The following is a 107294-nucleotide window of genomic DNA, read 5'->3' as shown; positions in this document are numbered from 1 at the left end:
GGGGGTGACACACAGTGCTCACTCTGGGGGGGTGACACACAGTGCTCACTCTGGGGGGGTGACACACAGTGCTCACTCTGGGGGGGTGACACACAGTGCTCACTCTGGGGGGTGACACACAGTGCTCACTCTGGGGGGTGACACAGTGCTCACTCTGGGGGGGGTGACACACAGTGCTCACTCTGGGGGTGACACAGTGCTCACTATACTATTGGGGGGGGGGGGGTGACACATTGCTCACTATGGTGTGATACAGTGCTCACTGTGGGGGTGACAATGCTCCTATGGGGTGATACAGTGATCACTATGGGGTGATACAATACTCACTATGGGGTGTGTGACACAATGCTCACTATACTATGGGGGGGGGGTGACACATTGCTCACTATACTATGGGGGGGGGTAACACAATACTATGGGTGTGTGAACAATGCTCACTATGGGGGTGACAGTGCTCACTATACTATCGGGGGGGGGGGGGCACATTGCTCACTATGGGGGTGATACAATACTCACTATACTATGGGGGGGGGTGACATTACTCACTATGGGGGTGATACAATACTCACTATACTATGGGGGGGTGACATTACTCACTATGGGGGTGATACAATACTCACTATACTATGGGGGGCGACACTTACTCACTATGGGGTACTCACTATACTATGGGGGTGATACAATACTCACTATGGTGGGTGTGACAGTACTCACTATACTATGGGGGGGTGACAGTGCTTAGTATGTGGGTGATACAATACTCACTATGGGGTGTGTGACAATGCTCACTATGTGGGTGACAATGCTCACTATACTATGGGGGGGTGACATTGCTCACTATGGGGGTGATAAAATGCTCACTATACTATGGGGGGTGACCCATTACTCACTATGGGGGTGATACAATACTCACTATGGGGTGTGTGTGTGTGTGACAATGCTCACTATACTATGGGGTGTGATACAATGCTCACTATGGGGGGGGGGGGTGACAATGCTCACTATACTATGGGGGGGACACATTGCTCACTATGGGGGTGATACAATACTCACTATACTATGCGGGGGTGACACATTACTCACTATGGGGGGTGATACAATACTCACTATGGGGTGTGTGACACAATGCTCACTATGGGTTGATACAGTGCTCACTATACTATGAAGGGGTTACACATTACTCACTATGGGGGTGACAATGCTCACTATGGTGGTGATACAATACTCACTATGGGGGGTGACAATGCTCACTATACTACGGGGGGTGACAATGCTCACTATGGGGTAATACAGTACTCACTATGGGGGTGATACAGTGTTCACTGTGGGGGTGACAATGCTCACTTTGGGGGGGACGGGACACAATAATCACTATACTATGGGGGGGTGATACAATGCTCACTATGAGGTGTGTGTGACACAATGCTCACTATACTATGGGGGGGGGGGTGACAGTGCTCACTATGGGGGTGATACAGTGCTCACTATGGGGTGATACAGTGCTCACTATACTATGAAGGGGTGACACAATGCTCACTATGGTGGTGATACAATGCTCACTATACTATGGGGGGTGATACAATGCTCACTATTAGGGGGGGTGACACAATGCTCACTATGGGGTGATACAGTACTCACTATGGGGGGGGGGGTGACACAATGCTCACTATACTATGGGGGGGTGATACAATGCTCACTATGGGGTGATACAATACTCACTATGGGGTGTGTGACACAATGCTCACTATGGGGTGATACAGTGCTCACTATACTATGAAGGGGTGACACAATGCTCACTATGGTGGTGATACAATGCTCACTATACTATGGGGGGTGATACAATCCTCACTATGGGGGGGTGACAACGCTCACTATGGGGTGATACAGTACTCACTATGGGGGTGACAATGCTCACTATGGGGTGATACAATACTCACTATGGGGGGGTGACACAATGCTCACTATACTATGGGGGGGGTGATACAATGCTCACTATGGGGTGATACAATACTCACTATGGGGTGTGTGTGACACAATGCTCACTATACTATGGGGGGTGACAGTGCTCACTATGGGGGTGATACAGTGCTCACTATGGGGGGGTGACAATGCTCACTATGGGTGGTGGTGGTGACAATGCTCAGTATACTATGGGGATGATACAATACTCACTATGGGGGGGGTGACAATGCTCACTATACTATGGGGGGTGACAGTGCTTACTATGGGGGTGATACAGTGCTCACTGTGGGGGTGACAATGCTCACTATGGGGGGTGACAATGCTCACTATACTATGGGGGGGGGGTTGATAAAAATCTTCACTATGGGGTGATACAATACTCACTATGGGGTGCGTGTGACACAATGCTCACTATGGGTGTGTGACACAATGCTCACTATACTATGGGGGGGGTGACACATTGCTCACTATGGGGTATCACAATGCTCACTATACTATGGGGGGTGATACAGTGCTCACTATGGGGGGTGATACAGTGCTCACTATGGGGGGTGATACAGTGCTCACTATGGGGGGGGGGTGACACAGTGCTCACTATGGGGGGGTGACAGTGCTCACTATGGGGGGGGTGACAGTGCTCACTCTGGGGGGGGGTGACACAGTGCTCACTCGGGGGGAGGGGGGGACGACGACGACGACAGTGCTCACTCTGGGGGGGGGGGGGTGACAGTGCTCACTCTGGGGGGGGGGGGACAGTGCTCACTCTGGGGGGGGGGGGTGACAGTGCTCACTCTGGTGGGGGGGGGTGACAGTGCTCACTCTGGTGGGGGGGGTGACAGTGCTCACTCTGGTGGGGGGGGGTGACAGTGCTCACTCTGGTGGGGGGGGTGACAGTGCTCACTCTGGTGGGGGGGGTGACAGTGCTCACTCTGGTGGGGGGGGGTGACAGTGCTCACTCTGGTGGGGGGGGTGACAGTGCTCACTCTGGTGGGGGGGGTGACAGTGCTCACTCTGGTGGGGGGGGTGACAGTGCTCACTCTGGGGGGGGGGGGTGACAGTGCTCACTCTGGGGGGGGGGGTGACAGTGCTCACTCTGGGGGGGGGGGGTGACAGTGCTCACTCTGGGGGGGGGGGGTGACAGTGCTCACTCTGGGGGGGGGGGGTGACAGTGCTCACTCTGGGGGGGGGGTGACAGTGCTCACTCTGGGGGGGGGGGGTGACAGTGCTCACTCTGGGGGGGGGGGGTGACAGTGCTCACTCTGGGGGGGGGGGGTGACAGTGCTCACTCTGGGGGGGGTGACAGTGCTCACTCTGGGGGGGGGGTGACAGTGCTCACTCTGGGGGGGGGGGGTGACAGTGCTCACTCTGGGGGGGTGGGTGACACAGTGCTCACTCTGGGGGGGGTGGGTGACACAGTGCTCACTCTGGGTGGGTGACACAGTGCTCACTCTGGGTGGGTGACACAGTGCTCACTCTGGGTGGGTGACACAGTGCTCACTCTGGGTGGGTGACACAGTGCTCACTCTGGGTGGGTGACACAGTGCTCACTCTGGGTGGGTGACACAGTGCTCACTCTGGGTGGGTGACACAGTGCTCACTCTGGGTGGGTGACACAGTGCTCACTCTGGGTGGGTGACACAGTGCTCACTCTGGGTGGGTGACACAGTGCTCACTCTGGGTGGGTGACAGTGCTCACTCTGGGTGGGTGACAGTGCTCACTCTGGGTGGGTGACAGTGCTCACTCTGGGTGGGTGACACAGTGCTCACTCTGGGTGGGTGACAATACTCACTCTGGGGGTGATACAATACTCACTATACTATGGGGGGTGATACAATGCTCACTATGAGGGGGGGGACAATGCTCACTATGGGGTGATACAGTGCTCACTGTGTGGGTGACAATGCTCACTATACTATGGGGGGGGACACATTGCTCACTATGGGGGTGATACAATACTCACTATACTATGCGGGTGTGACACATTACTCACTATGGGGGGTGATACAATACTCACTATGGGGTGTGTGACACAATGCTCACTATGGGGTGATACAGTGCTCACTATACTATGAAGGGGTGACACAATGCTCACTATGGTGGTGATACAATGCTCACTATACTATGGGGGGTGATACAATGCTCACTATTAGGGGGGTGACACAATGCTCACTATGGGGTGATACAGTACTCACTATGGGGGGGTGACAATGCTCACTATACTATGGGGGGTGATACAATGCTCACTATGGGGTGATACAATACTCACTATGGGGTGTGTGACACAATGCTCACTATGGGGTGATACAGTGCTCACTATACTATGAAGGGGTGACACAATGCTCACTATGGTGGTGATACAATGCTCACTATACTATGGGGGGTGATACAATCCTCACTATGGGGGGGTGACAACGCTCACTATGGGGTGATACAGTACTCACTATGGGGGTGACAATGCTCACTATGGGGGGGTGACACAATGCTCACTATACTATGGGGGGGTGATACAATGCTCACTATGGGGTGATACAATACTCACTATGGGGTGTGTGTGACACAATGCTCACTATACTATGGGGGGTGACAGTGCTCACTATGGGGGTGATACAGTGCTCACTATGAGATGACACATTGCTCACTATACTATGGGGGTGACACATTGCTCACTATGGGGGTGATAGAGTGCTCATTATGGGGTGATACAGTGCTCACTGTGGGGGTGACAATGCTCACTATGGGGTGATACAATACTCACTATAGGGGGCTGACAATGCTCACTATACTATGGGGGTGATACAATACTCACTATGGGGTGTGTGTGACAATGCTCACTATACTATGGGTGTGTGTGACAGTGCTCACTATGGGGTGATACAATACTCACTATGGGGGGGGGGGTGACAATGCTCAATATACTATGGGGGGTGACAATGCTCACTATGGGGGGGGTGACACAATGCTCACTATGGGGGGGAGAGGTGACACAATGCTCACTCTGGGGGTGACAGTGCTCACTATACTATGGGGGGGTGACACATTGCTCACTATAGGGGTGATACAATACTCACTATGGGTGTGTGTGTGACAATGCTCACTATGGGGGGGGGGTGACACAATGCTCAGTATACTATGGAGATGATACAATACTCACTATGGGGGGGTGACAATGCTCACTATACTATGGGGGTGATACAGTGCTCACTATGGGGTGACAGTACTCACTATGAGGGGTGACACTGCTCACTATACTATGGGGGGGTGACATTGCTCACTATGGGGGTGACAATACTATGGGTGTGTGAACAATGCTCACTATGGGGTAATACAGTGCTCACTATGGGGGTGACAGTGCTCACTATGGGGGTGACAGTGCTCACTATGGGGGTGACACAGTGCTCACTATGGGGGTGACAGTGCTCACTATACTACCGGGGGGTGACACATTGCTCACTCTGGGGGGCGACACAGTGCTCACTCTGGGGGGCGACACAGTGCTCACTCTGGGGGGCGACACAGTGCTCACTCTGGGGGGCGACACAGTGCTCACTCTGGGGGGCGACAGTGCTCACTCTGGGGGGCGACACAGTGCTCACTCTGGGGGGCGACACAGTGCTCACTCTGGGGGGCGACACAGTGCTCACTCTGGGGGGCGACACAATGCTCACTCTGGGGGGCGACACAATGCTCACTATACTATGGGGTGGTGGTGATAAAAATCTTCACTATGGGGTGATACAATACTCACTATGGGTGTGTGACACAATGCTCACTATGGGGTGATACAGTGCTCACTATGGGGGTGACGATGCTCACTATACTATGGGGGGTGACAGTGCTCACTATGGGGTATCACAATGCTCACTATACTATGGGGGATGATACAATGCTCACTATGGGGGGTGACACAATGCTCACTATGGGGTGACACAGTGCTCACTATGGGGGTGATACAGTGTTCACTATGGGGGTGATACAGTGCTCACTATGGGGGGGTGACAATGCTCACTATGGGGGGGGGGTGACACAATGCTCACTATGGGGGGGAGAGGTGACACAATGCTCACTCTGGGGGTGACAGTGCTCACTATACTATGGGGGGGTGACACATTGCTCACTATAGGGGTGATACAATACTCACTATGGGTGTGTGTGTGACAATGCTCACTATGGGGGGGGGGGGGTGACACAATGCTCAGTATACTATGGAGATGATACAATACTCACTATGGGGGGGTGACAATGCTCACTATACTATGGGGGGTGACAGTGCTTACTATGGGGGTGATACAGTGCTCACTATGGGGTGACAGTTCTCACTATGGGGGGTGACACTGCTCACTATACTATGGGGGGGGTGACATTGCTCACTATGGGGGTGACAATACTATGGGTGTGTGAACAATGCTCACTATGGGGTAATACAGTGCTCACTATGGGGGTGACACAGTGCTCACTATGGGGGTGACACAGTGCTCACTATGGGGGTGACACAGTGCTCACTATGGGGGTGACAGTGCTCACTATACTACCGGGGGGTGACACATTGCTCACAATGGGGGGTGACAGTGCTCACTCTGGGGGGCGACAGTGCTCACTCTGGGGGGTGACACAGTGCTCACTCTGGGGGGTGGCACAGTGCTCACTCTGGGGGGTGGCACAGTGCTCACTCTGGGGGGCGGCACAGTGCTCACTCTGGGGGGCGGCACAGTGCTCACTCTGGGGGGCGGCACAGTGCTCACTCTGGGGGGCGGCACAGTGCTCACTCTGGGGGGCGGCACAGTGCTCACTCTGGGGGGCGGCACAGTGCTCACTCTGGGGGGCGGCACAGTGCTCACTCTGGGGGGCGGCACAGTGCTCACTCTGGGGGGCGACACAGTGCTCACTCTGGGGGGCGACACAGTGCTCACTCTGGGGGGCGACACAGTGCTCACTATACTATGGGGTGGTGGTGATAAAAATCTTCACTATGGGGTGATACAATACTCACTATGGGTGTGTGACACAATGCTCACTATGGGGTGATACAGTGCTCACTATGGGGGGGGGGTGACAATGCTCACTATACTATGAGGGGTGATAAAAATCTTCACTATGGTGTGATACAATACTCACTATGGGGTGTGTGTGACAATGCTCACTATACTATGGGGGGTGACACATTGCTCACTATACTATGGGGGTCACACATTGCTCACTATGGGGGTGTGACCATGCTCACTATACTATGGGGGGTGACACATTGCTCACTATGGGGGTGACACAATGCTCACTATACTATGGGGGGTGATACAATGCTCACTATGGGGGTGACAATGCTCACTATGGGGTGATACAGTGCTCACTATGGGGGTGATACAGTGCTCACTATGGGGGGGTGACAATGCTCACTATGGGTGTGTGTGACAATGCTCACTATGGGGAGGGGGTTACAATGCTCACTCTGGGGGTGACAGTGCTCACTATACTATGGGGGGGGTGACACATTGCTCACTATAGGGGTGATACAATACTCACTATGGGTGTGTGTGTGACAATGCTCACTATGGGGGGGTGGTGACAATGCTCAGTATACTATGGGGATGATACAATACTCACTATGGGGGGTGACAATGCTCACTATACTATGGGGGGTGACAGTGCTTACTATGGGGGTGATACAATACTCACTATGGGGGTGATAGAGTGCTCATTATGGGGTGATACAGTGCTCACTGTGGGGGTGACAATGCTCACTATGGGGTGATACAATACTCACTATGGGGGGTGACAATGCTCACTATACTATGGGGGGGTGATAAAAATCTTCACTATGGGGTGATACAATACTCACTATGGGGTGTGTGACATTGCTCACTATAATATGGGGGGGTTGACACATTGCTCACTATGGGGGTGACAATACTATGGGTGTGTGAACAATGCTCACTATGGGGGTGATACAGTGCTCACTATGGGGCGGACAGTGCTCACTATGGGGGTGATACAGTGCTCACTATGGGGGTGATACAGTGCTCACTATGGGGCGGACAGTGCTCACTATGGGGGTGACAGTGCTCACTATACTATCGGGGGGTGACACATAGCTCACTATGGGGGTGATACAATGCTCACTATGGGGAGAATGCTCGGACACCGCTTCGGAAGGTAATTAGTAACTAGTCCTCTTTGGTGATAAGTCTAATATGCAGAGTCTTATCTGGTGCCCACGGGTGGCATGTCCAGTGTGCAGTCTTCCATAGCGCACACTCTGATAATTAGCCTGTCCTGTGCCTAGTTGTATTATCCGGCTGTCAGCGACATACCGGTGACCTGGCTGGTTCCGGTGTCAGCTCTCAGCTGCGGGGGGTGTCAGAGGTAGGTGCTGCTCTCGGTGCTGTGTGCTATAGTGCACCTATGTTAGCTGAGGGGAGCTCCTATCTCCAATGTGTGCTGCAGTGCAGAATTCCTCCTGCCACTCGCCCTCACCTTCAGGCCTCTAATGAAGCGCCAAATGATGGTCCCGGCTCGCAGGTCAGAGCTGGACGATGTACACAGAGAATCCTGAGCAACGTGCTAAGTTTGGATGATCTCCACTGGGTTCAGTGCAAGGTGATCACTGGCACGCTTCGCCTCAGACTTAGAGCCTAATTCAGACCTGAGGTCTGCGATCAGATAGTCGCCGCCCATAGAGAGTGAAAACCAGTCCCGTGCACGTGTGCAAATGCATGCGTACGCCGTGCAAAAACTTTGCCAGACAGCAGCCAGCTGCAAATCCGTTCACAACTCACGCACCATCGAATGATTTTTCCAGTCTGTGCGCAGCCCAGGACTTACACCTACAGTGCGACAGAATCAGGCTGATCGGGACCGGAGCGGACGTCACGCACCCGCCCTGAAACCCTTGGGAACGCCTGCGTTATTCCTGACACTCCCTAGAAACAGTCAGTTGCCACCCACAAATGCATTCTTCCTGTCAATCTCCTTGCAATCAAAATTTTCGCACCATCCTGTCGCTGTTCGGCGATGCGCCTGCTCATTGCGGTGCATACACATGCGCAGCCATTCAATAATCGGCCGCACAAGAGTGATCAGGTCTGAATTGGGCCGTTAGTGACACTCCAGTGCTAAACACAATGGCGCACACACTGAAAATCCGCCAAAGGGGAAGGGAGTGGGGAATACACAAAGTACAGATGACACGGTGGTGGATGAACGGCCATGATCCCAGTACCTGCAAATAAGCATGATGTGTGTACCAGCCGCTACAGCCACATATCCAGGCCCTAACTCATCATTCTCATAGAACCGCCTCCTATTGCCCCCACCCACTTCTATAGACCCGCAATTCGTGGAATTAAATTGTTCCTATAACTGATTTACTAAAGTGCATTAGACAGATGTAAGAAGCATCTAATTTACAATATAGGCCAAATGTACAGATGTGTCCTCGTGCCTCCAGCCTCAATACCTCATGGACCGCCAGATGCAACTTGGCTAACATCTTTGTTTGCTGAAAACGGGTCATATGCGTTCCGCTTGCCATACTAATTCTGGCGGTCGGGATTCCGGCGTTGGTATTCCGACCGTCGGGATCCCATACCCAACCCGTTGTAAGGGACATCTCTTTATTGCACATTGGTGATGGACAACACCCGATGACACAGGTGGGAATGCCGGCTCACGCTATCCATCACTAGGAATGAAGCAGTGACTGACACGTCCTCTCGCTGGCTGAGATACCCATATAAAATCTCTGAGACCGAGGCAGATTGACACCTCAGCATCAGACCAGAGAGCGGAGCAGCTGTCCCTGGACGTCACACAGTCCCCAAAGGTCAGCTGGCAGCAGGAATGTAGGACCCAGCGAGAGACATGTCCGGGATTCCACCACATAATCCGGCTCCGTGCCCCGGCTGCTCTTATGTGGCACACAGGGAATTTCCGCAACACTATCTCAGCCAGGACACTACATCATTGGACCTGACGCCTTGGGAACGTCACGTTTATGGGTCCAACAATTAGGGATCACCCGCCTGTCATTCTGATGGGAGTCACCTGGTGCGTGTAATAATCTTCCAGCTCAATGAGTAGCCTAGTAGAGGAGGCACTGGTGCCGTCCCTGACTAATATCTATCCATAAATAGGAAATGTGATGCGTTTGCTATATTATGTCGTCATTTACCATGTCGGATTCAGCATGTCGACACTGATGGAATGTTGACAATGTGCCCGTGTGGTAAGTCTATCCCAAACACTAAGGTCAATGTCAATCTTTCATATGTTGAAATTTATGATTAGTGAATGTCAACATATGAAAAGTGCAGTTTGGGCGCCCAAGCGGGTCACTTTTTATGCGTTTCTGCTCGCCACTACTGGGGGGTGCGAGCTGAAATGCAGACGCGGGCAGCCATTGCACCAGAACGGAGCTACAATTGAATAGCTCCTTAGGTGCGCCATCTGGTGGCTGCCGGCGGATAAAACATTTGAATTCCGCCCATGTGTGTCAGAATGTAGTCCAAAGGTAGAATATCCTCATGGTCAACATTAACAGTGTCGATGGTCATACTGTCAACACCACAAAGTCAATAGCAGACCGTCAATATGGTTGAAACTGTGGACAGGCACCAAGTTGACATCCTCACAACAGTGCCCGATATGCTGAGTTAGGGTTGCGCGCCGGGCAGGGCTAGGCAGCGTGTGCTGTAAGTGGGAGGGTGGACGCAGTGACGCGTTTCGTCCACTGGGTTGGACTTCCTCAAAGTGATGTACATTTGGAAAGGGTTTATTTCCAGCTGGAGGAGCCGGAGTACGGAACGTTCCTATATTTCCCAGGCTCTCTGCTCCACATTGCTACCCCATGGCAGTCTCTGGTGTCCCCCGCAATGGCACCCTGAGCAGTCCTACATCTATCTTTGTGTTCCTGAAAGCAGAGTATGACCTACGAGCTGGTGGAAAACATTTCCAGAGTGCAGCTGTAAATCTCAGACACCGAGATGTGCAGACAACACACGTGGTCGTGTCATCAAGACATACGTGGTTACAGCTAGCAGCCAGAGATCCCCTGGCCACATACATCCTACACAGGTCCCTCTTCCAGAGCAGGATCCAGCCTTATATAAACATCACATGCTGTCACTCATCAGGACAATTTTCTATGCTGCTGTAAGACTGTATTTCAGGCTACATTAGTTCATAAAGTAATTAAAATGCAAATAAATGAACCTTCTATATATGATGTGCGTCTGCCTGCCGGCAGTGAGGTGTCAGGCGGCGGCCAGCCAGTCTCAGCACGCACAGGGAGAGAGACCGTTCACTCAGACGTAGGGAGAAGACATTGCTGGGTTATAGGAATATAGTCATCACAGTCTGATGTCTGCAGCCTGTACCGTAAACCTCAACGCCGCTAGACATCTACACACCGCACCCCGACACACAGCCAGACAAATACACACCGCACCCCGACACACAGCCAGACCTGTACACCCCAACACACCTATATACCCCGCACCCCAACACAGCCAGACATCTACACACTGCACCCCGACACACAGCCAGACAAATACACACCGCACCCCGACACACCGCCAGACCTGTACACCCCAACACACCTATATACCCCGCACCCCGACACAGCCAGACCTATACACCCTGCACCCCAACACACAGCCAGACAAATACACCCTGCACCACAGCCAGACCTATACACCCCGCACCCCAACACACAGCCTGACGTCTCCTCCCCGCCACACAGCCAGCCAGACATATACACCCTGCACCCCGCCACACAGCCAGACCTATACACCCCGCCACACAGCCTGACAAATACACCCCCGCCACACAGCCAGACAAATACACCCCGCCACACAGCCAGACAAATACACCCCGCCACACAGCCAGACAAATACACCCCGCCACACAAATACACCCCGCCACACAGCCAGACAAATACACCCCGCCACACAGCCACACCCCGCCACACAAATACACCCCGCCACACAAATACACCCCGACACACAGCCAGGCGTCTGCACCCCGCACCCCGACACACAGCCAGGCGTCTGCACCCCGCACCCCGACACACAGCCAGGCGTCTGCACCCCGCACCCCGACACACAGCCAGGCGTCTGCACCCCGCACCCCGACACACAGCCAGGCGTCTGCACCCCGCACTCCGACACACAGCCAGACATCTACACCCTGCATTCCAACGCTCTCACCCACATACTTACTAGCCCGGCTGTAGACAGACACATGTCCACGTGAGACTGACTGCACACTTCCACGAGACGCTCTCACCCACATACTTACTAGCCCGGCTGTGGACAGATACATGTCCACGTGAGACTGACTGTGCACGCTACCACCGAGCCGCTCTCACCCACATACTTACTAGCCCGGCTGTAGACAGACACATGTCCACGTGAGACTGACTGCACACTTCCACGAGACGCTCTCACCCACACACTTACTAGCCCGGCTGTAGACAGACACATGTCCACGTGAGACTGACTGTGCACGCTACCACCGAGCCGCTCTCACCCACATACTTACTAGCCCGGCTGTAGACAGATACATGTCCGACTGACTGTGCACGCTACCACCGAGCCGCTCTCACCCACACACTTACTAGCCCGGCTGTAGACAGATACATGTCCACGTGAGACTGACTGTGCACGCTACCACCGAGCCGCTCTCACCCACATACTTACTAGCCCGGCTGTAGACAGATACATGTCCACGTGAGACTGACTGTGCACGCTACCACCGAGCCGCTCTCACCCACACACTTACTAGCCCGACTGTAGACAGATACATGTCCGACTGACTGTGCACGCTACCACCGAGCCGCTCTCACCCACACACTTACTAGCCCGGCTGTAGACAGATACATGTCCGACTGACTGTGCACGCTACCACCGAGCCGCTCTCACCCACACACTTACTAGCCCGGCTGTAGACAGATACATGTCCGACTGACTGTGCACGCTACCACCGAGCTGCTCTCACCCACACACTTACTAGCCCGGCTGTAGACAGATACATGTCCGACTGACTGCGCACGCTACCACCGAGCCGCTCTCACCCACATACTTACTAGCCCGGCTGTAGACAGATACATGTCCGACTGACTGTGCACGCTACCACCGAGCCGCTCTCACCCACACACTTACTAGCCCGGCTGTAGACAGATACATGTCCGACTGACTGCGCACGCTACCACCGAGCCGCTCTCACTCACACACTTACTAGCCCGGCTGTAGACAGACATGTCCACGTGAGACTGACTGTGCACGCTACCACCGAGCCGCTCTCACCCACATACTTACTAGCCCGGCTGTAGACAGATACATGTCCAACTGACTGCGCACGCTACCACCGAGCCGCTCTCACCCACACACTGACTAGTCTAGTCCTGGACAGAGACACACACGTGCTGCATATGTGTCACTTTCTCGTAATCCTTGTCTACTGTCTTGGCAGTGAATCGTCACACCAAGCTCGGTCAATACAGCGTGTGGATTTGGTTGCCCTATATCACCAATATACACCATAGGCCAGATGCTATAAAGTCCGAGCTGGCTGAAAGTGCGGGTCCCCGGCCAAACGTAGTGGTTTTGCCTTGTAGACGATTGCGGCTTTTAAAAAAACATCCGAGTTCCGCCTATTGGTGATATAGGAGGTAAAACAAGAAGCGCACATAACGTATCTCTGGAGGCTCCTTACATCAGCGACCCCAGTAATCAGACTCCATGGTGACCAGGGGATATAACGAGATACCAGAGATCGGGAAGGTCAGTGTAAGAGTTGCCGTTTCTCATGCAGAATAAGCTAATTGTATTCCATTACACATCTAAATAGTTCATAATGAGCTTATTGATTCATGGGCCAGTTCCCCGGTGTAATACACGGCCAGCTGGCCGACGTACAACCCTGTCTCCATATTGATTACCGACACAGTGTACCGAGCCAGCTGTAGCCTGGCAGACAGATCGCCACCCAAACTGCAATTTACTCCGCACTAAACTGCACAATCCTGCGATTCGTTATCTAGCACCGGCACACAGCTATTACAGGGTTTAAAAATAAAATCAAAAATGTAATTCTCTTTCCAAAGACAACAATATATGAATGAGGATCTCCAGAATAAAAGGAATAAATCTAAGGTGCAGGGTTACAAAAGGCGGAGGTGTTGCCCGTAGCAACCAACGGTAGCCCATTATTTATCTATTACCTTCTAGACGATAGCTAGAATATGATTGGTAGCTATGGAAACACCTCTGCTTTCATACAGCTGCACTTTCATAACATTTGCCCCTAAATCTCCAGGAACCAAAGAGCACGTTTCTGCTAATTGCAGTCGTTACATTAAGGTTCTAACAAATTATACTAATATTGCCCATTATACATGGATGAGATTAACACTGAAGGACAGAATCACTCTTCATTATGACCTGAAACGTATTAGATTAAATCACAGAACAGATGTGGAAGAAGACTATAATTTCCAGTCACCTACTGTAGCCCCAGGACGTAATGTGAGCAAAGAGCAGCGTTCTCCTGAGACCAGGGTGTTGCAGAATGGGGAGGGGGACAGGGGTCCGATTACCGATGGTTTATAAAAGGACCAATGCGATTTGTGATAATCTGAATGCAGGAACCATATGTACTGTATATACATGCATATGGCAGTGTTGTAGGGAAATGAAGATTATAAAGGGAAAGACAGTGCAGGAGGTGGGCAGGTGGTCTCCTGCCAAGTGCCAGGGAGAGGGCAGAGGGTCCGCACCTTATGTCTGGTGCTCAGTTTCATCCTCCAACCAGGGTCTTGCACCATATGTTCTACACACGCCAAGCTGATCCTGCTGTATTACACGGAAACCCACCTTCCTGCACATAGACTTCTCATGGACTGGAATTCGCACCAGACAGGCACAAGTGGAGAAGACTGGAAACCCTGCGTTACGCTAAACGCAACTGACCGGCCCCATGTCACCTCTGACATTACACACACACGTGGTGCCTAGTGTCACATGACTTCCTCGTGGTCAATGCCCCTCTCACATCCCAGCCTGGCTGTACCGGTAACTGCTGCACCAGTCTGGACACGCAGCGTAATGACCAATGTGTGACACTAGATTCCAGGATGGCTGTTGGTTTAAATTGGGGGCAGACACCCTCTACCGCTGAGGGATTAAGGCAACAGATCAGGGTCACTGGGATCAGGACTGAAGGTGTCCTTTGTGACTAGGAATGACCAATAGAAACAGGTAGAAGAGGGCCTGTACAGGACTATAGCGGTGGTTCCCAAATGCTGCATTCAAGGCAGGCCAACAGTCCAGGTTTTAAAGAATATCCATGCTTCGGCACAGGTGAATATAGTACCTCAGTCAGGTCAGTTTGATTATACCATCTGTGCACAAGCAGGGATATCCCTAAAACCTGGACTGTACGGGTGCCTAGAATACCAAATTTGGAAACTACCGCTATAAGGAAATGGATTGGTCTCTAACCTGCAACCAGGAACAAGGATTGGATACAGGTAGAAGACCCGCTTCTCTTCATTTAGTGTTGAGTGCCATGAGACCTGGCGTGCTGCATTTAGCAACAAGTAGACCACGTTATTCTGTGCGCTCTGCAGTCTGTATATCCTGTGGCCAGCCCAGGAACTCCTCTTACCCCTTCCTTGGAGCGAAATTGATTCCCTAGGGGAGGCTTCTGCCGGTCTCCTGCGCGACTCTCCCCACCGCTCCGTGCTGCACTGGCGCCTGCTCCTGCTACAGACGCCATTTCTGCCAATTGCTGCAGGGAGCTACTGATGAGATGGCCAAAGCTTTTGTTGTGTCCCTGGAATCAGGGCCTGCCAGCAATTTCTGGTTTGTCGGTCTCTGGCCGTGAAAAAAAAAAAAAAAAAAAAAACTTGCTCTGTATACTGATGACCGGTTGCTGCTTGTAACACTCCCTGCCCTATTTTAGTTATTTCTCGGGTATCCAGATTAAAATCGGGACAAGTCTGTGGTTTCCCCTCTCTGTTCCTATGCCGCCCTCTTAAATTTTCCCCTAAAGTGGTTAACGCAGCTTACAGTATCTTGGCAGTCAGATTACTCCCCCCTCCCCCAATATATTTCTTTAAATGTCTGTTAGGGGTTAACGGATTGCGCTCCCCAAGATCTAAGTGTCTTGTGGACCCAGGTATATTATCAGATGAGGTTTTGAAATTTTTGTTAGGCCATAGGAACCCTATGTGGGATCAGTACGAAATCCCGACGCTCGGAATAGCGACACCGGGATCCCGACAGAGGGAGCAAGCGCAACGCAGCCCCTTGCGGGCTCGCTACGCTCGGCACACTAATTTATTCTCCACAGAGAGAGAATATGTCGGGATTGTGCCGGTCGGGATCACGGTGTTGGTATTTCGACCACATCCCCCCAATGCCAGATAACCGCAAATTCAGGTTTACTGCCTTCATGGGCTTTCCTGAATCCGTTTGGCTCTGTGGATTTGGGCGGTTGTCTTCTGATGCCTGCAGCCGCTGCTGCTAGTTTCTGCTCTGGACCTGTCCCCGGGTTGCCCCATTGTGGTCTCTGGTTATTAACTGTATATGTAGGACTAGGATACACATACCTGTTTGACGCTCACATTTGCATCTTTGGTCTCGGCCTGGCAAATTCTCTAGGCTCTTATTTGGAGTTGAAGGTTAATAATCGCCCTGCAGCAACACAACGACCCCAGACAGCCAATGTCATTAAGAACTATCTTCAGCATAAAGAACAAGGCATCCTGGGAGTGAGGATATGGCCCTGATCAACATTAAGTCCATCTAGGACAGGGGTGGGGAACCTCCGGCCCCAGCGTGAGTCATCTGCAGGGAGGAGAGCGCAGCTATGTCCAGCGGCGGCTAGTTTTAGGTTGATCATTTTTGTATGGCCCCCGAAGGATTTTATTAATATCTAAATGGCCCATTGTAGAAAAAAGGTTCCCCACCCCTGTTCTAGGACTACATGAAGGGACAGAAGAATGAGGAAGCCTACTTCCACAGAAGATCTGTGGTTAGTTCTCTATTTGGAACCTCCCTGCCAAGTTCCTTCAAAACTGTGCGCAAGTGTACCTCTGTGCAAGTGAAGAATTTATGCCATTATGAAGGCAATTTTTCTGAAAACCGTTTCTTTGCAGAATTTTTTCACACCTTCCTAAAGCTTTTGCACAGTACTAATTACATCATATAAAAAAAAAAAAGGGGAGGAATTGACTGGATTGGTGCAAGCGTTGGCAAATCTGGCCAGAAGATTAGTACCAACAGCCAGTGCCTCCACCTTCACTAACCACCCCATCCCCACCATTAGTAGCATGCCCACGTCTGTCATTTAACCTCTATGTGGCAGTCTTTAGCTCAGGATGAGGCCTATAAACCACATATTCAGACCGATATATCTTAATGATTAATGAAGGAATGCAACAGTAAATTATATAAATGACCTCAAATGATATAAAGATCAGTGACAGCAGATAAGAATCTCCCCCGTATATGTAGTCACAGGCTCCGATTACTATACATCTACCTGAGCACTACAGGTGTAGCAGCGCCACCTAGTGGCACAACATGACTTCAATCTATGCAAGGTAACAACCGCAAACATACTAAACACCTAGAGATCCCTCAGGTCATTGTGAGAAACCAGGGCTTCTGTGAACCCTGAATAGACCTCTAGGGGAGACAGACTCTACTGCACATGAGCATCATGGGAAGCAGACATTATTATTCTTTATTTATAATGGCGCCACAAGGGTTCCGCAGCGCCCAATTACAGAGTACATGAACAAATAAACAGGAAAACAGCAACTTACAGTTGATGACAGTATAGAACAAGTACAGGGTAAATAAACAGTTACATCAGCAGATGACACTGGAATAAGTATCAGGTGGCAGAAGACTGCTGGATGTGGTGCAGTTGAAGATTATTAAAGTAAGAAAGACATGGAGACTCGCCCTGCAGCCAGCACCGCGTCAGGTGTATATGAGCCTTCCTCTATTCTGCAGTAACACTCGTGTAGCAAGGTCAGTATTCTGCATTGTGAGCAGTAAGTCCACAATTAACGCAGCACACATAGATGAAGCCCATATGCAACCAGAATACGGCTTACATAACCACATTATCCTTACCACCTGGACTGTAATGGCAGAGTTTTGGGAAATTCTGCTCTAGGGAAATAACCGGATGAGCAATGGCCTCCTCTACCCTGAAATGTAGAAGTCCTTACCGCTATCATACATTTTTTCGTAACATGATTAGCTCAAAAAAGGACCTTTGCAGCATGCCATACTTTCAGTTCCCAGAGTAACACGTGTGTGTGTGTCTGTTACCCAGGTCCCCTCCACACCGAGCGCAGATCTATGGTCAGGACGCAGGTTCAGCATGTCTAACATATGTGCAAGAGTTCCAGTTCTGATTATTAGCCAAATACTCTAACCTCCACACCTGGCCACAGCCCACATATGCCAGCACTGGAATATACATCATGCCATCACATTGAGCCTGAGCCTTGCCCAATCATGCTGGGTAATTATTTCTGACTTCACATGATCTTTCCAATTTTTTGAATTCATATTAAAAAGGACATTTTTTTTCCAAGCAGCGGGCCAGATAAACTGTCTATAATAGACCCCCTTTTATCCAGCCGCTGTCTAACAAGCTGCGCTCACAAGTAGCTACTTACATACTTTTCCAAAAGGTCACTCTGATCTTTCCTCCATTGGACATGGCTGCACAGAATCACTTCCCCTTGACCTCTGCACCACCACCTCCGCCTGGTTACAAGCTGAACATGATAAATAATCCACAGCCAGTACACAGGACTGTCCCAACACAATCCTTCCTGCCTGTAGTCCACTCCTCACCTTCTCCTAGTCAGAACCTCAGACCACTTCCATCTGGCTGGTCTCACCGAAAACCACCAGGCTCCTGCACCCCACCCCGCCTACTGCAGCCTTGCACTGACCGTAAGCAGCGCTTCTACAGCACAACAGACTACGCTGGCGCTAGAAGTGTAAATAGCGCACGCTACACTTGTCCTTCATCTGCCCCTTGCCCATACTCTGCCAGTAGCACCCTGACCTTCCAGTGACCACATTGCTTATCTCGCACAGGTCCCCTTTGGCGACATGATCTCCCACCCAGACACCCATCTTCAAGTAATTTACTAGTGATGTGCCGACAAGCTGCGCAGCGATGGTGTGTTGCACACAACCAGGTACCGCGCCACCGACACTGCAGGTTTTCCTACACACCTCCACAGAAGGAGACAAAACTGGAGATATGGAAGGGTGTGATGCCATCCCGGACCACCAGTCTTCCCATTACATTGAATCCAGGTCTCCACGACTCACAATTGTCCCACCGCAGCCACTCACAGCCTCCAATATAAGTAGATCTTGTGTACGACGAGTATGCCATCCCTTTAACTTTCTAGTCCATGGTCTTCGCCTTTCCCATCATTGTATCATGACCCCCCCAAAAAATATTTCAGCTGTCCAGTATGTCGGAGCCTTATTACAGCAGCTCAGAGTTTATGCCAAGTAACCCATTGGTGCCAATTCAATTATGACATGCGCCATCTGCTGGCCGTCTGAGCTATCCAATGGTTTCTCTGATAGACGCCCATTAGCCGCAGCAGTCACTTTTTTCTCGTAATCGCAGAAGGTGAGAATAAAAGTTTAAGAGGTCTGTAATTTGGGGGCCCATACCCAGACTTTAAAGCCCTTGAATGGCGTCCAGACGGTTTATCCGCTTTGCGCAGCTAAACCTGGAGATGGCAGGTGCCTTAACTGGTAATGGGCGTCTGATCGGAACAATTGAATAGCTCCGATAGACGCCCATTGCTAAAGACGCCCAGCAGGGGGCGTGGAAACCAATTGAATCGTCCCCATTGTGATCTCATGCAAATTGATACATACTTGCTTGCATGGCAGACAAACATCACCAAGAGCCTGGAATAGGTTTTATGTGGTTTATTTTCCTGTAAGACAGCAAAGATACAAACTGCATATTCCCTACAGGACGTAAAACCCCCAGAAATCAGCGTCACATTTCTATGGTCACACAATTTCAAGTGATTTATGTACAGACATAAACTACGCCCGACTCTGGTGCCCGCAGCCCTTCTGGCTATATGTAAAATGTATACTTCAGATGGTACCGGATACAAGACGGACACCAGAAGCCAGCAAACTCCAAAGCAATCTGGAGTGGACAGCACACAGGTCAGGACACCGCAGGGCAGTTTTCCCACCATTAATGATATTCATTAAAACTTTGATCAACATACATCAGGTCTCCAGTTGTTGGACCGTCTCAGTGGTATGAACCGTTCATCCGGAGATTTACCCCCATTCAGCCACCATGAGGCAACAACTCAGGTACGATGCAGACTACACACAGTACGGACACAAACCTGCCTCTCGTGTTGCTTCACTTCCACCATCATAGGTGTAAACGCCGATTAAAACACGCCAACAAAGTAAAACCCAGACTTGTAACGCAGATTTGTTCCAATCTAGAGGAAACCAGGAAAGCACGGTAAAAGTTTGGAATAAATCAGATACTTGCCCTAAAGTGAATCTTGGATTCAATGAAAAAACTCTCAAAAAATGAGAAAAAAAAAAAAAAATGTAAAAGAATTAAAAAAAAAACAAAAAAAAAAAAAACAAAGACCTAGAGGTACACTAGATCAGGGATGGGGGAGAACCTTTGGCCCTCCAGCTGTTGAACTACACATACCAGCATGCCTTTCTACAGTTTTGCTATTTGGCCATGCTAAAACTGTTGCAGAGCATGCTGGGATGTGTAGTTCAACAACAGATGGAGGGCCGAAGGTTCCCCATCCCTGCACTACATAAACAGAATGAGGCATCCACATTCATCAGGGTCCTATAAGTCTCAGTACCACAGACACTCTACTGCTGAAGAATGGAACACAGGGCACTAAACTGCCCCCCCAATGTGCACTCCTGCCACATCTCCAAAACTCCAGCCCAAAGACTTCCAACAGGTCATTTTTTTGCAGGCTTTTCTGAGTCATGTATTTATCTGGGCAATTATTCCACAGACCAGAATCAAGAAAACATGAACTGTTATGGGAGTTTTGAACTAAAAGTGGGTAACATTGCTTTAGGGGAGACAACTGGGGCTCTACGTAAGCAGTATAACGGACACACATTCAGAATAAAATATAGGTCATATAAAAGCAGATCCACTGCGGAACACTGATAAGCCTCCAACGGAACGGTTATGTGTCTGGCTCATTAAACAAGTCCAGAGCAAAGAGCAGTAATCTACAGCTGTCTGTATTCCATGTTCCCACCTTGGAAGATGAAGGAATATTAGGGACTTATCTGACCACTGCCAGGGATTGTGCGAAGGATCTAGGACAGAAGTCTAGAGCACCCCCCTGGTGTTAGTCTGCGCTACTTTTGTAGTGGTCAGTGTAGTCCAAAAAGTGCAGGGTCTCACAGCTTCTTAAGACGGCTGTACAGCTCCCGTTTACTCTTCTCGCCAGCCCAAGTCCGGCTTTTCATACGGAACCTCCTCAGATCATCTTTGAAGTCTTCGTGGAGCATAGGCCGGTATCTCTCCGGATCACACAGTGACTGGTGGGGAGAAGAGTGAATGATCAGGCCTTGGAGCAGTGGTTCTCAAATCTCTTAAGTGACTCTGCCAACAGCCCTCCCGAATAAAAAAACAACACCCTCATTAACTTTGGGCTACATGGCAGCAGCACTTACAGATTACTCCCTTTGTTCCTACTCCTGCGAACTGCTAGATCTACAGACTGAAACAGCCTTTACCCTAACAGTTACGATTTCTGATATTCAATGTTCCTAGAGCTTATTTTGTAAGTAGCCAGTATCATCAACTCTCCAGCACCACATAAGACATATGTACCTTGCACTTCTGGAAGAAATCTTTGTAGCCGCCCAACAAAACGTACAGCTCAGGGTAGTGCAGTTTGGGATACTCATTCAGGTCTCTGTCCTTTTCTCTTAAGAACTTGCACCTGCAGAGAGATTAAACGCATCAGATCCAGTTACTGCTAACCAGCCCTCGTAACACGAGTGACCGCCTGGACATCCCGGCAGGTGCAGAGATACGGATTGCAGTCAGTTTATCTAGATCCGTAAGTGTCAAATGCAGTTTACCAGCAAGAACAAAACATTTCAGATGACAGAAGCGCTTGGCCAGAAGTTACCAACTTACATCCGAGGCCCCCTCTCCGAGGAGAACTCGCAGTGGAAGATCAGAATCACTCGCTTGGCTCCGTGTGGCCGGATGGTATTCTTTAGGAAATAATCCTCTATTTCTTGTTCCATGTGCAGATTGATTGCGCTCTGTGGGCAGAATGGTCTGTTACATGCGTTTCCCCTTGTAGATAGCTAAGCACCCAGGACTGGAGTGCTGTACAGAATTGGGTGGGGGTAGAGAGTGAACTATTCAAACATTTTTGCTATTTTAAGCAAATTAAGAAGGGGGTGTCTAAGCTCTTATCGTCTGAAGGAGAGTCAAGATGTTGCCGCGTCATACATAGAAAGTTTTCAAATAGTGGGAATATACTTTGGATGTAGCTACCATCCATTTATCCTCTCAAGGATGCAGGAGTTTGGTAAAACATTCCCAATTCCCTCCAGCCCCCTCATACTAGACACCTATAGATGGTGAGAATGAAGCAACCCTGCTTTTGTACTCAACTCCCCACCCACCCACAAGCATGGATGGATAGAGCATGTTACCTAGGAGAACACAAGTCTCCATTCACTTACACAAATGAGGCCAACTACGCACATCCTAAACATACGCCTCATTGCTGAACATTGGCAAAACAGTGCAGGGCAGCAATCGGGCAAATGAAAGACTTTAGTGAATGGCCTTATCAGCTCACCTTTATGTGCCCCCCATCATACTCATACGGGTATCTGCAGTCAACGATCACACAACGCTCAATGAAGTCTTTGAAATATCCATTTAAAACCATGGCCACCTGCAAGTCAGAATGTCAGTAGTGGACAGAGGCACGGGATACACCACAAGGTCAGGTCACTGCAGACGTACCATTTCCGGGGTGACGTATTTCAGCTCCTGACGTTTACCGCTCACAGTTGGAAACAGAAAGGTCTACAGAAGAAAGGGCCAGAGTCAACACATTTCATGCCGCCTCTCCTCCAGGAGTCACAGGTGTAATAACAGCTACAGCCCGTCTAAGGACAGACATCCAGGGTAAGAACTGCACTTTGTATGGACTTTACCTTTGAGAAGTCTCCAACAAGATCTTTTTGGTCGCTGTCAAGTAAACTTTCGATGGTTTCTTTGGAGAAGGACTTGGAGCATTGCAGATTCATGCTCTGTGGCATGGAGAGAAGGCATCAAGACAGTTCCCAGCCACTCTATTAAGCAAAGTCGTGAGAGGAGAACTCACCGTGTCAGAGTCGCCCGTGACCTCAAACATGCTCCGCCGCCTCTTTATTTTCTCCGGCATGTCTCCCTGCGCCAGCTCAGGCCTCTTCATTGTAGCTCTGCCCACCGGTGGGTGCTTTAATGGGGAGCCAGGCTCACAGCACTGAAAGGGAAACAGCAGAAGGATCAGCGGGAAAGCTTTCCATAACCTACAGCTACAACAATGAGGCTTTAAGTACTCACGTGTGCAGCGCTTCTCATTACCAAAGGAGCAGTCCACAGCCTGGCAACACCGCACGGGATTTCAGACTCGCTCTGGGGAAGAGAAACCAGTGCAATTGTCATTTCAGTACAAGATCCACAAGAACAGATCGTTATGGAACCAGAGTTTAGGCCTAAGTTCAAAACACAAAGTTCTACTTGTTTAGACCTTTAGGGAATTCAGCAGCACCCACGATGACCCATGTATTACTAGCCTTACTTCTACAACAGTCACTATAGCCCCATTAAAACATTTGTGTGAATGGGAAGTCCTTGGGGAGGGGCCACTGGGTAGTCACACGGGAGCAACAAATGCTGGACACCAGGTTAGCCAATTTCTGGTGTAATTTTCTTTAACACTTCATCTCCAATGGTTCTATACACGAATGGTCATGGTCACTAATAATTAAAGGCCAGCCACTATTGGTATATGGCTGGTGGGTAGAGTGGTAATAAGACTGTTGAGATGCTGATCCATTGCCACGTATAATGGATGTGAGGCCATCACACTAGACAGTGAGAGTTGGGCATAGTACTGTGAACACAAGGCATGATGGGCAGAGGAGATTATACAGATTGTATCACCAGGGTTATACTGGGCATAGGGACTACATATGGGTAACGCGGTAAAGGACACACTGTATTGGGCTGCATGCAATGGCCTTATGGTGATGCAGAGCAATAAGCCTGAACTGTGGTCTCCATAATAGGACAACCCATGTGTAGCAGGCAGACCATGTACCACATCATACCTCCTCATCGTCTCCAACCAGCATGTCCAAGAAGCCATCATCGCTGCTTTCAGTCGTAGTGGATGTGCAGGAGGACTTTCTTCTTAAAGGCAGATCGAATCCTTTAACCTCCGAGTCCTTCCCAGGAGAAGAAAACTGAAAATAAAAACCAAATAAACCCATAAGCCTGGACATTAAATATGGATCTATTTCCCAAAATATAAAAGAAGTTTCTAAAACAGGTGCAGCGCTGCCTAAAATTCAGCCTGGACTCCAGTCAGGAAGCCGGGTATTGGCCAGACCACAGCACCAAGTGGTCCGATTTACAGACGCTGGTGAATACCTTAAACAACAAGTTTCTCATACAGCCGTAGCTCTGGTGAGAACAGCGGCATCCCCTCCCACGTCCTTAGGATAATGTCTGGATCATTTCCCCCACTGGTCAAACATTCTGGCCTGGGATGTAGTTGGAATCCCGGTGATCGGAATCCCGACGGTCAAAATACCAACGCTGGAATCCTGACCGCTAGAATGCTGGCAGCGCCGCCACAGCTATTCCCACTCCTCCGTGTCCACCACACCCATACAGTGGGAATAGAATCTGTGGCGAGCAGAGCGAGCCTGCACGGGGCTCAATTCCGCTCGCCCCCCATGCCAGCATTCTGACCGCCGAGATTCCAACAGTCAGGATCCCTTATGCAACCCACTGGCCCCATCCTTGTGTACATCCACAAATAAGATTGTCAGCTCTGCTGAAATATACAGGGTTAGGTCCTCTCTAAAATCCTGCAGCAGGAGGTGATCTGCGACATGCCTCTAGACCAGCACATATATACCCAGAGGCCTTTGCTACACAAGCTGCTTATAACCTATGCATTTCGTACGACCAGCTCGAGATAGAACATTGCAAAAATTGGCCAGAGGGAGCAGTACAGGAGATATAACAGAATACCATGCATGCCGGTGCAGACTTCTGCCGTTGTACAAGTGCTTCCTTGCCATCCGCATGACACCGAAACCGCGTCGAGCCCCTGTAGCTTGGTCTAACTGGCATCTTGAACTGGAAGGCTTCCTGGAAATACAACAGTCAGCGGTGATCATCACAGTAACAGACTTCCCTCAAAGCTTGTAACAGGCCGGAAAATCAGGGTAACACCTACACTTCTCATGCTGGTTACATCACCGATGGCGGAACGAACGCCCTTAAACCCAGATTCTGTGTAAACACTGGAAGGACTAATGAAGGATGGAACTATCATGTTGTGTCCTTCATTAGCAGAAACAAGATCGCTTGCGATATCGCTAGGTTAAATGTGCAGCACATTAAACATAGCGCCAGTCGCTAGCGACTCTGGAAATGCACAACCACCAAGCGATGTAGGACAGGGATGGACAATTTTTTCTAAAATCTAGGAGCCAGACCCCTAACACCCACAAAAAAAAACCACCACACAACCCACCTGAACATGCTCCCCACAGCCACATTACTGAGCAGCTTCCCCCAGGAAAACAGACCCCACGGTCACACAACTAAGTGGGACTCCCAGACAAACCAGCCCTCCGCTGCAGTCCCACGGGTAAAACAATTACCTCCACCCTGTGGCCACATCACTACCCCCCTCTGAAGCCGCAATACCCGACCACACAGACCCGCTCATCGGAGAGCTCTATTCAGCCGGCATTTGGAGTAAGGCCGGGGCAGAGGCACAGCAGTCAGCGTGACACTCCGCACTAGCAGTCCTGTGCATGAAACGGCCACAGCAATGCAGCCACGCCCACGAATCTCCGCCGGGGCTGAAGAGTATCAGCCCCCTCCCTCCCTGCATAATCTGGTAGCCAGGCAGCAAAATTTAGAGGCCGTGGCTACCTGGCCCCTGGGATTTGTCCAGCCCTGATGTAGGCGATTTGTTGCTACGAAAACAGCAACCTGGTCTGACGTCACGCCAGGGTGTACCCAGCTTGAGCCCACGTGCAGCCACACTTTTACAACACAAGACCCTTTAACATTGGAACGGCTGCATTACGTCTCTCATCCACACGCATTACTTGTTCACACTCAAAATTACAGGACTTTATCCGGGCTTCACCCACTCTGTGGAATGCCCTCCCACGCACAGTAAGACTCGCCTCTAGTCTCCAAACCTTTAAATGTTCCCTGAAAACTCACCTCTTCAGACAAGCCTATCAAATTCCAGACCCACCCACATAACCTTCAGTGCTTCCCTATCTAATTACATCCTCTGTAGAATATTCATAACATCACATATCTTGTCTTTCTTTAGTCTCACACCCTCCTGACACTTGGATAACTTTGTGGGGTATCATCATACAACCCATTAAGAACCTAGCAATCTGGTGGACCATTATGCAATAGGTAGCATCTATCCTTGTGTATCTATGCCTATTTCCCTATAGATTGTAAGCTTGCGAGCAGGGCCTTCCTACCTCTGTCTGTCTGTTTTTACCCAGTTTTGTTCTATAACTGTTGTTCTAATTGTAAAGCGCAACGGAATATGCTGTGCTATATAAGAAACTGTTAATAAATAAATAAATAAAATTAGACACCTATTCACAATGTACTTACATTTTCCTTGTTTTCCGATTCACTAGATTCAAAAACGTCACAATCCAGGGAGTCGGAGAGATTCCTCTTGAATGCTGGGCTCGAACCCAGGAATTTTTGCTGAGAATACAAAGAAAGTCCTCAAATTCACAGTGTAAGTTTAGACCCCATTAACACTCTCAGAAACAAATCTTATTTTCATATAACAAACATGTCAGGCAACTCTAAGAGCTGTGATTTAACTTGATTAGAAAAGATTAACCCCCAGAGGAAGTTGCTTAGGTCCTAAACCCCAGTTACAGACTTCCAGCTTTTTGGGTTCAAAACCAGTGCCCTGTGTTACCTAGAAGTAAACTGGAAGGAGGACACAGGCTTATATGCCCAGTCGGATGAACCAAATATTCTGCAATGTCTCACATGCCTGCAGCAACTTGCTCTATTGTAGCCCAGTGTCGATAGGACATTCGACTTTCTCTATCCACCTAATATAAGTTTCCATAACACAGATACGTCAGCTGTATTCTACAACCCTAGTCCACACGCTGCTCGCTGTAGAGATCCTGATGTGACCTTACAGAACACAATTATCATTGAATTTAAGTTTCTACAGCCCAGCTGCTGGAAATGTAGACCGTACTGCCACCTGTAGATTAGAGCACCCAAAAACCCACCGTAGATGAATAACCAAAAACCGTCCCCAACAATACGGAGTAATAATGTCTGGCCAGATGTGGACACAACTACACACCAGATTACAGGGCATATTTATACATTAGGTGCTGGCTGTGCTACTACGCACGTGCGAGTGGAAAGAGCCCGCGTACCCTTCTACCGATAAACTGCAACAGCTAACGTCACCTGAAGACAGCTTACCTACCAGAGCCAAAGTTCTGGAATGCGACGCATTGGAAGATTTGGCATGTGAACAGCCCCTAAAGAAACCTATGGAGGCTACTTTCACGATCGAGAACGGGGATATTGCAGCAGGGGATCCTTAATATTTGCAGGTACCCCATTCCCCTGAAAATCAGGATTTTGGTACTTACCGATAAATCCCTTTCTCCGATTCCACAGGCGCCACTGTAGTGGAGATACAATGGGGATATAGTAGGCAGTAACTGGGAGCTAGCACTTTAAACTTCTAACCATGTGACTAGCTCCTCCCCTACCATGTCCCCCCTCCAAGCCAGTCTAGGGAAAACTGTGCCCGAGGAGAGCTGGAAAAGACCAACGTTAAAGTAGGAGGTTCGCCAAGCCATTTAAAACATGATAACATCAAGGAAACCTGGAAACATATTGAAAGGGTAACATGAACAAAACGCGCTGTCACACAGTGACATGCAAACCGATAAGTGAAGGAGGAAAACAACGCTGGGTGGGCGTCCAGTGGCCCCTGTGGAATCGGAGAAAGGGATTTATCGGTAAGTACCAAAAATAAGATTTTACTTACCGATAAATCTATTTCTCGTAGTCCGTAGTGGATGCTGGGGACTCCGTCAGGACCATGGGGAATAGCGGCTCCGCAGGAGACAGGGCACAAAAGTAAAAGCTTTAGGATCAGGTGGTGTGCACTGGCTCCTCCCCCTATGACCCTCCTCCAAGCCTCAGTTAGGATACTGTGCCCGGACGAGCGTACATAATAAGGAAGGATATTGAATCCCGGGTAAGACTCATACCAGCCACACCAATCACACTGTACAACCTGTGATCTGAACACAGTTAACAGCATGATAACAGCGGAGCCTCTGAAAAGATGGCTCACAACAATAATAACCCGATTTTTGTAACAATAAGTATGTACAAGTATTGCAGACAATCCGCACTTGGGATGGGCGCCCAGCATCCACTACGGACTACGAGAAATAGATTTATCGGTAAGTAAAATCTTATTTTCTCTGACGTCCTAGTGGATGCTGGGGACTCCGTCAGGACCATGGGGATTATACCAAAGCTCCCAAACGGGCGGGAGAGTGCGGATGACTCTGCAGCACCGAATGAGAGAACTCCAGGTCCTCTTTAGCCAGGGTATCAAATTTGTAGAATTTTACAAACGTGTTCTCCCCCGACCACGTAGCTGCTCGGCAGAGTTGTAATGCCGAGACCCCTCGGGCAGCCGCCCAGGATGAGCCCACCTTCCTTGTGGAATGGGCCTTGACAGATTTAGGCTGTGGCAGGCCTGCCACAGAATGTGCAAGTTGAAATGTGCTACAAATCCAACGAGCAATCGTCTGCTTAGAAGCAAGAGCACCCAGTTTGTTGGGTGCATACAGGATAACAGCGAGTCAGTTTTCCTGACTCCAGCCGTCCTGGAAACCTATATTTTCAGGGCCCTGACAACATCTAGCAACTTGGAGTCCTCCAAGTCCCTAGTAGCCGCAGGTACCACAATAAGCTGGTTCAGGTGAAACGCTGACACCACCTTAGGAAGAAACTGGGGACGAGTCCGCAGTTCTGCCCTGTCCAAATGGACAATCAGATATGGCTTTTGTGAGACAAAGCCGCCAATTCTGACACTCGCCTGGCCGAGGCCAGGGCCAACAGCATGGTCACTTTCCATGTGAGATATTTCAAATCCACAGATTTGAGCGGTTTAAAATGTGATTTGAGGAATCCCAGAACTACGTTGAGATCCCACAGTGCCACTGGAGGCACAAAAAGGGGGTTGTATATGCAATACTCCCTTGACAAACTTCTGGACTTCAGGAACTGAAGCCAATTCTTTCTGGAAGAAAATTTACAGGGCCGAAATTTGAACCTTAATGGACCCCAATTTGAGGCCCATAGACACTCCTGTTTGCAGGAAATGCAGGAATCGACCGAGTTGAAATTTCTTCGTGGGGCCTTCCTGGCCTCACACCACGCAACATATTTTCGCCACATGTGGTGATAATGTTTTGCGGTCACCTCCTTCCTGGCTTTGACCAGGGTAGGAATGACCTCTTCCGGAATGCCTTTTTCCCTTAGGATCTGGCGTTCCACCGCCATGCCGTCAAACGCAGCCGCGGTAAGTCTTGGAACAGACCTGGTACTTGCTGAAGCAAGTCCCTTCTTAGCGGCAGAGGCCATGAGTCCTCTGTGAGCATTTCTTGAAGTTCCGGGTGCCACGTCCTTCTTGGCCAATCCGGAGCCACGAGTATAGTTCTTACTCCTCTACGTCTTATAATTCTCAGTACCTTGGTTATGAGAAGCAGAGGAGGGAACACATACACCGACTGGTACACCCACGGTGTTACCAGAACGTCCACAGATATTGCTTGAGGGTCTCTTGACCTGGCGCAATACCTGTCCAGTTTTTTGTTCAGGCGGGACGCCATCATGTCCACCTTTGGTCTTTCCCAACGGTTCACAATCATGTGGAATACTTCCCGATGAAGTCCCCACTCTCCCGGGTGGAGGTCGTGCCTGCTGAGGAAGTCTGCTTCCCAGTTGTCCACTCCCGGAATGAACACTGCTGACAGTGCTATCACATGATTTTTCGCCCAGCGAAGAATCCTTGCAGTTTCTGCCATTGCCCTCCTGCTTCTTGTGCCGCCCTGTCTGTTTACGTGGGCGACTGCCGTGATGTTGTCCCACTGGATCAATACCGGCTGACCTTGAAGCAGAGGTCTTGCTAAGCTTAGAACATTGTAAATTGCCCTTAGCTCCAGTATATTTATGTGGAGAGAAGTCTCCAGACTTGATCACACTCCCTGGAAATTTTTTCCCTGTGTGACTGCTCCCCAGCCTCTCAGGCTGGCATCCGTGGTCACCAGGACCCAGTCCTGAATGCCGAGTCTGCGGCCCTTTAGTAGATGAGCACTCTGCAGCCACCGCAGAAGAAACACCCTTGTCCTTGGAGACAGGGTTATCCGCTGATGCATCTGAAGATGCGATCCGGACCATTTTTCCAGCAGATCCCACTGAAAAGTTCTTGCGTGAAATCTACCGAATGGAATCGCTTCGTAAGAAGCCACCATTTTTCCCAGGACCCTTGTGCAATGATGCACTGACACTTTTCCTGGTTTTAGGAGGTTCTTGACTAGCTCGGATAACTCCCTGGCTTTCTTCTCCGGGAGAAACACCTTTTTCTGGACTGTGTCCAGAATCATCCCTAGGAACAGCAGACGTGTCGTCGGAAACAGCTGCGGTTTTGGAATATTTAGAATCCACCCGTGCTGTCGTAGAACTACTTGAGATAGTGCTACTCCGACCTCCAACTGTTCTCTAGACCTTGCCCCTATCAGGAGATCGTCCATTTTCTTTGAAGAAGAATCATCATTTCGGCCATTACCTTGGTAAGGACCCGGGGTGCCGTGGACAATCCAACCGGCAGCGTCTGAAACTGATAGTGACAGTTCTGTACCACAAACCTGAGGTACCCTTGGTGAGAAGGGCAAATTGGGACATGGAGGTAAGCATCCCTGATGTCCCGGGACACCATATAGTCCCCTTCTTCCTGGTTCGCTATCACTGCTCTGAGTGACTCCATCTTGATTTGAACCTTTGTATGTAAGTGTTCAACTATTTCAGATTTAGAATAGGTCTCACCGAGCCGTCTGGCTTCAGTACCACAATATAGTGTGGAATAATACCCCTTTCCTTGTTGTAGGAGGGGTACTTTGATTATCACCTGCTGGGAATACAGCTTGTGAATTGTTTCCACTACTGCCTCCCTGTCGGAGGGAGACGTTGGTAAAGCAGACTTCAGGAACCTGCGAGGGGGAGACGTCTCGAATTTCCAATTTGTACCCCTGGGATACTACTTGTAGGATCCAGGGGTCCACTTGCGAGTGAGCCCACTGCGTGCTGAAACTCGAGACGACCCCCCCCACCGCACCTGAGTCCGCTTGTACGGCCCCAGCGTCATGCTGAGGACTTGGCAGAAGCGGTGGAGGGCTTCTGTTTCTGGGAATGGGCTGCCTGCTGCAGTCTTCTTCCCTTTCCTCTATCCCATGGCAGATATGACTGGCCTTTTGCCCGCTTGCCCTTATGGGGACGAAAGGACTGAGGCTGAAAAGACGTTGTCTTTTTCTCCTTTATACGGCAATACTTCCATGTGCCGTTTGGAATCTGCATCACCTGACCACTGTCGTGTCCATAAACAACTTCTGGCAGATATGGACATCGCACTTACTCTTGATGCCAGAGTGCAAATATCTCTCTGTGCATCTCGCATATATAGAAATGCATCCTTTAAATGCTCTATAGTCAATAAAATACTGTCCCTGTCAAGGGTATCAATATTTTCAGTCAGGGAATCCGACCAAGCCACCCCAGCGCTGCACATCCAGGCTGAGGCGATCGCTGGTCGCAGTATAACACCAGTATGTGTGTATATACTTTTTAGGATATTTTCCAGCCTCCTATCAGCTGGCTCCTTGAGGGCGGCCCTATCTGGAGACGGTACCGCCACTTGTTTTGATAAGCGTGTGAGCGCCTTATCCACCCTAAGAGGTGTTTCCCAACGCGCCCTAACTTCTGGCGGGAAAAGGTATACCGCCAATAATTTTCTATCGGGGGAAACCCACGCATCATCACACACTTTATTTAATTTATCTGATTCAGGAAAAACTACAGGTAGTTTTTTCACACTCCACATAATACCCTTTTTGTGGTACTTGTAGTATCAGAAATATGTAACACCTCCTTCATTGCCCTTAACAAGTAACGTGTGGCCCTAAAGGAAAATACGTTTGTTTCTTCACCGTCGACACTGGAGTCAGTGTCCGTGTCTGTGTCGACCGACTGAGGTAAAAGGACGTTTTAACGCCCCTGACGGTGTTTGAGACGCCTGGACAGGTACTAATTGGTTTGCCGGCCGTCTCATGTCGTCAACCGACCTTTGCAGCGTGTTGACATTATCACGTAATTCCTTAAATAAGCCATCCATTCCGGTGTCGACTCCCTAGAGAGTGACATCACCATTACAGGCAATTGCTCCGCCTCCTCACCAACATCGTCCTCATACATGTCGACACACACCACACACACAGGGAATGCTCTGATAGAGGACAGGACCCCACTAGCCCTTTGGGGAGACAGAGGGAGAGTTTGCCAGCACACACCAAAAACGCTATAATTATACAGGGACAACCTTTATATAAGTGTTTTTCCCTTATAGCATTTTAATATATATAGTCATATCGCCAAATAAGTGCCCCCCCCTCTCTGTTTTAACCCTGTTTCTGTAGTGCAGTGCAGGGGAGAGCCTGGGAGCCTTCCCACCAGCATTTGTGAGGGAAAATGGCGCTGTGTGCTGAGGAGAATAGGCCCCGCCCCCTTTTCGGCGGGCTTCTTCTCCCGTTTTTCTGAGACCTGGCAGGGGTTAAATACATCCATATAGCCCCCAGGGGCTATATGTGATGTATTTTTAGCCAGAATAAGGTACTATCATTGCTGCCCAGGGCGCCCCCCCAGCGCCCTGCACCCTCAGTGACCGCTGCTATGAAGTGTGCTGACAACAATGGCGCACAGCTGCAGTGCTGTGCGCTACCTTATGAAGACTGAAAAGTCTTCTGCCGCCGGTTTCTGGACCTCTTCACTTTTCGGCATCTGCAAGGGGGTCGGCGGCGCGGCTCCGGGACGAACCCCAGGGTGAGACCTGTGTTCCGACTCCCTCTGGAGCTAATGGTGTCCAGTAGCCTAAGAAGCCAATCCATCCTGCACGCAGGTGAGTTCACTTCTCTCCCCTAAGTCCCTCGATGCAGTGAGCCTGTTGCCAGCAGGACTCACTGAAAATAAAAAACCTAACAAAACTTTTACTCTAAGCAGCTCTTTAGGAGAGCCACCTAGATTGCACCCTTCTCGGCCGGGCACAAAAATCTAACTGAGGCTTGGAGGAGGGTCATAGGGGGAGGAGCCAGTGCACACCACCTGATCCTAAAGCTTTTACTTTTGTGCCCTGTCTCCTGCGGAGCCGCTATTCTCCATGGTCCTGACGGAGTCCCCAGCATCCACTAGGACGTCAGAGAAATCCTGATTTCTCCTTCACCCACTAGGGGCCACTGGAGTGTAGATACAATAGGGACGTCCCAGAGCGCCCAAGACGGGAGGGAGAGCGCTGAGAGTCCTGCAAAAATAAGATTTTACTTACCGATAAATCTATTTCTCGGAGTCCGTAGTGGATGCTGGGGTTCCTGAAAGGACCATGGGGAATAGCGGCTCCGCAGGAGACAGGGCACAAAAAGTAAAGCTTTTTCCGATCAGGTGGTGTGCACTGGCTCCTCCCCCTATGACCCTCCTCCAGACTCCAGTTAGGTACTGTGCCCGGACGAGCGTACACAATAAGGGAGGATTTTGAATCCCGGGTAAGACTCATACCAGCCACACCAATCACACCGTACAACTTGTGATCTAAACCCAGTTAACAGTATGATAACAGCGGAGCCTCTGAAAGATGGCTTCCTTCAACAATAACCCGAATTAGTTAACAATAACTATGTACAATTTATGCAGATAATCCGCACTTGGGATGGGCGCCCAGCATCCACTACGGACTCCGAGAAATAGATTTATCGGTAAGTAAAATCTTATTTTCTCTATCGTCCTAGTGGATGCTGGGGTTCCTGAAAGGACCATGGGGATTATACCAAAGCTCCCAAACGGGCGGGAGAGTGCGGATGACTCTGCAGCACCGAATGAGAGAACTCCAGGTCCTCCTTAGCCAGAGTATCAAATTTGTAAAATTTTACAAACGTGTTCTCCCCTGACCACGTAGCTGCTCGGCAAAGTTGTAATGCCGAGACCCCTCGGGCAGCCGCCCAAGATGAGCCCACCTTCCTTGTGGAGTGGGCCTTTACAGATTTAGGCTGTGGCAGGCCTGCCACAGAATGTGCAAGTTGGATTGTGCTACAGATCCAACGAGCAATCGTCTGCTTAGACGCCGGAGCACCCATCTTGTTGGGTGCATACAATATAAACAACGAGTCAGATTTTCTGACTCCAGCTGTCCTTGCAATATATATTTTTAATGCTCTGACAACGTCCAGTAACTTGGAGTCCTCCAAGTCACTTGTAGCCGCAGGCACTACAATAGGCTGGTTCAGATGAAATGCTGACACCACCTTAGGGAGAAAATGCGGACGAGTCCGCAGTTCTGCCCTGTCCGAATGGAAAATCAGATATGGGCTTTTGTAAGATAAAGCTGCCAATTCTGACACTCTCCTGGCAGAAGCCAGGGCTATAAGCATGGTCACTTTCCATGTGAGATATTTCAAATCCACCTTTTTTAGTGGTTCAAACCAATGAGATTTTAGGAAATCCAAAACCACATTGAGATCCCACGGTGCCACTGGAGGCACCACAGGAGGCTGTATATGCAGCACTCCCTTAACAAAGGTCTGGACTTCAGGGACTGAAGCCAATTCTTTTTGAAAGAAAATCGACAGGGCCGAAATTTGAACCTTAATAGATCCCAATTTGAGACCCATTGACAATCCTGATTGCAGGAAATGTAGGAATCGACCCAGTTGAAATTCCTCCGTCGGAGCACTCCGATCTTCGCACCACGCAACATATTTTCGCCAAATTCGGTGATAATGTTGCACGGTTACTTCCTTCCTTGCTTTAATCAAAGTAGGAATGACTTCTTCCGGCATGCCTTTTTCCTTTAGGATCCGGCGTTCAACCGCCATGCCGTCAAACGCAGCCGCGGTAAGTCTTGAAACAGACAGGGACCCTGCTGAAGCAAGTCCCTCCTTAGAGGTAGAGGCCACGGATCTTCCGTGATCATCTCTTGAAGTTCCGGGTACCAAGTCCTTCTTGGCCAATCCGGAACCACTAGTATCGTTCTTACGCCTCTTTGCCGTATAATTCTCAATACTTTTGGTATGAGAGGCAGAGGAGGAAACACATACACCGACTGGTACACCCAAGGCGTTACCAGCGCGTCCACAGCTATTGCCTGCGGATCTCTTGACCTGGCGCAATACCTGTCCAGTTTTTTGTTGAGGCGAGACGCCATCATGTCCACCATTGGTCTTTCCCAACGGGTTACCAGCATGTGGAAGACTTCTGGATGAAGTCCCCACTCTCCCGGGTGAAGATCGTGTCTGCTGAGGAAGTCTGCTTCCCAGTTGTCCACTCCCGGGATGAACACTGCTGACAGTGCTATCACATGATTCTCTGCCCAGCGAAGAATCCTTGCAGCTTCTGCCATTGCACTCCTGCTTCTTGTGCCGCCCTGTCTGTTCACATGGGCGACTGCCGTGATGTTGTCCGACTGGATCAACACCGGTTTTCCCTGAAGCAGAGGTTCTGCCTGGCTTAGAGCATTGTATATTGCTCTTAGTTCCAGAATGTTTATGTGAAGAGACGTTTCCAGGCTCGTCCATACTCCCTGGAAGTTTCTTCCTTGTGTGACTGCTCCCCAGCCTCTCAGGCTGGCGTCCGTGGTCACCAGGATCCAATCCTGTATGCCGAATCTGCGGCCCTCCAATAGATGAGCACTCTGCAACCACCACAGAAGAGACACCCTTGTCCTTGGAGACAGGGTTATCCGCAGGTGCATCTGAAGATGCGACCCTGACCATTTGTTCAACAGATCCCTTTGGAAAATTCTTGCGTGGAATCTGCCGAATGGAATTGCTTCGTAAGAAGCCACCATTTTTCCCAGGACTCTTGTGCATTGATGTACAGACACCTTTCCTGGTTTTAGGAGGTTCCTGACAAGCTCGGATAACTCCTTGGCTTTTTCCTCCGGGAGAAAAACCTTTTTCTGAACCGTGTCCAGAATCATCCCTAGGAACAGCAGACGAGTTGTCGGCATTAACTGGGATTTTGGAATATTCAGAATCCACCCGTGCTGTTTTAGCACTTCTTGAGACAGTGCTAATCCCATCTCTAGCTGTTCTCTGGACCTCGCCCTTATTAGGAGATCGTCCAAGTATGGGATAATTAATACGCCTTTTCTTCGAAGAAGAATCATCATCTCGGCCATTACCTTTGTAAAGATCCGAGGTGCCGTGGACAATCCGAACGGCAGCGTCTGAAACTGATAGTGACAGTTTTGTACAACGAACCTGAGGTACCCCTGGTGTGAGGGGTAAATTGGAACGTGGAGATACGCATCCTTGATGTCCAAGGATACCATAAAGTCCCCCTCTTCCAGGTTCGCTATCACTGCTCTGAGTGACTCCATTTTGAACTTGAACTTCTTTATGTACAGGTTCAAGGACTTCAGATTTAGAATAGGCCTTACCGAGCCATCCGGCTTCGGTACCACAAAAAGAGTGGAATAATACCCCTTCCCTTGTTGCAGAAGAGGTACCTTGACTATCACCTGCTGAGAGTACAGCTTGTGAATGGCTTCCAAAACCGTCTCCCTTTCGGAGGGGGACGTTGGTAAAGCAGACTTCAGGAAACGGCGAGGTGGATCTGTCTCTAATTCCAACCTGTATCCCTGAGATATTATCTGCAGGATCCAGGGATCTACTTGCGAGTGAGCCCACTGCGCGCTGTAATTTTTGAGACGACCCCCCACGGTCCCCGAGTCCGCTTGAGAAGCCCCAGCGTCATGCTGAGGCTTTTGTAGAAGCCGGGGAGGGCTTCTGATCCTGGGAAGGAGCTGCGTGTTGCTGTCTCTTCCCTCGACCTTTGCCTCGTGGCAGATATGAAAAGCCCTTTGCTCTCTTATTTTTAAAGGAACGAAAGGGCTGCGGTTGAAAAGTCGGTGCCTTTTTCTGTTGGGGAGTGACTTGAGGTAGAAAGGTGGATTTCCCGGCTGTAGCCGTGGCCACCAAATCTGATAGACCGACTCCAAATAACTCCTCCCCTTTATACGGCAAAACTTCCATATGCCGTTTTGAATCCGCATCGCCTGTCCACTGTCGCGTCCATAAAGCTCTTCTGGCCGAAATGGACATAGCACTTACCCGTGATGCCAGTGTGCATATATCCCTCTGTGCATCACGCATATAAAGAAATGCATCCTTTATTTGTTCTAACGACAGTAAAATATTGTCCCTGTCCAGGGTATCAATATTTTCAATCAGGGATTCTGACCAAACTACCCCCGCACTGCCCATCCAGGCAGTCGCTACAGCTGGTCGTAGTATAACACCTGCATGTGTGTATATACTTTTTTGGATATTTTCCATCCTCCTATCTGATGGATCTTTAAGTGCGGCCGTCTCAGGAGAGGGTAACGCCACTTGTTTAGATAAGCGTGTTAGCGCCTTGTCCACCCTAGGAGGTGTTTCCCAGCGCTCCCTAACCTCTGGCGGGAAAGGGTATAATGCCAATAATTTCTTTGAAATTAGCAGCTTTTTATCAGGGGCAACCCACGCTTCATTACACACGTCATTTACTTCTTCTGATTCAGGAAAAACTATAGGTAGTTTTTTCATACCCCACATAATACCCTGTTTAGTGGTACCTGTAGTATCAGCTAAATGTAACGCCTCCTTCATTGCCAAAATCATATAACGTGTGGCCCTACTGGAAAATACGGTTGATTCGTCACCGTCACCACTGGAGTCATCGCCTGTGTCTGGGTCTGTGTCGACCGACTGAGGCAAAGGGCGTTTCACAGCCCCTGACGGTGTTTGAGTCGCCTGGACAGGCACTAATTGATTGTCCGGCCGTCTCATGTCGTCAAACGACTGCTTTAGCGTGTTGACACTATCCCGTAGTTCCATAAATAAAGGCATCCATTCTGGTGTCGACTCCCTAGGGGGTGACATCCTCATATTTGGCAATTGCTCCGCCTCCACACCAATATCGTCCTCATACATGTCGACACACACGTACCGACACACAGCAGACACACAGGGAATGCTCCTAACGAAGACAGGACCCACTAGCCCTTTGGGGAGACAGAGGGAGAGTTTGCCAGCACACACCAAAAGCGCTATATATATATATCAGGGATAGCCTTATAATAAGTGCTCCCTTATAGCTGCTTTGTTATATCAAAATATCGCCATAAATGTGCCCCCCCCTCTCTGTTTTACCCTGTTTCTGTAGTGCAGTGCAGGGGAGAGACTTGGGAGCCGTCCTGACCAGCGGAGCTGTGAGAGGAAATGGCGCCGTGTGCTGAGGAGATAGGCCCCGCCCCTTTTCCGGCGGGCTCGTCTCCCGCTATTTAGAAAAATTAGGCAGGGGTTAAATATCTCCATATAGCCTCTAGGGCTATATGTGAGGTATTTTTAGCCTTTATAGGTACTCATTTGCCTCCCAGGGCGCCCCCCTCCCAGCGCCCTGCACCCTCAGTGACTGCCGTGTGAAGTGTGCTGAGAGGAAAATGGCGCACAGCTGCAGTGCTGTGCGCTACCTTTAGAAGACTGCAGGAGTCTTCAGCCGCCGATTCTGGACCTCTTCTGATTTCAGCATCTGCAAGGGGGCCGGCGGCGTGGCTCCGGTGACCATCCAGGCTGTACCTGTGATCGTCCCTCTGGAGCTTGATGTCCAGTAGCCAAGAAACCAATCCATCCTGCACGCAGGTGAGTTGACTCCTTCTCCCCTCAGTCCCTCGCTGCAGTGATCCTGTTGCCAGCAGGAATCACTGTAAAATAAAAAACCTAGCTAAACTTTCTCTAAGCAGCTCTTTAGGAGAGCCACCTAGATTGCACCCTTCTCGGCCGGGCACAAAAATCTAACTGGAGTCTGGAGGAGGGTCATAGGGGGAGGAGCCAGTGCACACCACCTGATCGGAAAAAGCTTTACTTTTTGTGCCCTGTCTCCTGCGGAGCCGCTATTCCCCATGGTCCTTTCAGGAACCCCAGCATCCACTAGGACGATAGAGAAACCGCGAAAGTGTCAAACCTGTAAAACTTGACAAACGTATGTCGGCCCGACCAAGTGGCAGCGCGACAAAGTAGACGAAGGTCCCACAGAGCGAGTAGAGTGCGCCGAAAGGGAAGACGGAGGCTCTCGAGAAACCGCCAAATAAGCCAGGCTGATGGTCAGACGTAGCCAACGTCTACTTGGAAACCGGCCATCCATGACGGGCAGCACCGAACAGAACAAATAAGAAATCAGACCTCTGAATAGCCGAAGTCCTCTCCACCAAGAGTCGGAGCGCCCTGACAACATCCAAAGATCACGAATTTGGTGAATCCGCCAAGAGGGCCGGAACCACAACTGGCTGATGTGAAAAGCGGATACCACCTTTGGGAGAAACGACATTGGAGTATGAAGCTCAGCCGTAACCTCATGGAATAGAGAGAGAGAGAGAGAGAGAGAGAGAGAGAGAGAGAGAGAGAGAGAGAGAGAGAGAGAGAGAGAGAGAGAGAGACCCCCAAGTTTCGACACCCATCTGGCCGTAGCCAGAGCCAGGCGAAAGACCACAGACCAGGTGAGATATTTCATCTCCGACTCCAAAGGCTCCAATAACGGAAACTGCAGAAAAGTGAGGACCAGCTTGAGGTCCCATGGTGTCGTTGGAGGACAAAAAGGAGGCTGCATTCAGAGAACTCCCTGCAAGAAGGTCTGAACTTCCGGCAGCAAGGCTAATGTCCTTTGGAAGAAAAACCGACCAGAACCTCAAGTGAACCTAGTCGAAGCCCTGCCAAGAAAACCACCTGGAGAAAACAAAGTAGGTGGCTAAATGAAAAACTGAAGGGGAAAACTCTAGTCGGTCACACCATGCCACAAAGTTTCCAAATGCGGTAATAGTGAGACGATGTGACTGATTTCCGAGCTCGGAGCATAGTAGCTATAACCGTACAAGGAAACCGTTCCTTTTTAGAAGGCCTTCTTAACAACCACGCCGTCAAACTAAGCCTGCGTAAGGCTGAATAAAGAAAAGGACCCTGTTGAAGCAGATCGTCCCGTAGTGGCAGGAGCCAAGGCTCCTCTACTGACAACAGGAGTAGGGCGGAGTACCAAGTCCTGCGCGGCCAATCTGGAGCCACCAGGAGGACTACCGCGTATTCTCTCTTTATGCGTTGCAGAACCTGAGGTAGCAATGGGAAAGATAAATGAACCAGAAGTTCCAAGGAGCCGCGAGGGCATCCACGGCTACTGCCGCCAGGACTCCCGTACGAGAGTAGTAAAGAGGCAGTTGAAGGGTCAGGCGGAACGCCCTGAGGCCACTCAGAGGCCTCCCCCATTGGCGGACCATCTGACGAAACACCTTGGGATTGAGTGTCCACTCCCCCGGGTGCATGACCTGGCGGCTGAGATAATCGGATTCCCAAGTGTCCACCCCTGGAATGAAGATTGCCGACAAAGCCAGAGCGGTTTCCCCTGCCCAGGGAAGGATGTTTGTGACCTCTCAACGCTGCACGTGTCTGAAGAGAGAGGAGCTTGTCCTAAGAGAAAAAAAAAAAAAAAAAAAAAAAAAAAAAAAAAAAAGGATTTTGGTACTTACCGATAAATCCATTTCTCTGAGTCCTCTAGGGGACACTGGAGCAGTACTTTAGACATCAGGGGTGTGAAGCTTGCAACCGAAGGTGTGGTACAATCTAAAGCAATTTGTATTGTCTGCACAGCCGGTTCCTCCCCCTTCACGCCCCTTATGCCTCAGTTTTGAAAATTTGACAGAGAAAAGGACACGAGACAAGAGCACCTGGCGAGGAACCGAACCGGACAACATATCAAACAGCAACCAAGAACCTTATAACTGGAAACCAAGCTGTTTGTACGAACTGTATAAAACAAAACTAATACTTGCAGGCTAGACAGCACCGCGGCGGGCGTAGTGTCCCCTAGAGGATTGAGAAATGGATTTATCGGCAAGTACCAAAATCCTCTTTTCTCTTTCATCCACTACGGGACACTGGAGCAGTACTTTAGACATTAGGGGACGTCCCAAAGTTATCTCCCAGGGAGGGAGTGCTGTCTGTGGCCTGCAAAACCAAACGTCCGAACTTAGAATCCTCGGACGCAAAGGTATCAAACTTGTAAAATTTAGCGAACGTGTGGGCTGAGGACCACGTCGCCGCACGGCACAGTTGAGAAGTGGAGACACCTCTAGCAGCCGCCCAGGAGGCACCCACCGATCGGGTGGTATGTGCACCCGTCTGAACCGGAACCTGTCTACCACAGGTAATATAAGCCTGATGAATGGTAAGTCTAATCCATCTAGACAGAGACTGTTTAGAAGCCGGCCAACCCTTCCTTGGCCCATCATAAAAGGACAAATAAATGGTCTGACTTCCTGAAGGACGACGTAACTTGTACGTACACCCGCAACGCTCCAACATCCAAGGACCTTTCCCCATCTGCTATACCCTGGAAAGATGGGATCACAATCGGCTGGTTGACATGAAACCGCGAAACAACCTTAGGAAGGAAATCTGCTCTAGTACGGAGTTCCGCCCGATCCTCATGAAAAATCAAAAAAGGACTCTTACACGATAATGCTCCCAACTCAGAAACCCGCCTAGCCGAGGCCAAGGCTAGCAACAAGGCTAACTTCCACGAGATATACTTCAGGTCCGTTCTCGGCAACGGCTCAAAGAGTGGAGATTTAAAAAAAATCCAACACCAAATTTAGATCCCATGGTGCAGTGGGAGGCCGAAAAGGGGGCTGTATTCTCAGAACCCCCTGCAAAAAGGTTTGAACCTCTGGCAAGGATGCCAATCGCTGTTGAAAAAGGACGGAAAGAGCCGACACTTGAACCTTCAGAGATCCCAGCCGCAGATTTAAGTCTAGTCCGGCCTGAAGGAAAAGTAGAAATCTGGATAAATGGAAGTTTGTCGAATTCCATCCACGTTCCTGACACCAGTCTATGTACTTCTTCCAAATCCTGTAGTAGTGCATGGCTGTGACCGGCTTCCTAGCTGCAATCATCGTAGGAATGGCCGTTCTAGGTATACCTCTGTTCCTTAAGATCCGGGTTTCAATAGCCACGCCGTCAAACGCAGCCTGTTCAGGTCCGGGTAGTGAAACGGGCCTTGAGATAGCAGGTCCTCTTCTCTGAGGTAACCGCCAAGGGTCGTCCGCTAACAATCCTTGTAGATCCGAGTACCAACTCCTGCGTGGCCAATCTGGTGCGATTAGAATCGCCCACACTCGTTCTCGTTTCAACCTCTTCAGAACCCTGGGTATGAGTGGGAAAGGTGGAAAGATGTAAACCTTGTGGTAACTCCAAGGAAGTGTTAACGCGTCCACTCCTTCTGCTGCTGGATCCCTTGTCCTGGATACATATCTGGGCAGCTGGTGGTTTTGCCGCGATGCCATTAGGTCGACCTGAGGTAGACCCCATTTCCGCACCACCATGGATGCAGGCACCACTCCCCCGGATGCATGTCTTGGAGACTGAGATAATCTGCTCCCCAGTTTTCCACGCCTGGAATGAACACCGCTGAGAGAATGAAGTTTCGCTTCTCCGCCCACAACAAGTTCCTTGTTGCTTCTTTTAGCGCCATCCTGCTTTTTGTTCCCCCCTGACGGTTTATGTAAGCCGTCGTTGTGACATTGTCCGACTGTATCTGTACGTGCTGACCCATGACCAGCTCTTCTGCCAAGAGGAGTGCATTGTAAACTGCTCTTAACTCGAGAATGTTGATGGGTAATCTGCTCTCCTGCAACGTCCATCTTCCCTGAAATTGACGGTCCTCCAGGACGGCACCCCAACCTCTGAGACTGGCGTCCGTTGTCAGGATCCTCCAATCCCAAATGCCGAATCTCTTTCCCGCTGCGAGATTCCTGTGTAACGACCACCATATCAAGGAGACTCGTACTTGAGGTTGAAGCCTGATACTCCGATGAAGAAGCCAGTGCGAACACGCTCCCTGAGCAAGGTGGTTCATCTGGAATGGTCGGGAACGAAGCCTGCCGTACTGGAGAGCTTCGAATGACGCCACCATCTTCCCGAGAAGTTGCACACAGAGGTGCAGAGAAACCGTCGGTGTTTTGAGAACTTGAGCCACTACCTTTTGTATGTCCTGAATCTTGGATTCTGGCAGAAAGATTCTCAAATTTCACCGTGTCCAATATAAAGCCCAGGAACTGAATCCGTTGAGTTGGGATGAGGTGGGACTTCTTGAAATTCACTATCCAGCCGTGTTGAATGAGAAATCGGTGAGCTGTTTGAGCATCCTGTATCAGCTTCTCCTGAGAGGAGGCCTTGATCAGAAGATCGTCTAGCTAAGGTACTATCGTGATCCCCAATAGCCTTAAATTTGCAACCATGACTGCCATTATCTTCGTGAAGATCCTTGGAGCCGAAGATAGGCCGAATGGTAGAGCCCTGAATTGGTAATGATCCTTCACCAGCGCAAACCTTAGGTAGGCCTGGTGGGGGGACCAAATAGGAATATGCAGGTAAGCATCCTTTATGTCCATGGACACCATGAATTCTCCTTGTTCCAAACCTGCAATGACCGACTGGATTGATTCCATTTTGAATTTGTAAACCCTTAGAAATTGGTTTAAAACTTTTAAATTGAGTATTGGCCTGACCGTACCGTCCGGCTTTGGCACGACAAAAAGACTGGAATAGAACCCCGTTCCCCTCTGAGGCGGGAACTGTAACAATGACCTCTGACTGTAGCAATTTTTGAATTGCCGTTAGTAACGCTCTTGCCTTCAGGAGGGCACCGAGGCAACCCTGTTGTAAAAAACTGACTGCGAGGTCTCTCTTGAAAATCCATCTTGTACCCCTGTGTGATTATATTGTTTATCCACGTGTCTGGAGAGGTGTTAGCCCATATGTCTTGAAAAAACCCCAGACGTGCGCCCACCAGGGGGGGCCCCAGGTGAGCTGGGAGACCGTCATGCCACGGTCTTGTCAGTAGGTTTATCCTGCTTTCTGGCTGGTGCTTGTGAGCGGCCTCTACCTCTGCCTCCACGTCCCGGTGCCCCGAAACCTCTTCCACGGGCTCGAAAGGACTGGGATCTGAAAGAATTAAACATTGGACCCGAGTAACCTCTCTTAACCTGTGGAGCGGTTCTCGTATAAGGAGTAGGTAGGAAAGTAGACTTTCCTGCCGTAGCTTGCGCAATCCACTTGTCCAACTCTGGCCCGAAAAGCATTTCACCCCCAAAGGGAATGGCTTCCACCGCCTTCTTGGTGTCCGAGTCACCCTGCCAATCTCTGAGCCATAAGATTCGCCTTGCCGAAATGGCCGATGCGGAGATGCGCGATGCAATTCTGCTAGCATCCTTTGAGGCCTGACACAAGTATGAAGCCGATTCCCGAATGTGTTCCGCCATTTGAGTAATCTCTTCCAGGCTATTTTCTTCCTCAATAGCCTGTACAATACAGCTAGCCCATGCTCCTATAGCCTTGTTGACCCAAGCACAGATGAGTGTAGGTCTCTGTGCCGCACCTGCTGCAACAAAAATCGACTTTAAAGCCGTGTCAACTTTACGATCTGAAGCGTCCTTTAAAGTCATTACATTAGGAATCGGTAAGATTGTCTTTTTGGATAACCGACCTAGGGAGGCATCAACTACTGGAGGAGACTCCCATTTGTCCATCACCCCCTTAGGTAAAGGGTATGTGATCTGAAACAGTTTCGGAAATTGAAACCGTTTATCGGGATGTTTCCAAGCCTCCTCCATCTGCACTTGGAGAGATTTAGGAATGGGAAAAACTGCTGCACGTGGTCTTTGAGACTCGAACAATTAGAATTCCTCAGGTTCCTTAACCTCTTCTCCCTTAAAATCCAAAATCTCTTTCACTGCGTCAATTAAGGAATCAAGACCTGAGATCGCCGAATCCTCTTCCGTCAATTCGGCGTCCAGATTAGATTCAATCAACTCACCTTCTTCCGTCTCCATAATAAGCCCCTTCTCCTCCTCTGCTACTGACATGACAGGAAGGGGTCTTTTAACGGCCTTGCGCACATTCGTTTCAGCTTGTGCGGGCGGCGTTAACTTGATGAGAAACTCTTCCATCGTCTTGGAGAATCCCGCAGCCCACTCTGCTTGTTGCCTGCGTGATTCCGCCATCTCCTTGGATATTCTTTCTGTAAGAGTATCCTCCCACGACCGAGACGGAGCACTGCTCCCAGGTGGGGCGACCTTGTCTAAGCAGGAGTCGCACACCCCGGATTCTCCGACCCGCGTGCTCTTTTTGTTACACTTCTTACAAACATAATAGGTCTTAGTTGTTGCTTTAGACATGATTGCCCCTTTTCTGAACAATTACACAGTGCTTTCACCCTTTACACCAGGAAGAGAAAGCCTGTAAGAAGCAACGGGGGTTAAAGGTTTGGAAACGGCTGTAAAAAAAAAAAAAAAAAAAAAAAAAAATTAAAACCCCAGCCGGTTTGCAAATCTCACAGACCCGACTATCAATCAGCCACGGTCTAGGTCCACTTGTTTCTCCGTATTTTCCTCAGGATCTTTGAGCAGAAGTCCTTGAAAATACAACAAAAGAAAATATTAAACTGCAGGAAATACTCATCTCTACACTATATATCTATATATCTACCTTACTTCCAGCAGGGGGAGCCCTAACTATTCCTAAAACTCCCTGTGAAATTCCTATTGGATAACTGCTAAGAGGGGGAGGGTTAATCCCTGCCCCTCAGATTGGCGCCTCACTGTAGACTAAAGATGGCCGCCACTAAAAATTTCCAAACACATCACTACACATCTATATACAGGAGGGGGAACCACCAAGTGTACGCCTACACCCCAACTCCCGCGGCTGAAGCTCTACTGTTGCGCCCATAACAAGTGTCCCCCCTCCCAACTCGGCGCGCACGCACCAGGACCGTCTCCCACCCGGTCCCAGAGCGGCACCAGACAGCCAGACCCACCCGTGCCTTCCCCCCGCCGTGCGGGCTAAGACTGCAGCGCTGCACTCGGCCAGCGCGAGCACTTCCCTACGCGTCTCCCGCTGGCCAGTCACTAGTTTATATAAGCACGCTGTGTCCAGGCAGGGCAAAGGGCTGAGTACAGGCAAGACATGACCATGGGCTTTGCACCAGAATGGGAATAAACAGAAAGTTTGGGAGAGGGATGCTGCTCGATCTGTCTCACTCCAGTATGTGACAAAACACCCAGCTACACCATTACTCCTCACTATGCTATATACACTAGGGCCCCTTTGTACCAGTACTCACTGCGACTTTGAGGATCTCCTGCTGAGAGATGCAGGTCCCTTCAGAAGGGATCTTTGTCTCTCACATACAACTGGACTTTGTCCCCCTTTTAATAGGTTGACGCAGCCACTAAACTTTGTTTTAGTCAGGAGCGATGCGCTCCCACGTGCTACTCCTTCAGCACAATTTTCAAAACTGAGGCATAAGGGGCGTGAAGGGGGAGGAACCGGCTGTGCAGACAATGCAAATTGTTTTAGATTGTGCCACACCTCCGGTTGCAAGCTTCACACCCCTAATGTCTAAAGTACTGCTCCAGTGTCCCCTAGTGGATGAAAGAGAAAAAAAAAAAAACACACACCTTTTGACGAACCCCGTTGAGAACCACCCCCAAGAACAGAAACCTGTGCGAGGGGCATAAGTGAGACTTCGGGAAGTTCAGGATCCACACGTGCCGAATCAGAAGATCCTGGGTTATCCGGATATTCCGATGCAACAGGCCTGCAGAGTGGGGCTGCAGCAGTCGAGTTTCCAGATAAGGGACAACAGTCACACCCTGCTTTTGAAGCAGGGCCATCCTGACTGCCCTGACCGCTGAGAACACTGGGAGCAGAAGAGAGACCGAACGGAAAGGCCTGTAAGTGGAAACGAGCATCCGGTATCACGAACCGGAGAAAAGCCTGATGAAGTTAAATGGGAACATGTAAGTATGCATCTTTGATGTCTAAGGACGTCAAACTCATTTTGCTCCAAACTGGCAACAGACTGAAGGGACTCCTCAAAAAAGGAATGAGATCCTCTAAGCTTAGAATAGGCCTGGCCGAGCGGTCCGGCTTCGGTATGAGAAAAAGGCCTAATAGCCCCGTTTCCGATGATGTGAGGGAACAGGGATCAGCACCCCTGCGGATAGAAGCGTCTGGAACGCCGCCTGCAGGACGACCCTCCTGTCTTCGGAACCCAGGCTGAGGCGAAAAAACAGAGGCAGTTGGATTCCAAAATTGAGCATGTAACCACAAATGACAAGATCCCCCGACCCCCCCCCCCCAAGCATCTGGACAGGATTGTAGCCAGGCCTCCCTGAAATCCCAAAGACAAGCTCCCACCCCTGGGGTCCCCCAGGTGGGAGGGAGGCCCATCATGCGGTGTGTGTGTGTGTTTGTGTGTGGTGGAGAGCTTACCATCAGGTTGGGTCGAGGTTGTTGAATCTCAGCCTCTACCTCGAGATCCACGTGTGACAGTGGCACCTCCCCTGGCATGGCCTCGAAACCTGGAAGGAGCACGAAAGGAAGGACCGGTATAGGACCGTCGAGGAGCTGGAGCAGCAGGGGGAAGATAAGCGGACTTACCCCCAGTGGCTTGAGAAATCCAGGCGTTAAGATTTCCAAACAGGCCAGTAAAGGGCAACGCCTCTGCTGCCCTCTAGGATTCAGTCTCCACCTGCCACTGTCGCAGCCAGAGAGCTCCGCAGGACAAGAAAGCCAAAGCGGAAATTCCGGCTCCGAGGATTCAGACGTCCTTGGAGTCCTCACAAAGATATAAAGCATATTCGCCAATACGATCTGCCAAAGGTATCCGTTGCAAACGGTCCTGTAACCCTGAGGACAATTGTTCCGCCCAGGCTACCATAGCCTTGTTGACCCAACCACCTACCTGCGCCAGCAAAGTAGGACCCCCGTTGTCGCAAACTTCTATCAGATGGCTCCTTCAGCGAGGTTGCTCTTCTTGGACAGGCGAGACACAGAGGGATCCACAATTGGAGGGGTCCCAGATTGCTTCCCGCTATCTGCAGGGAAAGCATAGGAAGACAAAAATTGTTTGATACCTGAAATTTTGCATCTGAATGTGTCCAAGCCACCGTCAGGAACACATCCTGCTCATCAGAAACTGGAAAAAAATTGACAGGCACGGTTCACTGTGATGCCACACACATTGCCCAAACTCCAGTATTAGTACCACCTGTGGTCCAGAACCGGACATGAATCCAGGTGTTGTCAATAGACTCTGGCCATAGCCCATTACAAGAAAAAGTGTGAAGCAAAGTAATAAAGGGAGGGCAGTACCCACCCTGAATGCAGTGTACTACTAAATTAATAAAAAAAAAAAAAAAAAAAAAAAAAAAACTGTGAAGTTAAAACATGTAAAATGTAGAGATGAGCGCCTGAAATTTTTCGGGTTTTGTGTTTTGGTTTTGGGTTCGGTTCCGCGGCCGTGTTTTGGGTTCGAACGCGTTTTGGCAAAACCTCACCGAATTATTTTTGTCGGATTCGGGTGTGTTTTGGATTCGGGTGTTTTTTTCCAAAAACACTAAAAAACAGCTTAAATCATAGAATTTGGGGGTCATTTTGATCCCAAAGTATTATTAACCTCAAAAACCATAATTTACACTCATTTTCAGTCTATTCTGAATACCTCACACCTCACAATATTATTTTTAGTCCTAAAATTTGCACCGAGGTCGCTGTGTGAGTAAGATAAGCGACCCTAGTGGCCGACACAAACACCGGGCCCATCTAGGAGTGGCACTGCAGTGTCACGCAGGATGTCCCTTCCAAAAAACCCTCCCCAAACAGCACATGACGCAAAGAAAAAAAGAGGCGCAATGAGGTAGCTGTGTGAGTAAGATTAGCGACCCTAGTGGCCGACACAAACACCGGGCCCATCTAGGAGTGGCACTGCAGTGTCACGCAGGATGGCCCTTCCAAAAAACCCTCCCCAAACAGCACATGACGCAAAGAAAAAAAGAGGCGCAATGAGGTAGCTGACTGTGTGAGTAAGATTAGCGACCCTAGTGGCCGACACAAACACCGGGCCCATCTAGGAGTGGCACTGCAGTGTCACGCAGGATGGCCCTTCCAAAAAACCCTCCCCAAACAGCACATGACGCAAAGAAAAAAAGAGGCGCAATGAGGTAGCTGACTGTGTGAGTAAGATTAGCGACCCTAGTGGCCGACACAAACACCGGGCCCATCTAGGAGTGGCACTGCAGTGTCACGCAGGATGTCCCTTCCAAAAAACCCTCCCCAAACAGCACATGACGCAAAGAAAAAAAGAGGCGCAATGAGGTAGCTGTGTGAGTAAGATTAGCGACCCTAGTGGCCGACACAAACACCGGGCCCATCTAGGAGTGGCACTGCAGTGTCACGCAGGATGTCCCTTCCAAAAAACCCTCCCCAAACAGCACATGACGCAAAGAAAAAAAGAGGCGCAATGAGGTAGCTGACTGTGTGAGTAAGATTAAGACAATTTTATTTTAGGTTTTGGAGTCCTTTTTTTACTGATATTTGGTGTTTTGGTTTTGACATGCTCTGTACTATGCCATTGGGCATCGGCCTTGGCAGACGACGTTGCTGGCATTTCATCGTCTCGGCCATGACTAGTGGCAGCAGCTTCAGCACGAGGTGGAAGTGGATCTTGATCTTTCCCTAATTTTGGAACCTCAACATTTTTGTTCTCCATATTTTAATAGGCACAACTAAAAGGCACCTCAGGTAAACAATGCAGATGGATGGATTGGATACTAGTATACAATTATGGACGGGCTGCCGAGTGCCGACACAGAGGTAGCCACAGCCGTGAACTACCGCACTGTACTGTGTCTGCTGCTAATATATAGACTGGTTGATAAAGAGATAGTATACTCGTAACTAGTATGTATGTATAAAGAAAGAAAAAAAAACCACGGTTAGGTCACTGGTATATACAATTATGGACGGGCTGCCGAGTGCCGACACAGAGGTAGCCACAGCCGTGAACTACCGCACTGTACTGTGTCTGCTGCTAATATATAGACTGGTTGATAAAGAGATAGTATACTCGTAACTAGTATGTATGTATAAAGAAAGAAAAAAAAACCACGGTTAGGTGGTATATACAATTATGGACGGGCTGCCGAGTGCCGACACAGAGGTAGCCACAGCCGTGAACTACCGCACTGTACTGTGTCTGCTGCTAATATATAGACTGGTTGATAAAGAGATAGTATACTCGTAACTAGTATGTATGTATAAAGAAAGAAAAAAAAACCACGGTTAGGTCACTGGTATATACAATTATGGACGGGCTGCCGAGTGCCGACACAGAGGTAGCCACAGCCGTGAACTACCGCACTGTACACTGGTTGATAAAGAGATAGTAGTATACTCGTAACAACTAGTATGACGACGGTATAAAGAACGAAAAAAAAACCACGGTTAGGTGGTATATATTATAATACAATTATGGATGGACGGACTGCCTGCCGAGTTCCGACACAGAGGTAGCCACAGCCGTGAACTACCGCACTGTACACTGGTTGATAAAGAGATAGTAGTATACTCGTAACAACTAGTATGACGACGGTATAAAGAACGAAAAAAAAACCACGGTTAGGTGGTATATATTATAATACAATTATGGATGGATGGACGGACTGCCTGCCGAGTTCCGACACAGAGGTAGCCACAGCCGTGAACTACCGCACTGTACACTGGTTGATAAAGAGATAGTAGTATACTCGTAACAACTAGTATGACTATGACGACGGTATAAAGAAAGAAAAAAAAAAACCACGGTTAGGTGGTATATAATACAATTATGGATGGACGGACTGCCTGCCGAGTGCCGACACAGAGGTAGCCACAGCCGTGAACTACCGCACTGTACTGTGTCTGCTGCTAATATAGACTGGTTGATAAAGAGATAGTATACAATACTACTAATATACTGGTGGTCAGGCACTGGTCACCACTAGTCACACTGGCAGTGGCACTCCTGCAGCAAAAGTGTGCACTGTTTAATTTTAATATAATATTATTTATCATGTACTCCTGGCTCCTGCTATAACAACCTGCAGTGCTCCCCAGTCTCCCCCACAATTATAAGCTTTATATACAATACATTGATGTGCAGCACACTGGGCTGAGCAGTGCACACAGACTGAGTCACTGTGTGACTGTGTATCGTTTTTTTCAGGCAGAGAACGGATATATTAAATAAAACAAACAACTGCACTGTCTCTGGTGGTCACTGGTCACTGTGGTCGTCAGTCACTAAACTCTGTCTGCACTCTGCACTCTCTTCTAATCTTCAGTATCACAGCAATCTCTCTCTCTCTCTCTTCTAAATCTAATCTAAATGGAGAGGACGCCAGCCACGTCCTCTCCCTATCAATCTCAATGCACGTGTGAAAATGGCGGCGACGCGCGGCTCCTTATATAGAATCCGAGTCTCGCGATAGAATCCGAGCCTCGCGAGAATCCGACAGCGTCATGATGACGTTCGGGCGCGCTCGGGTTAACCGAGCAAGGCGGGAAGATCCGAGTCGCTCGGACCCGTGAAAAAAAAAGTGAAGTTCGTGCGGGTTCGGATTCAAAGAAACCGAACCCGCTCATCTCTAGTAAAATGGCGGCCAATATGCTCTGCACTAGTGCATTGAGTGTTTGTAACAGATGTGTGCGTGAGGCAAATACAGAAGAGGAGTGGCAGTCCCACCCGCTCTGTATGCAGTGTGATTGCTAGAAAATGGCCGCCAGCGAGCAGAGACGCCGGGGCTGCTGACAGCCCAAGCTGGGAGTAAGCTCCACCCACCCCCTCGTTCTGGCGCCCAATTTAAAAATATGGCGGCGCTAGCGGAAAACCAGTGGAGGGAGCCCCGAGTACCCCCGCCTGCAATGTTAGCAACGGCTGGAGGTAATACTTACCGCTGCCGGTCTACTGAAGTAGTGGCCCCGAAACGCGCCGCAAGCAGCAGCGTCCGGCCAGCATATGTTTCACCTCAGCAGCGCTTGAAAATGCCCGCCAGCCCGTGCAGAGGTGCCGGGGGCTGCTGAGAGCACTAGCCGGGAGCAAGCTCCGCCCCCTTGTTATGGCGCCCAATTTGAAACATAGCGGCGCTATTGGTCCCTTAGCGGAGGGAGCCCTGCGTAGCCCACCTGCACTGCTAGCGGCGGCCTGTAATACTTACCGTTGCCGTGCTGCCGGTTAAAGTGCTGATGGAGTGGCCCCGACGCGCGCAGCGGTGTCCGGCCTGACTCCAGAGGTGTCTCTTCAGCCGGGGATCCAGCCCAAGCCGCACGCAGCTATGATGGAGACCCCGCCGGCAGCTCCCGCGGTGCAGACTGGCAGAGGCAGAGCTGCCAGGCTGCAAGTGTAAAGAATAATAAAAAAAAAAAAAATCTTCAGGAGAAGTCCCAGGAGTGAACCAGCTCCCTTGGGCACAAATTAAAGACTGGCTTCGAGGAGGGACATAATAGGGGAGGAGCTAGTCACATGGTTATAAATTTAAAGCGCCAGCTCCCAGTTACTGCCTACTATATTCCCATTGTATCTGCACTCCAGTGGCCCCTAGTGGATGAAGGAGAAACACGGGCTTTCACAACTATTCTTTGATAAATAGGAAAACTCAGAATTAAACTAAAAAGACAAAAGGTCTTAATGCCTCGCCTGCTTTTATAAGCAATATCCAGGCTCGTGAGAACTAGTGTTACTCAGATCAGCAGATGGGGGTATATCGCCTTTTATCTTTGATGCAGTATAAATACTCGCTGCCTGTATTCTGTCTGGTGCTGCTCTATGCAACAGAGTAATGTAATGCGCATTTCACAGGACTCACCGGCAGGGAGCGCCTCCTTCCCAAGGGTAACTTTGTACTAAAATATAGGTGTAAAAGAAAGGTTAGCTGTAACACAAGTCACAATATAGCAGATTAAAAACAAACAGCTTGGGAAACTGCCCCCCCCCCCCCCTGGTTCGCCCGTATCCGCCGTCGGGCAGCTCGGCGGCGGATCGTCGAATGTGTAGGGACCTTAAACCGTGCAGCTCATTGAATACTACCTCCCCTGGGGAAAGGAGCTCTGATAAGCTTAGAGGTGACTCAACAGTGTAGGTTAACACCAGAGCAGTGTTTGAAGAGGGAAAATATATATTTATATAGCTCTAGCATATTCTTCTGACATTTTAAGTTAGAACTAGACTAAGTAGGAAAGGGTGCTTTTCCCCAGCAGCCCGGGAGGAGGAAACCTGGAGCCAATTCCTGCAGGACAAGAGTGAGAATTACTTACTGGACGGCACAGTGCGGTACTTACATCATTACTCGTCTGGAATCAAATAGAGATTTCTCAAACCTAAAACCAGAAAATATATAATAAGATTTTACTTACCGATAAATCTATTTCTCGGAGTCCGTAGTGGATGCTGGGGTTCCTGAAAGGACCATGGGGAATAGCGGCTCCGCAGGAGACAGGGCACAAAAAGTAAAGCTTTTCCGATCAGGTGGTGTGCACTGGCTCCTCCCCCTATGACCCTCCTCCAGACTCCAGTTAGGTACTGTGCCCGGACGAGCGTACACAATAAGGGAGGATTTTGAATCCCGGGTAAGACTCATACCAGCCACACCAATCACACCGTACAACTTGTGATCTAAACCCAGTTAACAGTATGATAACAGCGGAGCCTCTGAAAGATGGCTTCCTTTAACAATAACCCGAATTAGTTAACAATAACTATGTACAACTTATGCAGATAATCCGCACTTGGGATGGGCGCCCAGCATCCACTACGGACTCCGAGAAATAGATTTATCGGTAAGTAAAATCTTATTTTCTCTATCGTCCTAGTGGATGCTGGGGTTCCTGAAAGGACCATGGGGATTATACCAAAGCTCCCAACCGGGCGGGAGAGTGCGGATGACTCTGCAGCACCGAATGAGAGAACTCCAGGTCCTCCTTAGCCAGAGTATCAAATTTGTAAAATTTTACAAACGTGTTCTCCCCTGACCACGTAGCTGCTCGGCAAAGTTGTAATGCCGAGACCCCTCGGGCAGCCGCCCAAGATGAGCCCACCTTCCTTGTGGAGTGGGCCTTTACAGATTTAGGCTGTGGCAAGCCTGCCACAGAATGTGCAAGTTGGATTGTGCTACAGATCCAACGAGCAATCGTCTGCTTAGACGCAGGAGCACCCATCTTGTTGGGTGCATACAATATAAACAACGAGTCAGATTTTCTGACTCCAGCTGTCCTTGCAATATATATTTTTTAATGCTCTGACAACGTCCAGTAACTTGGAGTCCTCCAAGTCACTTGTAGCCGCAGGCACTACAATAGGCTGGTTCAGATGAAATGCTGACACCACCTTAGGGAGAAAATGCGGACGAGTTCGCAGTTCTGCCCTGTCCGAATGGAAAATCAGATATGGGCTTTTGTAAGATAAAGCTGCCAATTCTGACACTCTCCTGGCAGAAGCCAGGGCTAGAAGCATGGTCACTTTCCATGTGAGATATTTCAAATCCACCTTTTTTAGTGGTTCAAACCAATGAGATTTTAGGAAGTCCAAAACCACATTTAGATCCCACGGTGCCACTGGAGGCACCACAGGAGGCTGTATATGCAGCACTCCCTTAACAAAGGTCTGGACTTCAGGGACTGAAGCCAATTCTTTTTGAAAGAAAATCGACAGGGCCGAAATTTGAACCTTAATAGATCCCAATTTGAGACCCATTGACAATCCTGATTGCAGGAAATGTAGGAATCGACCCAGTTGAAATTCCTCCGTCGGAGCACTCCGATCTTCGCACCACGCAACATATTTTCGCCAAATTCGGTGATAATGTTGCACGGTTACTTCCTTCCTTGCTTTAATCAAAGTAGGAATGACTTCTTCCGGCATGCCTCTTTCCTTTAGGATCCGGCGTTCAACCGCCATGCCGTCAAACGCAGCCGCGGTAAGTCTTGAAACAGACAGGGACCCTGCTGAAGCAAGTCCCTCCTTAGAGGTAGAGGCCACGGATCTTCCGTGATCATCTCTTGAAGTTCCGGGTACCAAGTCCTCCTTGGCCAATCCGGAACCACTAGTATCGTTCTTACGCCTCTTTGCCGTATAATTCTCAATACTTTTGGTATGAGAGGCAGAGGAGGAAACACATACACCGACTGGTACACCCAAGGCGTTACCAGCGCGTCCACAGCTATTGCCTGCGGATCTCTTGACCTGGCGCAATACCTGTCCAGTTTTTTGTTGAGGCGAGACGCCATCATGTCCACCATTGGTCTTTCCCAACGGGTTACCAGCATGTGGAAGACTTCTGGATGAAGTCCCCACTCTCCCGGGTGAAGATCGTGTCTGCTGAGGAAGTCTGCTTCCCAGTTGTCCACTCCCGGGATGAACACTGCTGACAGTGCTATCACATGATTCTCTGCCCAGCGAAGAATCCTTGCAGCTTCTGCCATTGCCCTCCTGCTTCTTGTGCCGCCCTGTCTGTTCACATGGGCGACTGCCGTGATGTTGTCCGACTGGATCAATACCGGTTTTCCCTGAAGCAGAGGTTCTGCCTGGTTTAGAGCATTGTATATTGCTCTTAGTTCCAGAATGTTTATGTGAAGAGACGTTTCCAGGCTCGTCCATACTCCCTGGAAGTTTCTTCCTTGTGTGACTGCTCCCCAGCCTCTCAGGCTGGCGTCCGTGGTCACCAGGATCCAATCCTGTATGCCGAATCTGCGGCCCTCCAATAGATGAGCACTCTGCAACCACCACAGAAGAGACACCCTTGTCCTTGGAGACAGGGTTATCCGTAGGTGCATCTGAAGATGCGACCCTGACCATTTGTCCAACAGATCCCTTTGGAAAATTCTTGCGTGGAATCTGCCGAATGGAATCGCTTCGTAAGAAGCCACCATTTTTCCCAGGACTCTTGTGCATTGATGTACAGACACCTTTCCTGGTTTTAGGAGGTTCCTGACAAGCTCGGATAACTCCTTGGCTTTTTCCTCCGGGAGAAAAACCTTTTTCTGAACCGTGTCCAGAATCATCCCTAGGAACAGCAGACGAGTTGTCGGCATTAACTGGGATTTTGGAATATTCAGAATCCACCCGTGCTGTTTTAGCACTTCTTGAGACAGTGCTAATCCCATCTCTAGCTGTTCTCTGGACCTCGCCCTTATTAGGAGATCGTCCAAGTATGGGATAATTAATACGCCTTTTCTTCGAAGAAGAATCATCATCTCGGCCATTACCTTTGTAAAGATCCGAGGTGCCGTGGACAATCCGAACAGCAGCGTCTGAAACTGATAGTGACAGTTTTGTACAACGAACCTGAGGTACCCCTGGTGTGAGGGGTAAATTGGAACGTGGAGATACGCATCCTTGATGTCCAAGGATACCATAAAGTTCCCCTCTTCCAGGTTCGCTATCACTGCTCTGAGTGACTCCATTTTGAACTTGAACTTCTTTATGTACAGGTTCAAGGACTTCAGATTTAGAATAGGCCTTACCGAGCCATCCGGCTTCGGTACCACAAAAAGAGTGGAATAATACCCCTTCCCTTGTTGCAGAAGAGGTACCTTGACTATCACCTGCTGAGAGTACAGCTTGTGAATGGCTTCCAACACCGTCTCCCTTTCGGAGGGGGACGTTGGTAAAGCAGACCTCAGGAAACGGCGAGGTGGATCTGTCTCTAATTCCAACCTGTATCCCTGAGATATTATCTGCAGGATCCAGGGATCTACTTGCGAGTGAGCCCACTGCGCGCTGTAATTTTTGAGACGACCGCCCACCGTCCCCGAGTCCGCTTGAGAAGCCCCAGCGTCATGCTGAGGCTTTTGTAGAAGCCGGGGAGGGCTTCTGATCCTGGGAAGGAGCTGCGTGTTGCTGTCTCTTCCCTCGACCTTTGCCTCGTGGCAAATATGAATAGCCCTTTGCTCTCTTATTTTTAAAGGAACGAAAGGGCTGCGGTTGAAAAGTCGGTGCCTTTTTCTGTTGGGGAGTGACTTGAGGTAGAAAGGTGGATTTCCCGGCTGTAGCCGTGGCCACCAAATCTGATAGACCGACTCCAAATAACTCCTCCCCCTTATACGGCAAAACTTCCATATGCCGTTTTGAATCCGCATCGCCTGTCCACTGTCGCGTCCATAAAGCTCTTCTGGCCGAAATGGACATAGCACTTACCCGTGATGCCAGTGTGCATATATCCCTCTGTGCATCACGCATATAAAGAAATGCATCCTTTATTTGTTCTAACGACAGTAGAATATTGTCCCTGTCCAGGGTATCAATATTTTCAATCAGGGATTCTGACCAAACTACCCCCGCACTGCCCATCCAGGCAGTTGCTACAGCTGGTCGTAGTATAACACCTGCATGTGTGTATATACTTTTTTGGATATTTTCCATCCTCCTATCTGATGGATCTTTAAGTGCGGCCGTCTCAGGAGAGGGTAACGCCACTTGTTTAGATAAGCGTGTTAGCGCCTTGTCCACCCTAGGAGGTGTTTCCCAGCGCTCCCTAACCTCTGGCGGGAAAGGGTATAATGCCAATAATTTCTTTGAAATTATCAGCTTTTTATCAGGGGCAACCCACGCTTCATTACACACGTCATTTAGTTCTTCTGATTCAGGAAAAACTATAGGTAGTTTTTTCATACCCCACATAATACCCTGTTTAGTGGTACCTGTAGTATCAGCTAAATGTAACGCCTCCTTCATTGCCAAAATCATATAACGTGTGGCCCTACTGGAAAATACGGTTGATTCGTCACCGTCACCACTGGAGTCATCGCCTGTGTCTGGGTCTGTGTCGACCGACTGAGGCAAAGGGCGTTTCACAGCCCCTGACGGTGTTTGAGTCGCCTGGACAGGCACTAATTGATTGTCCGGCCGTCTCATGTCGTCAAACGACTGCTTTAGCGTGTTGACACTATCCCGTAGTTCCATAAATAAAGGCATCCATTCTGGTGTCGACCCCCTAGGAGGTGACATCCCCATATTTGGCAATTGCTCCGCCTCCACACCAATATCGTCCTCATACATGTCGACACACACGTACCGACACACAGCAGACACACAGGGAATGCTCCTAATGAAGACAGGACCCACTAGCCCTTTGGGGAGACAGAGGGAGAGTTTGCCAGCACACACCAAAAGCGCTATATATATATATCAGGGATAGCCTTATAATAAGTGCTCCCCTATAGCTGCTTTGTTATATAAAAATATCGCCATAAATTTGCCCCCCCTCTCTGTTTTACCCTGTTTCTGTAGTGCAGTGCAGGGGAGAGACCTGGGAGCCGTCCTGACCAGCGGAGCTGTGAGAGGAAATGGCGCCGTGTGCTGAGGAGATAGGCCCCGCCCCTTTTCCGGCGGGCTCGTCTCCCGCTATTTTGAGAAATCAGGCAGGGGTTAAATATCTCCATATAGCCTCTAGGGCTATATGTGAGGTATTTTTAGCCTTTATAGGTACTCATTTTGCCTCCCAGGGCGCCCCCCTCCCAGCGCCCTGCACCCTCAGTGACTGCCGTGTGAAGTGTGCTGAGAGGAAAATGGCGCACAGCTGCAGTGCTGTGCGCTACCTTTAGAAGACTGCAGGAGTCTTCAGCCGCCGATTCTGGACCTCTTCTGTCTTCAGCATCTGCAAGGGGGCCGGCGGCGCGGCTCCGGTGACCATCCAGGCTGTACCTGTGATCGTCCCTCTGGAGCTTGATGTCCAGTAGCCAAGAAGCCAATCCATCCTGCACGCAGGTGAGTTGACTCCTTCTCCCCTCAGTCCCTCGCTGCAGTGATCCTGTTGCCAGCAGGAATCACTGTAACATAAAAAACCTAGCTAAACTTTCTCTAAGCAGCTCTTTAGGAGAGCCACCTAGATTGCACCCTTCTCGGCCGGGCACAAAAATCTAACTGGAGTCTGGAGGAGGGTCATAGGGGGAGGAGCCAGTGCACACCACCTGATCGGAAAAGCTTTACTTTTTGTGCCCTGTCTCCTGCGGAGCCGCTATTCCCCATGGTCCTTTCAGGAACCCCAGCATCCACTAGGACGATAGAGAAATATAGTTATTATCAGGACTTCAGCAGCCGGATAGTCACTAAGCAGATACAGGGGTTTGTTTGGCTTCTGGCTCCCATGCACTTCTCAGATCAGATAATACTGGGAGTTGTAGTCCGTACCATACAGTGTGAAGAGTATGCACAGCCGGGCTACTTCACAATGGAATCGGGGACATCAGTTATGCCAAGACATCTGCCCATATAAGACCTTGATAACTGACGCAGTTAAACTAAGCTACTAAAATGTAGCTCTAGAAAAAGCAATTGCTCCCTAACACCGCTGGAACTCATGCACCAGATTTACCTTTCAGTGCTAGGGAGCAGGAATTACACATCCACCACTGTACTAACGTTCCAGTAATAGGGACACACGCAGCCTGCCAGACTGAGCCCACCCTACTGCCAGCTACGATGCCAGGCAAAGCCATTAAGCATTTCATAGTGCTGCAGAATAAGAGGGAGCCTGCTAAATACAAGTGTGCTCGCAGCTAGAGATAACCCAAGCTCAGACACAATCTATATTGCAGGTATCCATAGGAGAGAATACACCCTCGGCCTTCCCACTAACTGCGGAGTCAGCTCCAGAATCAGAGGTGATAGAGATTATTCACCAGGTGCCCGTTCTCTCTCTCGTACTTACGTTTCCTCCAGGTCTCTAAAGCTCATTACATCGGGGCAATCCAGTCCAAGGCCTGGAAACAAACAGTTTAACAGTGAGGTCCAGTCCATGGTAACTAGAGCGTACAGTAACATCAATATACTATGTAACTATAGCATGACACGCTGCTGAGCTAGTCCTGCCGTAAGCACTGTATATGCTACTCAGCACTTTACACTGAGACACAAGACTGACGGGATATTACTCACCAGCATCCATGGACTCTGTAGAATCTGTCCTCAGCATAGGCCAGCGGTCCGACAGCCTGCGCTTAGGGGTTTCACATTGACTGCAGAGACAAGAGATGATATAAACTCAGAGGTATTTGGGGGTGGGGATGGACACAAGATGCACAGTTACTAAATAACAAGGTTCAGTCATTTTTTGCACAGGATTTTTGATGAAGTTAATCACTTCTGCAGTCTATGGGGGATATTCAATTACCCGCAGCAACTGCGGGTGGAAAATATCGCTGGGGGGGGTGCTATCTAATTAGCCCCAATAAACCGGCGCATGCCACGCATTCATGGGGGATCAGGCGAAGCAAGATACCCAAACAGCCCTGTTTTCACCCGAAAACGTGGCTCTTTCTACCGAAAACACACAGGTTTCGCTGAACCTGTGTGTTTTCGGGTGAAAAAACATTGATGAAGCATCGGGAAATATCACCCAAAGCTTCATCGGCAGGAATTGAATATCCCCCTATTAGTTATTCTGCACATATTGTTTCTGTAATAAACCCTATTTCTCTTAGATTTACTATAAAAGTAGAGTAGTAGTGAATATACACTGCTCAAACAAATCAAGGGAACACTAAAATAACACATCCTAGATCTGAATGAATGAAATATTCTTATTAAATACTTGTTCTTTACATAGTTGAATGTGCTGACAACAAAATCACACAAAAATTATCAATGGAAACCCAATTTATTAACCCATGGAGGTCTGGATTTGGAGTCACGATCAAAATTAAAATGGAAAAACACACTACAGGCTGATCCAACTTTGATGTAATGTCCTTAAAACAAATCAAAATGAGGCTCAGTAGTGTGTGTGGCCTCCACGTGCCTGTATGACCTCCCTACAACCCACACAAGTGGCTCAGGTAGTGCAGCTCATCCAGGATGGCACATCAATGCGAACTGTGGCAAGGTTTGCTGTGTCTGTCAGCTTAGTGTCCAGAGCATGGAGGCGCTACCAGGAGACAGGCCAGTACATCAGGAGACGTGGAGGAGGCCGTAGGAGGGCAACAACCCAGCAGCAGGACCGCTACCTCCACCTTTGTGCAAGGAGGAACAGGAGGAGCACTGCCAGAGCCCTGCAAAATGACCTCCAGCAAGCCACAAATGTGCATGTGTCTACTCAAACGATCAGAAACAGACTCCATGAGGGTGGTATGAGGGCCCGACGTCCACAGGTGGGGGTTGTGCTTACAGCCCAACACCGTGCAGGACGTTTGGCATTTGCCAGAGAACACTAAGATTGGCAAATTCGCCACTGGCGCCCTGTGCTCTTCACAGATGAAAGCAGGTTCTCACTGAGCACATGTGACAGAGTCTGGAGACGCCAAGGAGAACATTCTGCTGCCTGAAACATCCTCCAGCATGACCGGTTTGGCAGTGGGTCAGTAATGGTGTGGGGTGGCATTTCTTTGGGGGGCCGCACAGCCCTCCATGTGCTCACCAGAGGTAGCCTGACTGCCATTAAGTACCGAGATGAGATCCTCCGACCCCTTGTGAGACCATATGCTGGTGCGGTTGGCCCTGGGTTCCTCCTAATGCAAGACAGTGCTAGACCTCATGTGGCTGGAGTGTCAGCAGTTCCTGCAAGACGAAGGCATTGATGCTATGGACTGGCCCGCCCGTTCCCCAGACCAGAATCCAATTGAGCACATCTGGGACATCATGTCTCGCTCCATCCACCAACGCCACATTGCACCACAGACCGTCCAGGAGTTGGCGGATGCTTTAGTCCAGGTCTGGGAGGAGATCAGGAGCATGCCCAGGCGTTGTAGGGAGGTCATACAGGCACGTGGAGGCCACACACACTACTGAGCCTCATTTTGACTTGTTTTAAGGACATGACATCAAAGTTGGATCAGCCTGTAGTGTGTTTTTCCACTTTAATTTTGAGGGCGACTCCAAATCCAGACCTCCATGGGTTAATAAATTTGATTTCCATTGATAATTTTTGTGTGATTTTGTTGTCAGCACATTCAACTATGTAAAGAACAAAGTATTTAATAAGAATATTTCATTCAGATCTAGGATGTGTTATTTTAGTGTTCCCTTTATTTTTTTGAGCAGTGTATTTATAGGAAAGCATTTGGTAATGGAGTTATAGGCAGAGGACAGCTTGTGTTTTATGTTTTATTAGAAGTCATTTGATGTAGTCTTTAGTGTTAAGGTACAGCCTAGGTTTCTGTTACACACTTTGTGCATTTTAAATTACATATGCCAGGCATGTCCAAACTGCGGCCCTCCAGCTGTTGAGAAACTACACATCCCAGCATGCCCTGACAGTTTTGCTGTCAGAGAATGCTAAAGCTGTGTCAGGGCATGCTGGGATGTGTAGTTTCTCAACAGCTGGAGGGCCGCAGTTTGGACATGCCGGACCTATGCTATCAGGTATATTTAAATGCAGCCTGCAGGAGACACATACCACGGATATCTGCTGGCACCCTCCTGAGGTTTCTGCTTTTACCACATCAACCTAGTGTTCCCCCACAGGATTTTTTAGGGGCAGGGTGCTGGTACTGCAGGGGCACTTTGTGCAGTCAAGCCGAAGGCTGCCGTCACTATTGGGGGTGGGGCGGCCCCCTTGCCGTCACTCGTGGGGGCATACCCAGCACCTACGGAGGTGCTGGGCTTCCCCCCAAGCTCTCCTGTCACTGTAAATAGATGCAGTGCACGTGGCAGCTATTCACATGGAGGCATCAGGCAGGCTGGTTTCGCAGGGTGCCACAAAAAGGGCAGGGCGCATTATGCCCTTTAAAAGTCGGGCAGTAATTATAGTAAGTTACTAATTAAAGCACATCAGGGTTTGACAAGTGTTCCTAAAATATAGGAGCCGGACCACTGTCCCCCTTCCCCCTAAAAATAATTGAATCCACCCCCTCCCGTAACCACATTACTGGGCAGCTTCCCTCCTCCCCCCTGGCAAACCAACTCCCATTGCCACACAACTAAGGGGGTACCCCCCAGGCAAACCGCCCCTCCGCATCCACTCCCCCCCCCCATCCCCAGCGGCACCATCACTACCCCTTCTGAAGCCGCAACCCCCGGCCACGCATAGACCCTGTTATCGGAGGGCTCTATTCAGCCGGTTTGGAGGCAGCAGACAGCGCAGGCTGGGCGGACAGGACGCACACTCAGCACATGCTGGGCATGAAATGGACGCCGCATACAGGCCCGCCATGAATCTCCGCTGGGGCTGAAGAGGATCGGCTTCCTCCCTGCACAATCTGGCAGCAAGATCTAGGGGCCATGGCGACCTGGGGTTTGTCGAGCCCGGATCTACATTTCTATACATTTGCTATTTATGAAGAAAGTTTGGCGTACCAACTCCGAAGCCCTGCCACCTCCAATGCCACGCATGCACAAGCCCAAACTCAGGAACGTACCATCGCATGTGATACGCGAGACCGACGTTTGGGATGTCGACTGTCAAGCGGCCGACACTGGCATCCCGATGCTGTGAACACCGGAAGGGGTCAGGTAAGTATACTCACCCTCCGCAGTGGTGCCCAAACCTAACACCTCCCCCCTAACCCTAGGAGTCCGCGGCATATATATGTTCGGAATGCCAGCTGTCGGGAATTTCCAAGTGACGTCAGGATTCCGGCTGCATGTCGGTATTTCAACCTCCGGCACCCTGACCACATCCCCGTACCATCCCTCCCACATCACCCGCTCAGACTGGTACATGCCAAGCACGCAGCAGCACCTCCCCTTGCCATGTACCTCCATCACCTGGGCACACAACACCCTTTCCACAAATACAAGCCAAGCATGGGTATGCCACCCACAATGCCAGCTGTGCCCCCCCCCCCACCTACCTACCCCCCTGCCAGGCACATGCCACCCACAGCTGCTACAGATGGGCACGGTGAGAGTTACCTGCCCAGGACGTCCAGCTTCTGCACATTCATGGCCAGGTGTGTGACTGGAGACAAGGCCGAGGCGGTGTCAGCGGCCTCGCAGGAGAAGAGAGCCTTCACCACGGGCAGCCCGGTGGGTCTGCTGCCGAGGATATGAGCTGGGGCCGAGCGGGACATGTCAGTGCGGTCGGGCACCACGAAACTGCAAACAAAATATCAAGAGGTCAGAGATAGGCAGGCGGGCGGGCGCAAGAAGAGAGCGCGGGGTCTGGGATCAACGAGACAATTTGATGGTTCACAGACATGCGGGCGGTTACTAGCGAGTGATAAATCTATAGTTTCACATCCATGCGGGCGGTTAATGGCGAGTGATCAATCCATAGTTTCACATACATGCGGGCGGCTGTCACGAGTGATAAATAATGCGACTTGGGGGAATGGTGATAAATCTTTAGTTTCACGGACGTGCGGGCGGGCCTTTCCTATATGTATTTAGTAACATGGCCAGTACCTGCACATTATACCTGTGAGGGCGCAGGCGGGAAGCTAGGTGTTCTCTGTGATGCTCGGGGGGGACTTCGTGCACCTCACAGCCGTACAGAGGATGATTATTCCCGGCTCGGCCCGCAGCTCTCCTCTTAACTCTCCCCGACAGACATGTCCGCCGCCCTGTCCTCCTTGGATTTGGCGCCACCCGAATCCAGCCAATCGCAGTTGAGCGAGGCAATCGGCAAAACCAATCAGAAGCCGAAGCGAGGGCCAATCCCTTTTTGTTACCCACCAGTCGGCGCCTTCTGTGAGAGCCGACAATTGGTCAAGGCGTGAGTGAAGCGGAGACTGACCAATAGCAGCTGACATCGAGGCCAGCTGGCGAAAGGAGTGACAGGCGCTCCAACCAATAGCAGGCAAAGTAACAACTTGTGAGGGCAGAAAGTGACAGCGGCTGTACCCAGTGCATGACGTCATGATTAAAGATAGAGTGAGTGACAGGCTGGCAAACCTATCAGTATGATTGTTATTAATATAACTATTATTATTATCATTATTATTATTAAATTAATAATATTAATAATGATGATGATGATAATAATAATAATAATAATAATAATATTATATTATTATTATTATCATTAGCAGCAGCAGCATGGTAGCTTAGTGATAGCATTACTTCACTCTGCGCTGATGTCACTAATTCAATTCATGGTCAAGGCATGTCTGTGTGGAGTTTGTATGTTCTTACGTTTGTGTGCGTTTACTCCTAGCGCATTGGTTTACTTGCACGTGCTGAAAGCACTGTACGATGTAGTAAAAAGTGATTGCCCCCCCCAGCGCAAGTGAAATGGTGTGCTCCTGTGAGAGGGGTGCAGGTGCCTGCTGCTGAGCAGGTGTAGTTCAATGGTCCTGGTACACCAACTGGACCTGGACACAATGTTCTTCAAGGAAGGAGATAGGGTGAGCACCGTCCCTTCCTAAAGAAGACCAAAGCGCCCACCAAACCTAGAGGTATTCACAAGTAGGGCCGGTTGGGTGACCTGGACCTATTGCAGAGAGTCACCTTATGTACCTAATGGGCGTTACTTGAACTGGGGCCTAATGCCCTCTAATGTGGGCACAGGCCTAATGCCTGAAATTGCCCCACGGGTCTAGTGCCCGCCTACTGCGCCACAGGCCTGTGGCCAACTGTGCCCCCTGGGCCTAATAGCCAATCCCTGGTGGTCTAGGGAGGTGGGGGGGTAGGTGACAGGTGCCCTCACGAGGGCCTACCTGTCCAGTGGTAGAGGCACCGGCGGGAGCATCGTTAGCTCTCTCCCTTTCCACCCCTGGTGGCCTCTCCGGTCCTCAACTTCTGTCTTCTGCCGCTGGCTGTCCTGGCCAGCGGCACTGCCGCCTCTTCTCTGCATCCAGCCAATGTCTTCTATCTTCAGTCTTAAAGCTGGCGTCTTCTGGCCTCTTCCGCGGCCACAGGAGCTCTTCCCGCGACGTCTTCTTTCTTCTCCTCGCGCCGCACATCTTCTCACTCTGCTCCCCCGCGTCGTCTGATGTCAGATGCGGGGGTGGGGCCTGCTACGGCTCGGCGAGCTCTGATTGGCTTTCCGTGACTGTTTCCTATTGGCTGCCGCTCCCGAGCCATGATTGGCACACGGAAGGCCCCCGGATTTGAAAGGCGGCACTTCCAGTTGTCTGCTGAATCGTCGCCACAAGTCCGGTGCCAGGAACCAACAGAGGATCCAAGCACCGGACACCCGCCGCTGCTGTACTACCAGCGCTGGGGATAGACACACTGCCCCAGCGCTGTCTGCTGCTGTGTCCTGCAGGGGACAAAGCTCCCTTTCTGCCCGCTGCCCTGATGTGCCCTGCAATACAGGGCACATCTCCACACATCCCCCCCCCCTTTTCCTTTGATCTTCTCCATGTCCATTGTCTGCGGGTCAGGGAATTCCAAGGCCCCTCCAGCAAGGTTGTGTTCGAGGGCCCAGCCTGGACTGACTGTGACCCCACATTCTTCTTCCGCCGGCTCCGGGTTCCTCTTTTTAGTACCTCCTGACCTCAATCTGCGGATCCTCTGGGGGAGTGGCAGCTCCTGACGGTCACTCGACGGAGGCCACCAAAGGGAATCTTCATCCATGGGTGCAGCAGCCACCCATTCTTCACCTTCCAACTCATCTGGGGCGATGTCACTGTCTTCAGGGTGTGGAACTGACCACCACCCCACATTGGAATCCTCTGGGGCATACTTTCCCTCCTGGGCAATCGCCACCATCTGCAGTGTCTTTTCGTGGGGCACTTCCAGCGGTTCCACTTCTTCTGGAACCGGTCCTCCCATGGTGTCACAATCATCTCCGTCCCCTATGTCCTTCTGACCAAGCACTTCCGGCAGGTGATCTTGCTCCAGGATCGTCTCCTCCTCTTCATGGAGGGCATCGACTGCGAGCACAGCTCCACTCGATCCTGCCAGTCACACTCATCAGCACTCCCTATACCCGAGTCTTCCCTTGTTTATTTTTGATGGAGAGAATCATCGTCAGACACGGCAGACATCTCACAGGAGTCTGGGTTCTCCTCCACGACACCTGGACTAGGGGACTATTTTCTTCCTCAGCGTACTTCGTCTTTTCCGCTGTCATCTCTACTCCCTCAGCGTACTTCTTTTCTTCCACTGATATCTCACGGTACGCAGGACCGTGAGATATCACACTGTGCACACGGCCTGGTCGTGGACAGCTCCAATGCAGGGAACTTCTGGACACCTCTGTCAGTGGGTCTTCACGCTTTTCCTTGCATCATGGTTTCTTCTCCTCCCAGTTGTCCATGTATGCCTTATGCGTACAAGGATCCTCCTTCACTGGGGTCTCTCTCTTGGGGCAGAGCAGGTCCGTGTCATCTTCCTAGGGACACTCATTGGCCGAATGTCCCTGTTGTTGACACTTCCAACACAAGGGTATTGCTGCCACCCTCTCCAATGCAGGTTTCATGGCTGCCTCCTTCACACAGGGGTCTTCACCCATTGGCTCCGGCTCAGATGCAGAGCCGGCCATAGCTATAGGCAAACTAGGCAATTGCCTAGGGCATTTGATATGCCTAGGGGCATCTGCAGCTTCTGCTGATTAAAATGATATGCGGCATGCCTATATTCTGTATGTAGCATTTCATATGCAGATACAGCCACAGTCTCACACAGTTTATAGGCATGCTGCATATCATTTTAATCAGCAGAATCTGCTTGTGCATCCTAGCCACATAGCAATGCAAATAAGATGCATTTTCATAAAAAAAGGTGCCCGACGTTAGCATTGAGGCAAGATTTATGAGGACACATCTGTATCCAAGCAGAGGCAGAGGTCACAGTGTTAGTGGAAGTGTGAGTGCTGTGTGCATGTGAGTGGGTTGGTTGTGCAGTAGTGTTCGGAATATGTGTAAGGAGCATTATGTGTGTCATGTAAAAATGCATTAATAATGTGCAACACATGTGTAAGGGGCACTATGTGTGTCATTATGTGTATAAGGGCATTAATGATGTGTGGCATATGTTTAACAGGGTACTACTGTATGTGTGTCATTATGTGTATAGGGGCACTAATAATGTGCAGCAAATGTGTAGGGGGCACTATGTGTCATTATGTGTATAAGGGCATTAATAATGTGCGGCATGTATGTTAGGGACATATGTGTAAAAGGGCATTAATAAAGGTTGTCATAATGTGTAAGGCACATTATGTTTATAAGGACATTAATAATGTGTAAGGGGCATTACTGTGTGGAATTATGTGAATAAATGCATTACTAATGTGTGGCATTATGTGTATAGGGTGCTCTACTATGTGGTGTTGCGTATAGAAAGGGCACTACTGTGTCATCTAATATGAATAAAGAGCAATAGGGTGTGGTGTAATGTGAATAAGGAGCAATTCAGTGTGATGTTATGTGAATAAGGGGCTCTACTGTGAGGAGTAATGTTTATAAGGTAAAGTAATACTACTGTGGGATGTAATATGAATTATGGACACTATCGCATGATCAAATGTGAATAAAGTTGCAGTACTGTGTGGCGTAATTGGAATTGGGGTTACTATTGTGTGGCCATGCCCCTTGCCAGCAAAAACACACCCTTTTTGGGCTGTGCGCCAAATGTGCGAACTGTTCCTATTTAAAATATAGGGGGTACAAACACCAAAATAAGGACTGCTATGGGTGAGGGGTGATGGTGCTGGGAAAGAGGTGCAACCAGTGGTGGTGCTAGGGGGCACCAGCCAAAATCTTGCCTAGGGCATCATATTGGTTAGGGCCGGCCCTGCTCAGATGAAATGGGCACCTGCAAACTCACTTCCAGCAGGCTCTTCCACTCCATTTCTCTGGCTTCTTCCTGCCATCTCTGGGCTCGGCCATCCACGATCATCCAGTCTTCATCGCACGGACAATCGGGAAGCTCATGTCTCTTTTCGTTACAAAGGTCACACACGGGTTCTTCAGCCACCCGGTTCCAGAGCTCCTTGCGAGACTACACCTGTTGCCTTGCAGTAGTCTTGAATGTCTTCTGGTCTTCTGTCCATGAACACTCTTGGAGCTGAAGTTGAGGTCTCTGCAACCTTCACACCGTCGCTCAATTTCCTCCTGGCTCCACTCCTCGTCCCATGGACAGCTGTTGTGATCATGCCTGTAGTTGGCACAGAGCAAACACCAGGGCTTTCTCTCCACTGGGCCCTTATGACAGAGTCTTCGGTCCACTTGCTGGACCACCTGGGCGAGCTTCTTTGAGGACGTCTCATGCTCTCTCTTCACGGCAACCTCACGCCAGGGACATTCGCTGGCAAAATGTCCCAGTTGCCAACACGTATTGCAGGGTGTAACAGGGGCCTTCTTGTATCCCTTTTCTCTGCATTCTTCCTTTCCACGCTGCATCATCTTCAGGATGTCTGTCCCCGACACCGTTACCCAGCCACTCTTGTCCTCAAACGCCCGAGGATGGATCTGCTCTGGAGCCATCCGTGGGTGGGTCTTCTTGGGGATGTTCCACATCGTGTCCGCGATGCGTTATCCTGCCGACTACACCAAATGTGAGAGGGGTGTAGGTGCCTGCTGCCGACTACACCAAATGTGAGAGGGGTGTGGGTGCCTGCTGCTGAATACACCAAATGTGAGAGGGGTGTGGGTGTAGTTCGCTGCTTACCTCGCATTGCACCCTTTGACCTTCAGGCAGCGAGATAAATCAACGGTCCTGGTACACCAACTGGACCCGGACACAATGTTCTGCAAGGAAGGAGATAGGGTGAGAACCGTCCCTTCCTAAAGAAGACTGAAGCGCCCACAGAACCTAGAGGTATTCACAAATAGGGATTTCGGGTTTAAGTGAAGGACATCCTCGGCACTCTTGGCCACAGAGCCCGAATTATCACCTATTTGTACTTGCGCACCAGGTGAAAATTCAACCTTGCACCGGGGTGCAAAGTCCACTGTCCGCCCAGAAGAAAGGAGGATAGGGAGGGACAAACACACACCGATAGGGACACAGAAACAGAGATGTTTCTCACCGTTGGCGATCTTGAACTTCGCCTGCTTCTCCACTTACAGGTCCCTGTAAGGAGAAGAAAACACCACCGCCGTGCAGGGCCTAACACTAGCCTGGTGTAACACCACTACACTAACTGCAACATCAGAGCCCGTAAACTAAGTGTGTGTGTGTGTGTGTGTGTGTGTGTGTGTGTGTGTGTGTGTGTGTGTGGTGCAACATGCACTAAACACGATCAGTTCTAATTAAGTTTGCCCTGCATGGAAACAACAATAACAACACAGTACAATACAAGAATAAGAAACGGTTCTGTCCCTTTAAATCCCTATCTCCTAGAGCTGTTCCATCCTCCTACCAATCCGGAGCTGTTGCGGCTACGTGTATGGAGCTGGACCTCTCCTCCACACAGGGGAAGTTTTTAAATTACTGAGGAGTGGGCGCCGTACAGCCTGGCCACCTCCTCATACGTTTAATTGGGCTTACTGCCCAGAACGACACAGTGCGGGTCCAAATTGCTCTTAGTGACCTAGGCCTAGCGCCCAGTGTCACTCCTTATACTTGGCTCAGGCCTATGGGCCTGCCTACTTGGGAGTACTCTAAAACTAGTAGGGCCTAGTGCCCCCTAACTGTCCACTCAGCCTGAGGCCTGGCAGTTACCCACGGGCCTAGCGCCCGCCTAACATGGGCCGGTTGGATGACCTGGACCTAATGCCCAGAGTCACCTTATGTACCTAATAGGGGTTACATGAACTAAGGCCTAATGCCCTCTAATGTGGGCACAGGCCTAATGCCTGAAATTGCCCCACGGGCCTAGTGCCCACTCACAGTGCCACAGGACTGTGGCCTGACTGTGCCCCCGGGCCTAATACCCGATCCCTGATGGTCTAGGGAGGAGGGGGGGGGGGTAGGTGAGAGGTGCCCTCACCGAGGACCTACCTGTACGTTGGTAGAGGCACCAGGGGGTAGCTTCTTTAGCGCTCCCCCTTCTCAAAACGGTGAGAGGGGCACTGATTACATCATGGCTTGCTGGTAAGAGCTAACCGGGTTTGAAAAGGGGACATTGTAGGGCTGCGCATTATCATGTTTCCTAGGCAACACTGGAATACAGAAGTTTAGTAAGCCGGATGGACTGGCAGCTCAGAGTCCTGATCTTAACCCCAGTGAGAACCTCTGGGATGAATTGGAGCGACAGATGTGTTCCAAGCCGACTCAACCTCCTTCAGTATCGCAGTTGGTCACTATGGACCTACAAAGTGCTGACTTCGATCAAATCTCGTTGATCTATTTGCTGTTAATGGGTGCGAGTCAGACCTGATCGTAGATGTGATCTACGACAGTTTCTCTGACATGCGGGGGGACGCCCAGCACAGGGCTAGTCTGCCCCGCATGTCAGGCCCTGCCCCCCCTCACGGGTAGGAATAGAACAATATACACACGAGTATCAACCGGCTGGCATAATATCAAAAACAGACAGACATAGGGGTAGGAGGGCCCTGCTCGCAAGCTTACACTCTATAGGGAAATAGGCATTGCTCCACAAGGATACTTTAGGTGCTATCTGTTGCACAATGGTCCACCAGATAGGTTCTTAATGGGTTGTATGATATGATCACCCCGCAATGTTGGCCTGGGGTCAGGAGGGTGTGAGAATAAAGAAAGACAAGATATGTGATGTTATGTGTACTGTACAGAGAGGATGTAGTTAGTAGGCCAGGAACTGATGTGAATGACATCTACAATAAAAGTTTAAGATTTTTAATGAAATGTAAACAATCCAAGCCCGGAGAAGTGTTACAGAGGTAAGCAGGGCCATAAGGTGGGTAATGCGGGAGGTGCCGCCGCACCTTCGTAGAGCTATCCTGTCAGCCGCTGTGTGGTCTCTTCCGTGTCCCGGCTCCTGCGTCTGCAAGGCGACGGGGGATCGTCATCTGAATGCTCCCGACCACCCTCCCAGAGTTTGGGGGGCTTGTTATTGCCGGGGGGGGATTGGGCAGCAGAGAACTAGGGGGGGGGGGGTGGGGTGGGGGGGGTTATCGGCAGCACAGAGTGCTCGGCTGCCATGCTACGGTGCTGGAGGTACGTGGTAACTGCTGGAAGTAAAAAGAAAACCATGAAGCTTAGGTGCGCCAAAAATTGGTTGATAACTTCCCGAACAACTTGATTTCCATTGTGGAAAGACGCGGTGATACTGTGACGCGTCAAGGGGCCTAATTCAGACCTGATCGCTCCTCTGCGATCAGATAGTCGCCGCCAGGGGCGTAGCCAGAACTTTGTGGGCCCCATAGTAACATTTTGAAGGGACCCCTATCCCAATGCTTTTAGAGAGATACTTCTCTGCAGCTGGTGTTAATTTTATGCCCTATAATAGTGCCCTAGTTCATTTTCTGAGCCATAGTAGCGCCATATTTATTGTTATGCCCCCTGATACTTATTTCAGTGTTATCTGCTGATGTAGCTGTGTTTATTTCTGCTGCGAGGTACACTGGGCTCCACAAGGATTAACACCGGGGTGTAGAGTAGGATCTTGATTCAAGGCACCAACAGGCTCAAAGCTTTGACCAAGATGCTCAGCGCCGCCTCCTCTATAACCCCGCCTCAGTGCACAGGAGCTCAGTTTGTAAGTTGGTGCCATGCAGTAAGCAGGCAATCAACAGGGGGGCTGTCTCTGCAGCCCATATTAGAGCTTTAATGAAGAAAAGAAGAAAGAAAACTTTCAAGACTTCAAGGGCTGCAGCTTTTATGTATGTCATTAGACATACTTTGCTGCAGCTCCATCACCCCCAGTGGCGCTGTATACTCCCGCGCCCTGGTTGCCGGGTTACTACAGCGGATGCTCCGGTGTCCTTCTTGTTAGTCACACACACCCGCCGCTGCCCTCCAGGATCGCGTGGCCGCAGGTACAAGGGGAGGTAAGGGGTCTCCTTGGCCGCTGTTAACAGCGATCCGGCGCGGCCGTGGGGGCGGGCCACGCGCGCTGGCATGGACACTGTTACTGGGCAGCCGCTCCACTAGCCGCCGGGACGCTGGGCACAGGTGGAGGGTTTTCCTCTTATAAAGACCCGTTTTTAATAGCCCGCAGCGCCTGGTGGGGAAGCCAGCAGGGGGAGAAGGCCTAACCTGTAGCCCCTCCCCCAGCCCCAGGGCACCATTTCTGTGAATGTTCCCGCCCTGGAGCGGCATCTCTCTCCCTCACTCCCTGTCAGCAGCCATCACATGGAGCCGCGCTTTTCCTGGGACTGCTGGGGCAAATCCTCCTCTGTAAAGCCGCCTGATCACCAGTGCTGTGCATTTTACAGGACACTTAAGTATCCTACCTGTCACTGGGACAGTGTTAGTTAAGAAAGAGTGCATACTGTCAGGGTTGTGTGGTGCAAACACCCTGTGATATGCAGGGCCGGATTAACAATGGGGCGGATGGAGCTGCAGCTCCAAGCCCCCCATCAAAATAGGCCCACAGCTTCTGGTATGTTGCTGCTGTAGAGAGGAAAACATTTTTTTCCTGCTACAGCAGCATGCCAAAGTCCGTCCAAGGCCCCGCCCCCCCGGTCGCGACCCCGCTTCACACCCTCCGTCAGCACCAGCATTATAAACGTCCCCCCACATAGCCGCAATGGAAGACTCGCGGTCACTTCACATGCTCCTCCGCCTCCTTTGCGACGCATACGCAGGGACGTCAGGACGTGTGACGTCGGAGAGCGCCGCCCCGGCACCACCGCACGCGATGTGAAGGAAGCAACAGCAGATGCTGCTGATCGTGCTGCATAGTGACAACCTCTGAGTAGGATCCTCCTGAGGAGGGGTGTACTCCTGCTGGCTGCTGCAAAGCTGGTAAAATAAAGACAATTTAGGCACTGACCTTAATATATGGTGTGTGTGTGTATGTATATATATATAATATATATTTAAAATATATGTATATATAATATATATATATATATATATACACATATACAATTACACACACACACACATATAAAATATATGTATACATATATATTATACTGTGCACACATATATATATATACTATATATATGTATATGTGTGTATATATATGTATGTATATATACATACATACACACACATATACAAAATAAATGTACACACACATATATATATATATATATATATATATATATATCTATATCAATTGATTTTAAATCACTGTATATGACTTTAATTAGTTTAATATATATTTGAGGCCCCTGTTATATGGCCCTGTTTGCTTGGCTCCAGAACGTTTTAATACGCTGTGCCCTGTGGTGGCGATATGGTGGTCTTATAATCATGGGAGGGCTGTGCGTTCCACCTAAGTAAAACGCAAGCCAGAAATGTGGGAACACAGCGCTCTGGAGGCATAGTGCCGTGCATTTCAGCTGGATTGAGCGCAGGACCGAAAGTTCCAGTAGCTCCGGATGTGCGCGGACTTCCAGTTATGCGTTCCGCTGTGGTGGAACGCATGCAGATTTGTTATCTACGTTGTTAGAAAATCTGGTGAGCCAGCATGACTGAGATTTACCAGGTGGATATCTTGAGTCCAATAAAAATTACTATTGGAGGTAATACTCAGATGGTAAATTTGCAACTTCCATAGGGCAGGTGTGATTACGGATTGTGTATTGGTTAGCATTACTGCCTCAAAGCACTGAGGTCATGGGTCCGATTCCCACCATGGCTCTAACTGTGGGGAGTTTGTATATTCTCCCCGTACTTGCCTTGGTTTCCTCCCGCAATCCTATAATATACTGGTACGTTAATTGGCTCCTGACAAAAAGAAATGAAAATTAACCCTAGTGTGTAAATGTGTGTATGTACATGGGCAGACTAGATGGTCCTAATGGTTCTTATCTGTCGTCACATTCTATGTTTTCATGGTGTGACTGATGGTGGCATCTAAGGACTGTGGGGATGATTCAGACCTCATTACTCGCTAGTGTTTTTTGCAGTGCTGCGATCAGGTCAGAACTGCGCATGCATAGGCACCGCAATGCGTAGGCGCGTCACACAAGTACAAAGTGGTTCGTTGCTCTGCAATGGGTTTGTGCGAAGAATCTATTCGCACGGCTGATCGCAAGAAGATTGACAGAAGAAGGCGTTTATGCGTGGCAACTGACCGTTTTCTGGGAGTGTTTGGAAAAACGCAGGCGTTCCCAAGCGTTTGCAGGGCGGGTGTCTGACGTCAATTCCGGTCCCGGACAGGCTGAAGTGAACGCAGCGGCTGAGTAAGTCCTGGGCAACTCAGAAACGGCACAAAATCTTTTTGTACAGGGCGGCTGCACATGCGATCGCACATTTGCACAGCTAAAATACACTCCCCGGTGGGCGGCGACTATGCGATTGCAGGACTGCAAAAACAGCTAGCGAGTGATCAGGTCTGAATGAGGGCCTGTATCTATAGATGCTGAAAAAGTAGCATCTCAGTCCTTGTACATTTGGATGGATGCACACTTGTACACAGGGGAAGGGCTTTATAGCAGTATTTAACCGTAAAGTTGCACGACTGTCAGAAGATGCTGCCTCAACTATTGCTGAATCAGCTTCCTTGTGTGCTCTCCTGTTCTGTTTGTTGTACTATGGAGATAAATATGTATTATAAATAACAAAAGAGGATTAGTATGTAAGGATTTACACAAATTTTCAGTTACATTCTGCACTATTTGGCACATTGTCCTCTTTTACTGTTTCTAGATTTTGATCCTTGACTAAGGATGATGACCACTCATTTTGAAGAAGGGAGTGTGTTCACATTTGCTTTATCTGATTTTCATTTTTGGAATTTTTCTATTTTCTGTGTATGTTTTTGTGTGTTTCAATAATTTTTTGGGAGATAATTGGACATTTAAGTGCTGAGAGTTTTCTCATTTTCAAACATGTGCACACACACACACAAAAAAAATAATAATATATATATATGTATATATATATATATATATATATATATATATATACACATCACTGATCACACCCCCATTATCAGTAGCCATGCCCCCACCGTGCCGGACACACCCACTGCTGCGGCACACACTAGGCCCTTCAGAAATTTCAGCTCCAGGCCCATGAGAACCTTAATCTGGCACTGGTGATATACATCCAGTATCTACTGTGCTTTGTTATATCTATTGTTGACACATATAGCTATACTGAGTATTACTTTGTATTGCTAGTCCAGTGCAGTTTTATGGTGTATAGTTTCTGCATGGTACGCTTGTGACTATAATATATGTGTGTGTGTGCATGTAGCTGCTGCGTGGCTGCCATATCGGGTATTTCACTCAGCGTGCTACTCCTATATTCCATAACCTGAAGGGGCTAAGTGTATCAGGTTTTCTGTATAAGATATACTTGCTGTGTATTTTTCCTTGTGACTTATAGTCACCCTATATATATCTCTTGGACTCCCGGTTTGTGCTGACACAGTCATACTTCACAGGGAGTTCTTGCTAGGTATATTGCTGCTAAGATTGTACCAGGTTGCCCAATATTATGTTATTTGTTATGACAGCTACACGTGGCAACGGAGCTGGGGCTTCTCCCACATTACGTGGTGGTGATGCCACAGACATTTTGGAGGAAAATTTGGCAGCAGAGAGTTCAGGTTCAGGAGGTTCCTTACACCCCAGTGGGTCTGTAGCACCGGGGGCAACAAAAGACCCACCTTGGGCTACCTTTTCCATGCTGTTAAACACGCTTGTAACTAAATTGGGACCACCTGTGCCAATGCAGCAGTTTATGGTCCCTGCTATTAATCGCCATGGGCAGATCAAATCTCCACTCAGTTACAGCAATTGAACCGGTCACTGACTAAATCTAAGTGTCACTCTCGCTCACCTAAGACTAAGATGTCTTCAAAACGGGCCATTACCTCCTCACAATCCACTGCTATACCAGACACGTCCCCTGAGGAGTGTTACGATCCTGATGCTCAGGACAGGGGAGATCTTATGTAGTGAGTCCTGAGCACCAAGACGGAATGCTGGGATTGGGAAATGGGAAGGAAATAGACCCTAGCACCCTACCTCCGTTGTCTTACCCGTGTTATCAATTCACGCCTGAACGACTATGGTTTCTTGGGCCCATGGCAGCCACGTTTGAAGGGCGGATTAGGTCTGCCCAACTCCGATGCCCCCTCAGGTCTTAAAGAGAGACAAGGCGTGAACTGAGACAGGGTAATAACAAGGGGATCTCTAACTGAAACAACCACGCTAGGGGCTATAAACTACCTAAAAACTAAACGTATGTGTGGCACGCCGCCAAAGGAAAAGGACTACAAAGAAACCACTGTCCACTCCCCTACACGGCACCGCCGAGTTCCGGGGAGGACAGTGAAAGCGGAAACCTCCGCAAATGCACCAATTCACAGTAAAGTAAACACTAAGCGGCATAGGCCGCAACACGCGGCAGAAGCCGCTACTCACGAAACCGGGCGAGAACCCCAGATGACAAACAGGTTCGCAAGGACTAGAAAGATTCCCAGGACCGGCTTCGGACCTCCAAAGTACCAAAGGGCAGGGAGCAAGATCCACCAAACACGGCTGACAGGAACAGAGTTCTGCAAGGCAGGAACAGCATACAAGAAGCTATCACCGGCGGGGCTGCAGTGTGCTGGCTCACATAAAAAGGCCCTGCTGGCCAATAACAGGAGGGCCAGCAGGACCAGCCCCCAGACCCTAATTACTAGTTGCCGTGCAGCTGCCCTGCTGCACGAGCAACCTAATTAACTATTCTTAGCAACGGGGAACGCGGTCCACCTGTGGCGTCCCCGTTGCTATGCACCCGGCGGCCCTGCACGCACGGCGTCCTGCGTTGCCAGGGACCCGGCGGCTATCGTGCGAACGGCGTCCTGGCGTTGCTAGGCGCCGTGCAGGGGACAGGGAAGGAGAGAGGCGCGGCGGCCGTGACCGCTGCTCAGTCAGGGCACGGCCGAAGACCGCCGCGCCTAACAGTACCCCCCCCTTGAGGAGGGGTTAAAGAACCCCTAGAGCCAGGTTTCTGAGGAAACTCCTGAAAGAAAATCCTCTTCAGCTTGGGAGCATGTAAATCTTTATCCAACACCCAAGATCTTTCTTCAGGGCCATAACCTTTCCAGTGGACCAAAAAATAGAGCCGACCCCGAGAAAGCTTAGAATCTAAAACCTTCTCCACCAAGAACTCTTGTTGCCCCTGAACATCCACCGGAGATCTACCCTGGGAAGTCCTCCGAGGAAATCTCCTGGAAGAAAAATACTGTTTCAAAAGAGAACAGTGAAAAGTATTGCCAATTTTGAGAGATCTCGGCAAGCGTAGCCGAAAAGCAACTGGGTTGACCTTCTTAATGATAAGGAATGGTCCAATAAATCTGGGTCCCAAATTCTAGCCGAAGGTTGTCGGAGCTTGATGTTGCGAGTTGACAACCATACCTTATCTCCCACCTTCAAAGTGCAAGGACGTCGGAGCCTATCAGAAAATGTCTTTTCTCGGAAGGCAGCTTTTCTCAAGGCAAGGTGCACCTTTCTCCAAATTGTTCTGAGATGGGAGGTTAAGGTCAACGAGGAGACTGGAGAATGAGGAAAAAAAGAGTTGGCTCTAGGATGAAAGCCAAAGACTGAAAAGAATGGGGACTCCTTGGTGGAAGAATGACAAGAGTTATTATAAGCAAATTCGGCTAACGGAAGAAATTCAGACCAATCATTCTGGAGTTTGGCCGAATACAACCGTAAATACTGTTTTAATGACTGGTTAACTCGTTCGGTTTGTCCGTTAGATTGTGGATGGTACCCAGATGTTAAAGAGAGTTTCATATTTAATGAGGCACAAAAACGTTTCCAGAAACGAGCAATGAATTGCGGACCCCGATCAGAGACAATATCCCTGGGCAACCCATGGAGCCTGAACACATGACGGAGAAACAAGACTGCCAACCCTTGAGCAGAGGGTAATCGGGAAAGAGCAATGAAATGAGCCATCTTACTAAAACGATCTACTACCACCCAAATGACTCGAAATCCGGCTGAAAGAGGAAGGTCCACCACGAAATCCATGGATATATGTGACCATGGCCTGAGAGGAACGGCTAAAGGTACGAGTTGCCCGATCGGCAATGAACGAGGAACCTTATGCCGTGCACAAACCTGACAGGAATGGACAAATTCCCTTACATCTTTAGAAAGACTAGGCCACCACACCGAGCGAGAGACTAACTCCAAGGTCTTAGTGATACCTGGATGACCAGAGACTTTGTTGTCATGAAACTCAGCTAAAACAGTGCCTCTCAGAAATTCAGGGACAAAGAGACGATCAGCAGGAGTCGGTTTAGGAGCCTGCTGTTGAAGCTGGACTAACTGAGTAAATAAATCCTGTGTGAGGCCTGCCCGGATGACAGATGATGGAACTATGGGGGTAGTAGCAGGATGGTTATTGTGAGCCGGAAGAAAACAACGTGACAGGGCATCAGCTTTAGTATTTTTGGAACCGGGCCTGAAGGTGATAATAAACCTAAAACGAGTAAAAAACAATGCCCAATGTGCCTGCCGAGCATTAAGCCGTTTAGCTGACTCAATATACTGCAGGTTCTTATGGTCAGTAAACACTGTAATAGTATGCCTAGCTCCCTCCAGCCAATGCCTCCACTCCTCGAAAGCCCATTTAACTGCCAGCAATTCTCGATTACCAACGTCATAGTTGGATTCTGCGGAGGAGAATTTCCTGGACATGAAGGCACAAGGGTGTAATTCCTGAGACTCCGGATCTTCCTGAGATAGGATAGCCCCCACTCCAACCTCTGAGGCATCTACCTCGACTATAAAGGGGAGCTCCGGGTTAGGGTGCCTGAGAACAGGAGCCGAGACAAAGGCCTGCTTTAAGGCCCGAAAGGCAGACTCGGCTGCAGGCGACCAATTGGAAGGATCCGCTCCTTTTTTAGTCAATGCTACTATAGGAGCGACCAAATCAGAAAAGGTATGAATGAACCGCCTATAATAGTTTGCAAACCCTAAAAAGCGCTGAATTGCTTTTAAATTTGTGGGTTGCGCCCAATTAAGGATGGCCTGGAGTTTTTTCGGTTCCATGAAAAATCCCTGGGGAGAAATAATATACCCCTAGAAGGACACTTCCGTGATGTGAAAATCACATTTCTCTAGTTTTGCGTATAAATTATTCTCCCGTAGTTTTTGAAGAACCAGACGCACATGGGTAATATGTTGTTCCATAGACTCAGAATAAATCAAAATGTCGTCTAAATAAACGACAACGAACTTTCCAAGAAAGTCACGAAGAACATCATTGATGAGGTCTTGAAATACCGCAGGAGCATTTGACAGCCCAAAGGGCATCACCAGGTATTCATAATGACCCGACTGTGTACTGAAAGCCGTCTTCCACTCATCCCCAGATCTTATTCGGATGAGACTGGAAGCTCCTCTAAGATCGATTTTTGAGAAGATAACGGCAGAGCGTAACTGATCAAAAAGTACTGAAATCAAAGGCAAAGGGTAGGTGTTTTTAACTGAAATTTTATTCAGAGCCCGAAAATCAATACATGGTCTGAGCGACCCATCTTTTTTCTCAACAAAAAAGAATCCTGCACTCAAAGGAGATTTCGAAGGCCTAATGAAGCCTTTTTTCAGGCTTTCCTGGATATAATTATCCATAGCCGTGGTTTCTGGCCCGGAGAGGGCATATAATCTCCCCTTAGGTAAAGTGGCCCCGGGAACTAAATCTATAGCGCACTCATAGGACCGATGGGGAGGCAGAACGTCCGCATTTCCCTTGGAGAACACATCAGCAAAATCCTGATATTCCAGAGGAATAAGTTCTGGGGTAACTGCCACAACACGAACAGGATGGGAAATACACTCCTTAACACAAAAAGGACCCCATTGGGAAATCTCCCCAGACCGCCAATCTATGGTGGGATTATGAAAGGCAAGCCAGGGGTGACCCAAAACTACTGGAACTGCCGGACAATGTGTAAGGTAAAACTCTATTTCTTCTGAATGTAGGGCCCCCACTGTCAGCAATACTGGAGGTGTGCGGTGAGTAATAACCCCATTGGAAAGCGGACCCCCATCCAAGCCGTGCATGGTGATACGTCTATCTAAGGGTATCAGTGGAACGCCTAAAGCCTTAGCCCAAGCTAAATCCATAAAATTTCCTGCAGCTCCACTGTCGACGAAGGCCGACACCAACGAACTGAGGCTGTCAAAGGAAATCTTTACCGGAACTAATAGAGAATTATTAGAGGAGATTAACTGCAGACCCAAGTGAACCCCCTCACAATTCACTTGGTCAGAGCGTTTCCCGGCTTGTTACGTGCGATATGTCCCTTACCACCACAATACAAACAAAGACCAGAACTTAACCTTCTGGTTCTTTCCTCTGGGGACAGCCGGGAGAGACCCATTTGCATGGGCTCCTCGACGTCCTCAGGAAAAGTATATACACATGGATTAGGCCTAAAAGTTGTTCCTCTTTCAGCCCTCCGCTCTCGGAGACGACGATCAATTTTAATAGCGAGCTCCATGAGTTTGTCTAGAGTCTCAGGAGCGGGGTACTGAAGGAGACTGTCTTTAATCACTTCCGACAGACCGAGGCGAAACTGACTGCGCAGGGCCGGGTCATTCCAGCCACAGTCGTTCGACCAACGGCGAAATTCGGTACAATACACCTCTGCTGGATTTTTGCCTTGCTTAAGGGCACGCAGGTGACTCTCAGCTGATGCTTCTCTATCTGGGTCGTCATATAAGAGGCCTAAGGATTTAAAAAAGGCGTCTACTGATAACAAAGCAGCATCATCCGCTCTTAGCCCAAACGCCCAGGTCTGTGGATCACCCTGAAGTAGAGACATCACAATCCCGACCCGCTGAGACTCAGTACCAGAGGAACGGGGCCTTAAACGAAAATAAAGCTTACAAGCTTCCTTAAAATTAAAAAAATCCTTTCGGTTACCCGAAAAATGGTCAGGTAAATGCATCTTTGGTTCTGGAACCATACTCGGGGAGGCTCGCAAAAGATCTTCCTGCGATCTCACCCGAAGAGTAAGGTCCTGAACCATCTGTGTTAATTCCTGTATTTGGTTAACCAAAAGCTGACTGGGGTTTGGCCCTAAACCTGCCGGATTCATGAGGCCGAATTTCTAGGCCCACCAATACAACGGAAAAAATTAAACCCCCCCCTTTTTTTTGTGGGCTGGTGATAATGTTACGATCCTGATGCTCAGGACAGGGGAGATCTTATGTAGTGAGTCCTGAGCACCAAGACGGAATGCTGGGATTGGGAAATGGGAAGGAAATAGCCCCTAGCACCCTACCTCCGGTGTCTTACCCGTGTTATCAATTCACGCCTGAACGACTATGGTTTCTTTGGCCCATGGCAGCCGCGTTTGAAGGACGGATTAGGTCTGCCCAACTCCGATGCCCCCTCAGGTCTTAAAGAGAGACAAGGCGTGAACTGAGACAGGGTAATAACAAGGGGACCTCTAACTGAAACAACCACGCTAGGGGCTATAAACTACCTAAAAACTAAACGTATGTGCGGCACGCCGCCAAAGGAAAAGAACTACAAAGAAACCACTGTCCACTCCCCTACACGGCACCGCCGAGTTCCGGGGAGGACAGTGAAAGCGGAAACCTCCGCAAATGCACCAATTCACAGTAAAGTAAACACTAAGCGGCATAGGCCGCAACACGCGGCAGAAGCCGCTACTCACGAAACCGGGCGAGAACCCCAGATGACAAACAGGTTCGCAAGAACTAGAAGGATTCCCAGGACCGGCTTCGGACCTCCAAAGTGCCAAAGGGCAGGGAGCAAGATCCACCAAACACGGCTGACAGGAAAAGAGTTCTGCAAGGCAGGAACAGCATACAAGAAGCTATCACCAGCGGGGCTGCAGTGTGCTGGCTCACATAAAAAGGCCCTGCTGGCCAATAACAGGAGGGCCAGCAGGACCAGCCCCCAGACCCTAATTACTAGTTGCCGTGCAGCTGCCCTGCTGCACGAGCAACCTAATTAACTATTCTTAGCAACGGGGAACGCGGTCCACCTGTGGCGTCCCCGTTGCTATGCACCCGGCGGCCCTGCACGCACGGCGTCCTGCGTTGCCAGGGACCCGGCGGCTATCGTGCGAACGGCGTCCTGGCGTTGCTAGGCGCCGTGCAGGGGACAGGGAAGGAGAGAGGCGCGGCGGCCGTGACCGCTGCTCAGTCAGGGCACGGCCGAAGACCGCCGCACCTAACAAGGAGGATGGTGCATAAACTGATCCCACAGACACTGACTCCGATGCTTCTGATGGGGAAGGAAAGTCAATGGTGGATGTCCCTGATTTTATTGAGGCAATTAGGCTCATTCTTCAGGTGTCTGATGACCCTGAGCCTAAGGCTGTCTCTAAAAAGCCGGACAGATTTAAACATAAGAAGGTGGTTAAACAAGTATTACCTAATTGTCAACACCTGGCTGACATACGTCAGGAATCCTGGGAAAATCCGGGGACGAAATTCACACCAAATAAGAGAATGTTGGCTGTAAAAATTGGGAAACTCCTCCGCCAGTAGATTCTCATGTGGCGTGCATGGTAGTTTCTTCCGCTCTGCCAGTAACTACCGTCACCTCTCTGAAGGAACCGATGGATAGATGTGTGGAGGGTTGTTTGAAAGCAATTTACACCCTAACGTGGGCGGTGCATGGGCCAACCATTGCAGCGACTTGGTCTGCTGAAGCTATTGAGGAGTGGGCTCAGGAGCTAGAGGCGGAGTTACCTTTTAATGCTTCTGAGCATGCTCGACAATGTCTTTCGTATATTACCACGGCTTCTCTGTACCTTAAGGAGGCGGCCTCCGATGCCGGGGTGCTGGCGGCCAAGGCTGCTACTACATCCGTCTTGGCCAGGCGTATCCTTTGGTTGAGATCCTGGTCGGTGGCTATGGATTCAAAGAAAACCCTGGAGGTTCTTCCTTTCAAAGGAGACATTCTCTTTGGAGAAGACCTCAATAAGATTGTGGCTGATCTGGCTACTGCTAAAACAGCATGCCTACCTAGTGTGATACGAGTGTGATATGAAAGGGTGAGAGTGGGGTTTTCTGACTGACTTCCATTTTGTGCCGCAATAACTATGCCATATAATGACAAGAGAATAGCAAGGGTGTTTGTCTCATGAAACAAGATGTTCTAGAAGAAGGATTCTTAGAATAGACAAGGACTCATGTTGTTATAGACAAGGACTCATGTTGTTATTTTCAGTTTAGACAAGGACTCATGTTGTCATTTTTAGTTAGATAAGATGTTTCAGAACCCCCGGAATGTACCCATACATGGATAGATTGTGTTTTTAGTTTTGTATAAAGGACGGGGAATGTTAGGGGAATTTCGGAATCCACCTGAGACGCTAGCAGACGTGCTGCGTGTGAATACCGAATTTCCCCTTGAGACGATCGTCTTGAGATTCCCCGATCAAGAGTGCTCAAGTGACTCTACAATATTCGGTAAGATATTGATGTAGTTTCTTGATATTATACCTATATTTATGATTATGTATTAATACCTGACGAAAATACTATAAGAACTAATAAATTATTTACTATTGAGACATAAAAGTGTTGTTTGTTTTGCTGCATTAAAGTGTAAGCCTGTTCTGGGCAACAGTGAGCGCAGAATGTATTGAGCAATCTCACACACCCTAGTTCTATACAGCAAGACATTTTTGGCGTAGTCGGCAGGATCTATGTTTTCTTATATCTCGGTGTAGGATACTTATAGTGTAAAACGCTTTTGTACAGTGGTGGGTCCTGGCCAGACTTACCTCTGTTCAAAGTTTTGTCAATTGGCAGGTTGCCAAGTTTTCGCCGATATATAACAACATAGCACGGTAAGGATGTTTCGTAAGGAAAAAAAGGCTGGAGCGGAGCAAATCACCGTCCAAGGGTGGATTGAAAGTCCCTACAATATTATAGCACAGGAGTTATTAACGTCAGGTTTAGCAGAATCATGGGATGGTAAACTCAAGAATGCAGAACCCCTCGATGTTGTATATGTACTTGAGGGGGTCCCTGCCAAGGCAGGTGATGTAATGGCGCTGGGAAGACGGTGCTGGATACTAGTATCAGCATACCGTGCAGAACCCCTCGATGTTGTATATGTACTTGAGGGGTTCCCTGCCAAGGCAGGTGATGTAATGGCGCTGGGAAGACGGTGCTGGATACTAGTATCAGCATACCGTAAAATGCACCAAAGATATGAGCAGTTACAATCACGTTATTTAGATATAGAACAAACAGTAATTGAACAACAAGGAAAGATAGGATTGTTACAGTGCAGCAATCAGATGTTATCAGAAAAAGCCCAGAAATATCAGATTGTTGCCGAGAAGGCTGCTGTTAAAGTAGCCCAGAACAAATATAAAAAAAGAAAGGGAAGGGTAAACACCCGAAAAGTACGAGCAATTATTGCTTCTGCCGATCTTCAATGGGATCCTGATACATGGGATTGTGATGTATGGGATAGTAGTAGTGAGGAGGAGGGAGAGGACAAGGGGGGATGGGATCCTCCTAATCCTGTCATTGACCCTCCTGGGGCAAATGCTTGTCCTGTCTCGCGCAGGCAATTAACTGAGGTTGCAGAAGGTGGAGGGCAGGCAGTCCTCAAAGAGAAAGTGATACTGCAAGATTTCACTCAAAATGAAGTTATGGAACTATTGACCAAATTTTCACAACGCCCCGGGGAAGGCGTCTCTACCTGGCTGGTCCATTTGGTAGAGGATGGCGCTGGAGGGGTTGATGTAGATAGACAAGATGTTGCAAAATTTGGAACTCTATCTAAAGATAGGACAATTATGAGGGACGCACAGTTATGGTTCGCAAGAGATGGTAATGCTCAAGTACAAACTAATCTCTTAACTGTGGTTGCATATGGGGTAAATTCCCGGTACACTGATGAGATACCTACCTCTGACAAACCATGGACAACCCTCAGAGGGTGTATTCAACGATGTAAGGAAGAGGCTATGAAAGCCGCTATGCTTTTAGAAGAAGCCGCTGAATATTTACAAGGAAGGGTTTCAGTAGCAGCTCGGGCTAGGCTCGTGAAGACAGCTCCCCCTGCATATAAGCCAGTGGTTCTGACATTATTAATTTCTATGACAGATCAAAGATGGGAAGATGTAATCGATAAGATGCGGGAATTACAGGACATGGGAGAATGGAATAGGGATAGAGCAGAGTCAAACACTAGAGGAGGGAGTGGAGAACAGGGATACAGACAAACCGGCAATGCAGATAATAGAGTATCCAGACGGGAAATGTTCCAAGCTCTTTTGAAAGCAGGAATAGATAAAGAAACCATAGATGGGAAAGATACTCCCTATTTATGGAAATTGTATAAGCAAAAATTTTTGTCAGGCAAGAAAATTTCTTTTGCAGGGAATACCAGTGAGAAAAAGGTAAAAGAATTTAGTGATCAAGAAAAAGCAATTAAGGGAGGAAAATTGCCTGACTGGGAGATGTTTGAAAAATTATATCCCTGGGAGGATATTGCCGCTAAAGTAGCAACACGTTTGAAGCCTACTGCTCCTCCCGAGGAACAGGAAGATTCAGAGGGTGCTGCATAGGTAGCCAGCCAAGCCCCTGTATGGATTCGTCATGATGAGAGACCTTATGTCAAATTAGGAATCCATTGGTCACGGGGCAATGTACAAGAGGTCCCCGCGTTAATTGACACAGGGGCGGAGGCTACCCTAATATATGGAAATCCCAATAGATTTAAAGGACCCCGAATTAAAATTGCAGGGTTGGGGGGTCGAGTAACTGAAGGGGTACAGGTGGAAATACCTCTAAAAATAGGAAATTTACCTATTAATAAATGCAGTGTACTAATAGTACCCATTAGAAAATATATTATAGGTATTGATGTTTTAAAAGGACTGACCCTTTATTTAGATACAGGAAAATTTAGTTTTGGAGTCAGAAGTAATTGTATTCAGGCCAGACCTATTGTGGTGGGAAAAGTAAAAATGCCCCCAGTACATGTCCCACCTGCAACTAAATTAATTGCAATGAAACAATATCGTATAATAAGCGAAACCATTAAATAATTAATGGATACAGGAGTGATACAATATACCACTACTGCTTGGAATAATCCGATATGGCCAGTGAAAAAGAGCGATGGCTCCTGGCGCATGACTGTGGATTATAGAGAACTGAATAAATATACACCCCCATTGACAGCCGCGGTACCGGACACAATAACTATTATAGAACAAATACAGGTACATCCAGGGACCTGGTATGTCGTAATAGATCTGGCCAATGCGTTCTTTACTATACCTATAGAAGAGAGGGCACAAGACCAGTTTGCCTTCTCTTGGATGGGCAGGCAGTACATTTTTTGCCGATTACCGCAGGGATGGATACACAGTCCCACAATCTGCCAGAGGGTAGTAGGGGAACATTTAGATGAATTCAAGTTACCAGCTAATATGCAGATATCACATTATATCGATGATATAATGATTCAAGGAAATACTGAAGAACAGGTCAAAGAACAATTAGACTTGTTAATAGAACACATGAAAAATAAAGGGTGGGAGATTAATCCCGCCAAGGTGCAGGGACCTGCACAAGCGGTGAAGTTTTTGGGGATACAGTGGAATAAAGGACATAGGGAAATCCTCCCTAAAGCCAGGCAGAAGATCCTAGATTTCCCTACCCCCAAAAACAAACAAGAAACCCAATCTTATATTGGGCTGTTTGGCTTTTGGAGGCAGCATATTCCTCATTTAGGACAGTTACTTTCCCCCTTACGAAAGGTGACACGCAAGAAATATGCATTTACTTGGGGGAGGAACAGCAACAGGCATTTGAAGATGCCAAGCAAGCAATTCAACAAGCAATAGATTTGTGGCCCATGGAAGATGGAGAGGTAGAATTACATGTATCAGCACAAGAACAATATGCTACTTGGTCACTGTGGCAAAAGCAAAGTGGCAAGAGAGTGCCACTAGGATTTTGGAACAGAAAATTACCCGATGCAGGAGAGAAGTACACTCCTTTGGAGCAACAGTTACTAGCTTGCTATTGGGCATTAGTGGATACTGAACAGTTAACAATAGGACACTCTGTATTGATGAGACCACGCATACCAATTATGCAATGGATCATGTCTAATCCAAAGTCAAATAGGATAGGGCATGCCCAAGAACAGAGTATTATAAAATGGAAATGGTATATTTCAGAAAGGGCAAAACAGGGAGAGGGAGGTGTGGCATCCTTACATGAAAAAATTGCAGATATTCCAGTAGATGGAGTGAGTACAGCTTCTCCTCAAGAACAGCTGGAAGAATCACCAGTAAAATGGGGTAAACCTTATACTGAGTTAAGCGACAAATCTCAATGTCACACATGGTTTACAGATGGATCTGCACGTTATGTTGCCGGAAGAAGAAAGTGGAGATCAGTTGCGTTTAATCCCCGCATGTCTAAGACATTAGAAATAGAAGGGGAAGGAAAGAGTAGCCAATATGCTGAATTATTTGCAGTATATTTGGCCCTTAGACAGGAAATTGGAGGTGAATGTAATATTTATACTGATTCATGGCCAGTAGCCAATGGATTAGCCACATGGATGATGAGCTGGAAGAAACATGATTGGAAAATTCATGGGAAAGAGTTATGGGGAAAGGAAGTCTGGGAGGACATTGAAGTTATCACTAAACAAACAAAAGTAACTGTTGATGCACATGTACCATTAGACTCACTTGAACGTTTGTTTAATTCACAAGCCGCCATTGCTAAGTCATCTCATGAGCCAGTGGCAGGAGAGACGAAGGAATTGGAATCATGGTTGCAGGGTACAGCCCTTTGGGCACACCAAAAGAGTGGACATCTGGGAGAAAAGGCAACTTACAGGTGGGCGCAAGAAAGGGGTATTCCCCTCACATTGGACATTGTGAAATCTGTGATTTTACGGTGTCCCTTGTGTCAACACTCCCAAAAGAGGGAAGTGCCCCATACTGTAATGGGCCATATTGGAAGAGGTAAGTTACCTGGACAAATCTGGCAGATGGACTTTATTGGACCTCTGCCAGAAAGTCGAGGGTGTAAATTTGCATGTACAGCAGTAGATACATACTCAGGATTAATGGTAGCTTTCCCCTGTAAGACTACTACACAATGGAGTACTATTAGGACACTTGAGATTATAGTACAATATTATGGTATGCCCTTACAGATTCAAACAGACAATGGTAGCCATTTTACAGGACAACAAGTAAAAAATTATGCTCTTGAGCATAATATTGAGTGGTTGTACCACATACCTTATTACCCAAAAGCGGCAGGGTTAATAGAAAGAATGAATGGATTATTAAAATCCACTCTGAAAAAGGTTAATGGATCTGATAAGTTTGGGCAATAGAGAGATAATATCTCAGAATCTTTACAGATAATAAATAACCGACCATTGACAGAATCCACAACTCCTCTGATGAGGATGCTGACCCCCAATTTATCAATCAAGGCAGCACATAAAGTAGAAAGCCTTATTTATTGGAAAATTCATGAAAAGGCGATAGAACCGTACAGAGCTACGCCCATGTCGGCAGGGTTGGACATGTATGCTATAAACCCTGATGTTATTGTTCCTTATGGAATTAAGGTTATACCTACCGGGATAGGTTGCAAAATGCCTTCTAATCATTATGGACAGTTGTCAACCCGTTCTAGTATGGCAAAGAACGGAATAATAGTGATAGGAGGAGTAATTGACCCCGACTATCAAGGAGAAATTAAAATAGTTGTGATGAATTTGGGCCCAGACCCCTGCGTAATCTGTGAAGGGGACCGAGTGGCACAATTGTTAATAATACCCATTTTGATAGAGCCTATCCAATTGGGAGAAGCTCCAACCGAACTTACTGTTCGAGGAGACAAAGGTTTTGGTTCATCTAACACTGTGAATGTAGGAGCAAAAATCTGGGTACAGAAGCCTCAAGGGCCGCCTGAACCGTCTGAGGTTATAGCTGTGGGAAAAGACAGAGTACTCTTAATAATGAAACCAGGACAAGAGAAATGGGAATATGTACCTCAAGAAAAATGTTATTTGCGAGAGTAACTTACACTGATTTTGTACCTATAGATTGTCGTGAGGCTCAGTCTTGGAATCCTTGGAATTGTATTATTGGTCGTCCCCTCTAGTACATGGACACCTGGATTGAAGATAGAGAAACGAGAGTTGCATACTGTACGGTGGGGATGGAACAATGCCACCATACCAAGAACCCAAGATAATTTCACTTGTCAGGCCAATCAGCGCTGTACTAATATAGTAAATATAACAATTCCAGGAACGATGTGGGCTGGACCGCCTGATCCACAAAGAAACAGATATCGACCTACATTTGCCTTACATCAGTCAGAAGGCAATATCACAATTAATGCTGCAGCAAATATAAGTTGCTGCTCCAAACCTTATAGGTTCCGATTTCTCCCTAAAGAAGAGAAGAATAAAGAATATAAGAATTGTTCTAAACAAGGAGCAACACATTTCGGTTAGCCGTAAAAGACGTTTTAATTTTGGTATATCATAATGCTACTGAAATAAAAAATCGAACGTGGTGGGCACAAGATTTAATGTTTATTGATATCAATGCATCACGAATCGATATTGGACATGTTAAAAGATTACCATCTACATGTGAAAATGTAGGTACACAAGCTCAAAAGACTGTGTTAGTCACATAAGTTGTTTTCCCTCCCAATAATAGACAATGTATATCCCGGCAACGACGTGCCTAGTATGATACATTGTTGGGAGGATATGGGACTCTAACAGGAGTATTAAATGGAATAGATATTGAAACATTAGCCAATAGGATGCATAACGCCGGTAGTAAATTAAATGACGGACTTACATTACAAGCAAAATGGATGCCTACTATTTTTGAGCCAGCCAAAATATCGGCTGGAATAGATACTTTAATGAACCAGCTAATTAATGCAAGTAATGATTTTGCTGTTGGATTTGATACCAACATTACTAAATTTATAAATTGGACCGTCTGTACACTACAGACTATGTATGAGCAACAACAAAAAGGCGTTATGCAAACTATGCTAATGACCGGAAATGAACAAGTATGGAGAACAATTTTTAATACAAGTGTGTCCAGGGACGCTTGGATACACTTGGAAGCTGCTAAAATGATTTGTAATGACACCGTATGCCAAGGTATTTTAACTACCGGTATGTATAATGTAACCAAAGTTATGCAAATGTGTAAATATATTGTAATGCCTTTGTTGTTAGGACCATCTGGTGGAGAATGGTACTGGTTCCCCACTATGAAAGGAGAATATATAGATGAGAATAATAGAACTCATGATTTGAGTATTTGTACACCCACTTTACAAGGCAAGATATGTAGAGTACAATCTGCAGTTTATGAACCTTGCTTATTAGAGAATGGAGTAAATTTATGTAAATGGATAGTTTTACCTTTGTCATATACAATGATGATGGAGGTAGCCCCACAGGAAGTATGTTTGGTAACTGATACACCAGCCATACCTGGAATGGTAGTTCCATTTTCCGGATATATTAGTAATGTTAGTTCCTTAACCTGGGAAAATGAGACATTTATATTGTATGCTGACCGTGAAGAACATGTTACAAAATATTGGAGTCCACAAAATTTAAGTATTCCCCAATGGGATTTGAAGTTAGATAAACTACATAAAATTATGAAACAATCCAAAGTTATTGAAGATCATATCAAATATCTAAATCAATCTATTGTAACTCATCAAGTGACAACAACAATAATTGCTGATCAATTACAGAAAATTGGTTCTGATGTCCAGGATGCAACTTCTCATCATTGGTGGGACTTGTTTACTGGATATTCTCCGTCTGCATCCAATATGCTAAATTTTCTGATACATCCTGTTCTCATACTGTGTATAATAATAATAATTTTATCTATTTGGAACTGTGTGGTATTTTACCGCATATGTTGTAAACGACAAAAGGTTGTAATGGCAAGTTATGCGTTATAATTGGAATCAGTCAAGGGCCGTTTGTGATACGAGTGTGATATGAAAGGGTGAGAGTGGGGTTTTCTGACTGACTTCCATTTTGTGCCGCAATAACTATGCCATATAATGACAAGAGAATAGCAAGGGTGTTTGTCTCATGAAACAAGATGTTCTAGAAGAAGGATTCTTAGAATAGACAAGGACTCATGTTGTTATAGACAAGGACTCATGTTGTTATTTTCAGTTTAGACAAGGACTCATGTTGTCATTTTTAGTTAGATAAGATGTTTCAGAACCCCCGGAATGTACCCATATATGGATAGATTGTGTTTTTAGTTTTGTATAAAGGACGGGGAATGTTAGGGGAATTTCGGAATCCACCTGAGACGCTAGCAGACGTGCTGCGTGTGAATACCGAATTTCCCCTTGAGACGATCGTCTTGAGATTCCCCAATCCAGAGTGCTCAAGTGACGCTACAATATTCGGTAAGATATTGATGTAGTTTCTTGATATTATACCTATATTTATGATTATGTATTAATACCTGACGAAAATACTATAAGAACTAATAAATTATTTACTATTGAGACATAAAAGTGTTGTTTGTTTTGCTGCATTAAAGTGTAAGCCTGTTCTGGGCAACAGTGAGCGCAGAATGTATTGAGCAATCTCACACACCCTAGTTCTATACAGCAAGACACCTAGTACGGCTCCTTCCACACAGAAGGCTAAAAGTACTTTCCCTCTGCCCTTTCGTCCTCCAGGTAAAGCACAGGCGTAAAGCAAGCTCGTGCTTCCAGACCTGCAAAGCCCAGACCGAAGCAAGCCTGGGCTGCCCGTCAGCCTGCTTCCAAAACTGACAAGCCAGCCGCATGACGGGGCGGGCCTCCCTCCGGGGGATCCGGCTTCTAGGTTTTGCCTAGGAATGGTTGAAGACCACTTCAGATACCTGGGTAAGGGGAGTCGTCACTCGGGGTTACGCCGTACCCTTCAAGAATTGTACCCCTCATCGATTTTGCCTAACAGATGTTCCTCTGGACCCGACAAAGGCAAACACTCTGCATTCGGTGGCACATTCCCTCCTGTCCACAGGAGTGGTCGTACAGGTGCCTCTGGCTCAGAGAGGCAAGGGGTACTGTTCACAGCTATTCCTAGTCCCAAAACTGAACGGGTCCTCACGGCCCATTCTCAATCTAAAGTCTTTGAACAAGTATGTGCGGGTCTCCAAGTTTCGTATGGAAACTCTGCGCTCTATTGTTCTGGACTTGGAGCCTGGGGACTATATGGTCTCCCTGGACATACAGGATGCCTACCTGAATATTCCTATTGCAGTGTCTCATCAGCAGTACCTCAGGTTTGCGATGGGCAATCTTTATTACCAATTTTGGGCTTTACCCTTTGGTTTGACAACGGCTCCCCGAGTTTTCACCAAAGTAATGGCGGTCATGACGGCTACACTCCACCGTCAAGGGGTCAGGATCCTACCGTACTTGGACGATTTGTTGATCCTGGCAAATTCACCAGAACTTCTCCTGTGTCATCTCGATCTGACGGTCCAGTGCATGAAAGCCCACGGGTGGCAGATCAACTGGAAGAAATCCTCCCTGGTTCCTGCTTGCATGGTTCACGTGGGTGCGTTATTGGACACTCACAACCAACGGTTGTTCTTGTCTCAGGAGAAGGTCCTGAAGCTTCAGGACCGGATTCGATGCTTCCTTTCTTGTCCGCAAGTGTCGATCCATTCGGCGATGCAAGTGCTAGGTCTCATGGTGTCGACTTTCGACATGGTGGAGTATGCTGAATTCCATTCTCGCCCTCTGCAGAAGTTGATTCTGACCAAGTGGGACGGCCTGCCTCACCGTATCAGATCTCACATGATCTCCCTATCTTCGGAGGTCCGTCTGTCTCTGAGTTGGTGGCTTCAGGACCAATGATTGAGCAGGGGCCGTCCCTTCTGGATATCCAACTGGGTCCTGCTGACAACGGATGCCAGTCTGAGAGGTTGGGGCGCAGTGTTGGAACAACACTCTCTTCAGAGTCGGTGGACCGAGGAGGAGTCTCTACTCCCGATAAACATTCTGGAATTGCGGGCAGTGTTCAATGCGTTGACAATGGCCCAGCATCTGATACAGAACAGACCTGTTCAAGTACAATCGGACAATGCCACCATAGTGGCGTACATCAATCATCAAGGAGGCACTCGAAGCCGCATGGCAATGAGGGAAGTTTCACGGATTCTTCAGTGGGCAGAACGCCATCTGCCGGCCATATCAGCTGTATTCATTCCGGGCGTTCTGAACTGGGAGGCAGACTATCTCAGTCGTCAGGACGTACACGCCGGAGAGTGGATCCTCCATCCAGAGGTGTTCCAACTTCTCGTGGACATGTGGGGCCTTCCAGTTGTGGATCTGATGTCGTCTCGGCACAATCAAAAGGTTCCGGTCTTCGGAGCAAGGACAAGGGATCCTCAAGCAGCGTTCGTGGACGCCCTGGCAATTCCATGGACCTTTCGGCTGCCGTATGTGTTCTCTCCGGTGTCACTCCTGCCCAGAGTAATATGGAAGTTCAAGCAAGAAGGAGCAAACCTACTTCTGGTCGCTACAGCGTGGCCCAGGTGGCACTGGTTCTCCGATCTACAGGGCCTCTCGTTGGATCGTCCCCTTCTACTTCCACAATGATCAGTCCTCCTCGTTCAGGGCCCTTGAGTTTACCAGGACTTGGCCAGTCTGGCTTTGACGGCATGGCTCTTGAAGCTTCCGTCCTGAGGGCCAAGGGTTTTTCTGAGGCGGTCGTTCAAACTATGTTGAAGGCCCATAAGCCGGCTTCTGCTCGGATCTACCATAGAGTCTGGAATGTGTACCCCGCAGCAGAAAACAAGATTTATGGTAAGAACTTACCGTTGTTAAATCTCTTTCTGCGAGGTACACTGGGCTCCACAAGGCGCCCACCCTGACGCACTTAGCTTCTTTGGGTTGGTATGGTATAGCCGCTGACACCCTCTCCTGTGGTGACTGTGTGGTGTAATTGGCTACGAGCGATTGTCGTCTCTAGTACCTGCTACTGCATTGGGCTGGTTAACGAAACTGAGCTCCTGTGCACGGAGGCGGGGTTATAGAGGAGGCGGCGCTGTGCATCTTGGGAACAGTGAAAGCTTTGAGCCTGTTGGTGCCTCGGATCAAGATCCTACTCTACACCCCGATGTTAATCCTTGTGGAGCCCAGTGTACCTCGCAGAAAGAGATTTAAAAACGGTAAGATCTTACCATAAATCTCGTTTTACCCTGTACTTGTCCTATATTGTCTTCAACTGTAAGTTGCTGTTTTCCTGTTTTGATTATTTGTTTAGGTATTCTGTAATTGGGCGCTGCGGAACCCTTGTGGTGCCATATAAATAAAGGATAATGATAATAATAATAATAATAATAATAGTGCCCTAGTTTTTGAATCACAGTAGTGCTTAAGTTCACCCTATGTCACATTTCAGAGCTGCCAGTACACATTATACCCATACTTACCTACTTTCTGGCAGCTCTCTCCGGGAGAGAGCTGCCAGGACGGCTCAGTGGAGGGGCTGGGCAATGTCGAGAGGAGGGGGCGGGGAGGAGGCGGAACGGGACGGGGAGGAGGCAGAACGGGGCGGGGAGGAGGAGGAGGGAGGAGGCGGAATGAGGGCGGGGTTATAGCGTCACACATTTAAACCACGCCCCCCGCTCTGTAATGCCGCGATAACCGGCATTTTACGGCAGGGGGCGTGACTATGATGACGCGATTCAACAAGAATCGCGTCATCTACTGTCCGGACCGCCCACTTTACTCTCAAAGTGGGTGGCCGGGCAGGGAGGAATTTGAAAAACCGGGAGACTTGCCTGCTCTTCCGTGGGGCCTGGAGGGTCACCCGATTTTCGGGAGCCTCCCGGCCATTCCGGGAGAGTAGGCAAGTATGATTATGCCGCACAGTATCCCCAATTCACATTATGATATATAGTGCTCCCCGTTCATATTGTGCCTCATTACAGTGCCCCAGTTCATATTATATAACATTAAAATGCCCTCCAGTTAATTTTATAACACACTACAATAAGCAGATCCAGGTGGTATAACTAGATATAGTGCAGGCCCCAAGGAAAAAGTTTGAAAAGACCCCTACGTACCACACAATGGCGGAAAATGTATATAACACATGTAACTGTGACAGGGAAGGTGGCTCCTCTCAGCTCTGGGCCCCATTGCAGCTGCACTCCCTGCACCTATGGTAGCTACACCCTGTATATAACACATGTAACTGTGACAGGGAAGGTGGCTCCTCTCAGCTCTGGGCCCCATTGCAGCTGCACTCCCTGCACCTATGGTAGCTACACCCTGTATATAACACATGTAACTGTGACAGGGAAGGTGGCCCCTCTCAGCTCTGGGCCCCATAGCAGCTGCACTCCCTGTACCTATGTAGCTACACCCTGTATATAACACATGTAACTGTGACAGGGAAGGTGGCCCCTCTCAGCTCTGGCCCCATAGCAGCTGCACTGCCTGCACCTATGGTAGCTACACCCTGTATATAACACATGTAACTGTGACAGGGAAGGTGGCCCATCTCAGCTCTGGCCCCATAGCAGCTGCACTCCCTGGACATATGGTAGCTACACCCTGTATATAACATATATAACTGTGACAGGGAAGGTGGCCCATCTCAGCTCTGGCCCCATAGCAGCTGCACTCTCTGCACCTATGGTAGCTACGCCCTGTATATAACACATGTAACTGTGACAGGGAAGGTGGCCCCTCTCAGCTCTGGGTCCCATAGCAGCTGCACTCCCTGCACCTATGGTAGCTACACCCTGTATATAACACATGTAACTGTGACAGGGAATGTTGTTCCTCTCAGCTCTGGGACCCATTGCAGCTGCACTCCTTGCACCTATGTAGCTACACTCTGTATATAACACATGTAACTGTGACAGGGAAGGTGGCCCCTCTCAGCTCTGGCCCCATAGCAGCTGCACTCCCTGCACCTATGGTAGTTACACCCCTGTATATAAAACATGTAACTGTGACAGGGAAGGTGGCTCCTCTCAGCTCTGGGACCCATTGCAGCTGCACTCCCTGCACCTATGGTAGCTACACCATGTATATAACACATGTAACTGTGACAGGGAAGGTGGCCCCTCTCAGCTCTGGGCCCCATAGCAGCTGCACTCCCTGTACCTATGTAGCTACACCCTGTATATAACACATGTAACTGTGACAGGGAAGGTGGCCCCTCTCAGCTCTGGGCCCCATAGCAGCTGCACTCCCTGCACCTATGGTAGCTACACCCTGTATATAACACATGTAACTGTGACAGGGAATTTTGCTCCTCTCAGCTCTGGGCCCCATTGCAGCTGCACTCCCTGCACCTATGTAGCTACCAGGGCCGTAACTACGTGTGTGCCAAGTGGGCTTGGCACACAGCGCAGTTGCCCTGAGGGCGCAAGGCCAGCGGCATGTAATGAGTCAAATTCACTCATTACATGCCGCCTCTAAGTCTCTGTGCCGTGCGCCGCGCTGTGAAGATAGAAGACATCAGCGCCGGGCAGCGGAGAAGAAGGAGGGAGGGGGAGCAGGGAGCCGCAGCAGCGCTATGTTATTGGTAGTAAGCGCCGCTGCAGCATCCCCCTCTCCTTCCGTATTGGCTGCTGGGCAATACGGCAATACGGAAGGAGAGGGGGATGCTGCAGCGGCGCTTACTACCAATAACATAGCGCTGCTGCGGCTCCCTGCTCCCCCTCCCTCCTCCTTCTTCTCACCTCACTGCCTGCACCGAGGGAGCTGCACGAGGAGCCTGTCAGCAGGGAGAAGGTAAGTATATCCCCCCCCTCTCTCTCTCTCTCTCTCTCTCTCTCTCTCGGACACCGCCTGCCGCAATGTGTAAAAAATGGGACTGGCTGCCGCAATGTGTAAAATGGGACTGGCTTCCGCAATGTGTAACAAATGGGACTGGCTGCCGCAATGTGTAAAAAATGGGACTGACTGCCGCAATGTGTAAAAAATGGGACTGGCTGCCGCAATGTGTAAAAAATGGGACTGGCTGCCGCAATGTGTAAAAAATGGGACTGGCTGCTGCAATGTGTAAAAAGGGGGACTGGCTGCCGCAATGTGTAAAAAGGGGGCCTGGCTGCCGCAATGTGTAAAAAGGGGGACTGGTGCCACAATGTGTAAAAAATGGGACTGGCTGCTGCAATGTGTAAAAAGGGGGACTGGCTGCTGCAATGTGTAAGAAATGGGACTGGCTGCTGCAATGTGTAAAAAGGGGGACTGGCTGCTGCAATGTGTAAGAAATGGGACTGGCTGCTGCAATGTGTAAAAAGGGGGACTGGCTGCCGCAATGTGTAAAAAGGGGGCCTGGCTGCCGCAATGTGTAAAAAGGGGGCCTGGCTGCCGCAATGTGTAAAAAGGGGGCCTGGCTGCCGCAATGTGTAAAAAGGGGTCCTGGCTGCCGCAATGTGTAAAAAGGGGGACTGGTGCCGCAATGTGTAAAAAATGGGACTGGCTGCGCAATGTGTAAAATGGGACTGGCTTCCGCAATGTGTAAAAAATGGGACTGGCTGCCGCAATGTGTAAAAAATGGGACTGACTGCCGCAATGTGTAAAAAATGGGACTGGCTGCCGCAATGTGTAAAAAATGGGACTGGCTGCCGCAATGTGTAAAAAATGGGACTGGCTGCTGCAATGTGTAAAAAGGGGGACTGGCTGCCGCAATGTGTAAAAAGGGGGCCTGGCTGCCGCAATGTGTAAAAAGGGGGACTGGTGCCGCAATGTGTAAAAAATGGGACTGGCTGCTGCAATGTGTAAAAAGGGGGACTGGCTGCTGCAATGTGTAAGAAATGGGACTGGCTGCTGCAATGTGTAAAAAGGGGGACTGGCTGCTGCAATGTGTAAGAAATGGGACTGGCTGCTGCAATGTGTAAAAAGGGGGACTGGCTGCCGCAATGTGTAAAAAGGGGGCCTGGCTGCCGCAATGTGTAAAAAGGGGGCCTGGCTGCCGCAATGTGTAAAAAGGGGGCCTGGCTGCCGCAATGTGTAAAAAGGGGTCCTGGCTGCCGCAATGTGTAAAAAGGAGGACCGGCTGCCGCAATGTGTTAAAAGGGAGATTGGCTGCTGTAATGTGTAAAAAGGGGGACTGGCTGCCGCAATGTGTAAAAAGGGTCTATCTGCCGCAATGTGTAAAAAGGGGGACTGGCTGCCGCAATGTGTAAAAAGGGTCTATCTGCCACAATGTGTAAAAAGGGGGCCTGGCTGCCGCAATGTGTAAGAAGGGGTCCTGGCTGCCGCAATGTGTAAAAAGGGAGACTGGCTGCCGCAATGTGTAAAAAGGGGGACTGGCTGCCGCAATGTGTAAAAAAGGGGACACTGTCTGCTGTAATGTATAAAAGGGGCTCTACCTGGTGTAGTGGCGCTACTGTGCAGCGTAATTTGAATAATGTAGACTACTGTGCACCGTAGTATGAATTGCTATTATTTTGTGGCCACGCCCCTTCCCCGTGAAGCCACGCCCCTAGAAATTTTTTTGCGCGCCTAAGGCGCGCACTACCCCAGTCTTGCATGGTGGGGGGGGGGGGGGGGGCACTGTCGTTTCTTGCACACAGCGCTAAAATGCCTAGTTACGGCACTGGTAGCTACACTCTGTATATAACACATGTAACTGTGACAGGGAGGGTGGTCCATCTCAGCTCTGGGCCCCATAGCAGCTGCACTCACTGCACCTATGTAGCTACACTCTGTATATAACAAATGTAACTTTGACAGGGAAGGTGGCTCCTCTCAGCTCTGGCCCCATAGCAGCTGCACTCCCTGCACCTATAGTAGCTACACCCTGTATATAACACATGTAACTGTGACAGGGAAGGTGGCCCTTCTCAGCTCTGGCCCCATAGCAGCTGCACTCCCTGTACCTATGGTAGCTACACCCTGTATATAACACATGTAACTGTGACAGGGAAGGTGGCCCCTCTCAGCTCTGGCCCCATAGCAGCTGCACTCCCTGCACCTATGGTAGCTACACCCTGTATATAACACATGTAACTGTGACAGGGAAGGTGACCCCTCTCAGCTCTGGCCCCATAGCAGCTGCACTCCCTGCACCTATGGTAGCTACACCCTGTATATAACACATGTAACTGTGACAGGGAAGGTGGCCCCTCTCAGCTCTGGGCCCCATAGCAGCTGCACTCCCTGCACCTATGGTAGCTACGCCCTGTATATAACACATGTAACTGTGACAGGGAAGGTGGCTCCTCTCAGCTCTGGCCCCATAGCAGCTGCACTCCCTGCACCTATGGTAGCTATGCCCTGTATATAACACATGTAACTGTGACAGGGAAGGTGGCTCCTCTCAGCTCTGGGCCCCATAGCAGCTGCACTCCCTGCACCTATGGTAGCTACACCCTGTATATAACACATGTAAATGTGACAGGGAGGGTGGTCCATCTCAGCTCTGGGCCCCATAGCAGCTACACTCCCTGCACCTATGGTAGCTACACCCTGTATATACCACATGTAACTGTGACAGGGAAGGTGGCCCATCTCAGCTCTGGCCCCATAGCAGCTGCACTCCCTGCACCTATAGTAGCTACACCATATGTATAACACATGTAACTGTGACAGGGAAGGTGACCCCTCTCAGCTCTGGCCCCATAGCAGCTGCACTGCCTGCAACTATGGTAGTTACACCCTGTATATAACACATGTAACTGTGACAGGGAAGGTGGCCCCTCTCAGCTCTGGCCCCATAGCAGCTGCACTCCCTGCAACTATGGTAGTTACACCCTGTATATAACACATGTAACTGTGACAGGGAAGGTGGCCCCTCTCAGATCTGGGCCCCATAGCAGCTGCACTCCCTGCACCTATGGTAGCTACACCCTGTATATAACACATGTGACTGTGACAGGGAAGGTGGCCCCTCTCAGCTCTGGGCCCCATAGCAGCTGCACTCCCTGCACCTATGGTAGCTACACCCTGTATATAACACATTGTCAAAGTCAGAAAAATATCACGCTACACATTGCCATATATGCACCTCATGCGAGTGCCTGCTGCACGTGCATGAGCCCTCCCGTGCGTGCGTATACTCGCCTTTGTGTGCACCCGCAGGCGCACGATATGCGCATTTACGGTAGAGTTTGTGTGCGTCTAGCGGGCGACTCAATCGTAACATATTTTAGTCATATAATGTATTTTGTAGATTATGGTCCCTTTGATAGAATCTGAAAGTTTAGTTAATATAGCATGTTCGGGGACAAAGAGATTCCTCTTTGTTTGATACGAAGGGTCAGACAGGGGTTACACAGTGGTGTTTAGTATCCATCGGAAGAGAATATAATTAGCAATATTCCGGTGTTGGTTTGAAGCGGATTACTCGCTCGTGCGTATAGTTATGGACATAAGAAGTTTATGGACATTTACTATATTTGCACTTTATTACCCATGCGGCGGGAAACCCAGTTTCCCTCCCACCTGAGCAGTTTGGAATAGTCACAGCCCACCTGTATGAACCAACCTATGACCTTTTGTTATAATGCGGAGACGAATTCCTGTGTCCAATGAACAATAAGAATGTAGGGACCATTGTACTGTATTGTGTGTAGTGTATAAAAAGACAAGCCGATCTGGGCCAGCTCTCTCTACTCTTCTCAACGGTTCTCATCACTGATAATCGGGAGCTGGATATCCAGAAAGGCGCTTGCGATTGTTTCCCCTTGTGCGTAAGTTCTCTGCAACCATTTTGTCTCTTATTAATGTCGTAAGCCATTCTCTCTCTCCTTCCCCTTAAATGTTATTGTGCCGCTATTGTATTTTATGTGCAGTAATTCGGTTAGGTATGTTATGTTAGTTTGGTAGTGTATAACTTATATTGTGTATTCTTTTGCAATTGAACGTTCATTCTCTCCCTTAAAGGTGTTAGAACCTTAGACCGGTATTTGAGTGTTTATTATATTGCTAAAGTGTTCTCTGAGCGTCACATACGCTCATACAGCTTTTAAACTAACTAGGTTACACTGTGTTGCATTTACACCTTATCACTGCACAAAGGTTTACAGTATAAGTACATTGTTTATGATATTGTTACAAAGGTTTAACTCTGTGAGCGTCAGCGCCGTTTGTGATCTCCTCGAGGTCTCGAGCGTCCGCTACGCTGGTAGCGTATCATTACGTTAGTCGGCAGCCTATAGCGTGCTAGCCTTTACGCTTTAAGCCGTGAGCGAACGTGCCGCTCGTGCGTCTCGTCCACGGCTAAGCGTTTGTTACGCTACATGCGTACTCTTACAGTATTCCATACGCCAATTGCGTACTGTGTTCATTAACCTTTTAGAGTGTTTTAAATAGGATAAATATTAGGCTTTGTCAACATGTAACTGTGACAGGGAAGGTGGCTCCTCTCAGCTCTGGGCCCCATAGCAGCTGTACTCCCTGCACCTATAGTAGCTACACCCCTGTATATAACACATGTAACTGTGACAGGGAAGGTGGCCCCTCTCAGCTCTGGCCCCATAGCAGCTGCACTCCCTGCACCTATGGTAGTTACACCCTGTATATAACACATGTAACTGTGACAGGGAAGGTGGCTCCTCTCAGCTCTGGCCCCATAGCAGCTGCACTCCCTGCACCTATGGTAGCTATCCCTGTATATAACACATGTAACTGTGACAGGGAAGGTGGCCCCTCTCAGCTCTGGGCCCTATAGCAGCTGCACTCCCTGCATCTACGGTAGCTACACCCCTGTATATAACACATGTAACTGTGACAGGGAAGGTGGCCCCTCTCAGCTCTGGCCCCATAGCAGCTGCACTCCCTGCACCTATGGTAGCTACACCCTGTATATAACACATGTAACTGTGGCAGGGAAGGTGGCCCCTCTCAGCTTTGTCCCCATAGCAGCTGCACTGCCTGCACCTATGGTAGCTACACCCTGTATATAACACATGTAACTGTGACAGGGAAGGTGGCCCCTCTCAGCTCTGGCCACATAGCAGCTGCACTGCCTGCACCTATGGTAGCTACACCCTGTATATAACACATGTAACTGTGACAGGGAAGGTGGCCCCTCTCAGCTCTGGGCCCCATAGCAGCTGCACTCCCTGCACCTATGGTAGCTACACCCCTGTATATAACACATGTAACTGTGACAGGGAAGGTGGCTCCTCTCAGCTCTGGGCCACATAGCAGCTGTACTCCCTGCACCTATGGTAGCTACACCCCTGTATATAACACATGTAACTGTGACAGGGAAGGTGGCCCCTCTCAGCTCTGGTCCCATAGCAGCTGCACTCCCTGTACCTATGGTAGCTACACCCTGTATATAACACATGTAACTGTGACAGGGAAGGACAGGGAAGGTGGTCCCTCTCAGCTCTGGCCCCATAGCAGCTGCACTGCTTGCACCTTTGGCAGCTACACCCTGTATATAACACATGTAACTGTGACAGGGAGGGTGGCCCCTCTCAGCTCTGGGCCCCATAGCAGCTGCACTCCCTGCACCTATGGTAGCTACACCCCTGTATATAACACATGTAACTGTGACAGGGAAGGTGGTCCCTCTCAGCTCTGGCCACATAGCAGCTGTACTCCCTGCACCTATGATAGCTACACCCAATATAACACATGTTACTGTGACAGGGAAGGTGGCCCCTCTCAGCTCTGGGCCCCATAGCAGCTGCACTCCCTGCACCTTTGGTTGCTATGCCCTGTATATAACACATGTAACTGTGACAGGGAAGGTGGCCCCTCTCAGCTCTGGCCCCATAGCAGCTGCACTCCCTGCACCTATGGTAGCTACACCCTGTATATAACACATGTAACTGTGGCAGGGAAGGTGGCTCCTCTCAGCTCTGGCCCCATAGCAGCTGCACTCCCTGCACCTATGGTAGCTATACCCCTGTATATAACACATGTAACTGTGACAGGGAAGGTGGCTCCTCTCAGCTCTGTCCCCATAGCAGCTGCACTCCCTGCACCTATGATAGTGTGAGAGGTGCGGGGGCCTGCGGGTGCGTGTGGTGGTGCCTGCTGCCGTGCAGTTGTAGACGCGGTACTCACCAGGCGCCGCTCTCTCTCACCTTCAGGTACCGGAACCTTCAACGGACCTGGAATTCTTCAGTCGGATCCGGACACGGCGATTCCCTCTTGGAGCTGACCGTCAACCGAGCTGAGGAGAGAATGGTTTACATCAAAGGGGGTATCGACCCTTCTTCCGCTGGAACAGGGGATACCCCAGGGGTGGCCGCGACCTTCACCGGTTGGGCGAATGGTCATCACCGGCACAAAGCCTCAGCCACCCAGATTTCACACACTCGCGCTTTCGCACGTAGTGTGATGAAAAGGGATTCTCACGTCCGTGAGCAATCCTAACTCCGGCGCTCGGGGACAAACAAGGGACAGACGTACACGGATGCTACTCACCGTCACGAGTCTTGCACTCCGATCTTCTCCACTTACAGGTCCCTGTAAGGAGGCAAAGAGAAACAGCCGTGCAGGGCCAAGAACTACCCTAGTGTGCGTCCGCTACACTAGCTACATAAACAGAGCCCTCAAACTAGCTCGTGTGGGTGGTGCGACACAACTATGCACAACTTACACAACACATACACTTTGCCCTGCACGGTAACAACATATATCACACTACCGGAGTTACAACATAAAACGGTGCTGTCCCTTTATCTACCCGACTCAGAACACCCCGTAGTGGGGGCCGCACAGCCCACCCACCTACCGTGCTCTCTCCTTAGGGGCTCAGGCCGAGCTGACCGGCCTACTTAACACCTCAGGGTGGCCGGGGCCTAGCGCCCAGGGCCACCTGTACTCGCCTCGGGGGAACACTAATTCACTGGGCCTAGCGCCCCCTAACTGCACACAGGCCGGAGGCCTGACTTCGCCTACGGGCCTAGCGCCCGCCTAACTTGCCGCCCGTTGGGTGACCTGGGCCTTGTGCCCAGGGTCACCTTATCTGTACCTACTTGGCCAAGATACACTAAGGCCTAGCGCCCTCTAATGTCCCAACAGGCCTATTGCCTGAACTGCCCCTCGGGCCTAATGCCCGCCTAACTGCGCCCACAGGCCGGTGGCCTGACTATCCTTATGGGCCTAGTGCCCAACCTGTGCCCCAGGCCTAGTGCCTGCCTATCTGGCCACGGGTATAGGGTGGCTCGGGCCTAATGCCCAAACCACCTCATCAAAGATGTGCCACGGGCCGGGAGGGCCCGACTATGTGCCCACAGGCCGAGAGGGCCTGACTCTGCCCACGGGCCTAATGCCCGAACACCCGGTGGTCTAGGGAGGGGCGGGTACAGGGGCGCCTGATAAGGGCCTACCTGACCCGCTGGGAGAGGCACCAGGGGGGAGCTTCGGCAGCCCTTTGCTTCCCACCCCTGGTGACCCCTCCGGCGCTGTTCTTTAATTTTTGGCCGCTGGCCCGTCCTGGCCAGCGGCGCCGCCGTCGTCGTCGCGCCGCGTCCAGCCGCCGCTGGACATCTTCTTTCCGAGGGCTGGATTCTTCAGGCCTCTTCAGCGGCCGCCGGAGCTCTTCTCCTCTCCTCCGCGCGGCGTCTTCTTCCCTCTTCTTCCGGCCGTCTCTTCTGTTCTTCTCCCGCCCGACGACTCTTCTGCCGCTCTTCGGCGCGGCCTTTTCTTCAGGCTCCCGCCCGGCGTCTGACGTCAGACGCCGGGGGCGGGGCCTATGACGCGGCGAGCGCCGATTGGCTCGCCGCGCCTGTTCCTGATTGGCCGGCGCCCCGCGAGCCGTGATTGGCTCGCGGACGGCGCCGGATTCAAAAAGCCGCGGGCAGCGCTTCTCATTGGCGGCCCCAGCGGCGCCAAGTTTAAAGCGCCGCCGCGCCGCTCTCCGCCGCCGACAGCCTGGTGCAGGGAAACATCCGATCCCTGCACCAGGCACCCGCCGCCGCACACTCCGCGCTGGGGACAGGCAAGCTGCCCCAGCGCTGTCCCCAGCTAGGGACCACAACATGGATGTGCCCACAGGGCACATCCTTACAATAGCTACACCCTGTATATAACTCATGTAACTGTGACAGGGAAGGTGGCCCCTCTCAGCTCTGGGACCCATAGCGGCTGCACTCCCTGCACCTATGGTAGCTATGTAAGAGGTGCGGCTGCGGTGTGGTGGTGCCTGCTGCCGTGCAGGTGTAAATTCGGTACTCACCAGGCGCCGCTCTCTCTCACCTTCAGGTACCGGAACCTTCAACGGACCTGGCAATCTTCAATCGGATCCGAACACGGCGATTCCCTCTCGGAGCTGACCGACGATCGAGCTGAGGAGAGAATAGGTTACCTCAAGAGGGGTATCGACCCTTCTTCCACTGGAAAAGGGGATACCCCAGGGGTGACCGCGACCTTCACCGGTTGGGTGAAAGGTCATCACCGGCACAAAGCCTCAGCCACCCAGATTTCACACACTCGCGCTCTCGCACGTAGTGTGATGAAAAGGATTCTCACGTCCGTGAGCAATCCCGACTCCGGCGCTCGGGGACAGACAAGGGACAAACGTACACGGATGCTACTCACCGTCACAAGTCTTGCACTCCGATCTTCTCCACTTACAGGTCCCTGTAAGGAGGCAAAGAGAAACAGCCGTGCAGGGCCAAGAACTACCCTAGTGTGCGTCCGCTACACTAGCTACATAAACAGAGCCCTCAAACTAGCTTGTGTGAGTGGTGCGACACAACTATGCACAACTTAAACAACGCATACACTTTGCCCTGCACGGTAACAACATACATCACAATATCAGAATACAAGATCAAACGGTGCTGTCCCTTCAAATCCCTTCCGCTGGAAAGGGGGTGGGCGCCGCACGGCCTACCCACCTCCTGTACCTTCCCTTAGGTGGGCCCCAGGCCTGCCT

At 49.5% G+C, this 107294-nt stretch overlaps 1 protein-coding gene and 1 long non-coding RNA gene across 3 annotated transcripts; one reads left to right on the top strand and one right to left on the bottom strand.

The window, feature by feature from the left end:
* Nucleotides 1-19932: 19932 nt before the first annotated feature.
* On the bottom strand, nucleotides 19933-65198 carry CDC25A (cell division cycle 25A). Of its 2 annotated transcripts, none has more exons than XM_063924563.1 (18): nucleotides 64929-65198; nucleotides 64424-64606; nucleotides 60512-60591; nucleotides 60285-60336; nucleotides 53920-53958; nucleotides 53448-53484; nucleotides 26960-27058; nucleotides 25328-25447; nucleotides 24397-24531; nucleotides 23627-23698; nucleotides 23406-23546; nucleotides 23236-23331; nucleotides 23042-23104; nucleotides 22872-22970; nucleotides 22193-22323; nucleotides 21881-21992; nucleotides 21449-21585; nucleotides 19933-20492 (listed from the first exon to the last, which is right to left on the bottom strand). In XM_063924563.1, exons 2-18 carry the CDS (start codon nucleotides 64579-64581, stop codon nucleotides 20420-20422), a joined length of 1644 nt encoding a protein of 547 aa, XP_063780633.1. In that variant the 5' UTR covers nucleotides 64582-64606; nucleotides 64929-65198; the 3' UTR covers nucleotides 19933-20419. The 2 variants fall into 2 exon arrangements, with proteins under 2 accessions (XP_063780633.1, XP_063780632.1); XM_063924562.1 differs by having other exon boundaries at nucleotides 64916-65164.
* Nucleotides 65199-87816: 22618 nt separating this feature from the next.
* LOC134928632 (uncharacterized) lies at nucleotides 87817-92998 on the top strand. The gene is made up of 2 exons (XR_010177958.1): nucleotides 87817-89275; nucleotides 90504-92998. It is a non-coding gene; the product is annotated as an uncharacterized LOC134928632 (long non-coding RNA).
* Nucleotides 92999-107294: the final 14296 nt, after the last annotated feature.

This window comes from Pseudophryne corroboree, chromosome 5 (genome assembly GCF_028390025.1).
Source record: "Pseudophryne corroboree isolate aPseCor3 chromosome 5, aPseCor3.hap2, whole genome shotgun sequence".
Lineage (NCBI taxonomy): Eukaryota > Metazoa > Chordata > Amphibia > Anura > Myobatrachidae > Pseudophryne > Pseudophryne corroboree.
This window is presented reverse-complemented; position numbering and strand designations above follow the sequence as displayed.

Excerpts from the sequence above, each read along its gene's own strand:
- CDC25A (XM_063924562.1), bottom strand. Across the intron at positions 27,059-53,447 it reads GAAGGAGGCGCTCCCTGCCG|CAAAAATTCCTGGGTTCGAG; the intron begins GTGAGTCCTGTG and ends TTGTATTCTCAG. Across the intron at positions 22,324-22,871 it reads ATGATGGGGGGCACATAAAG|AGCGCAATCAATCTGCACAT; the intron begins GTGAGCTGATAA and ends TTCTGCCCACAG.